Below are 144,179 nucleotides of genomic sequence, written 5' to 3'. Positions count from 1 at the left end.
TTCGGTTGCATCCATTTTGAAGCATGCACCCTTGTCTTTTGAGTGCTTTAAGGCTTCCCGTATGTTGAAAGTAACCTCTTCATCATTTACTTTAACCTTCATGATATTATCATCAAGATCAATCATCATCCGAGCCATCTGCATGAAATTCCTTCCCATTAAAAGAGGCACATCCTCATCTTCTTCGACATCCATCACCACAAAGTCAGCCAGAAAAACAAATTTGTCCACATTTACAAGAACATCTTCGGCCATTCCTAGTGGTTTTGCAAAGGATTTGTCGGCCAATTGCAACATCATCCTAGTCCGCTTTATACAAAGGTCACCAACTCTTTTGGCAACGGACAATGGCATGAGATTTATGCTTGATCCAAGATCAAGTAGTGCTTTACCTACATGGGTTGTGCCAATGGCTACCGGTAGAGTGACTCTTCCCGGATCTTGTTCTTTCTTAGGCAACCTTCTTTGAATGATTGATAAGTGTTTAAATGTGATATATTTCATATAGGAGTTTAGGCATTTTAGTGACTTGTTTTGCAAGATTCTCCATGGAAAACTCCAAATCTTATGTAAATATGTCATATATGCTTTTGAGCCTTATTCTACCCTTTTGGTGCAGGAAAATACAAGCAAGGAGCAAGAAGCGTCAAAGTTCAAGTTCCTACGCCATTAGCGTGTCCTACGCTATTAGCGTGATGAAGAAATGCCCAAGGTCAGAGAGATACGCCAATAGCGTACCTGGGGCGTGATTCTGGGCAGATGGGAAGATGCACGCTATTAGCGTGAGCTACGCTATTAGCGTATTTGTCCAGAGAGGTACGCTAATAGCGTACCTGGAGCGTAGAAGCAGAAGCCAGTTATGAAGAACTACGCTATTAGCGTAATATACGCTGTTAGCGTAAATGCTCCAGGGAGCCACGCCATTAGCGTAGCTGGAGCGAAAAAGCAGGGCAAGGCCAATGTGGCACAAGCCCATTGGCCAGATTATAGGCCGACATACCACGCTATTAGCGTAATCTGCGCTATTAGCGTAGGTACAAAAACATAGGCCCTTTAAATAGCATTTTTACCTCTCTTTTAGGTCATTCACTATTCCATTGATATTTTCATACATTCTAAGAGAGAGAGAGGTCAGAGCTATTTCCAAGAGAGAAACACAAAGCAAGTGATTAAGGAGTAGATTCAACCCTAGATTCATTGAGACATCAAGGATCTTGGCATGGAATCTTCATCTTTCCTTCATTCCTTGCATTAGTTTACATGTCTATGTGTAGCTATCACCTTCTTTGTAGTATTGAGGTAACAACCAAGCTATTATGTAATCTTTTGATCTTTTAATATATAAGGTTCTAGCTTAATGATTCAATATTGTTGTTATTCTTGCTTTTAATGCTTTCAAAGAGATTCAAGATGATTTGGACACAAACTCTTGAATCTAGAAATAGAATAACAATCTATCTTATGTTATATCACTCTTGACAAGTTTGTAAACCTTTGATAATTACTTTTAATCAAGATTTTTATGCTTTCGGATACTTAATCAGGCTGGACACGGTCGATTAAGTTATCCGATCGACTTTGTTATTGTTTAAGGGATTTGGACACGAATGTTTAAACGCTAACTTAGAAATAACGATGTCGCTTTGGACACGAAGGATGTTGTAGAAATGATTGTAATAATATTGGTTATAAAGCTAGAATTTGTTAATCGATCGAGAGATTGCTGCTGTTATGCTTACTCGTTATCTTATACCGCAAGCGAAATAGTTCGATCTCCTCTCGTTTTTACTTTATTGTCATCTATGGATATAGTGTTACAAACAAACATTTTATAAATGATACCTCAATGTGAAAGATTGTGAAAACGCTTATGATATAACGCAACTCCCTGTGGAAAACGATCCTATATATACTCACGTGTACATAGTTATATGACATGTAGAAAATCTACATCAAAATGGCGCCGTTGCCGGGGAGTAGTGTATTTTATATTATAAGTTTTGAAACAATTTTGTCATGTTAAGTCAATTTTGCACAAAATTCTTTCATGCATATACTTATATACTTATATCATTCATTATTTTTTATGCTAACCACCTGGTATAGTCTTGGTAAACTTTGTTTAGGCGAGGTACCGTTTCTAAAGAAGACCTACAATTTGATCCTGAGATTGAGAAAATTGCTAGGTTACTTAGGAAGCAAGCAAAGGAAGCTAGGAGATTAGCCAGGCTGGCTCAGCCGGAATCTTTACTTTTTATTCCTTCTCCTTCCGGTTCGGTGCATACTATTTCACTTAGTGGTTCTTCACACTTTTCTGAACTATCATCTCCGAGGAGTGAACCAGAAGTAGTCATGGCTAATGAAGGTGAAAATGATGCTCTACCAATGTGGGTTAGTCCGAGGAGGCTAGCTAATCTTGGAAATCGAAATGCCAAATCAGTTGAGCTGAAGTCAGGGTTGATAAACTTGATAACTCATGACCAGTTTACCGGTATGGATCATGAGGATCCATATAAACACTTAACGAACTTCTATGTTATCGCCGGGACACTTGGTTTGAAGGAAAATGAGGAAGAGGGTGTGTTCGTGCAATTGTTTCCTCATTCTTTGATTGGGAAGGCTAAGGAGTGGTATATTGATCAACCAACTTCTTTGATGGAAAACTGGTCTGAGCTTGAGAAAGCGTTTCAAGAAAGATTCTTTCCTGAGGATAGACATCTTGAAGCTGAAACATCAATTACAACCTTTTCTCAAGGTCAAAGTGAGTCTTTATGTGAAGCTTGGGAGCGCTATAAATCATTGCTAAGGAATTGTCCAAAGCATTGTTTTGATAGCCAAATGCAACTCTACCTTTTTCGTCAAGGGCTGCAAGACATGTCCAAGACAATGTTAGATGCTAGTGCTGGTGGATCTATTGCTTTGAAAAACCCAGCAGATGCTGTCAAGATCATAAACCAGATGGCTCTCAACATAAGGAGATCAACTCACAACCGGAATCCTCAACAACGGAAAGCCGGTATCCTTGAACTAGAAGCAAATGATGCAATTTTTGCTCAAAACAAGCTTCTCACTCAACAAATGGAAGCTATGCAAAAGGAGATGAGAGCTATGCCAAAACAAATTCTAGAATCACTCATGAAGGAAGGTGGAACTGCTCAAGTTAACACTTGTGAACTTTGCACGGGAGATCATCCCACCGGAGATTGTCTCGCTCCCGGCTCTTTTGAGGGAGAAGAGGTCAATTATGTGGGAAACCAACAAAGACCTAACCAACCACAACAAGCCGGAACCTCACAACAAGCACAAAATCCGGGTACTTCCAACTTTCAAGGAAGATATCCGGGCAACCAAAACTTTCAAAGACCATGGAGAGCACCTTACAACAATAACTACCAATATACACAATCAAATTTCTACCAACAACCGTACCCTCAATTCCAACAACCATTCAATAATCAATACCAATTTCCACCACAAAATAACCCCCAACAACCTAACAATTCCCAAAGCACCGAAGAAACTTTGAAGCAATTCATGCAAATGTCCTTGGCTAACCAGAAAAATACCGACGCGTCCATCAAAGGCCTTGAAACGCAAGTTGGTCAGTTAGCACAACAAATGGCTCAAGGTCCTCCGCAAGTGGGAACTTTCACCGCTAACACTCAACCAAATCCTAAGGAGCATCACAAATCATAGCAGTCAAAAGCTATTGCTACAAGGAGTGGTAGAGTAGTAGGTAAAGGGGTAGGTGAAGATATTGTTGTTGATGAGAAGGATGATATTGTTGTTGATGAGAAGGATGATGAAGTTGTCAATGAGGAGGATAAAGAGAAGTTCGAGGAGGATGTTGTAGAGATAGAGAAGGAAGTGTATATAAAGAATAAAGAAGAATTAGTTGAAAAAGAAAAAAATCAAAAAAGAGAACTAGTGGAACAAGAGGAGATGGAGAGGAAAAAGAAAGATGTGGGGAAAGATAAAGGGAAGAAACAAGAAGTTGAGAAGCAATTGGTGGCTCAACGCTTACCATACCCACATGCTCCATCGAAGAAAGACAAAGAGCGGCAATACGCAAGGTTTCTTGAACTCTTCAAGAAGTTGCAAATTGATATACCATTCTCAGAAGCCTTGGAGCAAATGCCGGTCTATGCGAAATTCATGAAAGATATCCTTTCCAAGAAAAGAAGAGTCAACGATGAAGAGACGATCCAAATTGATGCCAATTGTAGTGCTATTATTCAAAGAACGTTGCCTAAGAAAGAGTAAGATTCGGGAAGAGTCACTCTACCGGTAGCTATTGGCACAACACATGTAGGTAAGGCACTACTTGATCTTGGATCAAGCATAAATCTCATGCCTTTGTCCGTTGCCAAAAGAGTTGGTGACCTTTGTATAAGGTATGGCCGAAGATGTTCTTGTAAAAGTGGACAAATTTATTTTTCCGGCTGACTTTGTGGTTATGGATGTCGAAGAAGATGAGGATGTGCCTATCTTAATGGGAAGGAATTTCATGCAAACGGCTCGGATGATGATTGATCTTGATGATAATATCATGAAGGTCAAGGTAAATGATGAAGAGGTTACTTTCAACATCCGGGAAGCCTTGAAGTACTCAAAAGACAAGGGTGCATGTTTCAAAATGGATGCAACCGAAAAAGTCATCTTGACTACTCGGAAGCAATTGCACAATAGAACACCCCTTGAGAGTGCTTTGGTGGACGCACTCAATGCTATTGATAAAGACGAAGCAAGAGCTATCGAAGAGTGTTTGAAGGAGCTAGATTCCTTGAAGGAGATTCTTCCTAATCAAGCCATACTTGAAGATTTGAAAGAAGAATCCAAGGAAGAAGCAAAAGTTGATGACACCAAGGTAGAATTGAATGTTTTACCATCTAATTTGAAATATGTTTTTCTTGAGAAAGATGGTACAAAACCGGTGATCATTAGTAGCTCCTTGTCCATCAATGAAGAAACAAAGTTGGTAGAGGTCCTCAAGGCCAACAAGGAAGCGATAGGGTGGAAGTTATCCGACTTGAAAGGGATAAGTCCATCTTATTGTATGCACAAGATTATGATGGAAGAAAACTACAAGCCGGTAGCACAACCACAACGCCGCTTAAATCCAAACATGAAAGAGGTGGTGCGAAAGGAAGTAGTGAAGTTGCTTGAATCCGGCATGATCTATCCTATCTCAGATAGTGCTTGGGTAAGCCCGGTTCAATTAGTTCCCAAGAAAGGAGGAATGACGGTGATCACTAATGATAAAGATGAGTTGATCCCAACTAGAACCTTCACCGGATGGAGGATGTGTATAGATTATAAAAGACTCAATCAAGCAACAAAGAAGGATCATTTTCCCTTGCCCTTCATGGATCAAATGCTTGAAAGACTCTCCAGTCAATCCTTTTATTGCTTCCTACATGGTTACTCCGGTTACAATCAAATCGCCATGAACCCAGATGACCACGAGAAGACGGCTTTCACTTGCCCCTTTGGTATTTTCGCTTATCGAAGAATGCCATTTGGCTTGTGTAATGCACCCGCAACTTTTCAACGGTGTGTTCAAGCAATCTTCTCCAACTTTATTGGTAAATGCATGGAGGTGTTCATGGATGATTTCTTAGTTTTCGGTTCGTCATTTGATATTTGTTTGAATAGCTTGGATACCGTGCTGAAGCGGTGTATTGAAACTAGCTTGGTGCTCAATTGGGAGAAATGTCACTTCATGGTTACCGAGGGTATTGTCCTTGGTCATAAGATTTCTGCTAAGGGTATTGAGGTAGACCAAGCAAAGGTCGATGTTATTGGAAAGCTTCCACCACCGGTGAATGTCAAAGGTGTTCGGAGTTTTCTTGGTCATGCCGGATTTTACCGGAGATTCATTAAAGACTTCTCAAAGATAGCAAAGCCTATGAGCAACTTGCTCAACAAAGATAAGTCTTTTATTTTTGATAATGAATGTCTTTTAGCATTTGAAACTTTGAAAGAAAGATTGACCACTGCACCAATAATCATTGCTCCTAATTGGAATTTAAATTTTGAATTAATGTGTGATGCAAGTGATTATGCTGTTGGTGCGGTCTTGGGTCAACGTAAGGACAAAAATTTTCATGCTATTCACTATGCAAGTAAGGTTTTAAATGAGGCACAAATCAATTATGCCACAACTGAAAAAGAGTTACTTGCAATAGTTTATGCAATGGAGAAATTTCGTTCTTATCTTGTAGGTTCCAAAATTGTTATCTATACTGACCATGCAGCTATCAAGTATCTCCTTACTAAGTCCGACTCAAAGTCAAGGCTCATCCGTTGGATGTTGTTGCTTCAAGAGTTTGACTTAGAGATCAAAGATAAGAAAGGCACGGAGAATCTTGTAGCTGATCACCTTTCAAGGTTGACAAACAATGAGGTAACCAAGAATGAACCGGTATTTCGTGAAGAATTTCCCAATGAAAGGTTGCTTGCAATCAATGTGAGACCGTGGTTTGCCGACATGGTGAACTACAAAGCAACCGAGTTCATTCTGGAAGATTTTGAAAGGCAACAACGCAAGAAGTTCCTCCATGATGCTAACCATTATGTATGGGATGAGCCTTACTTGTTCAAAATTGGAGCGGACAATCTCTTGCGTAGGTGTGTGGATGATGAAGAGGCAAAGAAGATCCTATGGCAATGTCATAATTCACCCTATGGAGGTCACTTCAATGGGGAGAGAACAGCCGCAAAGGTACTTCAATCCGGGTTCTATTGGCCAACTCTATTCAAAGATGCCAATTTACATTGCAAGCATTGTGATGAATGCTAAAGAACCGGATCAATGTCAAAGAGAAATGAGATGCCTCTACAACTCATCCTTGAAGTGGAAGTGTTCGATTGTTGGGGTATAGATTTTGTTGGCCCCTTTCCTTCTTCATATTCCAATGAGTACATCTTGGTCGCTGTTGATTATGTTTCAAAGTGGGTGGAAGCAGTAGCATCGCCTAAAGCCGATAGCAAGACGGTAGTGAAGTTCCTAAAGAAGAATATTTTCACCCGGTTTGGTACACCAAGAGTTCTTATTAGTGATGGAGGGTCACACTTTTGCAATGCACAACTTGCCAAAGCCCTAGATCATTATGGAGTCAAGCACAAGGTAGCATCACCGTATCATCCGCAAACAAATGGACAAGCCGAAGTTTCCAACCGAGAGGTCAAACGAATACTTGAGAAGACGGTATCTACATCTCGGAAGGATTGGTCGGCTAAACTTGATGAAGCTTTGTGGGCATATAGGACTGCATACAAGTCTCCTATAGGCCTCACTCCTTTCCAAATGGTCTATGGCAAATCTTGTCACTTACCGATCGAGCTCGAACATAGAGCATTCTGGGCATTGAAGTTCCTAAACTTTGATCAAGAGAAGGCCGATGAAAGAAGAAAAGTTCAAATGCATGAGCTTGAAGAATTGAGAAATCAAGCTTATGAATCTTCAAAGCTCTACACAGAAAGGACCAAGAAATATCATGATAAGAAGATCATTCTGAGACAATTCATGTCGGGGCAAATGGTGTTACTTTTCAATTCAAGACTAAAACTGTTTCCGGGCAAATTGAAATCTAAGTGGTCCGGACCATTCATGGTTAAAGAGGTCAAACCATATGGAGCTGTTGAACTTGAGGATCCAGTCACAAAAGCCAACTGGACAGTTAATGGGCAAAGGCTTAAGCCCTATTTCGGTGGTGAAATTGATCGGTGTTTGTCGACGATTTCACTAATCGAACCATGTTTTCTTCAAAATGCGTCGAGCTCATGACGTAAAACAAGCTCTTGCTGGGAGGCACAGCCAGTTTTTTAAGTATTTTTATGTTTATTGCATATAGTAGTAGTACATTAGCATTGAAAGCTGAAATGAAACAACTTTGAAAAACTGATCCTGAAGCTTCACGCCATTAGCGTATTTTTCGCTATTAGCGTGGAAGCTCCAGAGAGCTACGCTAATAGCGTAGGTTTGGCGTAGGAGAAATTTTTTTTTGTGGGCCCCAGGGGAGTAACTCCCCTTAACTTCCCATAACATCTTCTTATTCCCTTTCACGGTTTCTTTTCTTCTTTTTCTCACAAACACACACAAATACTTTTCTCTCTCACACACTAACCCTAAAAAAATCAAACCCATTTCAATTCAAGTCAAGCATTCATTCTCTGCATCAATTTTATTCTTGCACTTGCTTTCTCTTCATTGATTAACAGGTTTGATTCTCCATCCTTTCCTTGTTTTAAATTTGAAAAAAATCCATGTTTTGACATGATTAGATGGTTAAGTTAGGGTTAGAGTTTTGATTTGTGAATAGAGATTGTTCTTCATTGATTATAGTTGGAAAAGGAACAAGAATCATAACCCACATGCAACAAACATTCATCTTTTGATTTTGACCCATTTGTAAAAATTTGAAAAATAAGGGTTTTGAATGTTTTGTGTGCCAATGTTGTGATTTTGATTCCTTTTCATGATTCTATTGTGATTGTTGAGACATAGGATGAAACCTAGGGTTGAAATATGCTGGTTTGTGCTTTGAAATTGCAGGAACAAAGATTTTGAAAATTTGAAAATTGCAGGAACGAAGAATTACGCTAATAGCGAAATCTACGCTAATAGCGAAAGTTTTCCAGAAAATTTCGCTATTAGCGAGGCAGGCGCTATTAGCGTAACTCTTCAGACTTGCCCAGATTTTCAAAATTTTTGATGTTTTTAAATGATCAAATTCCACTGTGTGCTAATTTTTTCTATACTATATGTTGGTATTTCCTGGTTATTTAGCAGATGGCACCTAAGAACCAAGAAAAAATCACCGGGACCAAACGTCCTAGAGGCAAAGGTGCCTCTACCTCTGCTACACCCAACATCCCTAACCGTTTTCCCACACCAGCCCACTCTGCCAGGTTCAAAAAGATGGTCCAATATAAAACCTGGCATGAGAAAACTTTTGATATCAACCCTGTTGGCCCAAACAATCATTTGTTACGCATGTTTACCAAGCGTAAATGGGATAAGCTCCTCACCCCTGAAACCGAAATTAACACTGATTTAGTGAGGGAGTTTTATTGTAATGCTGTCCCTGATGCCTCACCCGCCACAATTGATGAAACTTTTTCCTGGACGTCCTATGTGAGAGGGAAGCAAATCCCTTTTGATAGGGATTCTATTAATGCTTTCCTCGATAATTCTTGTGTCCTTGAGCCATCTTCTGATCCAACCATACCTCCCCTGTGTACTTATGCTAAGAGAAATGCTAAAGGTAGCTGGAAGTATGAGCAGATAGAGAGGGACATCATGCTGAAGGGTAGGTATTTTGTGAGGAAAGACAACAATGAGGTTAGGCATGCACTAATAAAAGAGATGACCGCAGAAGCATGTTTAGCTTTTCAGTTTCTTGTCCATAATGCCTTACCTAGAGCCCACACTTCTGATGCCCCAAAGGCTGTCATCCCACTTATTTGGTGTATCATCAAAGGAGTGCAGGTCGACATTGCTCGGATAATAGCTAATGAGTTGAAGCAGGTGGCTGTGAAGTGTGCTACAGGTGCCAAGAAGGTTGCTTTGTTCTATCCCGGACTGATCATGGGTTTGCTTAGGGCCAATGGTGTAACCATTTCTGGGCCCTTTGATGAAGACATTGAGAGCTCCATCAATGACTCTTCCATTCATACCTGGGAGAAGCGAGAGCAAAGGGCAGCCCAGTATCACTTTTCTGATGATGAGGGTGGCCCATCTGAGCGAGCTGGTTCTTTTGATTTTTCAGGTTTGCAGACCTTCATGCTGGAGCAACAGATGCACAATCAATATGTGCGGGACCAGAACAGTTTCATCATGAATCAGAATGAAGCGATTTATGGGAGCAACTTGGATATTCATCAGGACCTCTACAATGCTCACATGTATCCGGGAAATGCTGATTACCCGGTCATGACACCTGACCAGTACCAGAGCTATGTTCACTGGCCTGAGGGCAGGCCAGGTCCTTATGTGGGGGTGGCAGATGCTGTTGATGATGAGGCTACACCTGGGCCTGAAAATGCTGGAGGTGAAGATGATGATGTGGAGGAGGATCTTGAGATGGATGATGCTGATGATGATCAGTGATGTGATCATGGCTTTTTAGTGATGTTTTTCATTTAGCTTTCGAACTCTTTGTTTTTATTTTATTATTGTTGAAACTTATGTTATTTGGTTGTATTTTGTACTCTTCAAGCACTGTGGTTTTTGGTGCTTGATTTGATACTTTGTTACTTTATATTTGGTTTAATAACTTATCTTATGGATTTTAACTTATGTTTTGGATGAATTTTTTGTGCTTGTGTCTCTCAAAAGAAAATTGCTCATGAACAATAAATTTTAAAGTGCGCCAAGGAGTCAATGTTTGAGCAAAAGCAGGTGAGTGATAATGATATTAATTGTGAGAAAGCGCAAAGCCAAGGTATTAGTTTCCCGTTATTCTAGGTTTTTACTAAGAATTTGAAACTTGTACTTTGCACAAAATGTATCTCATTTAATTCTTGTCATAAACATAAATATTTATGAACCACTTAGTACTTAACCTAAATGTGAGGTAACTTCAAACTGTTGTATATATATGCTGGAGACCGATAATCACCGTCTAACTTGTTTTAGTTATGTTAAATCTGATAATTATTTTGTATTGTTTGAAAGCATGGAAAGGATCAAGGCATTTTATTGAATTGAGAGTAACCTACTTGACCACATAAAGCCTACCTGTGAGAAGAGCGAGTATCTGATACCCCAATCTGAGTCAAATGAATCAAGTCCTTAAACAGGAACTGTTAATATTCATAAGCACAATGCTTGTTGAATTTGCCTGAAATATTTCAAAAATCCAGTTCATGGTTGAATCTTATAGGACTTTGATAATTTTATTTTGTTGAACCCTTAACCTTTTCGTACTTTGTCCCTTGCCTTAGGATAGGGGAACATTCAAATAGAGTTTTGTTGTATTCAAGTTGGGGAGAAAAAGGAGGCACTATATGTCAAGTTTGTGGTGAAAGTGTTAAAATAACCTGACAACATTGAATCAAAGAAAAAGTTGTACATTTGATAAAGAAAAGAAAAAGAAGAAAAATAAAGAAAAAAAAATAGAATAAGTTGTCAAGGTATTGGTTTGATTGTTAATCACCAAAGGTTGTAATTATTGGTAGGGAAGGTATTGGATTTCAAGTTGTATTACAAAGAATGTTCCTCTTTGATAGGCTTTCTGATCAATTGCCCCACATATGACATTTCTTTTGTAGCCCGGCCAAGTTATAACCCTTGCAAGACCTTTTGATCTATGCTTTTTGAGACGATATTTGGATGGACACCTAACTTAAATAGGATGTTAGCATGATTGTTGGATGTGTGTTCATTACCTTACTTATTGTTGTCATAGTATTGCATTTACTTTTAAAGAAGTGTGTTAGGTGTGGTTCATAGATAGTTATGTTTATTTTTTGAAGTTTATGATGTATAGTTTGTGCTTAGGACATATTTCGCATTCTTAGTTTGTACCTAGAGTAGCGGAGGACTTCATGCTTGCCAGCGCGATCATATTTGAATCACCATTTGTTTAAATTTTTGTTTTGAATTGTTTGACACCATGTTAAAAACCTTGTCCAAAGCCTTGTTAGTTTCCTGTTCAATTGATTTGTTTGAGAACAAACAAAAAGCCAAGTTGGGGAGAGTTTTATAAGTGTTTAAATGTGATATATTTCATATAGGAGTTTAGGCATTTTAGTGACTTGTTTTGCAAGATTCTCCATGGAAAACTCCAAATATTATGTAAATATGTCATATATGCTTTTGAGCCTTATTCTACCCTTTTGGTGCAGGAAAATACAAGCAAGGAGCAAGAAGCATCAAAGTTCAAGTTCCTACGCCATTAGCGTGTCCTACGCTATTAGCGTGATGAAGAAATGCCCAAGGTCAGAGAGATACGCCAATAGCGTACCTGGGGCGTGATTCTGGGCAGATGGGAAGATGCACGCTATTAGCGTGAGCTACGCTATTAGCGTATTTTGTCCAGAGAGGTACGCTAATAGTGTACCTAGAGCGTAGAAGCAGAAGCCAGTTATGAAGAACTACGCTATTAGCGTAATATACGCTGTTAGCGTAAATGCTCCAGGGAGCCACGCCATTAGCGTAGCTGGAGCGAAGAAGCAGGGCAAGGCCAACGTGGCACAAGCCCATTGGCCAGATTATAGGCCGACATACCACGCTATTAGCGTAATCTGCGCTATTACAAAAACACAGGCCCTGTAAATAGCATTTTTACCTCTCTTTTAGGTCATTCACTATTCCGTTGATATTTTCATACATTCTAAGAGAGAGGTCAGAGCTATTTCCAAGAGAGAAACACAAAGCAAGTGATTAAGGAGTAGATTCAACCCTAGATTCATTGAGACATCAAGGATCTTGGCATGGAATCTTCATCTTTCCTTCATTCCTTGCATTAGTTTACATGTCTATGTGTAGCTATCACCTTCTTTGTAGTATTGAGGTAACAACCAAGCTATTATGTAATCTTTTGATCTTTTAATATATAAGGTTCTAGCTTAATGATTCAATATTGTTGTTATTCTTGCTTTTAATGCTTTCAAAGAGATTCAAGATGATTTGGACACAAACTCTTGAATCTAGAAATAGAATAACAATCTATCTTATGTTATATCACTCTTGACAAGTTTGTAAACCTTTGATAATTACTTTTAATCAAGATTTTAATGCTTTCGGATACTTAATCAGGCTGGACACGGTCGATTAAGTTATCCGATCGACTTTGTTATCGTTTAAGGGATTTGGACACGAATGTTTAAACGCTAACTTAGAAATAACGATGTCGCTTTGGACACGAAGGATGTTGTAGAAATGATTGTAATAATATTGGTTATAAAGCTAGAATCTATTAATCGATCGAGAGATTGCTGCTGTTATGCTTGCTCGTTATCTTATACCGCAAGCGAAATAGTTCGATCTCCTCTCGTTTTTGCTTTATTGTCATCTATGGATATAGTGTTACAAACAAACATTTTATAAATGATACCTTAATGTGAAAGATTGTGAAAACGCTTATGATATGACGCAACTCCCTGTGGAAAACGATCCTATATATACTCACGTGTACATAGTTATATGACATGTAGAAAATCTACATCAATGATAGCACTACAATTGGTATCAATTTGGATAGTCTCATCATCATTAACTCTTCTCTTCTTGGAAAGGATGTCTTTCATGAATTTAGCATAGACCGGCATTTGCTCCAAGGCTTCTGAGAATGGTATATCAATTTGCAATTTCTTGAAGAGTTCAAGAAACCTTGAGTATTGCCGCTCTTTATCTTTCTTTGATGGAGCATGTGGGTACGGTAAGTGTTGAGCCGCCACTTGCTTCTCAACTTCTTTTTTCTTGCCTTTTTCTTGCCCCACATCTTTCTTCTTTCTCTCCATCTCCTCTTCTTCAACTTGTTCTCTTTTTTCATTTTTTTGTTTTTCAACTAACTCTCCTTTATTTTCTATGTACACATCCTTCTCTATCTCTACTATATCCTCCTCGAACTTCACTACATCCTCCTCCTCGACAACATCTTCAACGACCTTCTTGTTCACCATAATATCATCACCTAGCCCCTCATTAATCACCTTGCCACTCCTTGTTGCTATAGCTTTTAATTGCTATGCTTTGCTATGCTCTTTGGGATTTGGTTGTGTGTTGGCGGTGAACGTTCCTACTTTGGATTACCTTGAGCCATTTGTTGTGCTAATTGAGCGACTTATGTTTCAAGGCCTTTGATTGACGCATCGGTATTCTTTTGATTAGCCATCGGCATTTGCATAAATTGATTCAAGGTCTCGTCGGTGCTTCGGGAACGGTTTGGTTGTTGTGGGTTATTTTGTGGTGGGAATTGATATTGGTTGTTGAATGGTTGTTGGAATTGAGGGTATTGTTGTTGGTAGAAGTTGGATTGTGTATATTGGTAGTTGTAAGAGATTCTCCATGGTCTTTGAAAGTTGGAATTACCCGGATATCTCCCTTGAAAGTTGGAAGTACCCGGATTTTGGCCTTGTTGTGAGCTTCCGGCTTGTTGTTGTTGGTTTGGTCTTTGTTGTTGGTTTCCCACAAAATTCACCTCTTCTTCTTCAAAAGAACCAGGTGTTAGACAAAAACTGGTGGGATGATCACCCGTACATAGCTCACATGTGCTCACATGTGAAGTTCCGCCTTCTTTTTGAAGAGATTCTAAGATTTGCTTAGGCATGGCTCTCATTTCTTTTTGCATAGCCTCCATTTGTTGAGTGAGGAGTTTGATTTACCGCATCATTAGCATCCAATTCAAGAATATCAGCTTTCCGTTGTGAAGGATTCCGGTTGTGAGATGATTTGCGAGTGTTGAGAGCCATTTGGTTTATGATCTTCACAGCTTCGGCTGGACTTTTCAATGCTATAGATCCGCCTGCACTTGCATCTAACATAGTCTTGGACTCACCTTGAAGCCCTTGATGAAAGAGATAGATTTGCATTTGGCTATCATAACCATGCTTCGGACAATTCCTTAGCAAAGATTTGTAACGCTCCCACGCCTCACATAGTGTCTCACTTTGGCCTTGAGAAAAAGTTGTAATTGATGTCTTAGCTTCAAGATGCCTATCGTCCGAAAAGAACCGTTCTTGAAAAGCTTTCTCTAATTCAGTCCAATTCTTCATCAAAGAAGTCGGTTGATCAGAGTACCACTCTGTAGCTTTCCCGATCAAAGAATGAGGAAACAATTTGGTAAACATGTTCTCTTCCTTATCTTCCTTCATACCAAGTGTACCGGCGGTAACATAGAAGTTAGTGAGATGTTTATATGGGTCTTCATGATCCATACCGGTGAACGGGTTTTGAGTTATCAAATGTATTAACCCCGACTTCAACTCAACTTGCTTAGTATTTTGATTTCCAAGGCTAGCAAGCCTTCTTGGACTAACCCAACATGGTAGTGCATTCTCATCTTCATTTTTGATTAGCCATTGCTACAAATGATTCACTCTTCGGAGATGATGGTGCATAAAAGTGTGGAGACCCACTAGGAGATACAGTATGAACCGAACCCGAAGGAGAAGGAATAAGGATTGAAGATTCCGGCTGAGCCAGCCTGACTAACCTCTTAGCTTCCTTTGCTTTGGCTTTAAGTAATCGAGCAGTTTTCTCAATCTCAGGATCAAACTGAAGTTGGTCTTTTGCAACAGTATCTCGCATAAACAAAGTTCACAAAGACTATACCAGGTGGTTAGCATAAAAAATAACGAATGATATAAGTGTATATGTATATGCATGAAAGAATTTTGTGCAAAATTGACTTAACAAGACAAAATTGTTTCAACACTTATAATTTAAAATCCGCTACTCCCCGGCAACGGTGCCATTTTTGATGTAGGATTTCTACATGTCATATAACTATATACACGTGAGTATAATATAGGATCGTTTCCACAGGGAGTTGCGTAAATCATAAGCGTTTTCACAATAGTTCACATTAAGGTATCCTTTATAAATTGTTTGTTTGTAAAACTATATTCCTAAATGACATAAAAGTAAAAACGAGAGAAGATCGAACTATTTCGCTTGCGGTATAAGATAACAAGCAAGCATAACAGCAATAATCTCTCGATCAATTAACAGACTCTAGCTTTATAACCAATATTATCACAATCATTTCTACAACATCCTTCGTGTCCAAAGTGATATAGTTATTTCTAAGTTATCGTTTAAACATTCGTGTCCAAATCCCTTAAAAGATAACAAAGTCGATGAGATAACTTAATCGACCGTGTCCAGCCTGATTAAGTATCCAAAAGCATTAAGTTCTTGATCAAAAGGGATTATCAAAGATTTACAAACTTGTCAAGAGTGATATAACTTAAGATAGATTGTTATTCTAGTTCTAGATTCAAGAGTTCGTGTCCAAATCATCTTGAATCTCTTTGAAAGCATTAAACACAAGAATAACAACAATATTGAATCATTAAGCTAGAATCTTATACATTAAAAGATCAAAAGATTACATAATAGCTTGTTTGATTACCTCAATACTACAAGAGTAGATAATAGCTACACATAGACATGTAAACTATGCAAGAGATGAAGAAAAGATGAAGATTCCATGTCAAGATCCTTCGTGTCCAAAGCGATCTTGAGTTGAATCTACTCCTAAACCACTTGCTTTGTGTTTCTTTCTTTGAAATTGCTCTAACCTCTCTCTTAGAATGTATGAAAATATCTAATAAAACAGTGAATAGTCCAAAAGAGAGGTAAGAATGTTATTTAAATGGGCTATGTTTTTGCACCTACGCAAATAGCGACATGCACGCTAATAGCGTAGTAGGTCGGCCTATTTAATGGCCAATGGAATTGTGCCACGTTGGTCCTTTTGCCCTGCTTCGCCCAAATCACGCTAATGGCGTAGTTCTCTAGAGTATTTACGCTAATAGCGAAATACACGCTAATAGCGAATTTCTTGACAACCAGCTTCTGCTTCGCTCCAGGTACGCTATTAGCGTAACTCTCTGGAGCAATTACGCTAATAGCGTATTATTCGCTAATAGCGAATTCTTCAAGTGCTTCCAGAATCTCGCCCCAGATACGCTAATAGCGTATCTCTCTGTAGGAATTTCGCTAATAGCGTGGAACACGCTAATAGCGTGGCTTCTTTGATTTTTGACATTTCTTGCTCCTTGCTTGTATTTTCCTGCACAAAAAGGGTAGAATAAGGCTCAAAAGCATAAATGACATATTTGCATAATATATGGAGTTTTCCATGGATAATCTTGCAAAACAAGTCACTAAAATGCCTAAACTACCATATGAAATATATCACTTTTGAACACTTATCAGCAAGCTATTCAACCCCTGAGCAAATTCAAGCACAAGTCTTCACATCATGAGGATCTAATCATTGGAAACAAAGATAGTCCTAGAAGAACAAGATCATATTTCAGACAAGAGGAGTCTATGATTAGACTGATATCAATGATTGAACATGCAACAGTTAATGAAGCACTTTCAGATGATGGTTGAATCTTAGCTATGCAAGAAGAGTTGAATCAATTTCAAAGAAATGATGTGTGGGATCTGGTACCCAAACCTCAGCACAAGAACATTATTGGAACAAAATGGGTATTCAGAAACAAGTTGAATGAACAAGAAGAAGTAACTAGAAACAAAGAAAGACTTGTTGCACAGGGTTACAGTCAACAAGAAGGCATTGATTATACTGAAACATTTGCTCCAGTTGCAAGATTGGAAGCAATCAGGTTACTTCTTTCCTATGCAGTTAATCATGGCATAATATTATATCAAATGGATGTCAATAGTGCATTTCTTAATGGTGTCATAGAAGAAGAATTATATGTCAAACAACCTCCTGGTTTTGAGGATCTTAAGCATCCTGATCATGTTTATAAACTGAAGAAATCAATATATGGCTTGAAACAAGCTCCAAGAGCTTGGTATGATAGACTAAGTAATTTCTTAATCAAAAATGATTTTAAAAGAGGTTAGGTTGACACAACACTCTTCAGAAGATATTCTTGTTGGGCAAATATATGTTGATGATATAATATTTGGTTCTACTAATGCATCTCTTTGCAAGGAATTTTCTAAGTTAATGCAGGATGAATTTGAAATGAGCATGATGGGAGAGCTGAAGTTCTTACTTGGTATTCAAATTAATCAATGCAAAGATGGAGTCTATGTTCATCAAACAAAGTATACAAAGGAACTTCTGAAGAAGTTCAAGCTTGAAGATTGTAAAGTGATGAACACTCCAATGCATCCTACATGCACCTTAAGCAAAGAAGATGAAGGAGCAAAGGTAGATCAGAAGCTGTACAGAGGTATGATTGGTTCCTTGTTATACCTCATTGCATCTAGACCAGATATTTTATTCAGTGTATGCTTGTGTGCAAGATTCCAATTAGATCCTAGAGAATCTCATTTGACTGCTGTCAAGAGAATCTTCAGGTATCTGAAAGGAACAACTAATCTTGGACTCCTTTATAGGAAATCCTTAGATTATAAGTTTGTTGGATTCTGTGATGCTGATTATGCTGGTGATAGGATTGAAAGAAAGTCAACCAATGGCAATTGTCAATTTCTGGGTGATAATCTGATATCCTGGGCTAGCAAAAGACAAGCAACTATTGCTATGTCTACAGCAGAAGCAGAGTACATTTCAGCTCCAAGTTTTTGTACAAAACTACTTTGGATGAAACATCAGTTGGAAGACTATCAGATTATTGCTAACAGTATTCTCATTTATTATGATAATACTGCTGTTATTTGTTTGTCTAAAAATCCAATTTTGCATTAAAGAGCTAAGCATATTGAAATCAAACACCACTTTATCAGAGACTATGTTCAAAAAGGAATTTTAGATATACAATTCATTGATACTGAGAATCAATGGGCTGATATATTTACTAAGCCTTTAACTATTGAAAGATTTGATTTTATAAAGAAAAATTTGAACATGCATTTTGTGTCTGATTAATGCTTGCTTGCTCCTGAATAGGATTTCAGGTTCTGAAGTTAATTCAGAAGCTATGGTCCATCTGAAGCTCTTAATTGAGGTTCTGAGGAAAATGTGCTTCTGATGATGACATCAGCATCTGAAGTCCAGAAGCTGGATTTTGTGCTTCTGAGTTAGTGGAAACATTGGAAGTTACTTTTTATGGTAACTCCTGGCCCACTAACTTAGCAGTTTCTCTGAGAACTTCTGACGTGGCTTATTTGTATTGGTGTATAACTTGAAAGGGCAATGATGATTATAAGCATTGAATGTACTATACACGCGCCCCCTTTGTCATTAATGTTATGTTTGTTTGTCGCTTTTCTGAATTGCAAACGTTTTACTCTAAACACTTAGTCAATTCACACACTACTCACTTCACAACAAACACTTTGTATTCTCAAACCTCTCTTTGCGAAGTAAGCGCAAATTCTCTGCATCTCAACCCTAGAACCCTAAAATCATCATCTTCATCAATGGCATCATCAAACTCGCATCAGAATCTTCCAGAATTAACATCCAACATGCCACATCAAGGTGCTCCAGAATCTGGTTTAGTAATCAAACCTAAAACCATGACCATTCTGTTTGAATCCTTAGTTGTTCAAATGGAATCACCAGTGGATTTCACCTCCCTCAAGGAAAACAAGGTGGACACGAAGGTTTTTGTAATGCCTCAAAAGATGTTTGCTTACTTTCGTATGTTGAATGGACCAACATATGAGAATCTGGTTAAGAATTTTTGGTTAAGGGCTGAAGTCTACGACCTGGAAGCTGCAAGGTTGGAAGAGAAACAAGCTGTGTCAAGAGACTCTAGTTTGAAAGGGAAGACTAGAGAAGAAATGAGTCTTGAACCATTCAAGGGAATGGAGATTAGGTCAGCGGTGATGGGTATTCCCATAACCATCATAGAAGAAGTGATTGCCAAAGCATGCATGGTGGCTCCTGAAGGCAGATTTCAATGGAATGTCAGCAAGAATGATGTTCTGTTGGAAAGCTTCACAAACTTTCTACTGAAAGGAAACTCAGCTGCTAAGTCTGTGAACATGGAGGATAATCACATGTTGCTTCTGAAGTTTTGCACAAACTGCTTCTTTCAGAGAGGAGGAGGGTCTGACCAACCAAACCAGGATCACCAACTGGTACTGTACTTCTTGGCTACCTTTCAAAAGATTAATCTTCCAAGATACCTCATGCATCATCTATGCTGGGCTATAAAAGAAGGTATCAACAAGAAGAGAAAGAAAATACCATGTGGGAGATTACTATCTGAAATCTTCCATCAAGGTAAATTGCTAGAGATCCTGAGGAGATTCAAGCCTGCATTTGACAGCTGCTTCAAGATAACCACTTATGGGAAGATTATTAATGGCAGGACTCTGTTCTTTATGAAGATTATCAAGGAAATTCCTCTCAACGAGAATAGTATGGAAGAATCCACAGCTGAATCAGAACTAATAAGGGATTTTCCTTCCATCACAAAAGAGGATAATCCTGAAGTCTTGGCTAGATTCATAGCTGCTCACGCCAGAGAATTAGGTGTCAATAATCAGGATGAAGTTGTTCCTGATGCTTCTGATGGAATCAAGGGCAAAAGGACCAGGACCAATACTGAGTCTAAAGCTGCTGGTGCTAAGGCAAAGAAACAAAAAGTTGCTAAGTCTGAAGCAACTAACTATGACAGTGCTTCTGGTGTTAAGACTAAGAAAAGAAGAGGTAAAGGAGATACCTCAATCACCAAGGAGAAGGTGGAACAAGCTCTTGAAGAAATGGAAGAAGAAGAGCAAAATCCCAGAAAGAGGAAGCAAGCTCCTGAACAGATTGTGAGTCCTATGTTTGTAATGACTCCTGCCTTTGCAAGAATGGCTAAAGAACAAGCTGATCAGATGATAGCAAACAAGAAGGAAATGGAAGCACAATACAAACTGGAAAGAGATGAAAAGCTCAAGGCTATTGGGCAAGAAAGTGTGATGAATTCTTTATGAAGAAGATTGCTGAGGTCACGGCAAATGCTAGTGAAGCTGCAGAAATTGCTGAAGAGGAAGCTCAATTTGGTCTGGAGGAGATTCAAGGAACTTCAGAAGCTGGTGCTTCAGGATCTGTTTCTCAAGCTGCTGCTCCAGATTCTACCTCAGAAGCTGATAACTCAGTCAAGGTAACTCAGATTTCAGAACCCCTTATCACCATCTCACCTGTTGAACCTTCATCATCAAGTCCTACTGAAGACACCACAGTATTAGATAATCTTGAAAGTCATTGCAAAGGTGAACTTCCTGGTGTAAGCTTACAAAAAGCCTCTAAAGTTGATTCTGAAATAGTTGTTAATGAAGAAGTTCTTTCAGAAAGCCCCCAACAACAACCACCTGAACCACAAATGACCTCAACATCACAAATACCTCAACCCTCTCAACAAATGACCATTCCAGATTCTGAACAAACTCAACCCCCACCTCCAAGTCAAAACTAAATTCTTAGTGTCTCTGACCAACCTTCATCTTCATCTTTATCAGACACTGAGATCCTTGAACAACCACCCCTAGACATACTGGAATCTCAAAAGATTAGCACAGAGATGCATCTTCTAGTGCATCTAAGAAGAGTTCCAACTCTTAGTATTGACTATGAGGACCGTTGGACATTTCTGAAGAGCAAAGCTTCTGAACTGCTAGATGTTGTGAGCAAGAAGTGTCTTAGGATCCAAGCTGTTGCAGTAAGAAGACATTTGAGGAATATGCACTTAGCCGAGCAAGCTAGAGGTCCACTGTTGTATCTAGCAAATGAGCCCTTCTATTCAGAATCAGAGTGTGTTTCAAGGGAAGCAAGGATATTCAAGATACCAAAGCAGAAACTGGTAAAACAACAGGAAGAGTCTAAGGCTAGAGAAGATTTCCTCCTTCAGAGACAGATGATACTTGAAGAAACTGTTAAGCAGCAAGCTGAGGAGATTTCTCGCATGAAGGCGTTGATCCATCAACCACAACAACCCAGCCCTTAGATGCACACCTAGTTGTCTTTGTTGTGTTTGATGTTATTTTTTTCTGCTTATGAATTTATCTAGGTTCTGAACTTATTTTTGCTTCTGGTTGATATTGAAATGCATCTCATGTTTATATGTTTGCTCTGATATACATTATTATATTCATGCTCTGAAGTTTTTTTTTTTAAATTAAGTTATTTGCTCTGATTATGTTATGATCTGATGATATGCTCTGATTATATATTTATGTTGCTCTGAACCTTTTTACTATGTTTTTCTCATCTCTTCTTTTTGTTTATTTTCTTTTTGCTAATGACAAAAGGGGGAGTATATGTGATAGTATTTAAAGGCTCTGAGCCCCATTAATGTTATTTGAAAATTAATTTTGAAAAACTTCTATCATTCTTACCTGAAAGGTATAAGCTCTGAACGTAAGAAGGAGTATCAAATTTCAAATAAAATTAATTGAACCATTCTTCTTATCTATAATCTACTTCTTTTCATTTCTTTTTGGAAATATTATTGCGCGTTAAAAGAATTTAATTAACCTGGATAGAACTTAGGGGGAGCTTACAAACCTCACCTTAAAGACTATCAGACTCAGGGGAGTTAGAGCTTACAAACCTCAGACTCTGAGCTTACAAACCTCAGAACCCCAAAGTCAACTTGTTAATTAGATTAACAACAATTGATCAAATTTTAAATACTATTGTTTGTCATCATCAAAAAGGGGGAGATTGTTGGAACAAAATGTGTTTAACAATAAACCTAAGAGAGTTTGGATGATAACAAGGTATTAAAAATTGACAATTGGACTAGCTAAGAATTGTTCAAGTGTACATGACCATAATTAAAAAGTTACATCATATAAAGGTTCTGAAGAACAAAAGAGAGCTAAGGAATCAAGAAAAGGAAGCTTTAAAGCGTCTGAAGAAAAGTGCTCCAGAAGTCAAAAGTGCTCCTGAAGTCAAAAGTGCTCCTGAAGATGACGACGTCATCAGAAGCTGAAGTTCATCAGAATCAAGTTAGTCGGAAGCAACCTCATCAGAAGCTGAAAATCACCAGAAGCTGAAGATTCAAGATTTAACACTTCAAAAGTTGTCTATTGGATTCGAAAGCAATGCAGAAGACTGAAAATACAAAGCAACGGTCATTTTGTGAAGATTTGAAGGCATTGGATGGTTATCTTCAAAAAGCGTTGACAAAGTACAAAGTGTACGAAGTGTACAACCACTATCTCCACTACTCTGCAGTGTCCACGCTACAAGACAAGAAAACAGCTCCAGAATACAACTCTGCCTGCAACAATGTTCCTTCACAATAGGAATGGATTTCAAATTGGTTCTTCATAGGACAACAACCATATCAGGCAAAAGATCATTGGTGATTGATCAAGCTTCAACAACGACTCTTTTGATGTGCTGGCAAATTGGTTACCCCACTCTCCAACACTTAGTAAAATAATAACCCTCACTAAGCACTAAAAATAACCTTCAGCAAAAATTACAAAATTACCCCTGCTCTCAAAATGACCAAAATGCCCCTAAGTCCAAAATGACTAAAATACCCTTCTAACACCGAATTCTACAATTCCTAACCAAAAATATCCACAGAGGCAAATAATTACATAGAAGCACATATAACACAATTAAGAATAATAAAAATAAATCTAATCGAAAAATCGGGTTGTTACACAGGTAGGCAAGAATTCCACACAACATAGTCAAACATAATACTTTTCCAATTCTCTTACAGCAAATGAAAAATCAACGAAGGGTTTATATCTTATTCTTGTCTTCAGTATCCCTAGTTGTACAATTGTTCTTTAAACACCTTAAAATTGTTCACCCTCGTGAAAATAGTTTATCAGAAATTGGGAAACAATTATTTTGGTATCTAAATGTGCACCTCATAGTAGTAATGGTCCATGACTTAGGAAAAAACACAAAAAACCCTTGACTCCATAATTTGTTAGCTATTTTGGTCGCCAACATTAGATTTGTCTGTTAAGTGTACTAAAAATAGTCAAGGGACCAAAATTGTTGTTTTCTCGTCAGAAGTTACAATCCTAACAAATTTTACACACAAAAATAGTTAATAAAAATTACAATCCGACCGCGATGGAGTTTGAGGTGCCTAGAGAGCCATTGTTAAAATATTGTTGCCCCAATCCAATACTTGAAATGACCCCATAACCGGATCCATGAATTGCACACAAAAATTTAGCATAAGAATATGCTAGTAAACCGCTGATAGCAAATAACTGATAAATTAGTTGATGAAGAATTAATTTATAACGAATAACGAGTAAGTTAATTAGTTGATAGCAAATAAATTAGAAGATGGAATTTATAATGTTTTATAAAATTAGTGGTTAAACTAGTTTTTTTTTCCTTCTAAAGAAGCGGTTAAACTAGGTTTTTTTTTAAAAGAAGCCGTTAAACTAGTTGATAAATACAAAATAATATAAAATATTTTTTTAGTTAATATTTAAATATTTTTTCAATTTAGTTAACACTGATGGGTAAAGGTTATAAGTTCAAACGTTATTTGAAATAACTTATAAAAAATAATATAAATTTCTTAATAAAAAGTAAATAAGCTAGTTGAAGAAAAATTATAATCAAATATATTTTAACGTATGACTTTCTAAACATAAAAAAATAACATAAAATATATTTTTAGTTAAAATTTAAATATTGCTTCAATTTAGTTAACAGTGATGGATAAAGGTTATAAGTTCAAACTTTATTTTGAAATAACTTATAAAAAATAATATAAATTTCTAAAAAAAAGTAAATAAGCTAGTTGAAGAAAAATTATAATCAAACATATTTTAACGTATGACTTTCTAAACATAATCATAGTATACAATTTTTTTTCTTCATAATTCACCAAAATTAGTTGCGTGTAAGGAAAAAACTCTTGCGCTTGTCCTTAAAAAAAAAACTTATTACGCTTGTGTTTGGCCAAAAATTTCTTGATATTCATTGCATATAGTTACGTAATCCCTTACGTCACTTTTTGGACATTCATGTTCTCATGCATTTTTTTTATTTAATAGGAAAAGGGAACTGTCTAGGCCATGACTTTCATTTAAAAAAAATTTAGATGAGGGGTCGTTTCTTTGGTTTGGAGTAAGATTATCTCTATTTCTTTTATTTGAAAAAATATAGATGTAAAGAAATTTGAAGACAAATATAAAATAATCAATGATTGTAGGACTCAACGAATGATATGATTTCTTCTCTATTTTTGTATTTTACTCTTTTTAAATGACATTATTCATTTATGTTGAGAAAAAATTGAGAGGCTCCTTACTAGTTTCTCAATAACCATAAAAAAACACTTGCAATGTATTTGCATTTATCTCCATATAGAAATACTAGCAGAGCTAGAATCCAAAATCTCTAGATATAATGTCTATATTTCAAAGTTTGATCAAGTTTTCTATAGTTGACTACTGTTTTTTGTTGAAAAATAATCCTTGCTCCTAATAGTCTCTATATATAAAAGTAAATCATAGGAATCAATCAACGATCCAAAAACAGTTGTTTGAGTACAGAATTGATCAAGCTCTACGATGGCATCAAATAAGGAAGAGGTGAAGGTTTTTGGATTGGTGGAAAGTCCATTTGTAACAAGGGTGGAGATTGCTCTAAAATTGAAGGGAGTTGAATACAAATATGAGCAAGAAAAGGTTGGGAACTTGAGTGATACACTCAAAAAATACAACCCTGTTTACAAGAAAGTTCCTGTATTTGTTCATAATGATAAGCCTATATCAGAGTCACTTGTGATTCTTGAGTATATTGATGAGACTTGGAAACAAAATCCAATCTTGCCTTCTGATCCTTACAAAAGAGCCTTGGTTCGTTTCTGGACCAAGCTCATAGATGACAAGGTAATTACTCCCCTCTTCTATTTTCTTTGTGTAACTCTAGTCCAAGTTCAAATGTCCAACTTTAGTTAGCATTAAATATTTGTGTAAATAAATTTGAGATCTTAGGTGTGTCTTTGGGCCATTTTTTTTTAAGTAGCTTAGCGGCTAAAGCTCATACAATTAAATGTGGAGAAGTGGGGTGTTCGAGTTCGAACCCCGACCCCTGCATGTTTTTCTAAAATGCATAATTTTGATCTTAAATATCTTTAATAATATATTAAAAAAATTATAAAAATTTGATATTTTGAAAATATTCGTCGAGAAAGTCCAACATCTTATATACTAATTTTTGTCTTTGTACATTAATAAAAAAAAATATGGTCAAAATATGTTACGTGGATAATACACATTTTCAAAGTATGTCATTTAAAATGAAACAAAAGAAGTATATTTTATTCTCTCTTAAATTAATGAGTAATATTTAGACACTAAACACCAATTTTACATCTAGGACGAGTCTCACACCACATATTCTCTCTAGGCATAAAACAATGAGAGAGGAGGGATGTGAGTTGGGTGGATGGGGTTTCCCCTGAACTTTTCTCATTAAAAATAGATCTTACCACTCTCTTCTCGAAGAAGAGTTCTTTAATAAATCTCAAATTGTTTTTTAATATAATTAACGTAAGAATAACAAATATGTTTTTTTCTAAATTATATTTTGAAGAACTGTGATTAATTTTTTCAACAACCAATAAAAATGAGCCACATAAACTAATTTACAAGTATAGTAAAAATTAGTTTATGAAACCATTTGCAAAATCTACTCATATGATTAGTTTTCATGATTGTTAGATAAGTTATCCACAACTCTTCAAGGGTGACATAGGCCATACCCTAACAAGTAACATAAGTTAATTAGCAAAAGTTAACTTTAGATACACTTTGACCTGACTTAAAAAATTATTAGATATCCTTCTTCTAAACTTCTTTTTATGAAAAAAGAAAGTTACCATAGAAGACTTCCTAAATAAAAACAAATTATTTAATTTATACTACTATGCTATGTTTATTTTGTGCGTACCATTTCTTTTTGCAGTGTTTGAGTGGTGTACGGAAAGCTTGTTTCACTCTTGATGAGAAAGAACGTGAGAAGAGTATTGAGGAAACAAAAGAGGCTCTTCAATTTCTTGAGAATGAGCTCAAGGACAAATTCTTTGGTGGGGAGGAGATTGGTTTTGTTGACATTGCTGCCGTACTCATAGCTTTTTGGATTCCTATTATACAAGAAGCATTTGGACTGAAATTGTTCACCAGTGAAGAATTTCCAAAGCTTTACAATTGGAGCCAAGAATTCAACAATCACCCAATTGTCAAAGAAAATCTACCTCCTAGAGAGACCCTTTTGGCCTTCTACAAAGCTCGTTATGAAAGTCATTTTGGTTCAAAATAGATCAACTTAAGGTGATATGTACTTGTGAGATTTAAGGAAAAATGTGAAAACTACTTGTTTGTCATTTTCAGTTTGAATTTTTATGTTATAGTAGATAATGTGCAACCTAGGATTTCTCCTTGGTTAATAAATTATTGGATTTGGTTGTTTTCGTTTATATTTCATCGGTCCCATTTTAAATTACCTACTTTGAAAATGTGTACTATTCAGATAACATATGTTTTGACCACATTTTTTTTATTAATATACAAAGATAAATAATAGCATATAAGATGTTGTTGGATTCGTCTCGATGAATGTTTTCAAAATATATAATTTTTATAATTTTTTATAATAGATTATTAAAGATATTTAAGATCAAAATTGTGCATTAATATATGTGACAGAATCAACTATGACTAATAATATGAAACTGAGAGAGTACTATTTTAGTTACACTTTATAACAAAATCAATTTAATGTATATATGTTATTTGTATAAAAGAATTTGAGACTTATATATAAGTTATCATATTCATAAAAAAATTACCAACCATAACTCTACAAACAACCTCTGAAACAATAGCTGATACAATTTTTTCAAAAATCCAACATCAACACTCACCTCCACACAAAGCCTCTGATACAACATCTGAACAAGTTGTATCAGAAACCCAAACAACAACCACAACAACTACATTACTATAGACTCTAAACCACCATCAAACACCTCAACACACACTGTCTCTGATACATCATCTGTATCAGAAGACAAATCAATTCTAGTTATACCCTTTCAGTTTGCTAAGCCTGACATCAACCCTACAAATTTTGATGTTCTCATGCTTGAGGCATCAAAAAATGTAATCCAACCTGAAACTCAACTTGTCAACTCTACTCAAATAACCTTAGCTGCTGATGATAGAACTATGACTATGGAAATATCACAGGCTGATATTCCAGAACCTGCTATCACAGAAATCCAAACCACCTCATCTACTATTCAACAAACTATTAGCCCACCCCCAACCTTAACCTCTAACCTGGTACTTCAAGGAGTGTGCAAGGTTATCTTTGATAGTCTTCAGGAGCTGGTGGAAGTAAGACATCAGACCATTCACTTAGTGAATTATGCTGATAAATGGGACAATCTGAGGAACCTTGTGAACAGAACCCGAGATGATCTGCAAAATATCTCTATTGCTGCCCAAAAGGAAGCTCTCAGAAGTTGTCAAGAACATGGAAGAAGTTAAGCTAAAGACTGATATCTCAAGGCAACTTGTTGATTCTGAATTTGTTGATGCAACTCCTCCAGAAGTGCCTGAGATACTGAAGTATGGACTTCAAGGTTCTTGGCTCTCAAAATTTCTTGAGACGCCTGATCAGATTATAATCAACAGTCAAGACCCTGAAGTGATTCAATTTCAAGACAAATGGAAGCTGATACGCAAGAACATAAGGTGACAATAGAAGCCAAGAAGGCTCAGCTTATGGAAGTAATGCTTGAACAGAAACACCAAAGTGAGATTCAAGCTGAGTTAATCATGAAGCAAGAAGAGCTGGACAGAAAAATGCAGAAGCATTATGAAGAATCTTTGAGAAAGCAAGTTGAACTAGTTAAGGAGCAAGCAGAAATGGCCAAGACTCAATCATAAATGACAAAGAAACAAGATCAAGCCAATGCTGGGATTACTGCTCTTCTGGAGATGATGCAGAAGCAACAAAAACCTTATAAACCTTAGAATGCACACCTTTTATTGTTTCTGTTACTTTATGCTTACTACTTCTGATACTTTTCTGCCTCTGATATAATTTTTGCTTCTGACAGTTTAATTGCCTCTGATATAATTTATTGCTTCTAAATATTATTTTCATGTTTTATCCAATCTTTTCAATTATTTTTGTTGATGACAAAAGGGGAGTAAGACATAATAGTGTTTAGGCTCTGAGTCCACTAGGTTAATTTTTAAAATTGACTTAGGAACCATCTTCTTTTCTCTTAGCCTCTGGATTTAATGTGAATCATTTTTGAGTGATGCATTATTATATATTTTAGGAATTAAAATGAAATTAATTAACTTGGATAGAACTTTGGGGGGGGGGGGGGGGGGGCTTACAAAACTCACATTCTGGACTATTAAACATAGGGGGATGTTTTATCTTGGTTTTTGGGTGTCAAACATTGATTACGTTTGAACCTTTCTAACCGGTGATATCTTATTTTTTCTTGGGAAGGGAAAAAGTAAGCAAAACCCTTGAGAAACGAGGTCCGGGAGTTGTTTTCGCTACGGGAAGGTGTTAGGCACCCATAACGACTATAGTATCCTATAGGAACCGTCTTTAATTTCTACGCGCGCGCTTTATTTTTAAATGCTATTTTGAAAAGTGATATTAGGCCTAAAGGTATTCCAAGTGAAGAATTGGAGGGAGAAGAATGTTTTTGAATTTTTATTTTAGTTGAATTGAAGGAATTTTGTTCCTTGCCTACGTACCCGTTTAAGGGATCAAATCCACCGCAGTTCTCTTCCAAAAATGTTTTTGTTTTTGTTGGTTGATTTTAAGTTTGAAAATTGGAGTTTAAAGAATGGAGATTGAGAGGCCTTAAAGGCATGAGAATTTAAGAAAAGGTGAGGTTTGATTAGTCATTTTGCAAAAGAAGTCAAGTATGATTATTTTTCATTGAAGTTTGATTAAGAAAATAAAAGGGAAAATTACAATGGGATTTTGATCCCAAGGTTTATTTAGAAAATGGTTTGAGTGATGTTGTTCATATTTTTTGGGAAATTGATTTTTCTAAGTATAAATCCTAGTCATTCATCTAAACATACAATCCTAAACCTACATCTAAACATGCATATTCTAGCTATATATCTAAAGTGAGGTGTGTGCATGTGTCAGTGCTTGTGTCGGTGTACATCATTAGAGTCCATTGTCCTTATTACATCATGCCCTAGATACATTCTACGGTCTTGCAAGAAATTAAAATTGCATGAAAGTAACATATTACAAGAACTCCTAAGTCTTTACATTCTAATTTTTGGTACAAATTAAATTGCAAGAAAAGTAGAGATGAATATGGGATGAAATGGAGATGCTCATGAAGTATATGAAACATGAAATGAAATTGTTAGTAACACATGATAATATCAAAAGAAATGAAGCAAGAGAAGTACTATAACACAAAGCATAGAAAATGACCCAAAATAAAGGCAAGAATGAGTGTAAAACATGTCTAAGATTTGCTCATAAAGTGCAAGACTCATATGACTTATAATCCTCACATTCCAACACATTTTTAAAGGTTTAGAATCAGATTTTGGAATGGGAATTAAGGCAACATGACTAACTTGACATTTTAGAAGCAATCTTAAGCACATTTACATTATTTATTTACACAAGTAACTTGTAAACTAAGTAACCTACCAAGATTCACAATTATGCAACAATATCAAACACAAACAGTGGCTAAAACTCTATAAAAGTAATTGGCATAGGTCACAAATGTTCATCAAGAAAGTGGAATTGGAATCAAGCAAATTTTCATTCATTTTTAGCACAAAATATCACAAAATAGCAAGAAAATCAACACCTTATCTTTTAACCAAATTTTAATATGTAAAAAAGATCACAAAACACCACAAAATTATCAAGAACTACTCATGAATTTTTTGGGAAATTTTTAAAAGGGTTTTTTGGACACGAGAACACACGAAACTTCACAATTTTCAACAAAGAGCAAACAATTAATCAAGAAAATACCACACATTTTTTTTATCAAAATTCGATACATATAAACATCAAATGAAAGTCCAAGAATGCATAGAAAATTTTTTAGGATTTTTCATGAAAAGATTAAATGGACAGGGGTGCAAATAGCGAAAATCAACAAAAGCAGCAGATACAAGGGGGGGTGCAAACAATAAGACTGCAAAGAAACCACACAAAAGGCAAATATATGGGCCTAAGGAATGGGGGCGGGTCGGTTAGACCCATGGGTTTATGGGTCAAGAATGGATCAAGACCCTTTCTTCCTCCTTTTGTAAAACACGTAAACACACACACACACACCATTAACCTCTCCTCTCTTCATTCTTCTCACGCAGACTCCCTCCTTCACAACTCCAAGCTTCGTCTTCCCCAACACATTTCCGGCGGCGGTTGGCCGGCCAGGGGTGGCGGCGCCGCCGCCTGAACTTCTTTTTTCTCTTTTCACGTTATTGCTTTTTTCTACTTTTTCTCCACCTTAGTTCCTAACACATAATCCTCTTCTTATCTCCTGCTTATCCTATGTTCGTATTTGAATTCAGAGTCCAAAAGAAATGTTCACAGACACACAAATCCACAGAATTTTCACGAACAATCGCAAGAACATGATAACAGAATTCAGAGTCCAACCTTTAGATCTATACTAGCAAGAACATGATAACAATCGCAGCCATCGAAATAGCAATTTAAAGGTGGGAGTATCAATTCATGATCCGTGGAACACTTACCTCTATCTGGATCGGAGAAGATACTGGAGGCACGACGGAAGCTTCGAACCGCTTCTTCTTCGTTTCGTCGCGGTCGGAGTTCGAATCGAACGCTGCTAGGTTGTTGCTATTCCCGCGTTCGAGCTCGTACAGTCTGAATCCGTCACCGTTGCGTTTTTGCTGCTGTTCCAAATTGCTTCAGCTTCGTTCTTCTGTGCGTGTTTCAATTCCAATTCCTTCTTGTTCCATGAACTTAGCTTGCTGATTTTTGGTGATTGTTGTTTGAGATCGAAAAGCAGTATTGTGTTAAGGTGATTGATGAAGGTCTTTGATGGTGATTGAGTGGTTGGAATGGTGGTTTACGGTGGTGGAGTGGTGGTGGAATGTGTTGGTTACGGTGGTGGAGTGGTGGTGGAATGGGTTGGTATGGTGGAGAGGGAAGAAAAAGAGAGAGAAAGTTGGTTAGAGGTGATGTTAGGAGGTTGTTAGGGTGGTTGTTATGGTGGAGGAGAAAGTTGGTTATGGTGGAGGAGAAAGTTGGTTATGGAGGAGAAGAAAAGAGTCACGTGAGGAAGAAAAGAGGGAGAGGAGAAATTGAATTTTTATGATTTTTTGTAAAAATGATTGAATGTTGAAAATTGACCACAAGTTTGACTTATATAGGTGATGAAAGGGATGCTTGGACCAATGAGGAAATGCCACATGGACTAAGTAGTAACAAACTCTTAAGGACCAATAGCATTTGGACACATGGCACTTGGACTCTAACAAACTTAAAAAAAGGGATTAAAATGTAAATAACAAAAGTACAAGGACCGAAATGAAAATTAAAACTAAAATTGAATTGAAAAAGTAAAATGAAAATTAACGTAAAGCGAGACGATTAAAACAACAAAGCAGATTAAAATGAAACAGAAATATTATGTGAAATGACCAAAATGCCCCTAGGGGCTTAAAACGACTAAAAATGACTCAGATGAAATTTAAAAATGATTTTTTAACAGGGAATTGAAGCAAGAGCTTATTCAAACAAATTAAAAGACTCAGAGACAATTTTTAGAATTTAAACAGGGTTTTGACACATGAAAAGACTAAAATGCCCCTAGGGGCAAAACTGACTCAAAATGACTTCAAATGCGATTTTTGAAATGGATTTTGACATAGAATTGAAATGAAGACTTATTCAAACTATTTGAAAGGACTCAACCAAATTTTTAAAGATTGAAAGAGATTTTAACATAGGAAATGACTAAAATGCCCCTAGGGGCTAAACTGACTAAAAAATGACTCAACTGATATTTTTGAAATGGATTTTGACATGAGGTTGAGACAAGGACTTATACAAACCAATTTAAAAGACTCAAACACTTTTCAAGGATTAAAATGAGTTGAATGCAGGAAATGACTAAAATACCCTTTTACATGAATTTTGCAAATAATATTGAAATAAAATGCAGGGAAAGATGCAATTGATCAGAGACATATCAAATGACTTAAAATGCAAGAAAGGAAGGATTGAACAAGTATTTTTAGGTCCAAAATTAGGGTATAACAGCTGCCCCTATTTAAGTTTCTTTGTCCGGAGAGTCAAGAGACGAGGTCTTTGACTTGACGGGACGAAGATACTTAAATATTAACATTTGCACTGTTTTTGGACATAAAAATACGCTCTTAAATTTTCAAAACATGAATGCCATGCAACATTTTGATTATGAATGCAAGACAAGCAACTGGAGTCTAACAGAGCATGACATATCACTGGGGATTTAGGTAGACATTGACAGGGTAGACAAACCAGGGGACAAAAGATAGGTACAAGCTGTTCTTTGGATCGAACCTGCCACTTGACCGAGAGATACAAACGAGAGATGGGTACAAGCTGTTCTTTGGATCGAACCTGCCACTTGACCAAGGAAATGCAAGCAAAAGATAGGTACAAGCTGTTCTTTGGATCGAACTTGCCACTTGACCAAGAAATACAAACAAGAAATGGATACAAGTTGTTCTTTGGATCGAACCTGCCACTTGATTGAAAACATAGCCATATAGGCAGATACAAGCTGTTCTTTGGATCGAACTTGCCACTTGATTGGAAATATAGACAAAGGGTAGATACAAGCTGTTCTTTGGATCGAACCTGCCACTTGATCCATACCACAATATGTAAGTAGGTGCAAACTGTTCTTTGGATCGAACTTGCCGTTTGACCGATAACAAAACATAAGCGAGGGTACAAACTGTTCTTTGGATCGAACTTGCCGTTTGACCGGAAACATAGACATATAAGCAGGTACAAGCTGTTCTTTGGATCGAACTTGCCACTTGACCAATAACAAGACAAAAATTGAAAGTAAGTTGACATTGATTTGATTTGAATTGAAAGTTGACATTGAAAGAGGGATTGAGAGTTGAGATTGATTAGAGACATAGACATTGAATTGGAGAGTTGAAATTGAATTGAATTGGAATTTGACATTTGAAATTGAGATTGGATTGAAAATTAGAGATTGAGATTGAAATTGAAATTGAGATTGCTTCGAATTTGAGATTGAATTGAATTGAAATTGAAATTGAGATTGCTTCGAATTGAAATTGAGTTTGACAGTTGAAGTTTGGATTGAATTTGACAGTTGAAATTGAAATTGTGATTGAAATTGAGTTCGACAGTTGAAATTTAGATTGAACTTGACAGTTGAGAGTTGGATATGCAACATGTATGTATGGTACAGCAAGATTATTGGATGTATGAGCACATAAAATGCATGATTATGCATGTATGAATGCTTGAAATGCATGATTGGTTTGTAGTTTGACAGAGAAAGTTTCACAGAGATAGACAAAACATTGGAATATTGGGCACGTAGTGGCTCGTGCTGCAACATATTCACAGGGGGAAAACCTCTTTGGAGAGACCGTCGTTGGGAGACGTATCAAAACCATGGCTGAGGGCAATAAAACTTGTAGAGGATAGACCCTTGGAGGGTTCTTGGATACAGGTCGCCGTTGCTAGGCGTGTCAATGCCGGGTAAACATTGGATGTTCGCATCTGTGGTCAATGCTTTTATATTCTTTTCATTTTTCATTTTTCAAGCCCCATTTTTGCCTGAACCGCCCTTTCAGGTTTTCGATTCACCGGGGAGTAAATTCTTTTCATTGCCCCATTTTTGCCTGAATTGCCTTCACAGGTTGTCAATCAGCGGGGTGCTCATTTTTGCCTAAGCCGCCCTTTCGGGTTTTCAACTTAGCGAGCTTTTCATTTTCATTTTTCATTTTTCATTTTTCATTCTGTTTTTTCATTCTTGCCATTGACCACAGATCATCCTGGGGGTAACCTGCTTGTAACATGTATTGAAATAGACATTGATATTCATTCATTCATGCATGTTTCATTGAAATGCACCCTATTGCTCAGGTTTGTTTTCAAAATAGACAGAAAAAGAGTTTTCAATTTTCAAAAATGTTTGTTTCAGATATTGACATCATCAAATAGAAAGAAAACATTTTGTATATATCATTGAAAGTAGAAAGAAAAGTAGAGTTTCAAACAATAGCACAGGCTCAAATTGATGTAGAAGAGTGAGAGTCAGCCAAAGGCATGACTTCACGGATTTACAAAGCTTGGAAAATGGTAATTTTATTGGTTGGTGATACATTGAACACGATGACCGCTACATTTCATAGAAATCTTGAATTCACAAGTACAGAAGCCTCTGATGAAGATGATTATTGACAGTTGCAGATGCCCCAAGGGGTGATGGTGATTTGCCAGATGTAGTTACTTGTCTTTTATTGTCAACCTCATTTTTGCATGAACCGCCCTTTCGGGTTTTCGGCTCATCGAGGCGCTCATTCTTGCCTGAGTTGCGTACAATCTCAGCGAGCTTTTTCCATATTCATTTTTTTTGTCCCTAACTTTTGCCTGGATCGCCCTTTCGGGTTTTCGATCCACCGGGAAGCGCATTTTTGCCTAGGCCGCCCTTTTGGGTTTTCGACCTACCACGCTGTTCTTTTCTTTCTAGACAAAGTATTTCTTGACTATATCGGCATTAACAGGATTTGGGAGTTCAACACCATCCATGTGTGTAAGAATCAAAGCACCACCAGAGAAAGCCTTCTTGACAACATAAGGACCTTCGTAGTTAGGCGTCCACTTGCCCCTTGGGTCGGGTTGCTGGCTTATCCTTCTTTTCAATACAAGTTCGCCTTCCTTGAATTCTCGAGGTCGGACTTTCTTGTCAAAAGCATTCTTCATTCGCACTTGATACAACTGTCCACGAGCCATAGCATCCATACGTTTTTCTTCAATCAGATTCAATTAATCATACCGACTTTGACACCATTCAGCCTCAGTTAATTTTGCTTCCATGATCACTCGAAGAGATGGAATCTCCACTTCCAGAGGGAGAACTGCTTCCATGCCATATACAAGAGAGAAAGGAGTTGCCCCGGTTGAACTGCGCACTGTAGTACGGTAACCATGCAAGGCAAACGGTAGCATCTCATGCCAGTCTTTGTAAGTAGTGACCATTTTTTGAACAATCTTCTTGATGTTCTTGTTAGCGGCCTCAACTGCACCATTCATCTGAGGTCTATAAGGAGAAGAGTTGTGATGTTCGATTTTGAATTCTTCACATAAAGCTTGCATCATGCTATTGTTCAGATTGGAACCATTGTCAGTGATGATCTTGTTGGGAACACCATATCGACAGATGATGTTATTCTTGATAAACTTGACAACCACTTGCTTGGTCACATTTGCATAGGAGGCAGCCTCAACCCACTTGGTGAAATAGTCAATTGCCACTAGAATGAAACGATGTCCATTGGAAGCTTTTGGTTCAATTCTTCCGATCATGTCGATGCCCCACATAGAGAAAGGCCATGGGGAAGATATAATATTGAGAGCATGTGGAGGCACATGAATCTTGTCAGCATAGATTTGACATTTGTGGCATCTTTTAGCATGTTTGTGGCAATCACGTTCCATAGTTATCCAGTAATAGCCGGCTCTTAACAGTTTCCTTGACATGGTGTGGCCCGAAGCATGGGTCCCAAAAGTACCATCATGTACATCATGCATCAACTTCTCAGCTTCTTGTTTGTCAACACATCTCAGCAAGACCATGTCATAGTTCCTCTTGTATAGGATTTCTCCGTCCAGAAGGAATCTGCTAGCCCATCTTCTCAAAGTCTTTTTATCCCTGTTGGAAGCACCAGTTGGATATTCATGATTCCGCAAGAATTGTTTGATGTTGTAATACCAAGGCTTTTTATCATTCACATCTTCATCAACTTGACCTGGCATATTTTCAATGGTAAACACATGAGCGGGTCTATCAAGACGCTGCACTTTGATTACAGGCACATCATTCCAGTGATTTACACGAAACATGGAAGACAAGGTAGCAAGAGCATCAGCCATCTGGTTTTCATCCCGAGGGATGTGGTGCAGCTCAACCTTGGTAAAGTATGTCAACAGACGTCTTGCATAGTCACGGTACGGGATCAACTTCTCATGATGAGTCTCCCATTCACCCTTTATCTGATTAATAACAAGCGCAGAATCTCCATAGATGTCAAGGTGCTTAATTCTCAGGTCAAGGGCCTCTTCAATGCCCAGGATGCATGCTTCATATTCAGCTATATTGTTCGTGCATTCAAAAGTTATTCGAGCGGTGAAAGGAATGTGGTGCCCCTGCGGAGTTACAATAATGGCCCCAATTCCTTTACCATAAGCATTAACAGCACCATCAAACACCAATCCCCATTTGCTATTGGGGTCCGGCCCTTCATTGATCAGTGATTCTTCACAGTCTTTCGCTTTCAGATACATGATCTCTTCATCAGGGAAATCAAACTTAATCGGCTGGTAATCATCAAGAGGTTGACAAGCAAGATGTTCAGCAAGGACACTTCCTTTGATTGCTTTCTGAGTTTTGTACACAATATCATATTCAGACAACAACATTTGCCAACGTGCAATCTTTCCAGTAACAGCAGGCTTCTCAAAGATGTACTTGATTGGATCCATTCGGGATATCAACTAAGTTGTATGATTCACCATATAATGACGCAGGCGTTTGGCAGCCCAAGCTAAAGCACAACAAGTCTTTTCAAGCATTGTGTACCGAGTCTCACAGTCGGTGAACTTCTTGCTCAGATAGTAGATAGCATGCTCTTTCTTACCAGTCTCATCTTGTTGACCGAGGACACAACCCACTGAGTCATCCAATACTGTCAGATACATAATCAAAGGCCTTCCTTCCACTGGCGGGACAAGGATAGGTGGTTCCAACAGGTATTCTTTAATGCTATCAAAAGCTTCCTGGCATTCATCATTCCATACAACGGGCTGATTCTTTCTGAGTAATTTGAAAATTGGTCCACAGGTAGTGGTCATGTGAGATATGAATCTTGAAATATAATTCAGACGTCCGAGGAAACCTCTGACTTGCTTCTCAGTTTGAGGGGCCGGCATCTCCCTGATGGCTCGGACTTTGTCAGGGTCAACTTCAATGCCTCTTTGGCTGACAATGAAGCCTAGCAATTTTCCAGATCTTACACCAAACGTGCACTTGTTAGGATTCAACCGCAGCTTGTACTTTCTCAGTCTTTCAAACATCTTTTTCAAATACACAACATGCTGCTCTTCATCACTTGACTTCACAATCATATCATCAACATATACTTCAATCTCTTTGTGAATCATATCATGAAACAGAGTGGTCATTCCTCTTTGATAGGTAGCACCAGCATTTATCAAGCCAAACGGCATCACTTTATAACAGAACGTTCCCCACGGAGTGATAAAGGACGTCTTTTCTCTATCTTCAGGCGACATCCGTATTTGGTTATAGCCAGAGAAACCATCCATAAAGGAGAACACTTTGGATTGAGCAGTACTGTCAACAAGCACATCAATATGAGGCAATGGGAAGTTATCTTTTGGACTGGCTTTGTTCAAATCTCTGTAATCAACACACATTCGAACTTTCCCATCTTTCTTTGGTACTGGTACAATGTTGGCAATCCACTCGGGATATTCAGCTGTCATGAGGAAACCCGCATCAATTTGCTTTTGCACCTCAGCTTTGATCTTAAGAGCCATGTCTGGACGAGACCTTCTCAATTTCTGTTTGACAGGAGGACATCCAGGTCTTGTCGGTATCCGATGTTCCACAATCTTGGGATCTAGACCCGGCATATCTTCATAGGACCATGCAAAGACATCTGGATAATCATGGAGAAGCTGAATAATCTTCTTTTTCACTTCTGGCTCAAGTGCAGCACCGATCTTAATCTCTCGCTTGTTCTCTTCGGTACCCAGGTTGATAAGCTCAATCTCTTCCTGGTGAGGCTGAATGGCTCTTCTTTCTTGCTCAAGCAGTCGAGTGATCTCATACGGTATCTCTTCATCATCCTCATCTTCAGCTTCATATACAGGGAATTCAAAATTTGGAGGAACCATAGGGTCACTGTGTTCAACGGGTTTATTATGGTTCAATCTGCATAATATGATTGTGATGATTTTTAGAAAAAGGTTTTCTCATGCAGATTTTTAAAATTAATAAAAAAATACAGATGTTTTGGTTTTTTCTGGCATTACCATTATTTCCAAGAAAAAGGCACTAAAAAGTAAAAAATAAAGAGTCGCGAGAAAAACGACAACTTTTATTGATAACGGCAATGCCGAAACAAACATGCCCTTACAATGATATCACTTTCGCCTTGGGCAGAGCGAAAGGATTGTTATTTTGAAAACGAAGAAAACATGAGCAACAAGACACATTACATGGAAGCATGCATGACTAAAGGAACATCAATGGCCTCCCAATTTCTCACAGTGCCTCCTGGTATAACAAATGTAGGCACGTAACTACTCTCAGCAGCATCTTCAGTAATAGCATTGATGAACCCAGCACTGTAGAAAGTTCCTTTTGAAACACCAGAGGTTGAGGAGAATCCAAGGCCCTCTTTACGCTTGTTTTCCAGAATCTGAATCACTTTGCCCCAGCCGGCAGCCTGTCCTTCTTGAACAGCCTTCTGGGCGTCTTTCAGTGAAGCCATAGCAGTACCAGCCCTCCGGGGTTCTGCACCTTCAACAGTTAAGCCTTGAAATGACGTCCCTTCAGCGGACCCTGCTTCAACACAAGAGAAAGATGACAATTGGCTAACCAGATATGCTTCTTCACCATGCACAGTGACAATCTTACCGTTCCTCATGAACTTGAGCTTTTGATGCAAAGTAGAAGTAACTGCCCCAGCGTCATGAATCCACGACCTTCCGAGGAGACAGCTGTAAGAAGCGTTGATGTCCATGACTTGGAACGTGATTTGAAATGTCTCAGGACCAATGGTAATCGGCAGGTCTACTTCCCCGAGAACATCTTTGCGAGATCCATCAAAAGCTTTAACCAAGTAGCTGCTTCCCCTCAGGGAGATTCCATGATGGCTCAATTGCCTTAGCGTGGATTCAGACATTACATTCAAAGATGATCCAGTGTCCACCAGCACATTGGATATCATGTCAGAGTTGCAGTGTACCGAGATATGCAGAGCCAAGTTGTGGTGTTTCCCAGCTTCGGGGAGTTCATCATCACCAAATCCCAAGTTGTTGCAGGCAGTAATGTTACCCACTATCCCATCAAACTGATCCACAGAGACTTCGTGGTCAACATAAGCTTGCTCAAGTATCTTCATCAACACTTTCCTGTGAGCTTCTGAGCTCATGAGCAGAGACAAGATGGATATCTTTGACGGAGTCTGCAGCAACTGGTCAACAATTTTATAGTCACTCTTTTTGATAAGCCTCAGAATTTCGTCCAGATTGGACTCGTCAATAGATTGGCCTGTTGGGCCGGGGCTTTTGTCAATAGGAGGAGCAACTGGTGGAGTTACCGTGGCAATAGGTGTAACCACCTTCTTTTGAAACAAGGGTGGACGGACTTTTCCGCTTCTCAGAGCTGTAATTTCTCCCGCAACATTATCGACTGTAGCTGGGGATACCAGAGGCACTTCCACTCCATTCTCAATCATGGTTGCATTGTACTTGTAAGGAATTGCTCTTGTAGAGGTATAAGATACAGGACCAGGTAACCTGATCACCAAAGGCTCAACATTCCTTGTCTTAGATACACTTTCAGCGGGAGAATCATGAAACACTGGCACAATCACACATACATCACTGGTAATCAAGTGCTTGTCATCCATCAGACTCTGTATATCATTTTGCACCATACAACAGCCCATAGGATTTTGGAGACATTCTGAACAAGAAGCATGATCATGATTGAACAAGGAAGCCTGACAAAGTTTGGTATGTAGTGATACCAAGGGAGTAACAACATTGCGGACATCCAACATAGAGTCATCTTGAGGAACGGGGATTCCTTCGAAAGCCTCGATCATGTTGACAGCAGCGTGGTTTGGAAGTGGATTGTCGAGAACATGAGGAACACTATTCTCAAAGGTCAACCTTCCTTTTTCTATCAGATCTTTCACGATATATTTCAAAGAATAGCAACCTTCAGTATCATGGCCTTGAGCACCCTGATGGAATTCACATGTAAGATCATGCCGGAACCTGGGAGGCAATGGATTAGGCGGAGGTTTGCCTGGTCTAGTGACACAGTGTCCCTTAGCAAGTAAAGTTGGGAGCAGCTCAGCATACCGCATAGGTATTGGTGGGAAAGAAGGTCTGGGTCGGCGACCCTGTTGTTGCTGCTGTTGCTGTTGAGCAGGAGGCTGTTGTTGTACTTGTTGAGCAACGGCATTAACGGGTGCTGGTGGTTGACCCGGTGGCAGAGGATATTGCTGGTAGAATGGTGCAAAGAAGGGATGTTGAGAGTACTGCATGTATTGATAGGGTAAAGGTAACTGAGCAGCATTAATAGGAGCGATAGTAGCTGAAGATTGGTTACCGGACACCATCCCTACTTCGGATTCTTTCTTCTTATGGTGGCCATTACCATACTTCTTAGGTGCGCTAGTTGAGGATTCACCCTTCTCAAGAACAATAATACCCTCTCTGACAGCCTCCTCTAGACGAGTTCCCATAGTAACCATGTCGGAGAAATTATTTGGAGCGGAGACTATCATCCTTTCAACATATTCCTTCTTCAGAGTCTTCAGGAATGTCTGTGTTAATTCTTCCTCATCAAGCCGAGGAGAAACACGGGCAGCTGCCCCTCTCCACCTCTGAGCATATTCACGGAAGGTTTCATCTGATTTCTGAGACAGAGACTTAAGAGAGTCCCTATTTGGCTTTAAGCGGGTATTGAACTCATAATGGCTCTCAAAAGCAGCAGCAAGTTCCTCAAAAGTATGAATATTATCTTTGCTCAATCCAGTGTACCAGTCTGCCGCATCTTCTGCTAGGCTATCTTGGAAGCAGTGTATCATCAGTGCATCATTATCTGCATAATTGGCCATCTTCCGGACGTACCGAATGATGTGGCTATGTGGACAAGAAGTTCCATTGTATTTGTCAAATTCTGGCTCTTTGAACTTCTTAGGAACCTCAAATCGGGATACCAAGCATAGATCACGAGCTTTAGCAGGAACACCATTGTTTCCCCGGCTAGCCTTGACTTCGCGGAGTTCTCCAGCCAACTCCCTTAACTGTCTCTTCATAGCTTCCATTGCAGGATCTTGTCCGCGCGGAGTATCAACATCAATCACCTGTTGCACAGTGTGTACAATAGGGTCGGTAACAACAGTAGTCACCTGAGGTATAGTAGTGGATACGGGAATCTGTCCTTGACCAGCAACACCAGAGACACCAGCAGCAGTATTAGGAGAGTAGTAAGCTGAGAGCCCATAAGGACGCCCATTGGGCATAACAAACCGAGCATCAGCAGCCACAGTAGACAGTGGGATAGATGGAATTGCTTCAGTAGAAACTGGGACAGATGTGGCTGGTTGTTCCTGTGCAGCCATCATAGTGGACATAGCGTCATGAGCCTTAGCCAAGTCTTCTCTCATAGCAGCCAATTCGGCACGGAGCTGAGCATTTTCTTCTTCAACGTTAGCCATGATCCTTCTCTTGTGAAATCTTGTTTGATGAATTCTATCTGGTTGGTAGACTTTGCGAGTACGAGCCACTTTTCAGACTGCGGCGGACAAAACCAGGAGGTAATAAGCACGAGAGAAGTCTTTTGTGACCAATGAATGCATATGATGCATGAAATGTGTGAATGCATATGCAAAAAGATTCTTTTTATGTGTTATCGAAGGGTTTTAGACAAACTAGAAATTTGTAAACACTACTAAACAACAATTGACATAAACGGGAACAAACATCCAACATATAGTTTTACAAGACGATTCCCTTTGAAATGCTAAGCCAAGGGATAGACTTTGAAATGTAAAACAACATAAACAACTGGAAATAACAACAGGAAAAGAAATCCTCAAGCATAGGAAGCGGAAGTATCATCCTCAGACTCAGACTCATAGCTGCAGTATCGTGCGTAGAAGTCACGAGCACCCCTAGCCCTCTTAGAGTCTATCATAAGCAACCTATCTTTCTCTTCAATCTCTCTCTTAGCCTTAGCTAACTCTTTCTTCAGTGTCAAGACCTCATGAGTCTTCTGCTCATCCTTTCCATCCAAAGTCATGATCAAGTTCTCAGCCTCATAGTATCTAGCTCTCCACTGATGCTTCTCCCGACTCTCCATAGCTAGATGCTCCTGATACATCTCCTGGGTAGGTGGGAGTAGAGGCAAAGGCATAGTAGGAACAGATGCAGACACATATCTCATAGAGGGGTAAGGCATACCAATCTCCACAGCTTGGTTTATCACCCACCGTGTATAGGCCTCATGAGCAACACCGGACCTTACACCCATATGCTTCACCTCTTTCTTCCGAAGCTTAGACCAAGCATCCATGAAATCCTCTTTTATTCCCGTGGGAGCATTGGAGTAGTGAAAGAAGTAAGGAGCTGTAGCAAGATTGATGGGTTTATCTTTCATCGGGAAACCAAATTGTCGCAAAGCAAGCTCCGGGTTATAGTTGATTCCACCCCGGGTACCAAGAAGAGGTACATTAAGAAACTTTCCACCGCCAAAGATAATTTCCTTAACCCTAGAAGCGGGAGTGAGCCAAACCACTTCATTAGGAGTGAGAGCCATAATCCTTTGTGAAATAGACCAATTCCCCGGATTGTCGTGGAAAGACTGCGGAAGGTGCGAAATAAACCACCTATAGAGGAAAGGCACACAACAAAGAATGTATCCACGACCTTTGTCGGAACGATCGTGAATAGCATGGTATGTGTCAGCTAGCAAAGTAGGAACCGGATTCTTGGAGTGGAAGATCATAATAGCATTCATGTCCACGAAGCCATCAAGATTCGGAAAGAGAATAAGCCCATAGATGAGAAGTGCAAGAATAGCCTCGAGAGTGTCCTGACAAGTGGTATTGAGGTTGGCTTTCCCAAGAAGATACTCTGAAGTGAACCCTCGGATGCGTGCCTTAGTGACAAGATTCTTGGAGACATCGGTGGTCTTGAGATAGAGATCTTTAGCAATAACCAATGGAGTAGGAGGATTCTCAAGTCTTGAGAAAGGTACCCCCTTAGCAATAGATAGATCCATCAAGGAAGAATAAGCCTCTAGAGTAGGCACCAACTGAAAGTTTGGAAAAGTAAAGCACCGACACTCCGGATCATAGAATTGCACTAGAGTGTGCACAAGCTTCTCATCCACATTAGTCTGGAGAATAGAAAGTAAAGCCCCGTAACGACGTCGGAAACCAGTCGGATCCTCGATCTTGAGTGCCAAATCTCTCAAACTAGCCAAATCCACTTCCTTGAACTTGTAGGACTTAGTCTTCTTCATCCCTACAATGTTTACAAATTCAACTTGTCTAAGCCCTTCGATAACAATGCATGGAAAAAGCTTATGCATGTATGCATGAATGCATGATTATGTTCAAGTTCGGAGAAAACATGGTGGGTTTGAAGTTCAAAGTCGAGGAGTCATGGGTGGACGCGGTGTCCGGTGAATCTAGGGCTTTAGGATAATAGTAACCGGGTTCTAAAAAGGTTCCCAATTTGTAACCTCTCTGACGTATATCACGGTGTCACGAGACAACACTCGCTCCATGATTATCCGCGGAAGGTCTAACTTGAGTGTAGTATCGCGAGACAACTAAAACTCGAGACAACACTCGGTTTAGCCTCCACACTACGTCCTAGAAAATGGCCATGGATGGGTTCGGTTATCTACGCTTCATAGCGTCATAGAACAATTAGAAGTAAAGTGCCTAAACGCGACAACACGCGCCGACAACATCACCCCCAAAATGCCTCAGCTATGTGGGATTGATCGCATAATCCAAAACACGAGGCAACCCCCGGAATGAATTGTCGATTATATCCCTCCTAAATCCTAAGTTCACTCAGCCCGGGTGTAGGACTTTTGATATTCTCACCCCACACGTTTGCAAGAAATTAAACATTTATTCACATAGGAAAGCAAGTAAAAGAAACAAGTAAAAAGAGCACAACCGTGGAAATAAAGACTAGGCGTAACTCTCGAATCTCCCCAGTGAAGTCGCCAACTGTTTTATCTTGGTTTTTGGGTGTCAAACATTGATTACGTTTGAACCTTTCTAACCGGTGATATCTTATTTTTTCTTGGGAAGGGAAAAAGTAAGCAAAACCCTTGAGAAACGAGGTCCGGGAGTTGTTTTCGCTACGGGAAGGTGTTAGGCACCCATAACGACTATAGTATCCTATAGGAACCGTCTTTAATTTCTACGCGCGCGCTTTATTTTTAAATGCTATTTTGAAAAGTGATATTAGGCCTAAAGGTATTCCAAGTGAAGAATTGGAGGGAGAAGAATGTTTTTGAATTTTTATTTTAGTTGAATTGAAGGAATTTTGTTCCTTGCCTACGTACCCGTTTAAGGGATCAAATCCACCGTAGTTCTCTTCCAAAAATGTTTTTGTTTTTGTTGGTTGATTTTAAGTTTGAAAATTGGAGTTTAAAGAATGGAGATTGAGAGGCCTTAAAGGCATGAGAATTTAAGAAAAGGTGAGGTTTGATTAGTCATTTTGCAAAAGAAGTCAAGTATGATTATTTTTCATTGAAGTTTGATTAAGAAAATAAAAGGGAAAATTACAATGGGATTTTGATCCCAAGGTTTATTTAGAAAATGGTTTGAGTGATGTTGTTCATATTTTTTGGGAAATTGATTTTTCTAAGTATAAATCCTAGTCATTCATCTAAACATACAATCCTAAACCTACATCTAAACATGCATATTCTAGCTATATATCTAAAGTGAGGTGTGTGCATGTGTCGGTGCTTGTGTCGGTGTACATCATTAGAGTCCATTGTCCTTATTACATCATGCCCTAGATACATTCTACGGTCTTGCAAGAAATTAAAATTGCATGAAAGTAACATATTACAAGAACTCCTAAGTCTTTACATTCTAATTTTTGGTACAAATTAAATTGCAAGAAAAATAGAGATGAATATGGGATGAAATGGAGATGCTCATGAAGTATATGAAACATGAAATGAAATGGTTAGTAACACATGATAATATCAAAAGAAATGAAGCAAGAGAAGTACTATAACACAAAGCATAGAAAATGACCCAAAATAAAGGCAAGAATGAGTGTAAAACATGTCTAAGATTTGCTCATAAAGTGCAAGACTCATATGACTTATAATCCTCACATTCCAACACATTTTTAAAGGTTTAGAATCAGATTTTGGAATGGGAATTAAGGCAACATGACTAACTTGACATTTTAGAAGCAATCTTAAGCACATTTACATTATTTATTTACACAAGTAACTTGTAAACTAAGTAACCTACCAAGATTCACAATTATGCAACAATATCAAACACAAACAGTGGCTAAAACTCTATAAAAGTAATTGGCATAGGTCACAAATGTTCATCAAGAAAGTGGAATTGGAATCAAGCAAATTTTCATTCATTTTTAGCACAAAATAGCAAGAAAATCAACACCTTATCTTTTAACCAAATTTTAATATGTAAAAAAGATCACAAAACACCACAAAATTATCAAGAACTACTCATGAATTTTTTGGGAAATTTTTAAAAGGGTTTTTTGGACACGAGAACACACGAAACTTCACAATTTTCAACAAAGAGCAAACAATTAATCAAGAAAATACCACACATTTTTTTATCAAAATTTGATACATATAAACATCAAATGAAAGTCCAAGAATGCATAGAAAATTTTTTAGGATTTTTCATGAAAAGATTAAATGGACAGGGGTGCAAATGGCGAAAATCAACAAAAGCAGCAGATACAAGGGGGTGCAAACAATAAGACTGCAAAGAAACCACACAAAAGGCAAATATATGGGCCTAAGGAATGGGGGCGGGTCGGTTAGACCCATGGGTTTATGGGTCAAGAATGGATCAAGACCCTTTCTTCCTCCTTTTGTAAAACACGTAAACACACACACACACACCATTAACCTCTCCTCTCTTCATTCTTCTCACGCAGACTCCCTCCTTCACAACTCCAAGCTTCGTCTTCCCCAACACATTTCCGGCGGCGGTTGGCCGGCCAGGGGTGGCGGCGCCGCCGCCTGAACTTCTTTTTTCTCTTTTCACGTTATTGCTTTTTTCTACTTTTTCTCCACCTTAGTTCCTAACACATAATCCTCTTCTTATCTCCTGCTTATCCTATGTTCGTATTTGAATTCAGAGTCCAAAAGAAATGTTCACAGACACACAAATGCACAGAATTTTCACGAACAATCGCAAGAACATGATAACAGAATTCAGAGTCCAACCTTTAGATCTATACTAGCAAGAACATGATAACAATCGCAGCCATCGAAATAGCAATTTAAAGGTGGGATTATCAATTCATGATCCGTGGAACACTTACCTCTATCTGGATCGGAGAAGATACTGGAGGCACGACGGAAGCTTCGAACCGCTTCTTCTTCGTTTCGTCGCGGTCGGAGTTCGAATCGAACGCTGCTAGGTTGTTGCTATTCCCGCGTTCAAGCTCGTACAGTCTGAATCCGTCGCCGTTGCGTTTTTGCTGCTGTTCCAAATTGCTTCAGCTTCGTTCTTCTGTGCGTGTTTCAATTCCAATTCCTTCTTGTTCCATGAACTTAGCTTGCTGATTTTTGGTGATTGTTGTTTGAGATCGAAAAGCAGTATTGTGTTAAGGTGATTGATGAAGGTCTTTGATGGTGATTGAGTGGTTGGAATGGTGGTTTACGGTGGTGGAGTGGTGGTGGAATGTGTTGGTTACGGTGGTGGAGTGGTGGTGGAATGGGTTGGTATGGTGGAGAGGGAAGAAAAAGAGAGAGAAAGTTGGTTAGAGGTGATGTTAGGAGGTTGTTAGGGTGGTTGTTATGGTGGTGGAAGTTGGTTATGGTGGAGGAGAAAGTTGGTTATGGAGGAGAAGAAAAGAGTCACGTGAGGAAGAAAAGAGGGAGAGGAGAAATTGAATTTTTATGATTTTTTGTAAAAATGATTGAATGTTGAAAATTGACCACAAGTTTGACTTATATAGGTGATGAAAGGGATGCTTGGACCAATGAGGAAATGCCACATGGACTAAATAGTAACAAACTCTTAAGGACCAATAGCATTTGGACACATGGCACTTGGACTCTAACAAACTTAAAAAAAGGGATTAAAATGTAAATAACAAAAGTACAAGGACCGAAATGAAAATTAAAACTAAAATTGAATTGAAAAAGTAAAATGAAAATTAACGTAAAGCGAGACGATTAAAACAACAAAGCAGATTAAAATGAAACAGAAATATTATGTGAAATGACCAAAATGCCCCTAGGGGCTTAAAACGACTAAAAATGACTCAGATGAAATTTAAAAATGATTTTTTAACAGGGAATTGAAGCAAGAGCTTATTCAAACAAATTAAAAGACTCAGAGACAATTTTTAGAATTTAAACAGGGTTTTGACACATGAAAAGACTAAAATGCCCCTAGGGGCAAAACTGACTCAAAATGACTTCAAATGCGATTTTTGAAATGGATTTTGACATAGAATTGAAATGAAGACTTATTCAAACTATTTGAAAGGACTCAACCAAATTTTTAAAGATTGAAAGAGATTTTGACATAGGAAATGACTAAAATGCCCCTAGGGGCTAAACTGACTCAAAAATGACTCAACTGATATTTTTGAAATGAATTTTGACATGAGGTTGAGACAAGGACTTATACAAACCAATTTAAAAGACTCAAACACTTTTCAAGGATTAAAATGAGTTGAATGCAGGAAATGACTAAAATACCCTTTTACATGAATTTTGCAAATAATATTGAAATAAAATGCAGGGAAAGATGCAATTGATCAGAGACATATCAAATGACTTAAAATGCAAGAAAGGAAGGATTGAACAAGTATTTTTAGGTCCAAAATTAGGGTATAACAGGGGAGCATACAAACCTCAGACCCTAAAGTCAACTTGTTAATTAAATTATCAACAATTGACTATTAATACTTATGTTTGTCATCATCAAAAAGGGGGAGATTGTTAGAATAAAATAAATTTTAAGCAATGTCTATTGAGTTTTGATGATAACAAGATATTAAAAGTTCAATTGGATATGCTAATATTTGTTCAAGTGTGCATGTCCATAAACTAAAATTTATTATGTCTTAATTAAAGTATTGGTTCTGAAAGAAGAAATTGAAGAGCAAGGATTTTTATGAGAAACTATGTTTCAAGTCGGAATTTGAAGGAGTCAGACTCTGAAGGTCATCCATACTCTGGAAGTAGTCAGACTCTAAAGATCTCTCAGACTCTGAAGGTCATGATCTGGACAAGCTAAAGGACAAAGGAGTTGAAGTCTTGAAGATCAAGTTTGAATTATCCTGAAGATCAAGCACAATGGTTCTAAAGATATCATAAGGTCAATGGATGTCATTTTCAGTGAAGGTACAAAGAAGGAGAACAGTGTATCTGTGTATGACCACTACTCTACTACCTTCAACATTCCCATGTGCATTGTACGAAGCTACAAATGTGTTTCTATTGGAAAAGAACGGTTAATTCCTTAACAAGGAAATGATTCAAATTCATTCCTTCATAGGATATCAACTAAATCAAGCAACAAATCAATGATGAATGATCAAGCTTCTCAAATGACTCTTTGATGCGCTGTCACTCTTCAACGTCTCTTTTCAACCTCTATATAAAAGATTGAAGACTTGAAGAGATAACAAGACTCTGCAATATTTTTACAAGTGCCAAAAATCTGTCAAATTCATTATGCATCAAACACTTAGAATTTCTTATAAACTTTCATATCTTAGAAATTCTTAAGTCTAGAGTCTGGATTGTTTTGTATTTGTGAACACCTCTGATTGTATATCAAGTGTTCAAGTAAAAACTTATTTCTTTGTAATCTTTGTGTGTTAGAAGTCTCTTGCTTGTGTTCTTGAGCTATTGTAATCTTGTGTGATTATAATGAAAAATCTCTTGTAAGTGACAAGGGGACTGGACTACATTCAGAATGTGGAAGTAACCCGAATAAATTGTTTGTGTCTCTCTCTCTCTCTCTCTCACTCACTCATATCCGCTGCACTTAACTCTGAACATTGTTTCAGGTTCTGAAATCCATAAGAAGCTGAACTTTGGACTTAGTTAAAAAGAAGAAAAAGCTAACACAATTCAACCTATGCTTCTTGTATTTTTCTCACCTTCACCCCATTCTTGTGTTTTTCTCATCTTCAAAAATTTCTTAGATTGGTTGAAAAAATGTTTGTTTACGAAAGGAGTTTGGAGGATTAGGGGTTAGGAAAATGAGGGAGTTTAACACTGCTTTGTTAGGTAAATGGTGATGGATGTTATCAGTAGACAGGGGAGGTTTGTGGTATAGGGTGTTGGTAGCTCATTATGGTGAGGAGGGAGGGAGGTTGGTGGTTGTGGGTTAGAGCAGTTCTTTGTGGTGGCAGGAGGTAGCAAAAATCTGTGATGGTGTAGGTGTTGAGGTCGGGGGATGGTGGTTTGAGGAGAGTATTGTAAGAAGGGTTGGTAATGGTGTAGATACTTTTTTCTGGATGGACCCGTGGTTAGAAGCAGTTCCTTTCTGTGTGAAGTTTAGCCGCTTATTCGACTTGTCAGAGAATAGGTTGAGTATAGTAGCGGATATGTGTGGTTTAGGGTGGGAGGAAATAGGGGCATCTTGACAATGGCGTCGTCGATTGCGGGCATCAGAGGTGGAATTGCTAGGGGAGTCTAGGAGTTTATTTCATGATATTTCTTTGCAGTCTAATTTTATAGATTAATGGTAGTGGAGGTACAATCATTGCGGCGGTTACTCGGTTAAGGGTGCGTATAAATTGCTCACTAGCCAAGAATCTTATAGTGTTATAGCTACCTCAGATCTCATTTGGCACAAACAGATTCCCCGAATGTTTATATTTTGGCTTGAAGACTTCTTCGGAACAGGTTACCGACTAAAGATAATTTAGTAACGCTGGAATTATTTTTCATGACTCTCAATTATGTGTGACTGGTTGCGGAGGCTTAGAGACGGCTCACCATTTGTTTCTTTCATGTCCTTGTTTCGCCCTCCTTTGGAGCTAGGTTAGGTCTTGGATGGGCATCTCATCAACCGATCCAGACGCTCTTCAGGATCATATTGTTCAATTTGTTGACTCCTTTAGTGGCTCGCGAACACGTCGTTCTTTCATGCAAATTATTTGGTTATGTTGTGTTTGGGTCTTGTGGAATGAGCGAAATAATAAAGTTTTCAAGAATAAGGAAAATACAATTCATCAACTGCTAGAAAAAGACAAGTTACATTCTTTTTGGTGGCTGAAAACTTATAATGTCAACCTTGGTTCAAACTTTCATATCTGGTGGTCGAGCCCTTTTGTTTGTATGGGCATTGACTAACTTGTTTTTGTTTCCTTTAGTTTGTTTGACTGTAAACTTTTGAAGTTCTTTTTATCACACCTTGTGCTATTAAAGACTCTCTATTGTTGTTAATATAATCCATTTTTACTTGTTAAAAACAACATAATCACATTATATATAAGTATTGTTTTTCCTAATTCACCAAAATTAGTTACGTGTAAGGATTAAAACTCTTACGTTTGTGTTTGGCTAAAAATTTCTCGATATTAATTGCTTATAGTTACGTAACCCCTTACATCACTTTGTGTACATTCACATTGCCATACATTTTTTAATAGGAATTTTTTTTTGGGGGTTACAATTTTTAATAGGAAAATTGAAAGTGATATGAAATCAATAAATGTTTATAAAAGGTGGTAATTTTCATCTCACAAACCAATTTTATAGGTTCTATTGGATATATTCACAAATTCCCCTAAAATGATATCATAATTTTTCCAAGATTCGTTGGATCATTTGCTATCATGTTTCCGTTGTCGTATCACTCAAATCGCGATCTAGATGTTCAATCTTAGATACAGTGGCAGAGCCCCTTTACGGCATGGGTGGGCCATGACCCACCCCACCAATATTTTTTTTTAGGAAAAGTTACTATAATATTCTTAATTTTTAAATAAAATTATCTCGCAGTTCACCCTCTTTTCCATCTCAAAACGTTCTACTATCACACTTTCAATTTATTTGTAAACGTATATAATTATTTTAAATTTTCAAGTTATGTTATTTAATTTTTTTTGGTCACATTTTGCTTAATGCTTATTAAAACATAAATTTTGTGTGTGTGTGTGTGTGTGTATATATATATATTATAGTTTACTTTGACGGCCCACCCGAACATCTTTTCCTGGCTTCGCCACGCTTGGTTGTTAAGAGCCACAATTTTTTTTTTGAAGAAGCTAAATTAGCCCACCCAATTGGTAAGAGCCACAAATTAAAAGTGATATAACCTGAATACGTGTTTATTAGTAAGGCAGTTTTCACTTCATAAACCGGTTTTGTGGCGTTAGATTATACAACTACAAATTCTAAGACTTAATTGATTATAGTTTTCTAGCCTTTTTTTACTAGTTTTCAGTATTTGACTACTGTTTTTTGTTGTAAAATAATCCTTGCTCCTAATAGTCAAACAGAATAATCCTTGCTCTATATATAAAAGTAAATCCTAGGAGTTAATCAACAATCCAAAAACAGTTGTTTGAGTACATAATTGAACAAGCTCTACGATGGCATCAAATAAGGATGAGGTGAAGGTTTTTGGAATTGTGGGAAGTCCATTTTCAACCAGGGTGGAAATAGCTCTAAAATTGAAGGGAGTTGAATACAAATATGAGAACGAAGAGTCTGGGAACTTGAGTGATACACTAAAAAAATACAACCCTGTTTATAAGAAAGTTCCTGTTTTTGTTCATAATGATAAGCCCATCTTAGAGTCATTTGTGATTCTTGAATACATCGATGAGACTTGGAAACAAAATCCAATCTTGCCTTCTGACCCTTACAAAAAAGCCTTGGCTCGTTTCTGGTCCAATTTCATCGATGATAAGGTAAATTACTCCCCTCTTCAATTTTTCTTTGTGTACCTCTATTCCAAGTTCATATATCCAACTTTAGTTAGCATTAAATATGGTTTTTTAGGGTAGCATTAAATATTTTTTAGGGGTAAATTACACCTAAAATATAACATAGTTTAATTTTTTTTTAAAAACTAAATTAGTCCACCTAAATTGATATTTTTTTTAAAAAACTAAATTAGTCCACCTAAATTGATATCGGAGAGAATCGAACATGGGACCTTGAGGAGGAGCACACTCCCAAAGTCCCAAGTCTATGCCACCTGGCCAACCCAAATGGACAAATAACATAATTTAATTAGTATTAAGAACACTTAGATGAGATGATTCAGATCTCTCTTATTATAATCAAGATTTTGGGTTCAAATTCAGTTGGGTATGCGGCATCATTAAAAATCTTAAAAAGAGTTTACGCCAAAAGAAAACATAATTTAATTAGTGAAAGTTAACTTTGTACACTTTGACTATAATTGAAAATTGAATAGTTATACTTCTTCTAAACTTCTTTTTACGAACAAAGATTTTTTTTTAGCAAATGAACAAGATAGTTACCATAGAAGACTTCCTATACAAAAACAAATTAATTAACTTATGGAAAATGCTATGTTTCTAAAAAAATAACTTAAAAGAATTTTTTCAGACACAGTTGACAAGTTTTAATTGCATGATTTATTTGTTCACTTCCTATTTTTCAGTCACACCTCCTTGAATTGTGGCAAATAGTGTATTGTGATTGGCTGCTCTTTATTTTTGAAGAATTCTTGATGTTATTTTTCTAGGGATATAACACTCCTCTTAACTTATACTACTATGTGCGTAACATTTTTTTTTACTGTTAACATGGATAATTTAATAACTACCTTAATTTGTGGGACCAGTGTATGAATGATGTACGTAAAGCTTGTTTCACTTTTGACGAGAAAGAACGTGAGAAGAGTATTGAGGAAACAAAAGAGGCTCTTCGATTTCTTGAGAATGAGCTCAAAGACAAATTCTTTGGTGGGGAGGAGATTGGTTTTGTTGACATTGCTGCTGTGATCATATCTTTTTGGATCTCTCCAATAGAAGAAGCATTTGGACTGAAATTGTTCACTAGTGAGGAATTTCCGAAGCTTTATAATTGGAGCCAAGAATTCAACAATCACCCAATTGTTAAGGAAAAATTGCCTCCTAGAGAGATCCTTTTGGCATTCTACAAAGCTCGTTATGAAGATCATTTTGGTTCAAAATAGATCAATTTAAGGTGATATGTACTTGTGATATTTTAGGAAAAAAGTCAAAACTACTTGTTTGTCATCGGTTGAAAAACAACCGTGTTTTTACTGGTCTTTGCAGAAGTTGTCAGAAAAACATGGCACTTGGCTTTGAAAAGTGACTTTAATTGTTGCCACCGTTCCTATACAGTACCACCGTGGTATATGTTGTGTTGGAATAAAAAAACATATAAATCACAAATAACACATACATGTTGGATTGTGATTGATTGTTGTGAATTTAGTGGGACCTATTGTAAGATTAGTGGGACCCATTTTAGAGTTTAGAAGAGTGGTATGGATATTTAGAAAATGTAGTTGAGTGGTTTAAATAATTGAGAAGTGTGAAGTAATATAAAGTATTATGTGGGACCCATTTATACCACTCATATGGGTGGCATGGATGTGGGTGCTTTTAGTTTTAGTTTGATTTTTTATGTTATAGTTGATATGTGCAACCTAGGATTTCTCCTTGGTTAATAAATTATAGGATTCGGTTGTTTTCGTTTATACTCCATCCATCCTATTTTAAATAGCCTATTTTAAAAATGTGTACTATTCACATAACATGTTTTGATCATATTTATCTATTAATATACAATGATAAATAGTAACATATAAGATGTTGTTAGATTCATCTCGATGAATATTTCTAAAATATCAAATTTTTGTAATAGATTATTAAATATATTTAAGATCAAAATTGTGCATTGATATATGTGACAGAATCAACTACATCAAATAATATGAAACAGAGAGAGTATTATTTTAGTTACAAATCCTTATTCCCATAAAAATAACATATCACTTTATAACAAAATCAATTTAATTTATATATGTTAATGTTACTAGTGTGTTTACCCGTGCAATACACCAGTGATAGCCTACTATTTTTTTCCTCTAAAAATATACTCTCTCCGTCCCATTATAAGTGAGCATTTTCCTCATTTCACACGTATTACGAAAATGTGTATAAGTGAAAGAGAGAGAGAGAGAGAGAGAAATAGTTTTGAGTGTCCGGTCAAATATTGGTGCATTTCTCATTAGCATAAATGCAGAATAGAATATATTGAATTGGGAGTGATGAAAGTAATATTAATTAGAGTTATAATTGAAAAAAAGTAATTAATATTGTATTGAACTTTTTGGGACAATTTTTTTTGGTAAACGGCTCACTTATTATAGGACGGAGTGAGTATATTTTTTAGGGAAAGAAAAACATATACTTATTTTTTGTTTTTCAAACGATGGTCTTCCAATATTTTATGTTTGTTAGTTTGGTCATCGATTTTAAAATAAGCTAAATGTGGTATTAGACTGGACCGTCAATATATTTCTAAGGACCTAAAAGACTTCTAAAAGGGCTTTTAGACCCTCTTAAAGGACCTAGCACCCTCCAGAATGGCCCTAGGACCAAAGGCGCGCCCTCCCTAGGGCACCGCCTCAATCTGCTTCTAGTCCGTGAAAGTGACTTGGTAAGAAATTTAGGAGGTTGATTGCTAGAAGGGAAGTAGAGACTTGAAGTTCCTTCTTAGCAACAAGGTCTAGAACAATATGATAGTCAATTGTTAGGTGATTCATTCTAGTGTGAAATATGGGATTGGCACATAAGTAATTAACTACTTTGTTTTGGTGGTGGCTAGGGTTTGAACCCCGAACCTTGCATATATTATACATTGTCCCTAACAACTGAGCTAAGTTCACGAGGATAATCGTAGATTGTTTATTGCAAGACCATGAGTTTCCATTTGAACCAAGATATGCAAAATTTAGCACCTGCGGATTTCCTGTTGGCTATGTCACCACCCCTATTAACATTACAAAAGGCAGTGAGATGAAGTGTGGTTTCCTTAACTAGATGCAAACCATGTGAGATAGTATGTTTCAAATAGCGTAGAACACCCTTTAATGCTTGCATATTATTGGCGATGTGAACTTGCATGTGTTGGGAGAGTTTGTAGAATGCAAAAGGTACGTATGGACGAGTGATGGCTAAGTAGCGAAGAAAGGCAATGATGTTGCGGTATAGGAATGCATCGCAACTTAGTGCTGTAGACTCTGGTATAAGAGTGTTTGAGGTGGCCATAGTTGGCCACGAATGAGTGTAATGCATTGAACATGCACATGGAGATTGCTTGAAGTTGTTGAGAGAATTGTGAGGTTTGCAAATATAATTTGGGTATGTTTAATGTACAAACCCAACTGGTTGATACATATAGACTTCTTAATTGAGAATGTCAATGAGAAATGCATTATTGATATCCATTTGCATGAGAGATGATGACATGTCATCTTATTTTCAGCATTTTTTTTGTTATTTTTGCAGTTAATTGAGTCAAAAAAGAGGATTTTTAGAGAAGTTGCTCATAATTTAAGGGACATTTTGTAATGTTTTCAAATCAAGTCGTGTAATTTTGTTTTCTCCCTAAACCAGACAATTTCATAAGTGTTTTGAATCTTTTAGTGAAAATTCATGTAATTCGACAAACAAGACATCTCGTGGAAGTTTTGAAAGATATGGAATGAAGTTCTAGAAGCCTATGAAGACATTATAAGTTGGAGAAATTATGTCTCAAACCTCAAGATCAAAATGGAGAAGGAAAACACTCGAAAAGACGAAGAAAAATACAAAAACGGAATCGTGGCCATTGAGGCCACACACCCCAGGCACATGGTGTTGGAACAAAATGTGTTTAACAATAAACCTTTGAGAGTTTTGATGATAACAAAGTATTAAAAATTGTCAATTGGATAAGCTAATATTTGTTCAAGTGTACAGGACCATAGACAAAAATTTGACATCTTAAATAGGTTATGGATGAACAAAAGAGAGCTAAGGAATCAACAAAAAGGAAGCTTAAAGCATCTGAAGAGAAATGCTCCTGAAGACAAAGTGCTCCTGAAGTGATAACGTCATCAGAAGCAACTATATCAGAAGCATCTCATCAGAAGCAAGTTCATCACCAGAAGCTGAAGTTCATCAGGAGATGCAAGACTTAAAGCTTCAAGGGTTGTTCAATGGATTTAAACTCGTCTAAGCATTGCAGAAGACTGGAAGTGTAAAGCAACGATCATTTTGAAAGGATTTGAAGGCATTGAATGCTTATTCTTCAAAGAGCGTTGACAAAGTACAATTGTACGAAGTGTACAACCACTACCTCCACTACTCTGTTTTTGTCTCTGCTACAAGACAAGAAAAACAGCTCTGCTTGCAACGATGTTCCTTCACAATGGGAATGAATTTGAAATTGATCCTTCATAGGACAATAACCATATCAGGCAAAAGATCAATGGTGATTGATCAAAGCTTCAAACGACTCTTTTTGATGTGCTGGCAATTCAGAACGTCTCTTTCACACCTCTATATAAAGGAGTGAAGACTTAGAGATTGGCAAAGGACTCAACAACAATTCACAAGTGCCAAAACTCTGCTGAAATTGTTCTGCATTCAAAAGTTCACTTAGAATTTCTTATCAACTTTCATATCTTAGAAATTCTAGAGTCTTAAGAGTCTATATCTGATTTGTATTGTGAACACCACTGATTGTATATCAAGTGTTCAACCTCAAACAATTTGCTTTGTAATTCTGTTTGATTAGAAGTCTCTTGCAGTTGTGCTTGAGCAATAGAAGTCTCTTGATTGTGTTCAGGAGCATAGGAAGTCTCTTGCAGTTGTGCTTGAGCAGTTTGAAGTCTCTTGCTAGTTTTAGCAGTGAGCAGTTGTAATCAGATATTACATTATAGTGAACTCTCCTTGGAAGTGCAAGGGGGACATGACTACTTCCGGTTTGTGGAAGGAACCTGTATAATTTTTGTGTGTCTTTCTTCTTTCTCTCTCTCTCTGGGTTTTTACCCGCTGCAATTTAGTCTTGAACATCACTTCAGAAGCAGAACTCTATTTGCTTCTGATCAGTGTTTTCAGCTTAGGAGAAAACGAAGAAAAAGCAAACACAATTCAACCCCCTCCCTGTGTTTTTCTCACCTTCACATGGAAGAAAGAGCAAAAAGCTCTCTATCAGCTGACACGCGCTAGACGTGTGACCCGACGCGTGGCGCACACCTTGTTCCGTAACAAAAACAACTGTTTGCTTTTTTTTCTCAACGTGTTTGGGGAAAAAACCGAGTTTTTTAACGCAAACCCATCTGAAAATATGCATATAAAAACAAGAGCTCTCATTCACAAATTCTCAATCAGAACTTTGGTTATTCAAGAGAAAGGCAAATCACTAAAATCATCAAGAGTAGCCTCTCTCATTAACCTATGTTCTTAGAGTATGTTTTATTTATGTTATATCATGTCTTTTGTCACCATGAATAACTAAACATCAATTAATTAAGGTTTTAAGATGAATCTCTATTTGTTTGTTGAATTTTATGAATATAAGTCTTTTATTCAATTATGTTTGAGATTATTTAATTTTTGTATGTAAAAGGATTAGTGCTTTCATCAAAATTAGTTCTGTGTAAGCAAATTAAAAAACTCTTTAGCTTGTGTTTGCCTAAAGTTTCTCGAAACTCTTATAGGAACGTAATCCCTTACATCACTTTTTGGGCATTCACGTAGACATAATTTTTAATGTTTTTGTTAAAAAGTATTTGATTTCCAGAAAACTAATATTTGTTTATAAAAAAGTTATACTAACAAGTGTCTTAAAAGTATTCTCCCTTGTCACATTTATAAGCAATTTTTGCTTTTTCATATTTATTAAATAAATGACGTATCTAGACTATATTATATTTCAGATATTTCAATTATTTAAATAATCTAAAAATGCAAAAATTGGTTATAAATATGACCGAAAGAAGTATTGTTTAAGGAATCTATTATAAGAAATTTTATCTTGAAACATAAATCAAAGACATTTAAATGTAATAATTATACAAGTTTCTATACAAAAATTACTATTTTTAGTTGCTTAAACAATGTCTCAATGACAGTTATTAGCATTTCTCTATAATAAAAAAATTCTGACATAAAGGGTCGATACACATGTTTATACATTTGTTTTATGGTAGCACTTGTGTGACATTGGGGTGCCAATGTCATAGACATTTGTCAATAACAATAAGATAGGTGACTTTCTTCTCTCTCTTTCATAAGGATTATTTTTTTGTTTTTTATTATATTTTACATAAACAGTGACACGTGTCACATTGTGGTTGATCAATGTTAGATGACATTGGTGCCCCATTGTCACACAAGTGTCATCCTTTTTTTAAGGGGTTATACATGTGTATCCAATAATTATTTCTGAATTCATTACTCCATCCGTCCCATATTAGATGACATGTTTGACAATGTGTACTGTTGACATGACAAACTTTGACAATATTTTTCTGTTAATGTACATGGATAAATAATATCATACTAGTATAGTGACCCGTGCCAAGCACGGGGAAATAAAAAACTTTTTTGATCAAATGTATAGATTTTGTATTATGTTATCTTAAAGTTATAAGTGTGGTTATAATTTAAATTTGATACGGAAAAAAATATCATCTTAATTTTTTAATTTTGTATATATTTTGAAATATCTAAACATTGTTTGTAGTTTAAGATGTACTCATTGTTAAATTTAGCATATGTAATATTTTAGCAAAAATACGCCGACGTACTGTATATTATTATTTGTTGACATAATGTATTTTACTAATCATAAAAACTAAAAAAATTTGTATTTTTTTATATAATAGTCAGTGTCAGATGTATAAACCTGGTCTATGAATGCAAACGTTAAATTTTTTACGGGTGTGTATAAATATAGTTTAGGCTATAGAAACGCTGATTGTTATTTGTTTTTATTTTTTACAAAACCAATGGTCTAATGTAAATATTGTATTTTAGGTAACAACGATGTAAAAAAAAGTTTTGCATATTGTTATACCTGAAAAGTGCATCAATTAAAAGTCAATGGCAGGAGGATCTGCTTATATAGAAATTGCATGTCCTGTAATGACCAGTATGCCTTACAAAGAAATTAAAAAAAAACAACTTCGAAACAATACACAACTTTAGTTTTCTAAATTATAGCAACAACAATTCTAAAACATAACCAGATCATACTTTTTGAAAAACTTCACGATACACAACATTTGTGGTCTCCTTGCAAACATTATTATCTTCATCCAAGATGAGCACCTTCAAACCTTTTCTAGAAGTAACTTGAGAGACAGCGACATAGAGTTGTCCATGCGTGAACACGTGCTTAGGAAGATAAACTCCCACTCGAGATAAAGATTGACCCTAACTTTTATTTATTGCCATTGCAAAACAAAGCGTCAATAGAAATTGCATCCGCTTGAATTTGAAGGGTAGTCCTGGATCACTCGGAATAAGATTCATCTTGGGAATGAATACCCTGGTACCTGCCCTTTTTCCTGTAATTACGGTAGCATCTATCGTGCTCTTCCCTAGACGTGTAACTGTCAGCCTCGTACCATTACACAGTCCATTGGCCTGATCGATGTTTCTCATCAGCATATCTGGACATCCCACCCTTAGTTTCAATCGGTGATTTGGAATTCCAGAGCTCTTAATACCATTAACAAATTCCGTTGTGAACCACTCGCTTTGAACATCAGAAATTTCACCCGATTGACCAACAGAATCAGAGCTTAAATACTCTTTCTCTTCACCTGGAATCAGTGACATCATATATTCGTTAACATGCTCAACTGAATCAAGCGTCGGTGCGAGTATTCCCCTTTCTTGGAAAAATAGCGAGTCACCAAGGTTATTATTCAAATCGGGATACACAAAGTTTATAAGTGACATCAACGGATTTGTTGTGTCCGATATGAGCAAATCTTCAGGAATTTCTGCCTTCATTTCACCATTCTCATCTGAAGCGTCGTTGCCATCTCCAATTGAGAGTATCCACTTGCCAAAATTAGCAATTTCTTCCTGCGCTGCAGGTATCGAAGGTGCACCCAATCTCATATTAACAGTAAGCCTTAACGCATTATAATAAGCCCATATCCTTGATGAATTGATTGAGGCATCAACAATATCATGCCTCGTTCCTTTTCGGACAAAAGACAATATCTGCCTGAAATCACCACCTAAAACTACTGTCATTCCACCAAAAGGTCTAAACTCGTTTAGGGGATCATTCTTGGACTTGATATCACACATTGATCGGTCAACTGCCTCAAAACACCATCGGCGCATCATTGGAGCCTCATCCCAAATTATCAACTTTGTAGCACGCACTAGGTCTGCCCTAAGACTATCCTTTTCCATTGTAAGCGATGATGCCTCATTAATCTCAATAGGGACTGTCAGCGTCGAGTACGCGGTTCTTCCACCTGGTAATAGAAGAGCCGGTATACCGCTGGATGCAGCATTCAATACAATTAACCTCTTCGATCTAACAGCAGCCGACAATGTTTTCCATATAAAGGTTTTTCTTGTACCACCGTAACCATATAAGAAAAAGAAACCACCATCGTCAGAACCAACGGAGTCCATGATCTTGTCATGCACACATCTTTGTTCATCAGTCAGCATCAGTAACATATCAACGTGTGTCTTTTCCAGTTCATCTTTGTTGTAATTTAGCTCATCAACGATAAGCTTGTTTGTGAAAGTTGGCATGTCTGATGCGTTTGGCCTGGGCATAGATTTGAAGTTAGTAAGCGACCGTCCGTTTTCCTGAAGCAGCATTTCAATTTCAATCCAACACAGGTTCTTCAAGTCATCGTCACCGATATGCAGATCTGCATATTAAATGTAAAGTCACGAAATTAATATTAACACCTTTGCATGCATATGTGTGCACGTTGAAGAGAAAAAAAAATATTAGCTTTATATGAGGATCCTTTATATTTAAACATATCAGTCTATAAAATGTGGAAAATTCTGAATGGTATCGTAGAGTTAGTAACTCTTAGTTTGTTCTTTACTATATCCTTAAAAAAGTACCTCTTAACTATTTAAACTAATCTAATCAGTCTTTACTATATCCTAAAAAACACACCCCTCGAAAACAACCTTGTCATCAAGGTTGAAATGTGCTAAATTTCTTAATAGGTAATAGTCTTCAAATGTATCACCCTTATCCCTAGTTTTTATTAGTGAAGTACTGTTTTCATTCTCACTTTAATTTGAACTCTTTGGTTCCACCAAGATTATTTACTCCTAGCTAGGTCCAAAACCTATTAATCCTTCTAGTGTCCAAAACCTATCATTTTTGCTTCTATGTAGCTTCACACACACAACCTTCCTTCAAAATCTTTTGTAGGAAAACACTTTGGTTTTGATCCTTTAAATGTCACCACTTGATCCTTGTATCCCAATCATGGCCTCTCATCTCCGCTCTTATCTTAACCCTTACATCCATAACCAATACTATATGTTGGATAGTCAAACTCTCTCCATGTAAAGCTGTAAATTCAAACAAATATTTCTGTCATAATTCCGAATAAGAAATACATCTATTTGAGAACATGAAATCCCACTCTTATATGTAATAAATTTCCTTTTTATTTTCCTAAAGTATGATAAAAGACAACAAAAAATCTAGGATGGATTTACCCTATGCATTTATGTCCCCAAGGCTATAGCCTCTTTCACGCCTTTAAAACTTATCAAACATTCCTTACATATCCATTTAGATCCCCCTTAGAAAAACATTTTCTCCTTGTGATATATCTTGAATTAAACCTTTCAAATCCTTCCAAAATTTAACTTTAAAATATTCTTCCAAACCTACCTAAGGTGAGTAAACACTCATAACATCAAAGATGTCTTATTTCCTTTAAAAAAAATATAAAATAAAGATGTCTTATTAAACTAAAAATTTGTGGGATACAATCAAATCTCACATCATCTTTACATCCACAATATCCTTTTTCAATTCCTTATCCACAATAATGCCTACGCCATTTCTCGATCTAACTTTTCCAGTTTATCAATGCTTAAATCTTGAACTATCTAATTCTTTTGCCTTTTCATCTGCCCACATAGTTTTTTGTTGGCACATAAAATTAATCTTCATTTTAGTCATAGCGTCAACTATTTCCATATTGTTTTATCTTGGTTTTCGGGTGTCAAACATTGATTACGTTTGAACCTTTTAAACCGGTGATATCTTATTTTTTCTTGGGAAGGGAAAAAGTAAGCAAAACCCTTGAGAATCGAGGTCCGGGAGTTGTTTTCGCTACGGGAAGGTGTTAGGCACCCATAACGACTATAGTAACCTATAGGAACCGTCTTTAATTCCTACGCGCGCGCTTTATTTTTAAATGCTATTTTGAAAGATGTTATTAAACCTAAGAGTTACTAAATGAAGAATTGGAGGGAGAAGAATGTTTTTGGAGTTTTATTTTAGTTGAATTGAAGGAATTTTGTTCCTTGCCTACGTACCCGTTTAAGGGATCAAATCCACCGTAGTTCTCTCTCAAAAATGTTTTTGTTTTTGTTGGTTGATTTTAAGTTTGAAAATGGATTTTGAAGAATAGAAAGAGGCCTCAAGGGCATGAGATTAGGAAATAGTGAGGTTGAATTAGTGAATTGCAAAATATGGTCAAAGTTTGATTATTTTCATTGAAATTTGATTAAGAAAATGAAAAAGAAAATACAATGGGATTTTGGATCCCAAGGTTTATTTGGAAAATGGTTTGAGTGAAGTTGTTCACATTTGTTTGGAAAATTGGTTTTTTCTAAGTTTAAAGCCCTAGGCATTCATCTAAACATACAATCCTAACCATACATCTAAACATGCATATTCTAGCTATATTATAGTGATGTGTGTGCATGTGTCGGTGCTTGTGTCGGTGTACATCATTAGAGTCCATTGTCCTTTACATCATACCCTAGATACATTCTATGGCCTCTTTGCCAAGAAATTAAAAGCATGAAAGAATATTACAAAATTTCCTAAGTGTTTACATTCTAACTTTTGGTACAAATTAAGTTGCAAGAAAGAAAATAGAGATGAAAATGGGATGCAATGATGATGCTTATGGTGAATATGAAATATGAAAGGAAAATGGTTAGTAGCATAAGGCAAATATCGAAGAAGTGAAGTAAGAGAAATATTAGAATGTAAAAAGTAGAAAATAAGTGCAAACATGGCTAAAATTTGTTCATAAAATGCAAGAACCAAATGACCTATAATTCTCACATTCCAATTACATTTTAAAGGTTTAGAAACAAGTATTGGAATGGGAATTAAGGCTACATGGTTTACTTGACATTTTAAAACAAGTTTGAAGCATATTTACATTATTTATTTACTTAATGACTTGCAAGCTAAGTAACTAATCAATATTCACATGCATACAGTAAAATCTAACACAAACAGTAGCAATAAACCCACAAAACATCTAGCATGTATCACAAACAATTATCAAGAATTTGAAATAGAATTTGGACAAAATTTTCATGGATTTTCAAACAATTTAAGGAAATAAAGCAAGAAAAATGAAATAATATTTTCCATCAAGATTTTCAGTAAACAAAATGCATAAAAACACCACAAAAATTAACAAGAACATGTACAAAAATTTATGGAATTTTTCAAGTAATTTTGATCATGAACAGAGGTGTAAAAAGCAAAACAGTGTTAGGAAATAGCAAAAATAAAAAGGAAAACGAATTCTGCACAGATACCAAGCCCAAGCCCAAACCCATGGATATGTCTGGATCATCCAAGAGCCTCAGAGGCGTTGGATTGATCCAGGGTTTCCAAAACCTAGATCTAACGGGTAAAATGGAAAGAAACTGAACCAGGAGCAAACCGGACCGGTTCAACACCTTTATATAAGGCATGAGACCGGTCCAATCCTCATTCTCAACATGTCTCTCTCTCTCTTCTATCGTTCTCTTCTCTCTTCTCTCTAGACTCATCTTCTCCGGCGGGTTTCACCGCCGCCGGTGAAGATTCCGATGCCGGAAACCTAACTAACACTCAAACATACCAAAACTCTCCGATCTAAAGCTTTTCACCGTTTATTTTTCAATCTAAACATGTATCAAGCATCAGACATCACAAACAAGGCTTAAATCTATGCAGATCGGGGCTCAAACTTTACGGTTTTAAGTTTTTCGAAAACTCTTCGTACTTTTGAAACGAGGCTTTAATCCATGTTATTTCTTCTGCTGATGATAGATTTGATCTTGATTTTGTAAAACGAACGGTTAAATTGTACAGATCTGTCTTTTAGGGTTTCGTTTTCGAAGCTTTTGAAACTTTTTCTGAATATATCGAAACGAAACCCTAAACTGAAGTACTTTTCTTACTTATGATGATTATAGGCCTCGTTTCAAGAAACAAACGGTGAATCTTTGAAGATTCACATCGTTAGGGTTTCGTTTCGAAGTTCTTCGAATCTCTTTCGAAGCTCTTCTTCAACTTCACCGTTTATTTCTGTCTGTTGAGCTTCGTTGAGCTTTTGCGATGAGAACGAAGAGGTTTTTCGAGGATTACCTGGTTTACTTTTGGAGATTCGAACAAAAGATCCTTGTTGAAGCTTCTGGTAAGTTCTGGAACCGAAAATAAATCGGTGATCCTCTTCTTCTTCTTCACTGATTCACAATTGCTTCTGTTACTCTTCTTCTCGCCTCAAACCCTTCGTGATCGCACTTTGGTGCTTGAATTGCGAAGGTACGAACTCGATGATGAAGGTTCTTGATGAATCTCTGAGAGTTCGTGACAGATTCGATCGATTTGCACAATGAATTGTTGAATTAAGCTTTGTATTGATGTGAATTTGAGGAACTTTGAAGATTTTGGAAACGGTTAGGGTTTCTGTTATGAATGTTCTTGAAACTTTTCTGAGAATTTTGGTGTTTGATCTTTGATGATCAGAGAGAAAATCTGAAATGTGTTTGTTGAGTTGGCGTGTATTCAATGGGTTTAGCAATGATTGGGGCTCCTTATATAGCTGACATGTGGATATATGCCCCAATAGAAAATTGACACATGGACAAAACCCTAACTGATTCGGCCTTGGCATGATTTTGGACCTTGGGACCCTTTCTGCAATTTTTGAAACTTTGGAGGACTATTCTGCAAAATAAAAGTCAAAAAGGACCAAACTGCAAAAAATAAAAACTTAAAAGAAATCAAAAAAAACAACAAAAAAACTAATATGCAAAAATATGAAACTGAAGGGCCTGACAAGAAAATTGAAAAGGTCTTGGATGCAATTTTTGGAAGTTTTGGACTTAGAAAAAAAACTAAGAATAAAATTGAAAATAAAAAATGATAACCTGACTAAACGTAAAGTGAAACGTCTAAAATTTGACAAAACGGACTAAAATGAACCAATGGCCTAAATGAGGTACTTTAAAGTACCTCTCTGCCGAAATTTCGTGTGAAATGACCAAAATGCCCCTGGGACTGAAAACGACTAAAAATGACTCAGATGCAGTTAAAAAAATGGATTTTTGACAGAAATTGAATCAAAGACTCACACAGGCAAAATTAAAAGACTCAGGGATAATTTTTAGGATTTAAACAGTGACTTGACACTTGAAAAGACTAAAATGCCCCTAGGGGCAGAATTGACTTAAAAATGACTTCAAATGCAATTTTAAAATGGATTTTGACATAGAATTGAAATGAAGACTTATTCAAACTATTTGAAAGGACTCAAACAAAATTTTGAAAGACTGAGAGAAATTTGACATAGGAGATGACTAAAATACCCTTGTATGTGAATTTTGCAAATAACATTGAAATAAAATGCAGGGAAAGATGCAATTGATCAGAGACATATCAAATGACTTGAAATGCAAGAAAAGGAGAAATTGATTAGTATTTTTAGGTCCAAAATTAGGGTATAACAGCTGCCCCTATTTAAGTTTCTTTGTCCGGAGAGTCAAGAGACGAAGTCTTAGAGTTGACGGGACGAAGATACTTAAATATTGACATTTGCACTGTTTTTGGACATAAAAATACGCTTTCAGAGTTTCAAAATTATGAATGTCATGCAGTATTTTAGTTATGAATGCAAGACAAACAACTGGGGTCTATGGAACCTGTGATGTCACTGGGGATTCAGGTGGACATTGACAGGGTAGACAAACCAGGGATAGAAAATAAGGTACAAGCTGCTCTTTGGGTCGAACTAGTCACTTGACCAAGGAATACAAAACAAAAGATAGGTGCAAGCTGTTCGTGGGATTTGAACTTGGCACTTGACCGGAAACATAGACATATAGGCAGATACAAGCGGTTCTTTTGGATCGAACTTGACACTTGGTTAAACAGATAGACGGACACAAACTGTTCTTTTGGATTGAACTGGCTGTTTGGCCGGAGACATAGACAAAAGGGTTGATACAAGCTGCTTCTTTGGATCGAACTTGCTTGTTGGATTATCACCACATCATGTGGGAGAGTGCAGACTGTTCTCTTAGATCGAACTCGTCGTTTGACCGATAACAAAGCATAAGCTGGGTACAAACTGTTCTTCAGATTGAACTTGCCGTCTGACTGATAACAGAGCATGAGCTGGATACAAACTGTTCTTCAAATCGAACTTGCCGTTTGACTAATAACACAGCATAAGCTGGGTACAAACTGTTCTATCGAACCTGCCGTTTGTCCGGAAGCATAGGTATATAAGCAGGTACAAGTGGTTCTTTTTGGATCGAACCTGGCACTTGACCAGTAACAAGATACAAATTGAGAGCCTGGCTTAACAAGATACCAATTGAGGGTAAATTGTTATTGACTTGATTTGGAAATAGACATGACCCTTTTTGTTGGCCCAAGAGTAAATTGACATTGACTTGAATTGAATTGGCAGTTGCAATTAACATTGACATTGACATCGACATTGGCTTGGAAATTGAAATTGACATTGACATTGACATCGACATTGGCTTGGAAATTGAAATTGACATTGACATTGACATTGGAATTGAGATTGGAATTGAAATTGGAGACTGACATTGGAGATTGTCATTGAAATTGGAATTGACATTGACATTGGATATTGGAAAGTTGCAATTGACCTTGAAATTGGATTGAAATTGGATTGAAAATTGGTATTGGAATTGGATTGAAAATTGGCATTGGAATTGGATTGAAATTGGAAATTGACATTGAAACTGACATTGGAATTGGAATTTGGCATTGGAATTGGAATTAGAGATTAGCATTGACATTGTCATTGGATGTCAACATTGACATTGTCATTGAAGTTGAGATTGCTTCGAATTTGACATTTGAATTTGAGTTGAAATTTGACAGTTTGACATTGAAATTGAGATTGGAGTTGACATTGGAGATTGGAAATTGCTTCGAATTTGCCAGTTTGACATGATTGGAATTGAAGTTGGAGAGTTGAAACTTGCATTGAATTTGGCAGTTGAAAGTTGGATATGCAACATGTATGTATGGTATAGCAAGATTATTGGATGTATGAGCACATAAAATGCATGATTATGCATGTATGAATGCTTGGAATGCATGATTGGTTGGTAATTTGGCAGAGAAATTTCACAAAGGCAGATGAGACATTGGAAAATTGGGCACGTAGTGGCTCGTGCTGCGACATATTCACAGGGGAAAAACCTCTTTGGAGAGACCGTCGTTGAGAGACGTAACGAAACCATGGCTGAGGGCAATAAAACTTGTAAAGGAGGACCCTTGGAAGGTTCTTGGACACAGGTCGCCGTTGCTAGGCGTGTCAGTGCTGAGTAAACATTGGATGTTCGCATCTGTGGTCAATGCTTTTCAATATTTCATTCTTTCATTTTTTCATTTTCAAATCCCATTTTTTGCCTGAACCGCCCTTTCGGGTTTTCGATTCACCGGGGAATAAATTCTTTTCATTGCCCCATTTTTGCCTGAATTGCCTTCATAGGTTGTCAATCAGCGGGGTGCTCATTTTTTGCCTAAGCCGCCCTTTCGGGTTTTCAACTTAGCGAGCTTTTCATTTTCATTTTTTCAATTTTTCATTTTCATTCTGTTTTTCATTCCTGCCATTGACCACAGATCATCTTGGGGAGTAACCTGCTTGTAACATGTATTGAAAGAGACATTGACATTCATTTATTCATGCATGTTTCATTGAAATGTACCCTATTGCTCAGGTTTGCTTTCAAAATATACAGGAAAAGGTTTTTCAATTTTCAAAAGATGTTTGTTTCAGACATTAACATTATCAAATGGAAAGAAAATGTTTTGTATATAGCATTGAAAGTAGAAAGGAAAATAGAATTTCAAACAGTAGAAAGGCTCAAATTGATGTAAAAGAGTGAGAGTCAGCCAAAGGCATGACTTCACGGATTTACGAAGCTTGGAAAATGGTAATTTTATTGGTTGGTGATACATTGAACACGATGACCGCTACATTTCATAGAAATTTTGAATCCATAAGTACAGAAGCCTCTGATGAAGAAGATCATTGGCAGTTGCAGATGCCCCAAGGGGTGATGGTGATTTGCCAGATATAGTTACTTGTCTTTTATTGTCAACCTCATTTTTGCATGAACCGCCCTTTCGGGTTTTCGGCTCATCGAGGCGCTCATTCTTGCCTGAGTTGCGTACATTCTCAGCGAGCTTTTCATATTCATTTTTTTTTGTCCCTAACTTTTGCCTGGATCGCCCTTTCGGGTTTTCGATCCACCGGGAAGCGCATTTTTGCCTAGGCCGCCCTTTCGGGTTTTCGACCTACCACGCTGTTCTTTTCTTTTTAGACAAAGTATTTCTTGACTATATCGGCATTAACAGGATTTGGAAGCTCAACACCATCCATGTGTGTAAGAATCAAAGCACCACCAGAGAAAGCCTTCTTGACGACATAAGGACCTTCATAGTTAGGTGTCCACTTGCCCCTTGGGTCGGGTTGCTGACTTATTCTTCTTTTCAATACAAGTTCGCCTTCCTTGAATTCTCGAGGTCGGACTTTCTTGTCAAAAGCATTCTTCATTCGCACTTGATACAACTGTCCATGAGTCATAGCATCCATACGTTTCTCTTCAATCAGATTCAATTGATCGTAACGACTTTGACACCATTCAGCCTCAGTTAATTTCGCTTCCATGATCACTCGAAGAGATGGAATCTCCACTTCCAGAGGGAGAACTGCTTCCATGCCATACACAAGAGAGAAAGGAGTTGCCCCGGTTGAACTACGCACTGTAGTACGGTAACCATGCAGGGCAAAAGGTAGCATTTCATGCCAGTCTTTGTAAGTAGTGACCATCTTCTGAACAATCTTCTTGATGTTCTTGTTAGCGGCCTCCACTGCACCATTCATCGGAGGTCTATAAGGAGAAGAGTTGTGATGTTCAATTTTGAATTCTTCACATAAAGCTTGCATCATGCTATTGTTCAGATTGGAACCATTGTCAGTGATGATCTTGTTGGGAACACCATATCGACAGATGATGTTATTCTTGATAAACTTGACAACCACTTGCTTGGTCACATTTGCATAGGAGGCAGCTTCAACCCACTTGGTGAAGTAGTCAATTGCCACTAGAATGAAACGATGTCCATTGGAAGCTTTCGGTTCAATCCTTCTGATCATGTCAATGCCCCACATAGAGAAAGGCCATGGGGAAGAGATAACATTGAGAGCATGTGGAGGCACATGAATCTTGTCAGCATAAATTTGGCATTTGTGGCATCTTTTAGCATGTTTGTGGCAGTCACGCTCCATAGTTATCCAGTAATAGCCGGCTCTTAACAGTTTTCTTGACATGGTGTGGCCCGAAGCGTGGGTCCCAAAGGTACCGTCATGTACATCATGCATCAGTTTCTCAGCTTCTTGCTTGTCAACACATCTCAGCAAGACCATGTCATAATTCCTCTTGTATAGGATTTCTCCGTCCAGAAGGAATTTGCTAGCCCATCGTCTTAAAGTCTTTTTATCCCGGTTGGAAGCACCAGGTGGATATTCACGATTCTGCAAGAATTGTTTGATGTTGTAGTACCAAGGCTTTTTACCATTCACATCTCTATCAGCTTGATCTGGCATATTTTCAATATTAAACACATGAGCGGGTCTATCAAGACGCTGCACTTTGATTACAGGCACGTCATTCCAGTGGTTGACACGAAACATGGAAGACAAAGTAGCGAGAGCATCAGCCATCTGGTTTTCATCCCGAGGGATGTGGTGCAGCTCGACCTTGGTAAAGTATGTCAACAAACGTCTTGCGTAGTCACGGTAAGGGATCAGCTTCTCATGATGAGTCTCCCATTCACCCTTTATCTGATTAATAACAAGTGCAGAATCTCCATAGATGTCAAGGTGTTTGATTCTCAGGTCAAGGGCTTCTTCAATGCCCAAGATGCATGCTTCATACTCAGCTATGTTGTTTGTGCAGTCAAAGGTTATTCGAGCGGTGAAAGGAATGTGGTGCCCCTGCGGAGTCACAATGATAGCTCCAATTCCTTTACCGTAAGCATTAACAGCACCATCAAACACCAATCCCCATTTGCTATTGGGATCTGGCCCTTCATTGATCAGTGGCTCTTCACAGTCTTTTGCTTTCAGATACATAATCTCTTCATCAGGGAAATCAAACTTAATTGGCTGGTAATCATCAAGAGGTTGGCAAGCAAGATGCTCAGCAAGGACACTTCCTTTGATTGCTTTCTGAGCTTTGTATACAATGTCATATTCAGACAACAACATCTGCCAACGTGCGATCTTTCCAGTAACAGCAGGCTTTTCAAAGATGTACTTGATTGGATCCATTCGGGATATCAACCAAGTTGTATGATTCACCATATAATGACGCAGGCGTTTGGCAGCCCAAGCTAAAGCACAACAAGTCTTTTCAAGCATTGTATACCGAGTCTCACAGTCGGTGAACTTCTTGCTCAGATAGTAAATAGCATGCTCTTTCTTACCAGTCTCATCTTGTTGACCGAGAACACAACCCACTGAATCATCTAATACTGACAGATACATAATCAAAGGCCTCCCTTCCACTGGCGGGACAAGGATAGGTGGTTCCAACAGGTATTCTTTGATGCTATCGAAAGCTTCCTGACATTCATCATTCCATACAACAGGCTGATTCTTTCTGAGCAATTTGAAAATTGGACCGCAAGTAGTAGTCATGTGAGATATGAATCTTGAAATGTAGTTCAGGCGTCCGAGGAAACCTCTGACTTGCTTCTCAGTTTGAGGGGCCGGCATCTCTCTGATGGCTCGGACTTTATCAGGATCAACTTCAATGCCTCTTTGACTGACAATGAAGCCAAGCAACTTTCCAGATCGTACACCGAATGTGCATTTATTAGGGTTCAACCGCAGCTTGTACTTTCTTAATCTTTCAAACATCTTTTTCAAATACACAACATGTTGCTCTTCATCACTTGACTTTACAATCATATCATCAACATATACTTCAATTTCTTTGTGAATCATATCATGAAACAGAGTTGTCATACCTCTTTGATAGGTAGCACCAGCATTTATCAAGCCGAACGGCATCACTTTATAACAGAACGTTCCCCACGGAGTGATGAAGGACGTCTTTTCTCTATCTTCCGGAGACATTCGTATCTGATTATAACCAGAGAAACCGTCCATGAAGGAGAACACTTTGGATTGAGCAGTACTGTCAACAAGCACATCAATATGAGGTAATGGGAAGTTATCTTTTGGACTGGCTTTATTCAGATCTCTGTAGTCAACACACATTCGAACTTTCCCATCTTTCTTTGGTACCGGTACGATATTGGCAATCCACTCAGGGTATTCAGCTGTCATGAGGAAACCCGCATCAATTTGCTTTTGTACTTCAGCCTTGATCTTAAGAGCCATGTCTGGACGAGACCTTCTCAATTTCTGTTTGACAGGAGGACATTCAGGTCTTGTCGGTATCCGATGTTCCACAATCTGGGGATCTAGACCCGGCATATCTTCATAGGACCATGCAAAGACATCTGGATAATCATGGAGAAGCTGAATGATCTTCTTTTTCACCTCTGGCTCAAGTGCAGCACCAATCTTGATCTCTCGCTTGTTCTCTTCAGTACCCAGGTTAATGAGTTCAATCTCTTCCTGGTGAGGCTGAATGGCTCTTCTTTCTTGCTCAAGCAGTCGAGTGATCTCATACGGTATCTCTTCGTCATTATCATCCTCATCTTCAGCTTCATATACAGGGAATTCAAAATTTGGAGGAACCATAGGGTCACTGTGTTCAACGGGTTTATTATGGTTCAATCTGCATAATATGATTGGGATGATTTTAGAAAAATGTTTTTCATGCAGATTTTTGAAATTAATAAGAAAAATACAGATGTTTTGGTTTTTTCTGGCATTACCATTATTTCCAAGAAAAAGGCACTAAAAAGTAAAAAACAAAGAGTCGTGGGAAAGACGACAACTTTTATTGACAACGGCAATGCCGAAACAAACACGCCCTTACAATGATATCACTTTCGCCTTGGGCAGAGCGAAAGGATTGTTATTTTGAAAACAAGGAAAAACATGAGCAACAAGACACATTACATGGAAGCATGCATGACTAAAGGAACATCAATGGCTTCCCAATTTCTCACAGTGCCTCCTGGTACAACAAATGTAGGCACGTGACTACCTCCAGCAGCATCTTCAGCAATGGCATTGATGAACCCAGCACTGTGGAAGATTCCCTTTGAAACAGCAGATGTCGGGGAGAATCCAAGGCCCTCTTTACGCTTGTTTTCCAAGATCTGAATCACTTTGCCCCAGCCGGCAGCTTGCCCTGCTTGAACAGCCTTCTGGGCGTCCTTTAGTGAAGCCATGCTAGCACCAGCCCTCCGGGGCTCTGCACCCTCAACAGTCAAACCTTGAAACGACGTCCCTTCCGCGGACCCTGCTTCAACACAAGAGAACGATGATACCTGGCTAACTAGATATGCTTCCTCACCATGCACAGTGACAATCTTACCATTCCTCATGAACTTGAGCTTCTGATGCAAAGTGGAAGTTACCGCTCCAGCGTCGTGGATCCACGGTCTTCCGAGGAGACAGCTGTAAGAGGCATTGATATCCATGACTTGGAAGGTTATTTGGAATGTCTCGGGTCCAACGGTAATTGGCAAGTCCACTTCCCCGAGAACATCCTTGCGGGATCCATCAAAAGCTTTAACCAGATAGCTGCTACCCCTCAGAGAAATTCCGTGATGGCTCAATTGCCTTAGGGTGGATTCAGGCATTACATTCAGAGATGATCCAGTGTCTACCAACACATTAGATATCATGTCAGATCCACAATGCACCGAGATATGTAGAGCCAAGTTGTGGCGTTTCCCTGCTTCGGGGAGCTCATCATCACCAAACCCCAAGTTGTTGCAGGCGGTAATATTACTCACTATCCCATCAAATTGATCCACAGAGACTTCGTGGTCAACATAAGCTTGCTCCAGTATCTTCATTAACACCTTCCTGTGAGCTTCTGAGCTCATGAGCAGAGACAAAATGGATATCTTTGATGGGGTTTGTAGCAGCTGGTCAACAATCTTATAGTCACTTTTCTTGATAAGCCTCAGGATTTCGTCCAGATTGGACTCTTCAATAGATTGGCCTGCTGGGCCGGTGTTCTTGTCAACAGGAGGAACAACTGGTGGAGCTATCGTGGCAATAGGTGTCACCACCTTCTTCTGAAACAAGGGTGGACGGACTTTTCCGCTTCTCAGAGTTGTAACTTCACCGGCAACATTATCGACTGTAGCTGGGAATACCAGAGGTACTTCCACCCCATTTTCAACCATGGTTGCGTTGTATTTGTAGGGAATTGCTTTGGTAGAGGTATAAGATACCGGACCAGGTAGCCTGATCACCAAAGGCTCAACATCCTTTGCACTTTCAACAGGAGAATCATGGAACACTGGCACGATCACACATACATCACTGGTAATCAAGTACTTGTCATCCATCAGACTCTGGATATCATCTTGCACAACACAGCAGCCCATAGGATTCTGCAGGCATTCTGAACAAGCAGCATGATCATGACTGAACAGAGAAGCCTGGCAAAGTTTGACATGTAATGGCACTAAGGGAGTAACGACATTGCGGACATCCAACACGGGATCCTCCTGAGGAACGGGAACCCTTTCAAAGGCCTCAATCATATTAACAGCAGCATGGTTTGGAAGCGGGTTGTCGAGGACATGAGGAACACTGTTCTCAAAAGTCAACCGTCCCTTTTCTATCAGATCTTTCACAATATATTTCAGAGCAAAGCAACCTTCAATATCATGGCCTTGAGCACCCTGATGGAATTCACATGTTAGGTCCTGACGGAACCTGGGAGGCAATGGATTAGGCGGAGGCTTGCCTGGTCTGGTGACACAGTGTCCCTTGGCCAGTAGAGTTGGGAGCAGCTCACCATACCGCATTGGTATTGTTGGAAAAGAAGGTTTGGGTCGGGGACCCTGTTGTTGCTGCCGTTGCTGTTGAGCAGGAGGCTGTTGTTGCACTTGCTGAGGGATGGCATTGACGGGCATTGGTGGTTGACCCGGTGGTAGAGGATATTGCTGATAAAATGGTGGGAAGAAAGGGTGTTGAGAGTATTGCATGTAGTGATAAGGCAGGGGTAATTGTGTAGCAGCTGCAGATGGGTTACCAGACACCATCCCTACGTCAGATTCTTTTCTCTTGTGGTGACCATTGCCATACTTCTTTGGTGCACTGTTGGAAGATTCGCCCTTCTCAAGGACAATAATACCATCTCGGACAGCCTCTTCTAGACGGGTTCCCATTGTAACCATATCAGAGAAATTGTTTGGGGCAGAGACTATCATTCTCTCCTTATATTCCTTCTTCAGAGTCTTCAGGAATGTTTGTGTTAACTCTTCCTCATCAAGTCGAGGAGAAACACGGGCAGCTGCCCCTCTCCACCTCTGAGCATATTCACGGAAGGTTTCATCTGATTTCTGAGATAGAGCTTTGAGAGAGTCCCTGTTTGGCCTCAGACGGGTGTTGAACTCATATTGACCTTCGAAAGCAGCAGCGAGTTCTTCAAAGGTATGGATGTTATCTTTGCTCAAGCTAGTGTACCAATCTGCGGCATCATCTGTCAAGCTACTCTGGAAGCAGTGGATCATCAGTGCATCATTGTCGGCATAGTTAGCCATCTTTCGGACATACCGGATAACATGGTTGTGTGGGCAAGAAGTCCCATTGTACTTGTCAAATTCTGGCTCTTTGAATTTCTTAGGAACCTCAAATCGGGATACCAAGCACAGATCACGAGCTTTAGCAGGAGGACCATTGTTTCCTCGGCTAGCCTTGACCTCACGGAGTTCTCCAGCCAACTCCCTTAACTGTCTCTTCATAGCTTCCATTGCGGGATCTTGTCCACGCGGAGTATCAACATCAATCACCTGTTGCACAGTGTGCACAATGGGGTCGGTAACAACAGTGGTCACCTGAGGCATAGCAGTAGACACAGGAATCTGTCCCTGACCAGCAAAACCAGAGACACCAGTGGCAGTATTAGGAGAATAGTAAGCTGAGAGTCCATAAGGACGGCCGTTGGGCATGACAAAACGAGCATCAGTAGCCACAGTAGATAGTGGGATAGAGGGAATCACCTCAGCAGTGACCGGAATAGAAGTGGCTGGCTGTTCTTGTGCAGCCATCATAGCGGACATAGCGTCATGAGCCTTAGCCAAGTCTTCTTTCATAGCAGCCAGTTCGGCACGGAGCTGAGCATTTTCTTCCTCAAAGTTAGCCATAATCCTTCTCTTGTGAAATCTTGTCTGATGAATTCTATCTGGTTGGTAGACTTTGCGAACACGAGCCACTTTTCAGACTGCGGCGGACAAAACCAGGAGGCAATGAGCACGAGAGAAGTTTTTTTGTGACCGATGAGTGCATATGATGCATGAAATGTGTTAATGCATATGCAAAAAAGACTCTTTTTAGGTTATCGAAGGGTTTTAGACAAATTATAAACTTGTAAACATTACTAAACAACAATTAACACAAAGGGAAACAAACAACCAACATATAGTTTTACAAGACAATTTCAACAAAAACACATGGAAATAACAACAGGAAATGGAAATCCTCAAGCATAGGAAGTGGAAGCGTCGTCCTCAGAGTCGGACCCATAGTCGCAGTATCGTGCATAGAAGTCACGGGCACCCCTAGCTCTCTTGGAGTCCCTCATAAGTAGTCTATCTTTCTCCTCAATCTCTCTCTTAGCCTTAGCTAGCTCTTTCTTCAGTGTCAAGACCTCATGAGTCTGCTGTTCACCTTTTCCATCCAAAGTCATAATCAAGTTCTCAGCCTCATAGTATCTAGCTCTCCACTGATGCTTCTCCCGACTCTCCATAGCTAGATGCTCCTGATACATCTCCTGGGTAGGTGGGAGTAGAGGCAAAGGCATGGTAGGAACCGTTGCAGACACATATCTCATAGAGGGGTAAGGCGTACCAGCCTCCTCAGCTCGGTTTATCACCCATTGTGTATAGGCCTCATGAGCGATACCGGACCTCACACCCATATGCTTTACCTCTTTCTTCCGAAGCTTGGTCCAAGCTTGCATGAAATCTTCTCTAATTCCGGTGGGAGCATTGGAGTAATGAAAGAAGTAAGGAGCTGTAGCAAGATTGATGGGTTTATCTTTCATCGGGAAACCAAATTGTCGCAAAGCAAGCTCCGGGTTATAGTTGATTCCACCCCGGGTACCAAGAAGAGGTACATTAAGAAACTTTCCACCACCAAAGATGATTTCCTTGACCCTAGAAGCGGGAGTGAGCCAAACCACTTCATTAGGAGTGAGAGCCATAATCCTCTGTGAAATAGACCAATTCCTCGGATTGTCGTGGAAAGACTGCGGAAGGTGCGAAATAAACCACCTATAGAGGAGAGGCACACAACAAAGAATGTATCCACGACTTTTGCTGGAACGATCGTGAATAGCATGGTATGTGTCAGCTAGCAAAGTAGGAACCGGATTCCTGGAGTGGAAGATCATAATAGCATTCATGTCCACGAAGCCATCAAGATTCGGAAAGAGAATAAGCCCATAGATGAGAAGTGCAAGAATAGCCTCAAGAGTGTTCTGACAAGTGGTATTGAGGTTGGCTTTTCCAAGAAGATACTCTGAAGTGAACCCTCGGATATGTGCCTTAGTGACAAGATTCTTGGAGACATCGGTGGTCTTGAGATAGAGATCCTTAGCAATAACCAATGGAGGAAGAGGATTTTCAGGTCCTGAGAAAGGTATCCCCTTAGCAATAGATAAACCCATCAAGGAAGAATAAGCCTCTAGAGTAGGCACCAACTGAAAGTCTGGAAAAGTGAAGCACCGATACCCTGGATCATAGAATTGCACTAGAGTGTGCACAAGCTTCTCATCCACATTAGTATGGAGAATAGGAAGTAAAGCCCCGTAACGGTGTCGGAAACCAGTCGGATCCTCAATCTTGAGTGCCAAATCCCTCAAACTAGCCAAATCCACTTCCTTGAACTTGTAGGATTTAGTCATCTTCATCCCTACAATGTTTACAAATTCAACTTGTCTGAGCCCTTCGATAACAATGCATGACAAAAGGTTTATGCATGTATGCATGTATGCATGAATGCATGATTATGTTCAAGTTCGGAGAAAACATGGTGGGTTTGAAGTTCAAAGTCGAGGAGTCATGGGTGGACACGGTGTCCGGTGAATCTAGGGCTTTAGGAAATAGTAACCGGGTTCTAAAAAGGTTCCCAAGTTGCAACCTCTCCGACGTATCTCATGGTGTCACGAGACAACTCTCGCTCCATGATTATACGTGGAAGGTCTAACTTGAGTGTAGTATCGCGTGACGACTAAAACTCGAGACGACACTCGGTTTAGCCTCCGCACTACGTCCTAGAAAATGGCCATGGATGGGTTTGGTTATCTACGGTCCATAGCGTCATAGAACAATTAGAAGCAAAGTGCCTAAACGCGACAACCCGCGCCGACAACATCACCTCCAAAATGCCTCAGCTATGTGGGATTGATCGCATAATCCAAAACACGAGGCAACCCCCGGAATGAATTGTCGATTATATCCCTCCTAAATCCTAAGTTCACTCAGCCCGGGTGCAGGACTTTTGATATTCTCACCCCACACGTTTGCAAGAAATTAAACATTTATTCACATAGGAAAGCAAGTAAAAGAAGCAAGTAAAAATACAAGCGCAAACGTGGAAATAAAGACTAGGCGTAACTCTCGAATCTCCCCAGTGAAGTCGCCAGCTGTTTTATCTTGGTTTTCGGGTGTCAAACATTGATTACGTTTGAACCTTTTAAACCGGTGATATCTTATTTTTTCTTGGGAAGGGAAAAAGTAAGCAAAACCCTTGAGAATCGAGGTCCGGGAGTTGTTTTCGCTACGGGAAGGTGTTAGGCACCCATAACGACTATAGTAACCTATAGGAACCGTCTTTAATTCCTACGCGCGCGCTTTATTTTTAAATGCTATTTTGAAAGATGTTATTAAACCTAAGAGTTACTAAATGAAGAATTGGAGGGAGAAGAATGTTTTTGGAGTTTTATTTTAGTTGAATTGAAGGAATTTTGTTCCTTGCCTACGTACCCGTTTAAGGGATCAAATCCACCGTAGTTCTCTCTCAAAAATGTTTTTGTTTTTGTTGGTTGATTTTAAGTTTGAAAATGGATTTTGAAGAATAGAAAGAGGCCTCAAGGGCATGAGATTAGGAAATAGTGAGGTTGAATTAGTGAATTGCAAAATATGGTCAAAGTTTGATTATTTTCATTGAAATTTGATTAAGAAAATGAAAAAGAAAATACAATGGGATTTTGGATCCCAAGGTTTATTTGGAAAATGGTTTGAGTGAAGTTGTTCACATTTGTTTGGAAAATTGGTTTTTTCTAAGTTTAAAGCCCTAGGCATTCATCTAAACATACAATCCTAACCATACATCTAAACATGCATATTCTAGCTATATTATAGTGATGTGTGTGCATGTGTCGGTGCTTGTGTCGGTGTACATCATTAGAGTCCATTGTCCTTTACATCATACCCTAGATACATTCTATGGCCTCTTTGCCAAGAAATTAAAAGCATGAAAGAATATTACAAAATTTCCTAAGTGTTTACATTCTAACTTTTGGTACAAATTAAGTTGCAAGAAAGAAAATAGAGATGAAAATGGGATGCAATGATGATGCTTATGGTGAATATGAAATATGAAAGGAAAATGGTTAGTAGCATAAGGCAAATATCGAAGAAGTGAAGTAAGAGAAATATTAGAATGTAAAAAGTAGAAAATAAGTGCAAACATGGCTAAAATTTGTTCATAAAATGCAAGAACCAAATGACCTATAATTCTCACATTCCAATTACATTTTAAAGGTTTAGAAACAAGTATTGGAATGGGAATTAAGGCTACATGGTTTACTTGACATTTTAAAACAAGTTTGAAGCATATTTACATTATTTATTTACTTAATGACTTGCAAGCTAAGTAACTAATCAATATTCACATGCATACAGTAAAATCTAACACAAACAGTAGCAATAAACCCACAAAACATCTAGCATGTATCACAAACAATTATCAAGAATTTGAAATAGAATTTGGACAAAATTTTCATGGATTTTCAAACAATTTAAGGAAATAAAGCAAGAAAAATGAAATAATATTTTCCATCAAGATTTTCAGTAAACAAAATGCATAAAAACACCACAAAAATTAACAAGAACATGTACAAAAATTTATGGAATTTTTCAAGTAATTTTGATCATGAACAGAGGTGTAAAAAGCAAAACAGTGTTAGGAAATAGCAAAAATAAAAAGGAAAACGAATTCTGCACAGATACCAAGCCCAAGCCCAAACCCATGGATATGTCTGGATCATCCAAGAGCCTCAGAGGCGTTGGATTGATCCAGGGTTTCCAAAACCTAGATCTAACGGGTAAAATGGAAAGAAACTGAACCAGGAGCAAACCGGACCGGTTCAACACCTTTATATAAGGCATGAGACCGGTCCAATCCTCATTCTCAACATGTCTCTCTCTCTCTTCTATCGTTCTCTTCTCTCTTCTCTCTAGACTCATCTTCTCCGGCGGGTTTCACCGCCGCCGGTGAAGATTCCGATGCCGGAAACCTAACTAACACTCAAACATACCAAAACTCTCCGATCTAAAGCTTTTCACCGTTTATTTTTCAATCTAAACATGTATCAAGCATCAGACATCACAAACAAGGCTTAAATCTATGCAGATCGGGGCTCAAACTTTACGGTTTTAAGTTTTTCGAAAACTCTTCGTACTTTTGAAACGAGGCTTTAATCCATGTTATTTCTTCTGCTGATGATAGATTTGATCTTGATTTTGTAAAACGAACGGTTAAATTGTACAGATCTGTCTTTTAGGGTTTCGTTTTCGAAGCTTTTGAAACTTTTTCTGAATATATCGAAACGAAACCCTAAACTGAAGTACTTTTCTTACTTATGATGATTATAGGCCTCGTTTCAAGAAACAAACGGTGAATCTTTGAAGATTCACATCGTTAGGGTTTCGTTTCGAAGTTCTTCGAATCTCTTTCGAAGCTCTTCTTCAACTTCACCGTTTATTTCTGTCTGTTGAGCTTCGTTGAGCTTTTGCGATGAGAACGAAGAGGTTTTTCGAGGATTACCTGGTTTACTTTTGGAGATTCGAACAAAAGATCCTTGTTGAAGCTTCTGGTAAGTTCTGGAACCGAAAATAAATCGGTGATCCTCTTCTTCTTCTTCACTGATTCACAATTGCTTCTGTTACTCTTCTTCTCGCCTCAAACCCTTCGTGATCGCACTTTGGTGCTTGAATTGCGAAGGTACGAACTCGATGATGAAGGTTCTTGATGAATCTCTGAGAGTTCGTGACAGATTCGATCGATTTGCACAATGAATTGTTGAATTAAGCTTTGTATTGATGTGAATTTGAGGAACTTTGAAGATTTTGGAAACGGTTAGGGTTTCTGTTATGAATGTTCTTGAAACTTTTCTGAGAATTTTGGTGTTTGATCTTTGATGATCAGAGAGAAAATCTGAAATGTGTTTGTTGAGTTGGCGTGTATTCAATGGGTTTAGCAATGATTGGGGCTCCTTATATAGCTGACATGTGGATATATGCCCCAATAGAAAATTGACACATGGACAAAACCCTAACTGATTCGGCCTTGGCATGATTTTGGACCTTGGGACCCTTTCTGCAATTTTTGAAACTTTGGAGGACTATTCTGCAAAATAAAAGTCAAAAAGGACCAAACTGCAAAAAATAAAAACTTAAAAGAAATAAAAAAAAACAACAAAAAAACTAATATGCAAAAATATGAAACTGAAGGGCCTGACAAGAAAATTGAAAAGGTCTTGGATGCAATTTTTGGAAGTTTTGGACTTAGAAAAAAAACTAAGAATAAAATTGAAAATAAAAAATGATAACCTGACTAAACGTAAAGTGAAACGTCTAAAATTTGACAAAACGGACTAAAATGAACCAATGGCCTAAATGAGGTACTTTAAAGTACCTCTCTGCCGAAATTTCGTGTGAAATGACCAAAATGCCCCTGGGACTGAAAACGACTAAAAATGACTCAGATGCAGTTAAAAAAATGGATTTTTGACAGAAATTGAATCAAAGACTCACACAGGCAAAATTAAAAGACTCAGGGATAATTTTTAGGATTTAAACAGTGACTTGACACTTGAAAAGACTAAAATGCCCCTAGGGGCAGAATTGACTTAAAAATGACTTCAAATGCAATTTTAAAATGGATTTTGACATAGAATTGAAATGAAGACTTATTCAAACTATTTGAAAGGACTCAAACAAAATTTTGAAAGACTGAGAGAAATTTGACATAGGAGATGACTAAAATACCCTTGTATGTGAATTTTGCAAATAACATTGAAATAAAATGCAGGGAAAGATGCAATTGATCAGAGACATATCAAATGACTTGAAATGCAAGAAAAGGAGAAATTGATTAGTATTTTTAGGTCCAAAATTAGGGTATAACACATATATGTTCAAGTATGTGTCTTTATTCCATGTTCTAAAACGGATCATACTCTCATTAACTAACTTCTTTACCCACACTCGTTCACAAAGATGTGGAGACCCTTGCTTATTTTTTATTGCATACAGGCAGCGATGTATCCATCCTTGCTCATTTAACATTGTATTTGAGCTATACAACGTGTTTCTTCTACGCATTGACCAAATGTTCACACTATTATATACTTGGTCCATGTCATAGAGATTCAAAGTGTTTCAATTAAATTCAAGTGTTCAAATTTTAATTAGTAGAATCTAGTCCAAGTCTTGAAATTTTTATAATATAGAATGTCATTTAATTTTATATATATATATATATATATATATATATTAAGATTTTTTTAAAAAAGTTACGTGTAATTATTTATTGATCCAACCTAATGAAACTTGATTGCATCGGATAATAGATTACAATGAAAACCGACCCATCCCGTGAACACCTGTAGGTGTGGATGCTGAAGCATGTTTGCTTAATTTTGTTTTAAATAGGTATCATCATCCATAATTAATTTTTTTTTTATACCCATGACGATTATAAACTCATGTTTGCTTAAATATAATTTATTTTATTGAATGATTTTTCTTACAAACGACGAAGGAATTAGTATTTCCTGTGTTAGTGGTCATTTACTATTGATTGATTTTATTTCCCTCATCAATGGAACTCTCTTTGGTTCATTAAAAAACAATGACATGTTGAAAGTGCTCATCCCACTTTTACTTAAAAAAATGTTATTTTTTAGGACAAAAAACAGGTATTTTTTATTTTATTTTTCAGGAGAAGGAGATGGTTTGCATAGTATAATATGAGTTAGACTACCTGTTGTACTCTCCTTTTATTATGTATTATTTTCCTTAGGGTCATGCTAACCGGTGCCCCCGGGGCACTGGTTAAGCATACAAAAAAAGGAAATTCTTACCATAAAAGGAAACTTTGTTGACTTATTTATGGATTAATTAAACAATTTTCACTGCAATAATTATTATATAATTTCCTTTTTTAAGTATCTTTAACCAGTGCCCCGGGGGCACCGGTTAACATTTCCCTTTTCCTTATTAAACTCAAACATTTAAATATCCAATTGTCATTCTTTATCTTTTGATAAAATATCTTTTTTAATTCTGATTTAATGCACATTAGGATTATAGAAATCAATACTTTTTAAATAATTTCTATAATAAAAAAATCTATAATAAAAACAATAAAAATTGAAATTCCTGTAAATAAAAAACTATAATAATTTTTTCCGTTAAATTTTAAATTAGCAACCACATAATATCAAATAACTTATTTTTCTTAAATTTTTTATTTTATACTTTGATTCATTCTCTTGATTCCGAGAACTTTCTTGGTTTGATTTTTTTTAATGATGGTTCAATGATCTATTGTTTATCAAGAATAGTAGAAACGTGAATCGAAGAACGGGATGAGGGTCAAGATTAAATAGAAATAAGAAAATGAGACATACATATTCACTATTGAGTGATTTAAAATATTTCTTGAATTTGCTTTTTGTGATTGCCTTGATTGAAGCATTTCATATTTTCTACAATTTGTTTACCTTTAATGCAATTAATTCTTAATTCACGAGTTTTATTTTTTTAAATAAAAGAGGATTTTTTTTATGATGGTTTAAAAGTTATTCAATGGTGATTGACTATGGAAAATGGAAAACTTGCTATATATTCTTAAATGATTTAAAGAATAGCGTGAATTTTTAAGATATCCTTGATTGCAGCATGTCAAAGTTTCAACGATTCATTTATACTTCATCCGTTTCAAAATACATTTCACAATTTTACAATATGCATTATTCACATAACTTACTTTGACCACATTTTTTTAACTAATATATAAATACAAATGTTAGCATGTAAGATGTTGTTTGATTTGTCTCAATGAATATTTACAAATAGGATTATCAAAGTATGTGTTTTTTTTTAAAAAAAGAAAATAGGATTTTTTTTATGCTTATTTAAAGATTATTGACCATAAAAAAGAATAAATATTAGAATTAATGCATATATATCTTGCACATTAATACATATACAATTCTACAAATGTAAAATTTCTTTGTTAGAGTGAAAAAGATATAGTACAAATATCATTCTTTTAACATTCACCTCGAAGCAAACCTCAAAGCAAACCCTTTTTTTTTTTTGGTACAACCTCAAAGCAAACCCTTACCTTCAAAGGACATTAATGTTAATAGAATTGGTCCATGAACCCATCCATGAACCATGCATACTTGATTCACCTCGAAGCAAACCTTGAACCCATACTTTTTTTGTTGAACTTATAGATATATTACATTTGATGTACAATAATTTAAAACTATAAAGATGAACAACAAAAAACATATGAATTTGATTTATCTAATTTTTATATAGAGATTTTAAATTGTCTTATTTTTGGATGATGCTTATATTTTTAGGTACTAAGTCAAATTTTATTTACCTTCATTCTTAAAAAAAATTGATTTACCTCTCAAACAAATGCCAGATTCCCAACTCCGTCCTTGGAGTAGCGAGGATTAAAGAAAATTGTTTGCATCAAATCCAATGAAATTATAATGTCATGCACACATAATATAGTTCTACGGTATGAGTGGATAAAGTTGAGGGCGAAAATTGATACAATAGTTTTTTCATAGGAAGTTGATAAAATAACTTGAAAGATTACACTAATTGATTAAGCATTTTCTCAACAAAAAAAAAAACTAATTGTTTATGCATATGCCTTGCACTATTTCTTCTTCATTTTTTCAATATTTTACCTTCTTTCTATGATTTGTTGCTTACTTTTCATCAAAAAATAAATAATTGCTCATTCTCCTACATTTTTTTATTTATTATTTTTTTCAAAAAAGAAGGCATCTAGAAAAGCGCTAGACTACATTTTTTTAGTTTAAATATCAATTTTTTAGTAAAAAAAAGACAATTAATGTCTGTTAGGAAACAACATCATAAAAAAAATGTAGCCTACATTTTTTTTATGATGTTGTTTCCTAACATACATTAATTTTCTTTTTTTACTAAAAAATTGATATTTATTTATTCATTAACATTGATAGATTATATCAAATATAAACATAATTTTAACATCGCTAAAAAAAGTTGGAGTTTGGACCTAATTGAAAGATCTATATTTATTTCCTATATAAATAAACTGATGGTAGATTAAATGAGTCATTTTTTTTTCTACTACATTATAAAAATATTTTATATTTTGTCGTAATTCTCAATAAGTATTAATTTTTTTGACAAATAAACAATAATAATTTATTAATTGTTGGTCGTTAATAAGGACTGATTGTCAAAAATTATCTACAACAATTATCTTCTTCTTTTTTTTTACAATAAAGCAATTATCTTTTTTTTTTGAGGAAATAAAGCAATTATTTGTCAATGTATTAACTTTTTTTTTTCTTTCCAAATACGTAATCATAATGTATCGAATCATTAATAAGAATGAAGTGTAATAATTTTTTTTGTTAAAAATTGATTTGTAAATATTTTATAATGAATCCTTATTAAGGACTCAATCAATTCATTATCTTTATTTATTTTACAATTATGACAAAATATCAACAGTCATTAATATAGTAGTATTTTTTTTTTTATGTATAGTAGTATTTTTTATTACTATTTATTAAAAAATTAATATTATGAACAATTATCAGTACATCTTTTTTTTTTTAGAGAAACATTTATCTGTACATCTGTTTGTTAGTTATTTTTTAATATATAGTATTTTTTAGAACATTTACAATGATGCTCTTATCAAGAGGTAGCTTAAGTGGTCATCACGCGTACACATCATTTGTTCGCTCCATTTTTAATGTGAGAGAGAGGGAGGGAGGGAGGGAGGGAGGGAGGGAGAGAGAGAGAGAGAGAGAGAGAGAGAGAGAGAGAGAGAGAGAGAGAGAGAGAGAGAGAGAGAGAGAGAGAGAGAGAGAGTTGTAGAAGCCTTGCATCTCAATAAAAATCCCTCTTATTTTTTCTCAATAAAAATCCCTCTTATTTTTTCTCAAATGAAAGTAGTTAATAAGATTTACATTCTAGTATTAAGCAAAATATCTCCCATCGGAGATGCTCTTAAAGACTTAAAAAATTGGAATTCTTTTAATATAAAGGATTTTTTACGCATTAAAATATAGTGATTTTATAATCAAGTATTATTCTATAATATTTTAGTATTTAATTTAGTCATGAAAAAACAGACTAAGATTATATAAAAAAAATCATAATATCAGGAAGACCATGTGGTAAAGACAATAAATATTTCATTTGCAAGATAAAATTGATTTGTAAAGTAAGATTGATAAAAACACATTTCTTATTAATTTTTTGAATAAACACATCTCTTATTATTTTGAATCACAAATAATTAACATCCGACATAAAGATCAAAAACTCGATTGAAAAAGTATGTGGAAACGTTTTTGTTTTCAATATTTGACTGCATGTGCAAACTTTCTCAAGCTAAAATTTTGACACATTTCTTATTACCTTTTTGAATAAACACATTTCTTATTATTTTGAATCACAAAATAATTAACATCCGGCATATTTTGAAACATTCTAAAGATAAAGATCAAAGAACTCGGTTGAAAAAGCATGTGGAAACGTCTTTGTTTTCAATATTTGACTGCATGTGCAAACTCTCTAAAGCTACATATAGTTTGATGAATTATTTTCAATATTTGGATGATTTCATTTGAAACTCTTTCATGTTTACCCCTACCAGGCTATCACCACTAAGAAAAACCACAAAATATAACTAATATTCATATAGTATTAGCCAAGTCGGATATAAACATGCCAACAAAGCTCTTGTCATTAACTTCTCAATAAATAGAACACAACGATGGATAAAAAAACATTGCATAGATCCAATTTTTATCTTCTTCCCGTGTTCTTTCCGGTAGAAAGAATAGAGAAAAAACATGAGAATTCAATTGTATCTCTTTGATTTCAAACACCATTGAAAAAAAATCAAAACAATTGAGAAAATAAATGAAAAGAAAATTTGAAATAATAAAGAATTGTATTACAAATCAAAATAGTTATAATTTGTACAAATCAATACATAAAAAATAAGAATTGAATTTTTTAGAATCATGAACGGTTGAAAACCCCAACCATAATATCATGTTTCTTTAGAAAGAAAAGTTTTGCGGTATAGTAAATAAAATAAAAAATAAACATAAACAATAAAGAAGAAATAACAAAGAACATAAATAATGAACACTGCAGATCACAATGCTTCAAAATGTCACTGCAGATCACAATGCTTCTAACGTTAATTTTGCTTTACATTTATTTTTTTTTTTCTGTCAAAAAAAAATAAATGTAAAGCAAAATTAACGTTTGAAGCATTGTGATCTGCAGTGTTCATCCGAATCATTTATTTATATAGACATTTTTGCAAGGATACGTTAGTATTTTTCCATATCATGTACATTCAAAATTACGTCATCAATAGCACTATCACGGCAAATCTTTATTTAATTATTATAAAATTAAACACATTTATCAGTGTTAATGTATTTAAATGTATGTGAATGAGACCAAATAAATTTGAAACAATTTTCACGATAAATGCGTTTGGGCCATTTTAATAAAGACCATTAGTATTTTTTTTTTCTTGTGGTGGCCGGGGTTAAATCTCGGACCTTGCATATATTTATGCATTGTCCCTAGCTGAGCTAATATCACATGGACAAAGACCATTATTAATTTTTTTTTGAATAATAAAAGACCATTATTAATTTATTTGATATTCATCCTCCTAAACTAAAATTTAAATTCCATATACAAATTTAAATGATGATAAATATGATTAAATTTAAAGGCATGTGTTAAACTACACTACATTTTCCAATAATTTATTTTAAAATACATGATTGTCCATATTATAATGACTTAAATGATATGGGTTGATTTAACTAATTTTTAAAAAAAAAATGTGCGGCTGTCAATACTTAAATATAAACATATCTAAACTATTTATTTTACTCCTTTAAAAAAAAAAACTATTTCTTTTACCGATACTTAAATATGAATTTGAAAAGAAAAAAATAGTTGTTTTTGGAAAAAAAAATATTTAGTTGAAAAAAATAGTTGTTTTTGGAAAAAAAATATTTAGTTATTTAATAATTTTAGTTTTATTTTGAATTTTGAGTTTTCAACTGGGATATTTCGAAAATCGTTTGTACTTTTTATTATTACTTTTAACTCGGTTCCAACAAAATAGAGGTATATGTTTCTTTATTTTTTTATTATATTTTCTAACTCGGTTTTTAAAAAATAAATAAACATAGGTCATGTAAAAAAAACCATATCATGTAAAAATTGTTTCAATGCATGATTCTTTGACCAAATCATATCAATAATATTTTTAATCAATATGGAATATCTATTGCCATTTTTGGTTCCTGCCGTATTAATAATATTATTATTTTTGGAAAAACAATGCATCAATTTAGAATAATTTCATAAAAAAATAAACATAAAATAATAGCAATAAATACCAAATGCATAAGAATGCTTGGTTTAGTTTATAGTGCCACGTGTCATAACCATACTTTGAGAGGTTCATTAGTATTTTAGTTTATGGTGCCACATGTCATAACCAAAAGAAGAGAAAATAACTTCCATATTAGGGACTTGAAATAGGTCCTAAATTTATATAATATAGATAAGAAGTTGTTGGATTCTTCTTTATGAATATTTTTAAAATATTAAATTTTTATCAATTTTCCAATAGGTAATTAAAGATATTAAAGATAAAAAACATGCATTGGTATGTGTGACTTAATATGGGACAGAGGGAGGATAGTTTTCTAGTTTATGTTTTACTAGTTTTCTATAATTGACTACCGTATCCTTGCTCTATATATAAAAGTAAATCTTAGGAATCAATCAATGACCAAAACCAGTTGTTTGAGTGAAGAATTGAAGCTCAACGATGGCATCAAATAAGGAAGAGGTGAAGGTTTTTGGATTGGTGGAAAGTCCATTTGTAACAAGGGTGGAGATTGCTCTTAAATTGAAGGGAGTTGAATACAAATATGAGAAAGAAAAGTGGGGGAACTTTAGTGATACACTCAAAAAATACAACCCTGTTTACAAGAAAGTTCCTGTTTTTATTCATAATGATAAGCCCATATCAGAGTCGCTTGTGATTCTTGAGTATATTGATGAGACTTGGAAACAAAATCCCATATTGCCTTCTGATCCTTCCAAAAGAGCCTTGGCTCGTTTCTGGTCCAGTTTCATTGATGATAAGGTAATTACTCCCCTTTTCTATTTTTCTGTGTAACTCAAGTCCAAATTCATATATCCAACTTTAGTGAGCACGTTTGTCAAAAAAGAAAGCTTTAGTGTCCGTTTGGTTCAGCTTTGAATATAATTGATTCTGAGAGAATTGATTTATGTTTAGATACAATTATGTAGAATTGATTAAACAAAATGATTTATGTTTGGATGCAATTATGTAGAATTGCTTTTGAATGTATAATTACTAAAATAGACATAGCTAAAGGAGAATTGATAAAGAATGAGAATTGATAAAGGGCAATAAAGTAAAATAACATGTTGTAATAATAAAATATAGAAACATATACACGTTGTTCAAGGAGAATTGATTCTAGAAAAGCTAGAAGCTAGGATTTGTAGCTTCATGGAGAATTGCTTTTGGAGGATAAAAGCAATTCTGAAAAGCTGAACCAAACACGTTGTTTTTGGCTAGAATTGCTTTTGGCACTGTAGAGAATTGATTTTGGGCTAGAATTGCTTCTCAGAAGCCAAACCAAACAGGCCCAGTTAGCACTAAATAGTTGACTGAGTAAATTTGAGATCTTAGGTGTTTCCTGGGCCCATGTTGTTCAACAAAAAAAGATTGAGATCTTAGGTTCATTTGATTATCTTTGATTAACAAAATAGTCTTTTTTTAGTGTTAACCATTCGATTATCAGGAAAAATGATTCTGATAATTCGAAGTGATTTTGGGCTAGAATTGCTTCTCAGAAGCCAAACCAAACAGGCCCAGTTAGCACTAAATAGTTGACTGAGTAAATTTGAGATCTTAGGTGTTTCCTGGGCCCATGTTGTTCAACAAAAAAAGATTGAGATCTTAGGTTCATTTGATTATCTTTGATTAACAAAATAGTCTTTTTTTAGTGTTAACCATTCGATTATCAGGAAAAATGATTCTGATAATTCGAAGTTTGGCCGAAATGCAAGTAAAACATTGTCTGATCAAAAATTGTTTCAATCAGAAGTCAAACTTAGATTTTTCTGAACGATTTGCCATTTGGTGGAACCCATTACCAACCTGAGTTCAATTATTTGTTTTTTAACAAAATAATTTTGATTGCGTAAAAGAATATTTTATTTTATTTATTTAAGTAAAATGTGAAATTTAAAAATTTGAGAAAGTAGTTACAATTATAGTTTTCTCGAAGTTATTTAAAGTAAAGTCGTTAGATAGTAGTAATGAAAAGTGTGATTTTTTGTTTAATTTGACAAATATATCAAGTTAGTCTTTTAAGTTTTTAAAGTTTTAAATTTGGCTTAAATGTGTAAATAGTCCTTGCACTTTCATCACTTTTTGGGATTAGTCCCTGCATTTTTTTTTGTTTGGTTTAAGTCCCTGCACTTTGTAAAAACATTGGATTTAGTCCCTGCCGTTAATCAACCGTTAAAAAAAAGAGAAGGATAACGGAATGCCACATGGCATGCGATTATTGGGCCACGTGGCACTATACAAGTGTTTTTCCAGAATTCATTAAAAATCAAATAAACAAAAAGCTTTAATTTTTTTTAATATTTTAATAATTAATAATAATTACCAACCAACTTCATCCCGTGAATCCACGGGAAATACTTGGGTGACATTAATGTCACCGTGACATTAAATCTGGGCCACACAAAGGCCAAGATAGATGTGTTGTGTGGCCCAGATACAATGACAATGTGTGTTGTGTGGCTCAGATTTAATGTCACGGTGACATTAATGTCACCAAAGTGCTACTCTGAATCCACCATCACCACACAACCTCACCTCCTTCTTACTGTTTTGCTTCATCACCACCCAACCCATCTTTATCTTAGCTTCTTTAAAATTCAACAACCCAAAAATACAAACAACAACAATATTAAACCCAGAAATTCAACAATGAACCAATCACCATTCAAAATCCTTCAACAAACCAATAGCACTACAACAGCAAAAAAATCCCAAAATTTTCATAAGGCTTCGAAATCACAGAAAGGATCCGAAAATTCAGAAATAATAAAAATTAAAAACGAATCAAAATCCAATAACATGTTTGGGTTGTGGGAATAGGGGAATCTGAAAGAGAATATCGAAGAGTTGACTAAGATGATGAATGCGGCATCAATTTTGAAGATTGGGAGTGACGATGGATTTGGAAGATGGAGATATAGGTTCTTGTATCATTAATTTTTGTGTGAGTGAGAACTTGTTGTGGAAGAAGAATGTGAGTGAATTGGAAGGGAGCTGGTACGATTTCGAAGCTCCCGTAGAAGTTTTGTTTTCTTTTTTTCTTCAGAATTAATTGTTTTTTATGCAGATTAATTAATTAATTAATACTATTACTAATTACTTATTAATTTATGCAGATTAATTAATTAATTAATACTATTACTAATTACTTATTAATTTATAACTAAAACCACTTGTATAGTGCCACATGGCCCAATAATCGCATGCCACATGGCATTCCGTTATCGTTCTCTTTTTTTTTTAACAGATGTTTAACGGTAAGGACTAAATCCAATGTTTTTATAAAGTGCAGGGACTTAAACCAAACAAAAAAAAGTGTAGGGACTAATCCCAAAAAGTGATGAATGTGTCGGGACTATTTACACATTTAAGCCTTTAAATTTTAAATAAGTCTTTAAGTTGTTAATTTAATGCATGTATTTAAAGTTTTTTAAGCTTTTAAGTTTCAAATAGATCCTAAAAAGGGTAACGTGCATTAAATTAACAACTTAAATGACATATTTAAAACTTAAAAAAATTAAAAGGACTAACACAATAATTTTGTCAAACTTAAAAGACCAAAAAAGGTATTTGGCTTAAAATTTATCAATTATTTCTATTTTGAATCCTTTGCAAGTGTTATTCGAGCACTTGTCAGCATAACTCTTATCTTTTATGTAATGTTCTTACCGCTCTCCATGAAGAAGGGGTCTTTAATTGAAATGGAAATGTTAACTTGTGTCCTTAAGACTAAGAGCACATGTTAAGAAAACCAAATATAAAAATATAGTATTGGAAAAATTGTGCATATAACATCTAAAAAGTTTAAAAGTTTATATTCTTAATTCGAAATTTATTTTTCATTTCCTTTTTTAGTTCTTAACTTGTGCCATAAGGACTCAAGTTAACATCACCCTAATTAAAATCAAATTGAGTTTTACTATAATTAACTTAACAATAACAAATACCTATATTTTTAATTATCTTTGAAGAATTATGAGTAATTTATCTACCAATAAATGAAAATGAGTCACTTAAGTAAGTTTACAAGTAGAGTAAAATTTAGTTTGTAGATGTCACTTACAAAATTTATTCATGTGTCTAATTCTAATTGGTTGTTAAGTAAATTACCCACAATTATTCTTCAAGGGTAGCAAGGTCTTACCCTAACAATTAACGAATAACATAAGTTAATTAGTGAAAGTTAACTTTACTTACACATTGACCATAATACATAAAAATTGAATAGCTATCCTTCTTCTAAACTTCTTTTTATCAAAAATTAAAGAAAGTTACCATAGAAAACTTCCAATATAAAAACGAGGTCAAATACCTCACGCTGTCCTATATAAAAAACTTTTTTATATAGGACTAATTAGTCCTATATATAGAAAATTTCATATATAAAAATCAGGTTAAATATTATAAATCAAATAATCGATTAATTTTGTTTCAAATCAAAACTGAATAATACATCCATAAAACTTAGTTGTGAGAGTGGTGAATTTATACATACCAAGTAAATATTAAACGTTCACATAAACACATTTTAACCGAGTTTGATGAAAATAAAATCATACTCGTGCTGATATTTTCTGATTTAAAGGACTAACCTGTTATAAACATCTAACTTAAAAGACCTCATGTGATATTTGACCTAAAATCAAATTAACTAACTTATACTACTAACTAAATGTGCATAACATTTTTTTTACTTCTAATAATTACCTTAATTTGTGAGACCAGTGCTCCAATGGTGTACGGAAAGCTTGTTACACTCTTGATGAGAAAGAACGTGAGAAGAGTATTGAGGAAACAAAAGAGGCTCTTCAATTTCTTGAGAATGAGCTCAAGGACAAATTCTTTGGTGGGGAGGATATTGGCTTTGTTGACATTGCTGCCGTACTCATAGCTTTTTGGATTCCTGTTATACAAGAAGCACTTGGACTGAAATTGTTCACCAGTGAAGAATTTCCAAAGCTTTACAATTGGAGCCAAGAATTCAACAATCATCCAATTGTTAAGGAAAATTTGCCTCCTAGAGAGATCCTTTTGGCCTTCTACAAAGCTATCAAAGTCTTGTTGCTTCAAAATAGATCAATTTAAGGCCATATTACTTGTCAAATTTAAGGAAAATGTCTAAACTACTTGTTTGTCATTTTACTTTCTGTTTGAATTTTAATGTCATGCTAGATATATGCAACCTATGATTTCTCCTTGGTTAAGAAATTCTAGGATTTTGTTGTTCTTGTTAATACTATTTTAGTTATAAATCCTTATTTCAGAGAAAATGGCATACGACTTTATAACAAAATCAATTTAATTTGTACATGTTATTAGTATAAAAAAATGTACAATGATGTATGAAAATATCATTTAATGAAATTAAAACTTATATATAATTTATCATATTCATAAAATGACGTGACAACAAATCATTGAATATATATGTAAATACTTTTCATTCAAGGTGTATAAAAATTAATTTGTAACCGAATTTCATAACATTTGAAGTTATAAAATAATAATAATAATAATAATAATAATAATAATAATAATAATAATAATAATAATAATAATAATAATAATAATTTCACAATAAACTAAAACCATGCAACTAGCTTCCTTTTTAAGTCTTCACCCGAGTCAACCCACACCTCTCTTATACTATTTAATAATTATTACATGTTCGACGTCCCGTAAACTTAGTTCACTTGATAGGAGATAATGCATAATATATGCACGAATCGGAGTTCGAACTCCAGACACCCTACTTATTCACTTTTAAGGTGAATTTTTCTAACTGTCAAACTACTTGACCAAAAAAAAATTACATGTTCAACACACATATTCTATACCAGCTCATATTCAAAATAGAAATATCAAATACACATCATGTTTTTTTTTTCTTCCTCTTTTCTTTTAGGTCTTAGAAAGTCTATTAGTGAAATTTACATACTATAAATGTTGAGAACAGAAAAATTTGCGGATAAAACCCACGTTACTGTCTATCAAATGCCTATGTTGAACCAAAATGAGTTTTGTACAATACATATGAAGTTTTGATGGTAACAAAGTATAAAAGAACAATTGATAAGTTAACATGTGTTCAAGTATGCAAGTTCATAGAATTAAATTTAAATTGTTAAATAAAGTTTTGATTTTGAAAGAACAATGTTATGAGCACATTTAAGAGCATCTTAAACTTGTGAGAAGCTGAAGAGTTGGAACAGACTCTGAAGAAGTCAAGCATCTAAATGTCAGAAGACTCTGATAAAATCCAAGCATCCGAAGAAATTTAGACTCTGAAGACACGTCAACATTAGAGGACTCTGACTGATTTTGTCATCTTCTGAAGGAAAGTCACTATCAGACTCGGAATAGTACAATTTGTCTTCTTCTGACCACGTGCAAAAACAAACAAAGGCATTCAAGGACTAAGGGAATGAAACGAATAATTCCAATTGATGCAAAAGAATTTCGAATGACTACTCAACGACATTATCCAAATCAAGTAATATTCAAACGTCTTGGACCAAAATTCTCAAGGACTCAAATTTATGTGTTAGCACTCTCCAACGTCTCTCAGATCTTCCTATATATAAGGAGCTGAAAACTTGAAAAAATTATATAACTCTTTGAATTTTTACAAGTGTCTTTACCCAGTCGAAATAAATAGCGCGCAAACACTTAGAGAATTTTTTTATAAACTTTCATATCTTAAAAATTTTTAAGTCTCAGAGTTCATCTGAACTTTATTGTATTACACTCTGATTGTATATCAAGTGTAAAATCATACAATCTTTAATTTGATTAATTTAGAAAAAAGTTTTGAAAAAGAAAACATAACACTTAGAGAATTTCTTATAAACTTTCATATCTTAGAAATTCTCATGTCTTAGAGTTTATCTGAACTTTATTATATTACACCTCTTATTAGATGAGAGACTCCCAATTAAATATGCTCTTAGTCTTTGCCCAAAACTTTCTGAACACTCATTGCTTGTGGTTACGTAATCCCTTACATCACTATTTTGGGCATTCACTTAGTCAGAAATTTCTTAATAGAAAATGTAGATCGATTTCTACACCACTTGACTTGGGCAATATTACCACTGATTTCAGATATAAGTATTTTTTATTAAAAAAATCATTTTTAAATATAACAACCTTAAATTTCTATCCATCCTTAATTATAAACTATTTTTATATAAAACATCTCAAATCAAGTATTAACACGTTAATAGTAACCCAAAATTACGTGAATGGTAAGTAATCTTCAATTCATCAATGAGTAATGCTAACATCACACAAAATTTTTCGACGAAACTTCTAAGTAGATATAAATAGTATCTCCATAGTATGATTTTCTAAAAAAAACTAATTTTTGTTTGTAAATCGAAAATCATTCACACGCAGCTGCAGAGACGAATTATCAAATCTTATGGAATTTAAATAGACACCAAACTCTCTATAAAAGTTTTAACGCAATCGCATGCCCAATACTTAATTTGAACGCAAAAATCTAAAAGAGGCTGTGTCCATTTATGATGTCTCGACTCTCAACGCGTGTATCATGATCAATTTGCTTAGTAGAATACGGTTCTATATATATATATTTTATTTACTGGAATATAGTTTTCCTAGTTGACGTCCGTTTTTTGTTATATAAAAATTCCATATCTTAGAATATTAATTAATTGAACATTAATACCCCAGGCTCTATATAAAAAAGTAGATCTTAGAATCAATCAAAGAGTATTCCTAAACAGTTGTTTGAGTAAATAACTGAAGCACTAAGATGGCATCAAATAAGGAAGAGGTGAAGCTTTTTGGAATGAAGGCAAGTCCATTTGTGTGCAGGGTGGAGATTGCTCTAAAACTGAAAGGAGTTGAATACAAATATGAGGTAGAAAAGTTTAAGAACTTGAGTGATACACTCATCAATTACAACCCTGTTTATAAAAAAGTTCCTGTATTAGTTCATAATGATATGCCCCTATCAGAATCCCTTGTGATTCTTGAGTATATTGATGAGACTTGGAAACAAAATCCTATATTGCCTTCAGATTCTTATAAACGAGCCTTGGCACGTTTCTGGTCTAAGTTCATAGATGATAAAGTAATTACCCCTCTCTCTCTCTAATTTTGTTTTGTGTAACTCTAATCCAACTTCAGACACACACATAATAAGTAAATAGTCTCCTAAATATACCAATATTTGATTTTAATCCTTTTAAAATATTTCTTAGACTTTTGGTCCATCTAAAATTTTTCATCCATGAAATTAATCCCTGCTCTACATTGAGTATTATACTATTTTTCTAACGGCAAAGACTAATTTCATGGATGAAAATTTTTTGAGGGATCAAAAGACTAAATAAGGTTTTAGGGGGACTAAAATCAAATATTGGTATATTTAGGAGGATCATTTACTTATTTAACCCTATATTTTGCATACATATACATATATAATAATATAATTATAATATTTATGATTTTAATAATTATATTACCTTAATTTGTGAGACTAGTGGTTGGATGCTATAATAAAAGTTTCTTCCACTCTTGATGAGAAAGAGATTGAGAAGGGTATTGAGGAAACAGAAGTGGCTCTTCAATTTCTTGAGGATGAGCTCAAAGACAAATTCTTTGGTGGAGATGAGATTGGCCTTGTTGACATTACTGGAGTCTTCATATCGTTTTGGCTCCCCATTGTACAAGAAGTAATAGGATTGAAGTTATTCACTAGTGAGAAATTTCCCAAGTTATACAATTGGAGCCAAGACTTCAATAACCACCCAATTGTCAAGGAAAATTTGCCTCCTAGACAAGAATCCCTTTTGGCCTTCGAAAGATCTCGTTCTGAAAGTCTTGCTGCTTCAAAATAAATTAGTTTAAGGTGATATTTATTCGGGTGATTTAAGATACATGTTTAATCTACTTGTTTCTCAGTTTGGTTTTTGTTTGAATTTTCATGTCAAAATAGATATATGCAATCTATTTCTCCTTGTGTTTATCCTCTTTTGTACTTGTTAATAATAAAGAAAATAAACATGTCGCTTTTGTAACAAAAATGATTTAATTTTTTTCTTTTTTGTCTAGTAGCTCAATTACTAAAAATTGACCTTAAAGGTAATAAGTGGTGAATCCTGTTAAAAAGTTCCACATAGAACAAAAGATGGCTTGACAGTGTGGTTATAAATGGGAGCAATCCCCACCTCACAAGCCGATTTTGTAGGGTTGTGTTAGGCTCAACCATGATTTTTAATATGGTATCAGAGCCTCCGTTATGATCAATTGGGACACCTACTAATAAGTTTCGGCTATCACGGTATCAGAGCCTCCATTAAGATCTGTTAGGTCACATGCTATCAGGTTTCCGCTATCGGGTCACCCATCATTTATGTCCACGAACCAAACTTGTGGTCGTGAGGGGTGTGTTAAAGAGTCTCACATCAAACAAAAGATGTCATGAACATGTGTTTATAAGTAGGAGCAATCCTCACCTCACAATCCGATTTTGTGGGGTTTAGTTAGGCTCACCCACAATTTTTAAGAAATCTGAGGTTTAAACTTTGGTCCCTACATATTGAAATGTACATATTAACTGAATTATATTTACATGGACAAATTTTTTTTTTTTGTATAATAATGTCACAATATATCTTGCGGAACAAAAAGATGATGATCTTGGGAAAGGGTCGATGCCTTTTGGGAGAGATTTATGGTTTGGGAAAATTGGGAAACGCATGAGCGGTTGAGTCTTTGTGAGAAACTTTGGTGAATTTTAAGAGACCAAAAGAGGAGATCTTTAGAAAATCAAAGGCTAATGGTTGGTTCATTTTGGGGTTAGATTCTGGAGTTGAAAAACAATTTGTAAACACATTGGATAAGGGAATCATTGTGTCTCTTGGTCACAGAAGAGATTCAAGAAAATGGTCGAAATTAAGACTTCTCTCGAAGACTTGCTGAAGCTAACTTATATTAATTATTTTGTATCTCTTTGTAAAGAAACTTTTTATTGGTGAAGTGGAGATCTCTCTCCTCTTGACGTAGAACATTGTTGGGTTGAGCTAGCTGGACAAATTCTTGATGTGTTGTTCTTTATTCTCTACTCCTTTTATCATGATGTTCTTTGGTTCAATTTTGATTTACATCTGGTTGCTAGATTAGATCTAGATATGTTGTTGTTACATGTAACTGTTTGGTTGTTGGTTGCTATTGATACTTGCTTCAGATGTCTAAATTTATTAGTTTGATTGAGTTCCATATTCACAATAATACTTATAGGTAAACGTCTACACATCTTGAGGCAATCTCCGGATCATTTATATGATAATGACAATTAAAGAAAAACCTTAAAAAAAGACCAATATTTAAGAGTATGTTTGATATGCCAAACAAGTACTATACAGAACATGACAACACAAGATATACTGAATAATTTTTGGTTTTTTAATGGACGTGAAAATTTTGGTGTTTAGACAACTTCTACGTGAGGACAAAAATTTGTGTTGTAGTTTAATGAGGGACAAGAAATTCAGTTGTAGTCATGTCCCTTGCCTCCAATCTACCTTGCCCTTGAAACAGTTTTACAAATTAAACATTATATAGTTGAACTTGTCATGTCTTGTCATTCATTTTTAGTAGATCGAATACACTCTAAATCTAAATTAAAATAAAGATAAATTGTATAAATAAAATAGAATTTCCTCTAAAAAAAATTAGCGAAAAGATGGGCACTCACGTGTCCGTCTTTCCGCTCTTTTTATTCCGCTAATGTTTGAAAATTATAAACGGTGTTTTGAAAAAAGGAGTGTTTGGATATGGAGAGTGGATCTGCGGTGGTTGTTGTTGGCTTAGAGAGAAGTCAGAGAAAAGTTTGCTAGAGAGAGGCAAATAACTTCATCTAAAAGATCGGCTTTCAATAAAGTCATATTTGTTGGCATAGGTACTCTGTCGTTTTATACTATTAACATGGATGATGTGAGTTTGTTTGCAAATTCATCGTTTTTGGTTTTAGCGACTTTAAATTTTTATTGTATTGATCGACTCTATCGAATTAAAAGAATGGATATTGTTAACTTTCTGTAAAAAAAATAAAATTATTGCAGACAAAGTTACACGTGCGATAGACGTGTTCTATACTAGTTCAAATTCAAATAGAAATATCAAATACACATCATGTTTTTCTTTATTTTTTTTCTTTACTTTTAGGTTTTAGAAAGTCTATTAGCAAAATTCACACACTATAATGCTGAGAACATGAAAATTGCAAGTAAAACCCACGTTACTACATATCAGAGGTCTCGATGCAATTTTTTACTATCTAAGTTGAACTTACATGATTGTTTTTCTTAATATATTTAGAAAAAAATAAAAGACTTATAAAAAGCAATAAAGATAGTATATGACAACCTTTTTTTTTGAAGGAGTATATGACAACCTTTTGTTGCATTAAAGCTTAATCAAATTATTTATCAAAGAGGACCTTATGAGTAGGGGTGGACAAAAACCCGGGACCTGTCCGGACCCGCACAGTCCGAACCGAAATTGGAAGAAATTGACGGGTCTAGTCGGATTACGGGTCAGATAACCCGAAGAATCGGGTTCATATGGTTCTACACGGTTAGGAACGGAGGTTAAGAATTGGCCCATCCGAACCCGCACCCGACCGAAACTGGAATATACTATAGGAAACTGGCTAAATTACACAATCATTTAAGTTATTTAATTGTAAAACATTGGTCATTTAAGTTTTTTCGTACCGCTTAGGTCATTTAACTGTAACAATCTAAGGAATTTCAGATTTTAAAAATGTAAGTTAAGTTACAATTAAATAATTTAAAGGACCTAAATGGTACGAAAAACTTATTGGACTAACTTGTAACAATTAAATAACTTAAAAGATGCATGTAGTACGATTTTTTTTTTTAAAGATCAACTTATTATATTAAATAACTTAAAATATCTATGGTGTAATTAATCTAAACTAAAAAAAGCTCTTAAATAAATCTCACTGGTATGTACTTTAATGCGTGCATTTTGAAAATAAATAGTAAAAAGAATTTGAAGATAACAAGAGTCACATAAATTTTCCTTAAAAAAGAAAAATCACATAAATTTAAGATAGTGAGACCAACTTTATCTATTCTCTTTCCTATTTCAGTCATTGAATCTTTTTTTTTTCTTTTTTAAAGGTCAAAAAGAGCACAGATATATTAACAAACCAACACATACTACTTCAGCACAAGGTGTACTGAAGAACGCCTGTCAAAGATTTAAAGTACAAGGAATTACAGTAGCAAAATGAAAAAACAGAACAAACAAGCTAGGTAACTGCAATCAAACAGTTAATAGGATCAAGCTTCTATAATTGGTAATCAACTTCAAACAAAACGTATTTCACTTTAAACCATCAGTATGACTAAAACTTACACTTTTTACAAATAACGTGTATGTTATTCTCCTTGCGGTGAAAAACACGCAAGTTGCGTTCTTTCCAAATAATCTAACCCACGTAAATGATCCTTATATGGATGAATGGTAACTAATAGGGATCTATTTATTTTTCTCTAATAAAATTCTTAATAGAATGGAGTCTCTATTGAAAAAAGATTCTCAGTTGAAGATGCTGAGTCTTTATAGAGAGTAGTTGCGTCTAAGGATAAAACCGATACGGTTTTGTTTGCCCTAAACTTTCTCAACACTCATTGTACGTAATCCCTTGCATCACTGTTTATCCATTAATTCTTTAAGTCTCACTCCCTCCGATCCGTTGCAAAATATAAGCTAAGGTGAATCGGGCAAAATTGATGTATATTTAATTCAAAATTTAATCCAAACTTTGACCCACTGTTACATATATATTTTATAATGGATAGACTCCCTTCTTTTAATATTTTTTTTTCATTTGTGTATGTGTTCATATAAAAATTATTTGGGGTATGATCAAGCCATTTATGGTGTCTCTACGCGTGTATCGAAAGATTAGTTTGCTTAAGTACAATTTTATAATCTTTTTAATTGAATATAGTTTTCCTATTTGACTTCCATTTTTTGTTGAATAAAAATCCATGTTCTATATATAAATAAAAGTAGATCTTAGGAATCAATCAAAGAGTAAAAATCTTAAGCACTACGATGGCATCAAATAAGGAAGAGTTGAAGCTTTTTGGAATGAAGGGAAGTCCATTTGTGTGCAGGGTGGAGATTGCTCTAACATTGAAGGGAGTTGAATACAAATATGAGGTAGAAAAGTTTGGGAATTTAAGTGATACACTCATCAAATACAACCCTGTTTATAAAAAAGTTCCTGTATTAGTTCATAATGATATGCCCCTATCAGAGTCCCTTGTGATTATTGAATATATTGATGAGACTTGGAAACAAAACCCTATACTGCCTTCTGATCCTTACAAAAGAGCCTCGGATCGTTTCTGGTCAAACTTCATAGATGGCAAGGTAAATGACCTCCCTCTCTTTATTTTTGTTTGTGTAACTCTAATCCAACTTCACAAACACATACATTTTTTCTTTGAGAGGACATACACACACATATATACAGTTAAATATGTTTTGGTTCCTATAAATACACCAACTTTTCGTTTTGGTCCCTCTAAAATTTTCCTTCGACTTTTAGTCTTTATAAAATTTTCAATCACCACTTTTGCTTCTTATTATTTTTAAGACAAATCATGAGTGGCCTTTGTATTTTTCAATGAAAATGTGTAGAACATTGTAAAAATCTCTTCAAAAAAAAAGAATTTTTTAACAAAACATGAATTAAATATGAATTTTTAATCGCAAAAAATATAAAAATTTATATTTAATTCATGTGTTTACTTAAAAGGAATGACCAAAAGTGAAGATGAAAAACTTTTAAGGGACAAAAAGTCGAAGAAATGTTTTTAGAGACGGTAAAACAAAGAGTTGGTAAATTTATACCAATATATATATATATATATATATATATATATATATATATATATATATATGGGATTTGCTAGGATACACCCACTAGTTTTTATTAAGGTGTGTTTTAGCAAAGATATAACTAAAAAGTTGTTAAATACACCTTAAGGTGAAAGTTGCTAAAACACACCTTCTAAAAAAATAAGTGGGTGTATGTTAGCAACTCCTATAGGCATTTGCTAGGATACACCCACTTATTTTTTAGAAGGTGTGTTTTAGCAAGTTATAACTAAAAAGTAGTTAAATACTCCTTCCGGTCACTATTATAAGCAAATTTTAACTTTTTAGGTTCATTTAATAGATGATGTATGTGGCCTACAATGTAGACCATATACATCATTTATTGAATGAATCTAAAAAGTAGAAATTTGCTTATAATAATGACCGGAGGGAGTACACCTTAAGGTGTAGCTTGCTAAAACACTCCCACATAAAAACTAGTGGGTGTGTTCTAGCAAATCCCTATATATATATATATATATATATATATATATATATATATATATATATATATATATATATATATATAATATTTTAATTCTTATGATTTTAATAATTACCTTAATTTGTGAGACTAGTGGTTTGATGCTATACAAAAAGTTTCATTCACTCTTGATGAGAAAGAGCTTGAGATGGGTATTGAGGAAACAGAAGTGGCTCTTCAATTTCTTGAGGATGAGCTCAAGGACAAGTTCTTTGGCGGAGAAGAGATTGGCCTTGTTGACATTACTGGAGTCTTCATATCTTTTTGGCTCCCCATTGTACAAGAAGTAATAGGACTGAAGTTGTTCACTAGTGAGAAATTTCCAAAGTTATACAATTGGAGCCAAGACTTGAACAATCATCCAATTGTCAAGGAAAAATTGCCTCCTAGACAAGAAACCCTCTTGTCCTTCGAAAGATCTCGTTCTGAAATTCTTGCTGCTTCAAAATAAATTAGTTTAAGGTTATATTTATTTGGGTGATTTAGGATAAATGTTTAATCTACTTGTTTCTCAGTTTGGTTTTTGTTTGAATTTTCATGTCAAAATAGATATATGCAATCTACTATTTCTCCCTTTATTTTTACAATATCTACTATTTCTCCTTGTTTTATCCTCTTATGTACTATTCTTGTTAATAATAAAGAAAATAAACATGTCGCTTTTATAACAAAAATGATTTAATTTTTTTTTTTTTGTCAATGGTTGGTTCATTTTGGGGTTAGATTCTAGAGTTAGAAAACAATTTGTAAACATATTGGGTAGGGAAATCATTGAGTCTCTTGATCACGTAACAAATTCAAGAAAAGGGTAGAAATTAAGACTTCTCTCAAAGACTTGATGAAGCTAACTTATAGTAACTATTTTGTATCTCTTTGTAAAGAAATTCTTTATTGGTGAAGTGTGAGATCTCTCTCCTCTTGACGTAGGACATTGTTGGGTCGAGCTAGACGGACAAATTCTTGATGTGTTGTTCTTTATTCTCTACTCCTTTTATCATGATGTTCTTTGGTTCAATTTTGATTTTGATTTACATTTGGTTGCTAGATTAAATCTAGATATGTTGTTGTTGCGTGTAACTGTTTGGTTTTTGGTTGCTATTGATACATGCTCCATATGTCTAAATTTATTAGTTTGATTGAGTTCCATATTCACAATAATGCTTATAGGTAAACGTCTACACATCTTGCAGTAATCCCCCGATTATTTCTATGATAATGACAATTAAAGAAAAACCTTAAAAAAAAAAGACCAATGTTTAAGAGTGTGTTTGATCTGCTAAACAATAAGTACCATACAAAATAGCACAACTCAAGACATAACAACACATGACAATCTTTTATGATAATGAATAATTTTTTATTTTTTTATGGACAAGAAAATTTTGGTGTTTTAGACAACTTCTACGTGAGAAAAAAAGTTGTGTTGTAGTTTAGCGAGGGACAAAAAATTTAGTTTTTGTTATGTCCTTTACCTCCAATCTATCTTACCCCCTGAAATAGTCTTACGAATCAAACATTATACAATTGAACTTGTCATGTCTTGTCTTTTATTTTTTAGGAGATCAAATACACCCTAAATCTAAATTAAAATAAAGATCAATTGTATAAATAAAACAAAGAATTGGAGAAATATATATAGTAATGTAATTTCTCCTAGGTCTAAATGTTATGTTTACAAAGAATGATTTTATCATTCAAAAAGACTTAGCGGCACAGCTTGTTGTTCGTTTGCTTTCCATTTGTAATTTTCGCATATATATATATATATATATTTATATATATTTGATTACTGTTCACGTATGTAAACACAAGATAATAACAACTGGTGAGTTGCTCAGTGAAATGTCCCAAGTGGAATTTCAAGAGCACTCTGAAATGTCCCAAGTGGAATTTCAAGCCCATTAAGTTGTGATACAGAGCTTCTCAATGGTTGTCTGGCTCGAGTACGGTCACGCGTGAAGTAGGCTGCAACTCGTCCATAACGGGGCACATAAAATTGAGACGCGCTTTTCAGAGACGTTGGTCGTCCGTACAAGACACGTGGAATCAGGGCATGCGTAATTTGAATGGGATCACAACAAGTTTATCTGAATAGTCCAGTTTCGGACGAGCTCGACATGGTTTATGTCACTTGAACAATTAAACCAATGTTGACTAAGAACGATATGAGCTTGCATTACTTGAACAATCAAACCAGTGTTGAGTGAGGACAGACTGAGTTGACATGATTTGAACTGTCAAAACAATGTTGAGTGCGGACGAGCTGAGCTAACGTGACTTGAATAGTTAAACCAATGTTGAGTGAGGACAAGTTGAACTGACGTACATAGCCAAATCAGTGTTGAGTGAGATCTTGTTAGTCGATCAAATAAAATATTACAAGTCGCTAGTCCAATTACCTTTATTTCCTCTTCTGATTCAACCATCTAGTCAAATGAAGTTAACACAACACACGCGTCTACTTTACATTTCCTTCGAATAAATCGTTGCGTATCAAAAACGATTTACATTTCCTTCCACATTTGTAATTAAAAATTAATTAATACGGTGTAGTTTGACTTATCATTTGTGTTGAATAAAAATTTTGTCTATAATTGTCAAAAATATATTCCTGGCTCTATATAAAAGTAGATCTTAGATGATCCAAAAACAGTTGTTTTAAGTAAAGGATTGAAGAGCAACGATGACATCAAACAAGGAAGAGGTAACCCTTTTTGGATTGGTGGAAAGTCCATTTGTAACAAGGGTGGAGATTGCTCTAAAATTGAAGGGAGTCGAATACAAGTATGTGGAAGAAAAGTGGGGGAACTTGAGTGATACCCTCAAAAATTACAACCCTGTTTATAAGAAGGTTCCTGTATTAGTTCATAATGATAAGCCTATATCAGAATCCCTTGTTATTCTCGAGTATATTGATGAAACTTGGAAACAAAATCCAATATTGCCTTCAGATCCTTACAAAAGAGCCTTGGCTCGTTTCTGGACCAAGTTCATAGATGATAAGGTAATTTCTCTCCTCTTCTAATATTTTCTGCTTAGTTCTTTGATCCGTATATGTGGGTATGTGTGGATGATAAGCTAATATTTACTCTGCCATATTCCCTTTAGCATAACTTAGATGGTAAAAACATTGAATTATGCTAGTCGGGGTTCGAATATCAGATTTCTCATTTATTCACTTTAATAGATCAATATCTAATCACTAAACTACTTTATTAAAAAAAATTACTCCACTCTTCTATTTTTCTTTGTGTAACTCTAGTACAAGGAGAAATATTTGAATGCTCACAGCCTCGAATAAAAACCATTTAGACATCGACATAAAATATGTTATGTAATTATGGATTGAATATGTTTTTGATTTATATAAATATTTTAATTTTTCGTTTTAGTCACCTAAAAGTTTCCTTCGACTTTTAGTTCTCCAAAAGTTTTTTTCCTACAATTTTAGTCTTTGCTTTTAAGTCATGTCATGAGTCTTTGCATGAAAGTTTAAAAAATTAAAAAAATCTCTTAAAAAACAAAAGAATTTTTTAACCAAACATAAATTAATGTGAATTTTTAACCTATTCATATATTATTATTATTATTATTATTATTATTATTATTATTTTCTTTTACAATTTTTAAATCATTTTTGTGCGAGCCTAAATAATTTGTGATTCAACAAGTGTTTTCCTAGTCCAAGTTCGTATATTTGAGATCATAGGTGTGTCTTTAGACCTTGTTTTTTTTTTTGAAGAGACTAAAATGAATTATATTACCACATCAAATAGGCCTTTCTAGCACAAGGTGTGCAAAGGTAGAAACACCTGAAAACAAGTCTGAATAATATTTACAAGGCAAACGCCAAAGCACCAAAAGGCAACCAGAAAAAGGAGAGAAGCAACTAGCATATGCCTAGAATAGAGAACGGACTAAGCCACCAACCATGGTAATTGAGGGGAAGACTGACATGTTTCCCCTTCAACCACATGAAGGTACTATTTTATCTTAGGGATTAAGATACTATTTATTGTTGATTGATGAAAAAGATGTAAAATAAACATGAGTATGATAAAAAGAAATTAATGTAATTGAAAATACAAAAAAGGTCTTATAAAAAGGGACAAAAAATTCCCAAAAAGATCTTATATTTAGGGGCGAAGATATCCCCTCATTGTGACCTTTAATTTTTTATTAATTTTTAATTCTCTCTTATATTTATAAAAAAAAAAAAAGCACTCTTTCCTTGAAAAGGGTTCCTTAAATTGAGCTCAAACTTAGTTATATTGACATAGGAAAATATTTTGTGTACCTTTGGGGTGCATACATCGTAAGAGATAAAGAGACATGATGAAGTGGTGTGATAGATATGATAAGTTGATAATGTGATATGAAGAGAAAGATAAAAACAAAATAAGTTGTTGAGGGAGTGTAGAAAATTAATTATGAGTATACACATATCTTTGGTTATTCTTCTAATTTTTTTTATAAAAACTTCCAAAATATAAATTAATTTATCTACTTATACTGCAACTAACTAAATGTATAACATTCCTTAAAAAATAAAAATAAAAACTCTGTGCATAGCATATATATTTTTTTCTTTTAACATGTATAATTTTAATAATTAGTTTAATTTGTGAGGACAGTGTTTGAATGTTATGCGAAAGTTGCTTTCACTCTTGCCGAGAAAGAACGTGAGAATGCTATTGAGGAAATGGAAGTGGCTCTTCAATTTCTCGAGAATGAGCTCAAGGACAAATTCTTTGGTGGGGACGAGATTGGCATTGTTGACATTACTGCAGCCTTCATAGCATTACAAGAAGCAATGGGATTGAAGTTGTTCACTAGTGAGAAATTTCCCAAGCTATTCAATTGGAGCCAAAACTTCAATAACCACCCAATTGTCAAGGAAAAACTCCCTCCCAAAGAAACTTATTTGGCTTTCTACAAAGCTCGTTTAGAAAGTCTTGCTGCTTCAAAATAGATTAAATGGGGATTTAAGAAGAAATATATAAACTATTTGTTTGTCATTTTAGTTTATGTTTAAATTTTCGTGTCATATTAGATATATGCAATCTATATGATTTCTCCTTGTTTAAAAAGTTCTAGGATTTAACCAAGGTTCTGATTTCAAATTCAGTTTGCGCATGCAACAACGGAAGATTAGTATGGCAAGTTGTACGTGGAGGATACTCTATTTATGGCAAAAAAATATCTAGGATTCTGACCTTGTTTATACTATTTGTTAATATAGAAAATCTTTATTCCCATTAAATTAAATAGCACCGTAGTACCAGGACTGTCTTGAATAATTTAAAGGCCCCGTTTTGATTTTAAAAGTTGACCCCTAATATAAAACACCATAGAAACAATTTTTTTATGTAAATTATAAATAACATTCAAAATTTGTTAAAAGACATCAATTGTATGTTACTTAAAGATGCAAGCCTTTTTTTTTGTTAATTAAGAACATGGACCCAAAAAACAGTAAGGCAATGTAGAGAAAAATAATTGACTAAAATAATTAATAATTATTATTAAAAAAGTAGTAACTCGGTAGGTGTTGAACGAACCAAAGAGCTTGCAACAAAATGCTTTAACCTTTACCACTGAACCATAGAACCACAATCTTAACTCCTTAACCTTCTTAATATATAACTTATTTATTTAGGTCTTATATATTTTAAAAAAATATTTTGGGCCCCAAATTTTTTGAGACCCAGTGGTGTAGCCCAGCCTCGACGGGCTATGGACCGGCCCTGCGTAGCGCGTCATTTTATAACGAAATCAACCTAGTATGTATATATATATATATATATATATATATATATATATATATATATAGAGAGAGAGAGAGAGAGAGAGAGAGTATATCAATTTAGTGTATATATGATGTTAGTATATAAAAATTTGTACAATGGTATGTTACAAAATTATTTAATGAATTTAAGGAAAATTATATTGATCTCCCTTTGAGAATGTTGAAATGTAACACACACCTCTTCTATTTATTAAAACGGCACTAACCTCCCATCAACACCAATTCTATTACCGTTAATGATGAAATAAGAAATAGAAAGGGAAATCAAAAGTCTTTCCAACACTTGCATATTTTGATTTGCTTGTATAGAAACATTGCCTCCTTTCTTCCCTAAAAGATTAGATCCCACAATACAAAACATGAAGGAAATTGTAAGAATTTTTCATCACAAGAAGCATAACGGCGAAATACCAATAGGATGTAGTCCACACCACTACTTGGTTCATCATGAATCTAAAACTATTATTTAAATCTATGTAATTGAATACCAAACAGAGTAAGATACTTTGAGTTTGAGATATATCACACCTCTTTGTGCATTTGAGGAAAATGGCTAAAGAGGTTTAAGTTCCTGCTCAGTGCTCACAAAGGCGTTATGTGATTTGCAACACATCGGCTCTCATATACTAATATTCTCATACCGTGGCCACAGGGTGTTTTTTCAAAATGTTTAGGATGGATTATAGGTTCCAATGGCTCCTATGGTTTTGCTCTTGATTTAAGTTTTTGTATTTTCAGTTGTTTAATTTCATGTTAACGGTGTCACAACAAAATTGGTGTTGAGGGGAGGTTACTGCCTTTTTGACAAATAGAGGGGGTGTTTGTTACATTTCAACAAACTTTAAGGGAGTTTAATACAATTTTTCCATGAATTTAAGACTAATATCATTTTTTTTCATACTCATTAAATGATATGACAACACATCATCTATCATATGTAATTTTTTGTACACTTAAGATGAATAAAAATCAAATTGTAACCAAATTATATAATATTTTAAAATTATATAACATGATAATGATTTTTAAAAAAAGAATGCAATAAGGAATGGTGAACGAATACAATGTTTGAGAGAATAAGGACAAGATTTTGCAACTCGAGAGTTTACCTCAACTCGTTTAGGTTAGGTAAACTCGACTCGAGAACTCGTACGAATTTACCTAAAATTAAAATTATATAAAATTTATTATATGCATGACATATATAAGCTAATATAATATTGTAAATATGTCAATAGTGCAAAATATGACTTAATTACAAAGGCAAATCATACCAAACTACCATAATAAAACGTTATGCTCAACTTAGCATCAAAATACAAAAATTAATGCACAAAATAATAAGTTTCATAAGTCTCTAAGTTTAAGTCATCCATTAAACCATCCAAAAAAGCAAAATTTCACAAGTTCCTAAACGTTTAAGTCTTTGTGCTTGTAGAAAAGGAATTAAGTTTTTAAAAAAATGGGCCTTTTTTATTTTTTTTTAAGATGTAAACTCGTAAAATTCGGTAAACTCGGTCGAGTTTACAGAAGTTTACCGATTGTTAACTCAGTCAAACTCGTCAAAACTTCCGATTTTACTAGAAATAGAGTTTACCTCGAAGTTAACACGATTTTGGTATTTAAAAACGTAAACTCGATAAACTCGGAGAGTTAACACTCGATTTGCGGAATAGTGAATAAGGGGTTATCAATGTGATACTTTGAGTGTGTTTGTTTCAAGTTATAGATGTCTATGCTTGCTACAAGTTTACTATTTTATTCCCGGTATAAAATGTTCTTGGGAATAGAAAAATTTTCCCAAGGAAAAGGGTGGGAATAAAGTTCTCATGGAGATGGGAATAAATTCATATTTAGTTACCTATTATAATTCCTATTTTTATGGTTCCTAGGAATATTATAAAGTTAACCAACCATATTTTTTCTAAATACGTTAGAATAAAATTCTCATCTTTATATTCCAAGGAATGTTATTCAATGAATAAATTTAGTAAACTTGAAACAAACACACCCAAGACATTACAGGGAAAAACCTAATTTGAGAAACAAATTTATGGACATAACTTTACATGATGTTATGTACGGATAATAATTTTACATGATGTTATGTATGGATTTTGAGTGTTTCTAAATCCTTCCTTTAACACTCAAAATCCTTATCCATAAATGATATTAAATAAAGAGCAATGATATTTGAACAACTATTTTGATATAACTTTTGAGACAACCTTGGTGTTTCTTTTCTCATTGGTCAAAAACAATGGAGAGAGGAAAATGAAGAGAGATAATAAGAAGATAATGTGAGTATTAGAGAGAAAGTTGTACAAATATCCTTTCTCTTAAATAAAACCAAGGTAGACAAACTCACGATCCAACTCGTAGGATCGTACGAGTTTGCGTTCTTGCAGCCCATGACCGTGCCGGAAAGTGGCCAGAATCGTTTTTTGGTGGTCGCAGTTTGGATCGCCGTGGAAGATCATGGGTACGGTGGAATCTGCGATCCATTCTGTTCGTTTTCCTTCCTTGAAGTTTCGGACCCTCGGGTCGGGTGCGCGACCCGGGTTTTTGTTCATTTTTTGACTTTTCTGTGACTGAAACGGTTCTTTTGTCACCTCATTAAACCAATTAACTATTCTTTCTTTTTTGGAGATAAAACCAATTAATATTCTTTTGTCACTTAGTAAACCAATTAATTATTCAACCTTTCCGATACACCTAACTAAGCAATAATTTGTGGAAACTTTCAATTAGCCTTAAATTGTGAAACCTTACCAATGCCCTTCACCCAATTCATAGCACTCTACTATCTCTCCCTCTAGTTTAAAATTTAATTTTGAATACCTTCTAGTAATGCTCTATTTTTTCAACGATTAAATTATTAATAATGTGATTTAAAAAAGCCATAAACATAATAATAATGGTAAAAGAATATTTTTTTATTCATTTATAATTAATATACAATTTATTGTTTATTGGTCAAGTGATTTCACTGTCTCCCAAAAAAAAAGTGTTTTTCCACCTAAATATGTTACATTTATTTTTGTTGATCAGGCTGGAATTTTATATATTTCAATTTGTGTAAATTTGGTAGGATCTTACGATCCGTGTTATGATCTCCCGATTCACGATCTTGTGACTCCTCCCCGATCTTGCCTAGGATCTCGAGTTTGTCTACCTTGAATAAAACCACTATAATGTGTTCCTTCTTGTGGTAGGTGTCTCTCCTTTGACTTAGACACGTCAACGAGACTAGATGAATGTTTCAACACATGGTCAAATGTTTTGCTTCATTAAACAAGTTATATAATCCCATTGTGGCTTTCTAGCATTCAATTAGATGGTTATCATTGGTGGGACAATGTTCTTCCGGTGTTTTGAATGATTTCATTAGAAATAGATTGAGTTTACCTCGATATAAGTTTTGTTGATTTGTTGTTTGTTTATCATTGAAATCATTTTTCTTTCATCTGGTTTTATCCTAATGAATTTTTCACTTAAGGTTTTTAATAAGGCAACTATCTTTATACTTTGTACCCCCCTTGAGTTTTGGTGGAGTCCCTCGTTTTTTTTTATCTTTTTAATAATATATGTAGAGTGTTGATAGGTGAAAGGGATGAGGGGTTAACATAGTTGATATGTCATTTATTTTGTATGATATTTTTGCACTCTATTTTGGCTAAAAAATAAAATAATATAATCCATTTGATTTCATTTTTAAAAATGCATGTAATCCATTGGATTTTAGAAAAATGTTGGATGATTTAGATCCATATCCATATTATCAAATTAATAGATTAGATCCAACCATTAAAAATATTTTGTGTAATGAATGAATTGTGGATTAATGGATCAAATTGTTATCCCTCCTCAAAAAATATACTTTCCATGTGGTTAAAAAAACAGCAACAACCTTTACTTGAAAATACCATAGCTCCCTTCACTTGTCCATATTTAGTTTTCTAGGAAATTCACAAGTGTAACAAGAGAAACATTTGTGTGGACCGGGACCAAGAATTTTGGTTTGGTCACACACAAAGAAAGAAGAGAGAAGAGAGAAGAGAGAGAAAATGGAGAAGAGAGAAGAGAAGAGAGAGAAGACAAATTCTTGTGTGTGTGACCAAACCAAAATTCTTGGTCCTGGTCCACACAAGATTTTCTCGTGTAACAAACTGATACTAGAGATAGTACAATATAAGGAATTAGTCCATACTTTTAGAGCTCCATATACGTCACTTTTACTATCAAATTCAAATTTCAAAATACAAAGGGTAGCCAATATCTCTTTAATTTCTCATACGTTTCACGTCATTGTGCTACTGCAGTGGTCATCACATTTAAGAGAACCGAAAGCAATCTTTTAAATTTGAACTCTTTTGCATTCAAAACTTGAATTTGAGCTTAGTAAAAAACAATGAATTAAAACGGGTTCAAATTAAAAGAAAACATTTGCTAAACATATATGACTTTTATTTTTCAAAACTAGTTAACTAAAGATGAAAAATCAACAAAAGGAAAAAGCAAGAAAGGAATAAGGCTAACTTTGCTTTTAATGCGAACTCAAAAATCTTGATGCCTAAGTTTTCTTTGTTCCCTCTCATTGGTTTTCAAAATTTGGCCCACATTAACATATGGTTGTTATAGCCGTTACTAAGATATTTATTTATTTTTCTCTTTGCAAATTCCATTGTAACAACCGGTATCATGAGTAAAAGAGGAAACTTATGTTAGTTTTGAATATTCTAAAAAAAGTCTTGCAAGTTAAGTTTGAAATTATGTCATTGAATACTATTATTATGGTTTGTATTGGTTTGATTTGGTCATATCTCAACTTTTTAAGTTTTTTTTACCGGAAGTAATTCTATTCAAAGGATACTAAATACTAAATGTAGATAACTCTATGAAATGAGATTCAAATTTTGGTTTGCCGCATTCTAGAATTTGAAGATGGATTGAGTGCAATCACCTTGCGTGTAGTCAAGTTGCTCATAGCTGTCCGATCAAAATCAAACGACTCAAATGTGAAAGTAATCATATTCGAAACATATACTAAATACTAAATGTGGACAAATCTTTTAAATGAGATTAAAATTTTGGTTTGCTGTATTGTAGGATTTGGAAATGAGTTGAGTGCAGTTAGGTTGTGTGTAGTGAAATTGCAACCAACTACTCACAACCTGTTTTATCTTGGTTTTCGAGTGTCAAACATTGATTACGTTTGAACCTTTTTAACCGGTGATATCTTATTTTTTCTTGGGAAGGGAAAAAGTAAGCAAAACCCTTGAGAATCGAGGTCCGGGAGTTGTTTTCGCTACGGGAAGGTGTTAGGCACCCATAACGACTATAGTATCCTATAGGAACCGTCTTTAATTTCTACGCGCGCGCTTTATTTTTTAAATGCTATTTGAAAATATTAAGTCCTAAAAGTATTCTAAGTGAAGAATTGGAGGGAGAAGAATGTGTTTGAATTTTTATTTTATTTGAATTGAAGGAATTTTTGTTCCTTGCCTACGTACCCGTTTAAGGGATCAAATCCACCGTAGTTCTCTTCCAAAAATGTTTTTGTTTTTGTTGGTTGATTTTAAGTTTGAAAATTGGAATTTTGAAGAATGAGAGAGAGAGAGGCCTCAAGGGCATGAGATTATGAAAAGAGTGAGGTGGAATTAGTTATTTGCAAAATATAGTCTTAAGTATGATTAAAGTTCATTAAAATTTGATTAAGAAAAAGAAAGGGAAAATACAATGAGATTTTGATCCCAAGGTTTATTATGAAAAAGGGTTTGAGTGAAGTTGTTCATATTTTTTTTGGAAAAAATTGATTTTTCTAAGTATAAAGCCTAAACATTCATCTAAACATACAATCCTAAACATACATCTAAACATACATATTCTAGCTATATACTATAGTGATGTGTGTGCATGTGTCGGTGCTTGTGTCGGTGTACATTATTAGAGTCCATTGTCCTTATTACATCATGCCCTAGTTTACATTCTATGGTCTTGCAAGAAATTAAAATTGCATGAAAGTAAAGTACAAAAAGTCCTAATTGTTACATTCTAATCTTTGGTGAAACTTAAAGTGCAAGAAATAAGATGGAGATGGAATGAAATGGGAATGCTTATGAAGAATATGAGACATGAAATGAAATGGTTAGTAACACATGATAATATCAAAAGAAATAAAGCAAGAAAGACACTATAGCACAAAGCATAGAAAACAACTCAAAATAAAGGCAAAATGAGTGCAAACATGACTAAAATTTGCTCATAGAATGCAAGAGCCATATGACCTATAATTCTCACACTCCAACACATTTTTAAAGGTTTGGAATCAAATTTTGGAATGGGAATTAAGGCAACATGGTTAACTTGACATTTTGGAAACGAACTTAAGCATATTTGCATTATTTATTTACACAAGTAACTTGTAAACTAAGTAACCAATCAAGATTCACACCTATGCAGCAATACCAAACACAAACAGTAGCTAAAACTCCATGAAATCAAGTGGTATAGGTCACAAATATTCATCAAGCAATTGGGATTGAAATCAAGCAAATTTTCATTCATTTTTAGCACAAAATATCACAAAATAGTAAGAAAATTAGCCACATTATTTTTACCAATCTTTAATATGCAAAATTATCACAAGAACACCACAAAATTATCAAGAAATGTGTATGAAAATTTTTAGAATTTTTAAAGAATTTTTAGACACAAAAACATATAAAATTTCACAATTTTTTAACAAAAATAGTAAACAATTGACAAGAAAATACCACACACTTTTTAACCAAGATTCAACACATGACAATATCACAAAAATATCAAGAAAACGATCAAGAACACATAGGAATTTTTTTAGGAAATTTTAAAGGATTTTTAGGCTAAAAATAGGCAAGAAAATCACTAATTTTAACAAGAATAGAAAAAAAATGCTTCAAATATTTTTTCTCAGGCTTTAGCACACAAAAAAAATGTCACAAAAATGTTAAGAAAAATATCAAGAACACATATAAAAAATTCTAGGATTTTTGTGAACAAATTTGGACAGGCAGGGGTGTATATAGCAAGAAAATTGCAAAGACATGCAGGAATGGGGGGGGGGGGGGGGCGCATAGCAAATCAAACAAACAGACATGGGATTGGGCCTTGGAGGCGGGTCAGGGCTGAACCATGGGTTGAACCGGTTCGTTGGCCTATATAAGGCCTTGAACCGGTTCAGGTTCATTTCCCCTCTCCACTTCTCTCTCTAAAACAAAGACTAGAGAGAGAGAGTCTGCAAATGACTCTCTCTTCTCCGACGAGACATCCTTTCTCTGACGTGGTGGCCCATGGTGGCGCCGCCGCGTCGGAGCCTCAACCAACTCCGATCTAAAAACTGAACACATCTTCTTAAAGCTCTTTCTCTCTTCTTTATGATTCTGAAAACGTTTTCTTGAAAACGAGCTTAGATCGGAGTAGATCTAGGATTGAGTCATTCGGTTCTATGTTTTCAACTTTCATGAAACGAAACCCTAACATACTCTATTTTCTTCTCTGATTATGAAATTGAACTCGTATTTGAAAAACAAACGGTGAATCTTCATGACTTTTCAATTTAGGGTTTCGTTTCGAATTTTCTTTGAATTTCTTCGAAGTTTTCACTTCGATTCACCGTTTATTTTCAATCTTGAGTCTTCGATGATGATTTAAAGTGCAGACGAGAAGATTCTTTTGAATATACCTGGATTTAGTGGAGATTCGAATGAAAATCCTTGAGAAAATTTCTGATCCTTCTTCTTCCACTCTCTTGGACTGTGATCGTGTGAATCCACTGGATTTGCACTTGTATTGCAGTCCTCACAGTTCGATGATGATGATTCTTCGAAGAATCTCTGAGAACTAGTACGAAATCCACTTCGATGTTGCTCAATTGGTGATTCTGGAAATTTCTTAGGGTTTGCACGTGATTTTGCTAATTTCCTTGTGTTCTATGAAATTGAACTGATTTTGATGAATGTAATGGTTTCGTGATGTTGAATTTGGCAAAAACTGAAGGATTTTGTGATGAATCTGTTGTTTGGAAGTGTAACTGAATCGGTTAAGGTTTGAAGATTTGTTGAATCTTCAAGTTGTTCTTGAATTTTCTGGGTTTGATCTGTTTTGGTGAAGTGAGAGAAACTGAAATGTGTTTGTGGTGATTTTTTGATGAGTTGGCGTGAAGTGTGTGGTTCTGCAATGATTGAGGCCTTTTATAGGCTGACACCTGTGCCTGAGACCCAGTAATGAGCTGACACGTGTTATGGAATGATGACCTGGACAAAATTTGGACAAAAGGACCAATCTGCAAATTCTTAAAACTAAAGGGCTAATCTGCAAATAAAAAAATATTCTGTAAATTTTTAAAAGACTTAAAAAACAAGAAATTTCGAAATGAAAGACTAAAAAATATTTGAGACTAGAAAAGGGACTAAAATGCAATTTTTGGAAATTAGGACTAAAAAATGAAAAAAAATAATAAAATTGAATTAAAAAACGTAATCTGAAATAAACGTAAAGTGGAACGACTAAAATTGACAAAACGGACTAAAACGAACCAATGACCTAAATGAGGTACTTTAAAGTAACCTCTCTCTGCCGAAATTTCGTGTGAAATGACCAAAATGCCCCTGGGGCTGAAACGACTAAAAATGACTCAGATGCAATTTTAAAATGGATTTTTAACAGGAAATTAAAGCAAGAACTTATACAAACAAGATTAAAAGACTCAGAGACAATTTCAAGAGTTTAAACAGAGTTTTGACACATGAAAAGACCAAAATGCCCCTAGGGGCAAAACTGACTCAAAATGACTTCAAATGCAATTTTTGAACTGGATTTTGACATAGAATTGAAATAAGGACTTATTCTAACCAAATGAAAAGACTCAAACAAATTTTTAAAAGACTGAAAGAAATTTTGACATAGGAAATGACTAAAATGCCCTTTTTCATGAATTTTGCAAATAACATTGAAATAAAATGCAGAGGAAGATGCAATTGATCAGAGACAGTTCAAATGACTTATAATGCAAGAAAAGAAGAATTGAATTGGTATTTTTAGGTCCAAAATTAGGGTATAACACAACCGTCCGATCAAAACCATACGATTAAAAATATAATATAGTTTTGATTAATATATTTTTTATAAAAGCAATTTTGACCTTTCCTAATATATAAATTTTGACCTTGAAATGTGAATCATCTAATCTTGTTTAAATGGTTCAATCTCCCTAACATTATGTAGTCATGGACTCATGGACGCATCCTGATCGGTAGAATTTAGCCCTTTTCATTAGATTCAACATTTTGGCACTCAAATGACAACTTTAGCTCACTTAAACTATAATTTTGTTGTTTTCACCGGATTTATACAAGTGATTTTTCTCAATTATATGTCCGTGACCTTAAATGTGTGCATCAAACATCAAACAATTCAGCACTCCATTGACATCAATTTTGTCCATGACACGTTTTAACATTGGTCATTTGTACCCCAACGTTAACGGCATAGAAAGATAAAAAAGAAAATACAATGACTCTCCACCAAGAATAAACAAAACTATACTGTGCCAATATCCTGAAATTACCAAACTAGCTCCTCCACATATTAAAGGCCTAAGCTTAGATCCCAATGCACACTATCTTGAACAAAAGCAGTGTATGGTTTTATATTCATTTTACATGCATTTTTTTATTGGACGGATGAAATCAATATAAATTCCATCATTTTACGTGAATTTCATAAAGTGTAGCACTCATATTGATTTAAACCTATAAAATAATGAATATTAGAGAGAGTAATTGAGTAATATTCTATATTTGGAATCCTAGATTATCACTATTTCTTTACCATTAATAACCCAAAACCCTTCTGCTAAATGACTTCTACTCCTTGTGATTTCTCATCAAATCCTTTTTCTTCAAGGGCATTTACTAGTGGTCTAAAAATATAAGTTCAAAGTTTAATTTATATTTTCTAAATAGTCATTTTTTTTCTCTCGAAATCTCAAAATTACATATTTGGGATTTGTGAATGAGTATAGTAGCTTCTCAAAATAGTTTGGTATTTCCGCAAAATTGTGTTGTTAAGGGTTATGACGTGGCACATTAACAGGTGTTCTCTCCTTCATGTCCTTAAAAATAACTATTTAATGTCAAAATGGTCTGTAAACATAGCCATAAATTTCAAACAAAATAATTTCTTCTAATGTGTTATTGACATGTTATCTACGTGAAGTGTCACATATGCAGTTAACGTGCCGCATCATACCCCTCAATAATACAATTTAACGATTGAGCCAAATAATTTCACGCACTCAATTTTAAAGACTATTTTACCTATTCACAAATTTGTGTGGGCAAAATGTCCTAATGCTACAAAATATTCCTAATTAAAGAATTTTTTACTCAGCATTTTGGTCCCATTCATACGTTATTCTTGACTTGGTGAAATTCAAATTTCCAAAGCATATTTTTAAATCTTCGAAAAACATTTTTTATGAATACCGAAACATGAAAAGCAAAAATTTGAAGACAAATTATATTGATTGAATTTGAACTGAACATATTGGAGCAGAGGCATAACAAAGTGAAGACATTATCCTATTCTACAACAGTAATTACTAATTTTACTTACTAGAGTTACTATGAACAAAATGAACTAATGAAGCATATAATCCTATTTGGTAGAGATTTTGTGACAATTTTTAGAACAATTTTTTCTATTTTTATTTGTCAAATATTAGACTTCGGTTTAAGTTGAAAAACTGGGTATTCGATCTCTAAATTGCTATTTGATATCTGACATTTACTTATTGTATTCTTAAAGAATAGTAACATTATTAATTATAAACCTTTTGATTTTGAATCCATACTTTACTACGAAAAAGCGTAGAAACGTTGAAGAGTAGTAACCTTCTGTCCAAAAAATAAAGTAATTTAACCTTATAACCTATTCAATATTTGAATTTGAAATCGACTTTAATCCTGATATTATATTATCTTACGATTTAGTCATTGAATTTCTTAGACTTTTTTAATTTGATTCCCTTTGTTATCTGAATTAATCCAAATCCTGAATCACCACATGCCTTAAATTAAATCAGCAACAAAATTGGATGAGAGACACATTAGCACCAAACTATGCACATATACAGCAGCTGTAATATAATACAATTATTAACATTAGAATTTGTCAGCTGCACATCAAAGATGTATTAAGTATTTCCAATGGTAGATATATATAAAAAAAGTGAGTTAGGTTCAAATATAATTTCTTTTTCTATTGTTGATATGGATAAATTTTATTTGTAAACTCTTGCTGAAGTGATAGTATTCTCTCTCTCTCTCTCTCTCTCTCTCTCTCTCTCTCTCTCTCTCTCTCTCTCTCTCTCTCTCTCTCTCTCTCTCTCTCTCTCTCTCTCTCTCTCTCTCTCTCTCTCCCTCCTTACATTGAGATGCACATCTCTAACCTAATTATCATTAAAATAAATTATTGTTTAAATCTTCTTAAAATTTTCTTTTAGTTTATGAACACTCTTTTTTTTTTCTCCTTTTTAATATTCCAAACAAAATGTATGAAATGAACATACTGATAATCCATGCCCCACATATCTTGACTGTTAAATTAAGTAAGATTTTTTTTTTTATTGTGTTATTAGATTGGTTATAATTTTTTTTGAAAGGATAAAATAATTTAAAAAAATATATAAACTATGCAAGTTTGATTTTGTTTATGGAGGAAGAAATTTATTATAGAGGTTTATAATTAATTTTGATATGAATGTTCTCTAGTATTAATGATGCTACCTTCATAAAAGATTAAGATTTATAACTTTTCCTTCCATAATTGTTTTTTAAACTTCAAATATAAATATAAATTATTCTTCATTTCGCTCCATTTTAATCAAACCCTTTTTTTTTTTATCAAATTAATTTCCACAGCCATAATACCAACAAATACCCCATGAATCCGAATTTACAACGAGTTTGACATAACCTCAACCTACCTTCAGGGTCGGTTCTAAGATTTTTGATACCTTAGACAAAACAATAAAATTGTGTCCTTTTAATTATTTCAATAGTTTTTTTTTTCTTACATTTTTTGTTGAAAAATATTCATTTATAATCAAAGTTTTCTAAAATAATATTTTCAATATAATTAATCAAACCGAATTAAAAAGATATATATCTATATAGTACTAACTACAAAGTAAAAATAATAATTTTAATACCCTTAAAATAATGGTGCCCTGGATTGCCGCCCCTCTCACCCACCCCCTGCCTACCACAATATATTTACATTCAAAGTTATCGTTCATTTTACTTTTATATAAATATAGTTAAACATAAATCACTTTACTTTTACCTCAATCTTTATCCGAATAAATTCTTTCAAAATCAAATTTTCTCACCTCAAACTCAAACATGTACTTATATTGTGATTCCAAACATATGAGAAAATCCAAAATCCAAAATCAATGACATCACAACATGATGTGGTTGGAGAAGAACAAAATGAGTAATGATGAGTAGCTTAAACTTAACCCTTGAAATATAAGTAACCAACCAAACTAACTTAACTTAGTGTAGCCCACAATTTATGCACACACTTTCACTACCAAACAATGTTTTACAACCTATGGATACTACTTCCACCAAACATAAACTAAAACAAAAACAACAACAACATCTGAAACATCTCAAACACTATACTCCATTGTTAAGCCTAACAAGCTCCACAAACTCAAACCCTTTTTCCATTTTGGTCATTTGGGTCACCAAATCTCTTAAAACTTTGTGTTTTAGACTTCATTTCTCACATGGGTTTTGCTTGAAAAAGATTCAGTATCATGGTATAGTGTATGGTTCTACTTCTACAATGGAGGGTTTGAGTTTAGCTGAGAAGAATGAAGAAAATGGTGGTGTTGGTAAAAGAGAAACTTTTTGTGATTTGATTGAAGAAAAGTGTTGTGAGAGTAGTTCAAGTTCAGATTTTTTGTCATCTGAGAATGTTGGTAATGAAGAACATAGTATGAGTAGTAGTACTGAAGTGGATTCATCTTCTTCACCTTCATTGGGATGGAATGTTAAGGAAATTTCTGAATCAGATTGTATCAGTCTTCATGATAGTGAAGATGGTAAGAAGGTGGAAAAGGAATTTGTGAAACAAGTTTCAGCATTATCAGGTATTAATTTTAATCTGTGTTTATGCACAAAATCACATTTTTAACTTTTTTGAATTTTTAATGTAAGTTGTTTTTGATTTTGACATTAGTGTGATTTTGTTGTTTTTTGTGTTTTGATTTTGTTTTGTAGAGATTGAGATGATGAAGGAGAGGTTTGCAAAGTTGTTACTTGGAGAAGATATGTCAGGTTGTGGAAATGGGGTACCTACAGCATTGGCTATCTCAAATGCCATAACTAATCTATGTGGTATGAAAAATGTGTTTTTATTTGGTTTTTGTGCTTTTACTAAGTGTGTTTGGTTCTGTTGTGACAAATTTGATTTTGGTTGAAAATGTGTTAAATGTAAAGTGATTTATGTTTGAATAAGTTTATGTAAAAAGTGAGCTGAACAATAAATTTGAGGTTAAAGATCAGTTGTAGAGGAAAAAGTTCAAAATTTTAGCTCAAGTTAGAAGCAGTTATACTCGTAAACATTGAAACCTGTCGAAATCAATTCTACGCCTCTAGAATCAATTTTTCCTTAATTGATGCTTTATATTTGCTGCGGTGAGTTTGATTGGCTGCAATGCTTGTCTCTGATTGTTCCTTTACTGAATATGCAGCTACTCTATTTGGACAACTTTGGAGATTAGAGCCTTTGCGTTCGGAGAAAAAAGCAATGTGGCGAAGAGAGATGGAGTGGTTTCTTTCTGTTAGTGATCATATTGTTGAATTAACGCCTAATTGGCAGACTTTTCCTGATGGAAGCAAGCTTGAAGTAAGTGTATAAATAGTTATAATATGGACTTATGTTGGTTTTTTTCGTATATTTTTGGTTTTGAAGATGCTTATTTAGCCCTATAAACCTAAACATGACTCTTATTTGGCATTGGAAAGCCAAGACCTGATGAAAAGTATTTTGATATTATGATGATTACTTAGTTTGTTGATAGTTAACGATGTTTTTGAAATGTGACTCAGGTGATGACTTGTCGACCACGCTCAGATCTGTACGTCAATCTTCCAGCTCTGCGCAAGTTAGATAACATGCTTCTTGTAAGATTTACATCAACGAGTTTACTTTTACTTCATTAGTCCATTTTCAAGTAGGAAGTTAGTCTAAACTATGGTATTTTATTTTCACAGGAAATTCAAGATAGTTTTGTCGATACCGAGTTCTGGTATGTAGATCAAGGTGTTATAGCTCCAGACGCGGGTACTAGCCCATCGTCTTTTAGGCAAGCACTTCAGCGACAAGAAGAGAAATGGTGGCTTCCGGTTCCCCGAGTCCCTCCTTGTGGTCTCCACGAAAATTCAAGAAAGCAATTGCAGCACAAGCGCGATTGCACGAGCCAAATCTTAAAAGCTGCAATGGCTATTAACAGTATTACTTTAGCCGAAATGGACATTCCCGAGTCTTATCTAGAATCTCTTCCAAAGGTATATACACAAATGATCCCTATTTATTTAAAATTTTAAAACACCGTGATTCGCAAGAACAAATATGATAATGGTAAAGTTGCTGATCTAACTTTCTTTCAGAATGCTAGAATTAGCTTGGGTGATGTTATTCATCGATATATTACGTCAGATCATTTTTCTCCGGAGTGTTTGCTAGCTTGCCTAGATTTATCTTCTGAACATCAAGCTATAGAGATCGCAAACCGAGCAGAAGCTTCCATGTATATTTGGCGTAAGAAGACAAATTCAAAGCCTGCTAGTGTCAGTGGCAGATCAAGTTCAAGAACATCATGGGAAATGGTCAAGGATCTAATGGTTGATGCTGACAAGAGGGAACTATTTGCAGAGAGAGCAGAAACCCTTCTTCTTACCTTAAAGCAGCGTTTTCCCGGTCTCCCTCAAACAGCTTTGGATATGAGCAAAATCCAATATAACAAGGTTTGTATTCACTATGTTCAATACTTAAATGTCTTTTTATTTTTATACGTTGTCGGTGTACAATGATAATAAATCACAACCAATTATATGTGAGACTTTTGAAGTAGTTATGATAAAAGTCAAACACTTTAATAATTCGACGATTATGATTGATTGACAGTTTAAATTTCTTTATACTGGCAGTGTATATATGAATGAAATCCTTTTAATTTTAGTTTAATGACCATTAATTAGTTTGATCTTAATAGTCCTTGAAATATTCTGTTGTGTAGGATGTTGGAAAAGCCATTCTAGAGAGCTACTCTCGAGTACTCGAGAGCTTAGCATTTAACATGGTGTCACGAATCGATGACGTGCTCTACGTAGATGACTTGACAAAAAATTCTGATCAATTCTCATCTCATTCAAAAGTTGGTGTAATTACTCGCAAGAGTATTTCGGTTCCGTACTCAGTACCTGTTCCAACCACTCCATACAAATCAGCTTTTGGAACACCAACGCGCTCTCCTGCACAGGCGGTCAGCCCTTCAAAGGGAGGAAAATCTCCACTCCTCAATAATGGCAGCAAAACTCCTCAGAGAGGTGTAGGTGTGAAGAAATCATTGACTGATTTTCTTAGCATTGATGCAAAAGGGAGTAGTTCTAATGAGAAACCAGTTTCAGAATCAAAAACAGTTGATGAAGTGCATGCATGACAAGTTTGAAAGGGCATTGATCTTTAGTAGCTTAGGCTTTTATCAAATGTTTTTTTTCTTCTTCTTTTTCTTATGTATATGAATGCAAAGAATGGAATATGTAGAAGGATGCACTTTTATTTAGAATGGCTAGTATTTTATTTTATTTTATTTAATACTCATGAATGAGGGGTAACCTTGGCGCAACTGGTAAAGTTGTTGTCATGTGACTGAAAGGTCACGGGTTCAAGTCCTGGAAACAGCCTCTTGTGTAAAACAGGGTAAGGCTGCGTACAATACACCAAATGGTGGGACCCCTTCCCGGACCCTGCATATGCGGGAGCTCTAGTGCACCGGGTTGCCCTTTTTTATTTAATACTCATGAATGATGGTGATGAGATGTCTTCTATGGAGCCGGATACGTAGTACGGATATGAGTGTGATACGACACTGATTCATGGATACGAGAAAATTTTGAACTTCAAGTTACAAACAGAACAAAAATATGTTAACAAAATTTAATATAAAGTTATATGGATGTAGAACATTTGTAAAGAAACCCGTTTAGGTTAGCCTGATATTGACTTGGGATCTGGGAGTGTGCTTCTTCGTTTTAGGTTTGATTCTCGCCAGTGCTAATTTATATGGGCTAATTTTTGTAAAGAAATAGATGTCAATAATTCATCATACAACTATAATGATCTTAATTTAAAAAAGATACTACAAAAACCCTCTAAAAAGAAATACTAAAACAAAAACTTCATTAAATTACGTGAAGGATTTTCAAAAATTATAAGTTGAAATTGAATAAATTACCTGATCAAGTAAAAAATTTAGTTAGGAAGAAATATATTCCCGAAATACGTGTAAATTGGATTTACACAGGAAAGTATATCACGTGGTAATAAAAAACCAAATGAAAACAAAATAAAAACAACGAAATTTGGGGCATTCCGAGAACAAAATAAAAACAACGATTTGGGGCATTCCGAGAACAAAATAAAAACAACGAAAACAAAATAAAAAGAACAAAATAAAAACAACGAAAACAACAAAACAACGAAAACAACAAAATTTGGGGCATTCCGAGAATTGAACTCGGGACCTCTCGCACCCTAAGCGAGAATCATACCACTAGACCAAATGCCCATTTGTTGTTAAGTTTCGGTTGGCTAATAAATAAAATGATCCGAACATTAAGATATTGTAATTTTTATAAAAGTGATATTAATTGACATTTTTAATTCAAATCTTGGTTTTAATGTTTACAGTCATAAGTCAGGCTAAACAAAGTATTTATTCAAATTTTTTCCTTTCAACATCAAACTTTAAGTACATGGTTAGCTTTACAAAAAAAAAATTCATTAAACTTCACGGGTAAACTTTCTAAAAATTATCTTATTCCACAACCTTCCATTTAACATAACCATTTATTGAACAAACATTTAACTATAAACTATAACAAAGCACTCGTAGTTTAGCCAAGTGTGTGTGAGCTAGTGTTCTGTGGTAGTTGGTTTAAAAGTTGTTCCTAAGCTTTCAAAATGGGCATTGGATTAATTGATTGAGAATGATGTGTCACCATTACATAGCTCCCTAAAATTACATACACCAAATAATGGCTACTCTAGAAGTATGAAAAACCAAAAAAAATTGTCACCTACCTTGATATTGGACAACATAATTATCACATTTGTGTCTACACAAGCTTTTATTTACTAGGTGGTACAATAAGATATGCTAAGAAACTCACATATTTGTACAAGTGCAAGCTCCATTAATCTAAGGTGGATGACTCGACCAAGCACATTTTTAGTACTATAAAATCCCATCAAATGCATTGCATTGTTGCATAGAACTAATTAATTTCACTAAGAGATATTAGAGATATATTGAGAAGAAAAAAAAATGGAGGGTCTTATGAAGATGCTGTGCCTAGTTGGTTTTGTAGTCCTTGTTGCAGGGATTCATGGAGTTGAAAGTGCTGGTGAATGTGGAAGGGGTACTACACCAGATAATGAAGCATTTAAGCTAGCTCCTTGTGCAAGTGCAGCACAAGATGAAAATGCTAGTGTCTCACAAACTTGTTGTGCTCAGACCAAGAAACTTGGTCAGAATCCAAGTTGTCTTTGTGCAGTTTTGCTCTCAAACGTTGCTAAAATGTCTGGTGTTAACCCTCAAATTGCTATTACTATCCCTAAACGCTGCAACTTTGCTAATCGTCCCATTGGTTATAAGTGCGGACGTAAGTAACTAACAAGTCCCTCAGTTTCTTTTAAGTTGTCGTTTTCGTATAAAAGTTATTTCTTTAATATTTATTTCTTGTTTTCAAAGTTTAATTTAACATTAATTATTGTTTAGTATACAAAAACAAAAAAAAATTAATTATTGTTTAGTCAATAATACCTTTAACTATCTATTGCAGATAGAGAAATAGATCAAATGAGATTATAGATAGTTAAGAGTATTATAGGAAAAAAATAAATAACTTTATAAAAAACAACCAAAAAAATGTGAAACGGTACGATACTAGTAATTATTATGTATATACTTTTTTATTTTTCTATTTGTCAATTTTCTTGATGGATCAATATACTAACTACTCTTATAAAATTCTGATTGTGCAGCTTACACTCTTCCTTGAAAGAGTTGAGGTTGTTGCTGAAAACAAAGATAATTAAGTGGGATATGCATTGTTGATGTTAGCTACTAGTATGATCACCACAACTTAGTTGTGTTGTATTGTAACTTTGTTGTTGTTTATAGTGTGGATAAGAGCTAGCAGCTCATTTGTGTACACCCTCATGAATAAAACATTCTCTTTCAGTGGATTATTTTGTGTCTACTAAAATTTTTTAATGGATGCTCTTACATTATATTTTAATTACCGTTACTACACTTTTTTTGAAAAGGTCAAAAATGATATATAAAAAACCACAACAAGACGCTTCAGAGGTGCCAAAACGCCTTGGAAAGAACAAAGTAATTACAATCCGTCAAAAGCCACAAGCGCCAAAACAACACAAAGTTTGGAAGAAAAATTACAAAACTGCATCCAAACAAAATAAAGATTTAGCCTCCAAAATTGGTTGTCAAAATCGAAAGTGACGTATGTCGATTTCAACCACCAGAAAAACTGAAGCTTCACCCTTTCACTTAACGCCTGCAACCTTTCCTCTATCGTTTGGAAAATTCGCTTATTACGCTCTTTCCAAATTACCCAGACAGTATAAAGTCAAATAATATTGAAAGATAGATGAGTCATCTTCGAAAATCCTCGTAAACCGCCAAACTGATGAAGATGGTTGACAAGTGAGTCATGAAAAGTTGTTGATAAACCGAGCCAACCAGTAATAAGCGGCCACAGACCACCAAAAAAAGCACATTTAATAAACAAGTGCTCTATGTTCTCATTGGCACCATAATTCGCAATGCAGCCTTGGTCATTATCAGATAAAACACGCCTTTGAATTAACTTGTCCTTTGTAGGAACTCGGTTAAAAAACAGACGCTAAGCAAAAATCAAGACTTTAAGAGGAACCACTTTTAACCAAATGAATTGAGTATCATTCCGTTGGTTATTGTCATTCACATCTGTCAAGTAAGAATAAGCAGAACTAACAGTATAACAATTAGAAACATGTAAAGTCCAAACCCATCTATCATCTCTAGCATTCTGCAAAATAGTTAAGGTTAAAAGTGCAAGACACTCCCCCAACAACTCTTCCTCCCAAGCGAACAACCTCCTATACAACTTTTAGGCCTCACCATTCACCTCCCAACCCAAAGCAAACATCTCTGCCACCGTCACCAGTTTGTTCTCCGCTAACTCATACAATCTAGAAAAAGAGCTTTTCAGAGGCTTCCCTTCAATCCAAAGATCTAGCCAAAACAGGAAAGTCGTATCATTAGCAAGCATAATACCATTAGCAATAATAACTCTTTTTTCAGCTTGTGAGCGCCATCCACCAACTCATTAGCAATTAGAATACCATCAAGAATTTGACGACCTTGCACAAAAGCTTGTTGGGGCTCGAAAATAACAGTATATATAACACTACGCAACTGATTAACTAACCCCTTTTTATAGAATCTTATACAAGCAATTGACTAAGGATATATGTAACAGCCCGATTTTTCGCTAGATTTATTTTATTATTTATCTAATTGCTTTTATGTACATTTGTATGTGCTCGTATGTGATTTTTGCCTCTGTGTGTATTTTTAGTTGGGAGTTGTAGAATTCAGTGTTAGAAGGGTATTTTAGTCATTTTGGACTTAGGGGCATTTTGGTCATTTTGAGAGTAGAGGTAATTTTGTAACTTTGCTAAGGATTATTTTTAGTGCTTAGTGAGAGTGGTTATTTTACTAAGTGCCAGAGAGAGTGTAGTAATTATTTTATTACCGGTAGGTGACCGTTAGTATTACATTTTACCGTTAAGTGAGTAGTAACATTTTGGAGTTAGATTAGTAATGGGTTAGACCCATTAAGGCATTGTGAGTTGAGCTCAATTAAATAGAACCTATATAAACTCTAGTTTGTAGAGAAAATAGGGTTTTACCAAAAATTTTCACAATGGAGAAGAGATAGAGATAGAGAGAAGATAAGGGTTTGAAGTGGAAGATCTAGAGAGAGCTAGAGGAGGCTAGAGATTCAAGCTTTGGCAGCTAAAGTGAAGTCTTAGTTGGTGATTGTGAAGAATTGAGGTAAGGGGGTTACACTTTAATCATAATCTAGTAGTTTAATTCCTACCTAATTCTTTGCATAATTGTGGTTAAGTGGTTAATTTGATTTTAGATGTAGAAATTCGTGCTTAATTTGATGATATGATTATATGCATGAATTGAATGATAATTGTGTTGTTGTTGTTGAATTTGTATGTCAAAATGGGTATATATGAACATGATGAGTTTTTGTATGAAATTGATGATGAATAATGTGGTGGTTGTTAGATTGATGATGAATTCATGTTCAAGTGTTGTTGTTATTGTTTTAACATGTGTTGTTGATGAATTGATGCATTCGGTATCATGAATTGGTGAATTGGTGATGAGAATTGTTGTTGTTGTTGAAAGTTGTAGAAGTTTGGTGATTTGATGAATTTTGTTGTGTTGATGTTTTAATCTCAAAACTTATGCATGTTTAAATGTTTTGAAGTGTATATGACCTATAAACATCTTTGGGATCAAGTTTTGGGGTTTGGAATGATCAAAATTGGGATTTTGGGGTGGAAAGGGGTTGAAACCCGAAACTTTTTGAACTGTTCTGGTGTAGGACGCTTAAGCGTGCAGAGGACGCTTAAGCGTGCTCACCAGCGAGCCACAAGCGTGCTCCAAGCGAGCAACTCCCAGAAGCTACTGGAAGTTGGACGCTTAAGCGTGCAGAGGACGCTTAAGCGTGCAGCTCCCAGTTCAGCCATTTTTATTTCTTCGCTTCGTGCACTTGGGGACCAATCCGGGCTTTCTAAAATGTTTCTTTTGACTTGTTTAACCTCTGTTTATACAATTAATCCTACTGGAACTTCATTTGAATCAAATTGGACTTGAATTTGTGAAACTCACTTAACTTTTGAAAAGTGGTCCAAAACGTTGATTTTTTCGAAAACTTGTTTTTCTCCGGAAATTGAAGTAGGGTTAAGGTTGTATAATGTTTATATGATTTCTAAAAATGGTTGTGATTGGTTTCATCAAGTTTTAACTTGTTTTGCTTTGAAAATTTCATTCTTTTGGAAAAGTGATAAGTAGAGACGAACTTTGTGAATTTCATGATTTCGTCGTGTTTAGCCGGTGAAACGCCAAAGTACACTCTACTGCAATTATATGTAGCCTAGAGGAATACTTAGTTGAGGCATTGGATCTTTTTTACTTGGTTTCGGTTCAATTGCCCAATTATTTCTAATGTTGTGATTTTGAGAGACGAACTTGGTTGAAAATGGTTTTAAGAGCCGATTGTCTTATGAGAATCCTTTGTAGATAGTTGATATAATGATGTGGAGATGATTGATGATGTATATACATGTGTGACAACTATATGTTGATTGAATTGTGGATATTGTTGGTGATTGTATATATGTCAAGTGGTGGTGAATTGTTGTCGATTGTATATATACTAAATGTTGGTGATGGTGTGGTGATTTGTTTGTGTGAACATATGCATTTGTAATCGAGTCATATGTTCATGCATTCATGACTGATGGAGGCGGATTTTATATCCAATTGAGGTGATTATGATGTTTTTGTTGCATCATGGGTGACGACCTGGAGGTGACTTGGTACCACATACATATATGTGTCGAGTATAGGCGCATATCATATTTACATGAGTCGAATGTTAAATTGAATGATGAATGTCGGTGATAAGTGTATATGATGAATAAATATATATTCTTGTGATGATTGGAATTGTTATGTGAATACGTGAGTGGAAATTAATGTTCATGATGATTTAGTAAAGGAATGGAATTGTTCATTTATGTCAACTGCGTATGTATTGATTATGATTAATGTAATGCTAACCCACAGTGGTTTTTGCCGCCTACCTGTCTGTATGGATGGGTAGACGCTGTGCAGGAGTAGTTGCTTTTGGTGAGTGCTTGGATAACGGGAGCTACCTCCGCTATTGGTTGGAGTCGTAGGTTTAGGCTCTGATTAGGTTACCGTGTCTTGTTTTGTTGGATTCTGTTTTATTTATTGAGATTTGTCCACATGTTGGAATTGGAGAATCTTGTATGATGATGTATTGTTGACCATGGCATATTATGTCGGAGATTTTGTGTATGAATTTTATCCGCTGTGACTGTTGAGATATGCTATATATATCTAGATATGCATGTTGAGTTTTTGGATTATGTGAGACGTAGCGTCTAATTCTTATATATTTGCTATATTCGCATGTTTTATTGCTTTAATAGAATTAGGTCGTTACAATATAGGCCGGAAATCTAACAAGCTCCGAGGGCACTCCACTTTAGGGATGAAAGCAATAAATGTGCTATTAATCCCTTTGGTTAATTTACCATAACGGTGAAAATCATCAAAAAATCGTTGCAGATCATCTTTTACCAAATCCCAAAAATCTTTGATAAAACCAATATTAATACCATATGGCCTAGGGCTCTTATACTTATCACAACTCCACACATCTCCTCAATGGAAATCCTCCCCATCCTCTGAAGAAATCGATTTAAAGGACAAATCTTCAATACATGGTCGGTTACCATCAAGAGATTTGAAATGATTCTGGAAGTGATTAAAGATTGCACCTCTCACACCATCAACCCATTCCACCTGCACTCCATTCACCAAAATAGAAATGATTGCATTCGACCTCCGTCTAGCCGACATGATTTCGTGGAAGAACTTAGAGTTAGCATCACCTTCCCAAAGCCAAGTCAGCCTAGATATTTGCAACTGATTACTAGAATGTAACTTTGATAAGGAGTGGATTTCTGAAGATAAAAAATGAATCTCCCTCAACTCTTCCTCCTCTAAATCGTGCTCTTCTGCCTTAACATCCAAACAAGAAATGCGGTCTTTTTGCAATTTAATTTTACGTACTAAATTTTGAGTATGGGATTGATGCCAATATTTCAAACCACCTTTAATCATTTTCAACTTCTCATTCAACACATATCCACCCCAACCAACTATCCGCAATGTCAGCCATTTCTCTTTGACAAACTCCTTATAACCACCAGTAGCTCTGACCAAAATTTTAACAACCGAGTCAGCCTGGGTCCCCAATTCGCTTCATCAATAGTTAATAAAATAGGACAATGGTCAGATATTGATTTAGGCAAAGCAACTTGGATAAAGATTAATCTCAAATTCTAAAAAGATTTGATTTTGAATTCCGTTAAAGATTTGATTTTGATTTAGTCAAACTAGCCGTTATTCAAACTAGTTGTTGATCAAACTTAGTCGTTAGTAAAATTAGCCGTAAGTAAGATGACAATATATTTTTAACCGTTTTTAATTATGTGTGTCATGAAAGCCGCCTCTAGTTTTTTAGTGTGTTAAACTCCAACTTCTCTCTAAGTTTTCTTTCTCTTTTACCATTGAGGAGAGTGGTTTTAGGTCATTTTTTTGACCAAGAATCACCCCTCTGCATCTTTTCCCCCTTTCTTTTGATCTAAATAAGTGATTTTTCACATATATCAAACTTTTTTCTTTTTTCGTGATTTCGTTGTCTGAGTGCGGCGTAGTGTTGTTCGTCGTCTTGTGCAACGTTGTTTGATTTTGCATCTTGTTGTGATGTTCGTTTGATTTATATTGAAAGATCAGCTTCAGTTAATCACAAATTCAATCAATGATTTGCACGTCAACGTTGCAGATCCGGAAACATGGGTATTCTGATGATTTAGATATTACATTTTATTTATCGGCATTTTGCCGTTGTATGATATTAACTTGGATGTTGTGGGTTTGTTTGCAGATTCACCCTTTGCGGTTTTAACGATGTTGATTATGTTATTATATCTGATGTATTTTATCAACTTGATTGAACGAATATCGTTTTGTTTTTGTCAAAAAAATTATGCACGTCATGAATTTAAGGGTTAATTAATTAAATGATCCTTATAAATATCCAGAATTTTGTTTTTAGTCTTTACAAAATAAATTCACACTTTTTAGTCCCTATAAAAGTTTCCGTCAACATTTTTAGTTCCTATAAAATTTTTCCATCATCATTTTTAGTCTCTATCAAAAATTTCTGTCAACATTTTTGGTCCCAAAAATACTTATCACAGAGACTAAAAAGTGTGATTTCATTAAACTTCACGGGTAAACTTTCTAAAAACGATTTTATTCCACAACCTTTCATTTAAATATAACCATTTTTTGAACAAACACTTGACTATAAACTATAACAAAGCACTTGTAGTTTAGCCAAGTGTGTGTGAGCTGGTGATCTGTCGTAGTTGGTTTAAAAGTTGTTCCTAGGGTTTCAAAATGGGCATTGGATTAATTGATTGAGAATGATGTGTCACCATTACATAGCTCCCTAAATTTACTACATAGACCACCAAGTAATGGCTAGAAGTATGAAAAAACAAAAACAATTGTCACCTACATTGATATTGGACAACATAATTATCACATTTGTGTCGACAGAAGCTTTTATTTACTAAGTGCAAGCTCCATTAATCTAAGGTGGATGACTCGACCAAGCACATTTTTAGTACTATAAAATCCCATCAAATGCATTGCATTCTTGCATAGAACTAAATATTTCACAAAGAGATATTAAGAAGAAAAAAAATGGAGGGTCTTATGAAGATGCTGTGCCTAGTTGGTTTTGTAGTTCTTGTTTCAGGGATTCATGGAGTTGAAAGTGCAGGTGAATGTGGAAGGGGTACTACACCAGATATGGAAGCATTTAAGCTAGCTCCTTGTGCAAGTGCAGCACAAGATGAAAATGCTAGTGTCTCACAAAGTTGTTGTGCTCAGACTAAGAAACTTGGTCAGAATCCAAGTTGTCTTTGTGCAGTTTTGCTCTCAAACGTTGCTAAAATGTCTGGTGTTAACCCTCAAATTGCTGTTACTATCCCTAAACGCTGTAACTTTGCTAATCGCCCCATTGGTTATAAGTGCGGACGTAAGTAACTAACAATTCCCTCAGTTTCTTTTAAGTTGTCGTTTTCGTTTAAAAGCCATTTCGTTTATATTTATTCTTGTTTTCAAAGTTTAATGTAACATTAATTATTCTTTAGTATCTTTCAAAAGCAGAAAAAAAAAGTAATTATTGTTTGTTCAATAATACTTTTAACTATCTATTGCAAATAGAGAAATATATTAATATAGGAAAAAAAGGCTTAATAGCAGTTTTCGCCCCCTAACCTTCATGAAGTTGTGATTTTAGCCCCCTAAGAAAAAAACTACAAAATTTCCCCCTAAGTTTTGCAACTGTAGCAGTTTTGGCCCCCAAGGCCAATTTTTTTGCACCTGCATGAATTTAAAAATAAAAAAAATAACACGTGGCACCTCATATAGGGTGCCACATCAGCGTAGACCGAGTCAAAATTTGTCTTTAGGGCCAAAACTGTCACCGGTGCAAAACTTAGAGGGCGGTTTTGTAGTTTTTTTTCTTAGGAGGCCAAAATCGCAACTTTGGAAAGTTAGGGAGTTAAAACTGCTTTTAAGCCAAAAAAAAATAATGTAATGAAAAACAACAAAAAAATGTGAAACGGTACGATACTAGTAATTTTTATGTATTTTTTTTTTCTTTTCTATTTGTTAATTTTCTTGATGGATCAATATACTAACTACTCTTATAAAATTCTGATTTTGCAGCTTACACTCTTCCTTGAAAGAGTTGAGGTTGTTGCTGAAAACAAACATAAATGGGATATGCATTGATGCTGTTAGCTACTATTATGGTCACCACAACTTAGTTGTGTTGTATTGTAACTTTCTTGTTTGTTTATAGTGTGGATAAGACCTAGCAGCTCACTTGTGTACACCCTCATGAATAAAACATTCTCTTTCTGTGGTTTATTTTATGTCCCTACTAAAACATTTTAATTGATGCTCTTGGATCATATTTTAATTACAGTTACTAGATAAAGATTCATCTCAAATTCTGAATAGACTTGATTTCAAATTCCGTTAAAGATGTGAGGATCTTGTAACCGATTACGAAGTAAGTAGTTTTGTAAACTGTCTTCGAACCTTAAGGCTTTCTCTAGCCCGGATGAGCCTTCAGGACCTGACCAACAGTATAATAATAACAGGTCTTTCGTCAAATAATAATAATTTACATATAGGGTTTTTCTATCATGTGCAAATTTGCACATGATAAGAAGTTTAAAGCAGTAACTTTGATTTGGAACTTGTGTTTTTTATATTAAATATGTAGCTTTTAATAAATAATTGTTGGTTTTCAATGAAAAGTTACTAATTTTAGTTGTCTTAACATGTGTAATATTGCACATGTTAGACAAACCCTTACATATATTACAAATTGACATTTGAGTATACAAACATTATATTGGTTGGAGTGGAATAGATTCAAATTTCTTAAGCAAGATCGAACTAAAGATAAGTATTCATCTTTCTTATTTTTTGCTATCTGCGTGTGGTGACCTTCGATCCGGATCCATTTCTGTCGTCACTAGCTCTTTCCATTGTTATGTTGTTTTTGATTGGGTCGTGGTTAAGTTTGGGTTGTTTTTTATTTTGGGTTGTCTTCGAGCTAGGCCCTTTTTCGAGCAGGTTTTGTTTGTACTACCTCCCCACATGTCGACTGCTGAGCAATTTGTCTTCTGGATTCTCTTGGGCTGATCACTATTGCTTTTAGATCAGGAATTCGTGTATAGTTTCATGTTTTTCGGCTGATTATGGTGTATTCTCTGGTAGGTTGAGAGTTTTTGAGGGATGCCTTAGTTATTTGTCTACGAAGTTTGGTGGGTAGATCGCTTTTGCTTCGAGATCGGAAGTCAAGTTTTAGACTCTAGTTTTTGGCTTTGTTTGGTGTCTGGCAGATTGGGGTTGATTGGTGGTGGAAGCCGCAGAATAAATGTTTGAATAAGCGATTTTTTGGTGTTTATTTAGGCTAAATTGTCGAAGAGAATGTGAGGTGTTGTTGTAGGGGTTTTGGTCGTTTTTTTTGGTTTTTAGAGGGTTTTGGTGCGAGTAGCAAGATATAGATATTTGGATCTTGTTTCGATGAAACATCTACGTACATAACATGATGGGAATTGGGTGAGTATCATAATGAGAATTAAAAGTGAATAATCACAATCACATCATGTTGGTTATCAACATGATTATCTATAGGAAGAGGAATGTTAAGGACACTCTCTTTTCAACACTTTCTCTAACACTCGCTTTCTCATTGGATGAAATCTATGCATGTCCCACCACTTTAAGTGAGACCCATTTCCAAAGTGTGGGACACACCTTGATTTAAACCAATAAGAAAGTGATTGTTAGAAAGAGTGTTGAAAAGAGAGTGTTGCTAGCATTTCTCTCTTTAGGAAATATATTAGATTGAGTTGGTACAGTAGTAGGAAAATTGCTCTTCTTCCATCAAGATTTGCTCACTCCCATACAAACTGACAAGAACCCCCAGCGTGATTTCAGCCACGCAGGTGTTAAATACAACGTGACTTAAGTCACGTTGAACTTAATGTGAGTTAAGTCACGTTGACTCGTAACTCAAGCAGGTTATAACCTAGTGTGACTTAACTCACGTTGGGTCTGTGCCCACTACCAAAACAACTACTTTGGCATTCTTACCTAATTTCCTTCATTCATTCATACTTCCATGCATCTATTCCATTATTTTCATCCCTATACTAATTCATTCATGCACTAATTCTTCCATTCATACATACATACATACATACATTCATTCAAAATTTAAATACGCAAAACAAACTGTAAATTAACCAAAATGTCTTAAAATAACACAAATGCACAAATAACGCAAATGCGCAAATGTAAATATATTGCATCCATATCCGCCAAAGTGTTATAAAAACATCTAAATATATACAAATGTGACAAAAACACTAAAAACCCATACTTCTATGGACTATGACTCCTAGTCCTCCTCCGTGGAAGTGTCACCTTCTGCAGCATGCTATACTTCTACCGAATCCCCTCCATAATGCCGATAAAGAGAGGATGTCTAAAAACATCAGGATGCAACATAGCACTATCCACTTTCAGCCTGATGTTCTCAATGATCTGAAGTGGTTCTGGAACCTGTCTGGCCCATTGCTACTCAACAATAACCTCCTCGTAAGGAGGGACATGCTCGCTCATAAGTGGATGTGATACATGGTAGAACCATTTGATGTACCCCATTCCATACTTCCACACCTCGTCCTCCGGGACCAGATGACCCCTCTCCTGCTGGCTAAGAACATGGATAGCAAAATCCTGGAAGGCGATAACCACATCCTCTGGCACAAGATCCCCAATCGTTGTAGGAGCTCTGGTAATGGTCTAGATATAGCCGTACTTCCTCAGAACCCGCCCCGACAAGTGACATCACATCCTTTCTTTGTCGGCCATGATCAATCTAGAGTACCAGCATATGTCCCAAAAAGGCGCGAGGTCTTGTAAACCTCACGCCTTTGTAGCGTGAGGTTTACATCTCCATCAACCTCCAAATGACATTAGCACTCTCCATCAAATCAATGAGGCCTTTGTAGCGTCCAACATCAGAATAACCCATGGGAAGTTTACATCTACCCAAAAGCGGGTCAACACGTTTGTACTCTGGCTCATGCTTCCTCGGAACGATCTTCTGGAAGTGCCCCAAAACCCATCCCTACAAACACAAAGAGACAAATTTATATCAGCACAAATATCATACAAACAAATATACATTTATGATCCATTAAAAAAATAAGAAAAATATATATTACCTCAAGTAAGGTCATGTAACCACCAATGGCTTTAACATTTGAGTCGGAGGTAAGAGAAAGCTGAGAGTACAGGTATGTAAGTACCCGCCCCATGACCAGTCGCCCAACCTGTCCAAGTCCTGAAGCACAAGCAGCCACAACAGACTAACGTTTTTGCCGTTCTTGTTGCCAAAAATGGTGTAGCCAACCAAGAGCAACAAAAATGCCTTAATTCAGGCGGTCCTAACAACATTTTGCTCCTCCTCATCAGCAGGCCTCTCCAACTGACTACACCTACTTAACAATCTTTCATAACACCTCTTTAGGTGAGTGTGACTAACATATGGACCCCACTGAGTTTTCACCTCTTTCACCGCATCATCCTCCGTAAAACCTAAAACATCCTCTAGCAGTTGTATGCCTCGCTCATAAGATAACTGCTCTAGAAGACACAGCACATCATCTAGTATGATGGTCATCTCCCCAACGGGCAGATGGAAGCTGCTGGTCTCCTTATGCCATCTCTATGACAAGGAACAAATGAGCCTGTGACTGTTGTTGTCATACCCAGTCTTAAGGAGGGGGCAAGACCAGTTGCATTCACAAGTGTCCAGAACCATTCCTTTCCTTCTCCCGGCACTGTCAAGGTATTAGGTCTAAGTTTCTTCCTGTGCGAGACACCGATCACCTTATGCGACTTTTGAAATAAAAATTAAATATTCTAATATAAATTTAAATTCTTAAATGAGCACGCATTATTTAAATTCTCACGTGTTATTTAAATGAACACGTGTAATTTAAATAAGTGATCGTCAATTTAAATGACGCACGTAATTTAAATTCTCGCGCGTAATTTAAATTCTCGTGTGTAATTTCAATTCGTACGTGTCAATTTAAATGATGCACGTAAGTGTTTTGAGGTAGGTGTAAGTTAGCAGCTCCCTAATTTAAATTGATGAGTAATTTAAGTCAATTTAAATTGCTTTAACATAAAAATTCAAATCATAAAAACTAACATATCATTAAAATAAAATTTAACAATTATACTTACTTCAGTATTGACTTATAGCCTGCATGCCACATGTTTACCGAAGTTTGGTAGAAGTGACAAATCACTAGGCCCCCTATGAAAGCCCTTCGGTTCTGGCTGGAACTCCATACTCTACCCCTCCTTAGCCTCACCCTGGACCTCACCCTCCTGCTGGTGAGCCTGCTCATATTGAGGCTGCTTATACTGAGGCTGATACGCCTGATGCTGATGCTGATACTACATCGGGTCCACTATATGGGACGCACCATCTTGTGACGATGATCCCTCCGCATCACTACCCCTACCAATCCTTGTGCCCCCTGTCTTTGTCTACTAGGCTGAGTATGAGGAGGACGTTGTGCGACCTTTTCTCTTCGTGCACTACCGGTAGCAGACTCCCTCCCTGCTCTAATTCTATCAGACCTCTGAGACATATCTACACAACATTTCAAAAAGCTAAAAATCAATGAACATTTGCATAGGGACATTGTGTCATTTCTAACTAGTCAATAACAATAGTTAAATTTCGGCAGTGTCATTTTAATCTGTAAACTACCACACCGCAGTCATACTAACTATAAAATATAGGCTTAATAGCGGTTTCAACCCCCAAAGTATCATGATCTTGCGATTTTGGTCTTCTGACAAAAAAAATTATAACACAGCCCCCTAAGTATTGCCCCTTTTGCAGTTTTGGTCCACATGCCAATTTTGACTTGGTCAATGCATACGTGATGTAACGCCCTATTTCTATTAAAGCGACAAAACACGCGAATATTACAAATATTCAAGAAATAGACGCTACGTCTAACACAAAATCCAATATCCAAACATACATGCATATATATATATATATATATATATATATATAAGATATCTCAACAGTCACAGTGGAATATAATTCATACATCTCCCAAATATATATGCCATGGTCAAAATACAACATCATACAAAAATTTTCCAAGTCCGACACGTGGACAAATCTCAACAAAATAAAATAAAAACCAACAAGACATAGCAAGACTCTACGACCTAATCAGAGCCCTAAGCTACGACCAGACGATAACGGATAAAGCTCCCGCTATCCAAGCACTCACCTCAAGGCAACTACTCCTGCACAACGTCTACCCATCCATACAGACAGGTAGGCGGCAAAAACCACTGGGGGTAAGCATTACATTAATCATAATCAACAGATAATTATTGACATCAATAATCCAATTCATTTCTCAAATAGTTTGTATGAACAGTTAACATCAATAATCACATTCATACAACAATCCAAACATCACAACTAGCACTCATCAAACATGTTCATCACCAACAACAAACATCGTTCACATACCACAATCAAGACACCATTTCAATATGCAATGCGCCTATACTCGACACATACATGCATGTGGTACCATACAACAACAATAGATGCCAACCGAACATCTAAGTAAGAGAACACCTCCTCTCTTACCAATCACTTATGTAAGAGTACACCTCCTCTCTTACATTTCACATATGACTCAATATGATCATGATGCATGGACATACAACAAGGACCCGACAATGCACAATTTCAACATAACAAATGTAAGAGTACACCTCCCCTCTTACAAATCACCAATGTAAAAGTACACCTCCAATTCATTGACTATCTCAACAACAATTGCATTATCAAGTATACATGTCCACACATTCAACATTCACAATTCACATGAGAGTCATCATCACACACATCAACATCAACTTGCCAAATATCATAACAATTCCATTTACTTTTCATAAACCAAGTGAAACGGCATAACACATCATTTCATGATAAACATCATATCCAATCATCAACAATCTTCCACATATCAACAATTAATCATATAAAATCATTCAAGAAGGATTTATAAAGTAATTGGTTTAATGGAACCATTTTCAACCAAGTTCGTCCATCGATATCTCATTTCCAAAATACTTGAAGTATTGAACCAAAACCAAACAAACACGATCCAATGCCTCAACTAAGTATTCCCCTAGGTTACATATAAGTACAGTAGGGTATACCTTGGCGTTTCACCGGCTAAAAACGACGAAATCATGAAAATCACAAAGTTCGTCTCACTTTATCATTTTCCAAAAGAATACCATTTTGAAAGCAAAGCAAGTTAAACTCATTAGACCCCTTTTACACCAAGTTATTTCTTTCATAAAACACCCCTAGATAGTTAGGATAAAGCCCCTACACTTTGGAACAAGTTTGGAGGCAATTGGATTGAAGAAAAATGCATTTTTAAGGTTTCTTGTCAGACAGGATCGTGGCACGTGGGTCTCCCATCGCGGCACGATTTTTCCAGAGTTAAAAACACTAAAATTTCTGGACAGAATCGTGGCACGTTGGTCCCGCATCGTGGCACGTTCATAGTTTGACAGACAGCACCAGATTTTCAACCTTCACGTTTTCGCGCATAAAAATCAAACCGTTAATCCGTTTTAAATGCCGTTTTCGCCTACATTCTCCTAACACTTAGCTCTATCATAATGTACAGAAAAATTCAAGTTTCAACCATTCAAAAATCATTTTCCAAAATCTCACATCACACTCATTTTTCAAAACGGTTAACACTCGAATTTTCATACGAAAATCTCGTTTTCTCCCAAACGACTCGACTAACAAAATTACAACATGAAAACAGAAATTCTACCAAGTTCAACTCACCCAACAACACCAAAAACTCAGTCAACAACTTCATATATCAAAAGTTTATTTTGGTCCTTCATATGAACAACTCAACAAAAACTCACCAATTCACCAAAACTCTCACAATTTCCAACAACAACAACAAATATCATCATAATTCACAAATTCATGATACCCAATGCATTAATTCAACAACAACATATGTCAAGGTAACATCAACAACATTTGAACATGATTTCATCAACAATTAAACAACCACAACTTCATTCATCATCAAATTTACCCAAAACCCATCATGTTCATATATACTCATTTTAACATACAAATTCAACAACAACAACACAATTATCATTCAATTCATGTACATAATCATGTCAACAACATTAAGCACGAAATTCTACAACTAAGATCAAATTAAGCACTTAACCACAATTATGTAAAGAATTAGGGTAGAAATTAAACTAAAGGATTATGATTAAAGCCTAACCCCCTTACCTTAATTCTTCAAAATCAACACTAAGACTTCACTTTAGCTCCCAAAGCTTGAATCTCTAGCTCCCTCTAGCCTCCTCTAGATCTCCTCTTCAAACCCTTATCTTCTCTCTATCTCTATCTCTTCTCAATTGTGAAAATGTTGGTAAAACCCTATTTCTCTACCAACACTAGTATTTAAATAGGTTCTATCCAATTGGGCTCAACTCACAATACCTTAATGGGCCTAACCCATTTCTATTTTAACCCAAAATGTTACTACTCACTTAACGGTAAAATGTAATACTAACGGTCACCTACTGGTAATAAAATAAATTACTACAACTCCCTAGCACTTAGTAAAATAACAACTCTCACTAAGCACTAAAATTAACTCTCGACAAATTTACTAAATTACGCTTGCTCAAAAAATGACCAAAATACCTCTAAGTCCAAAATGACTAAAATACCCTTCTAACACCGAATTCTACAATTCCCAACCAAAAATACACACAGAGACAAATAATCACATATGAGCACATGTAACACACATAAAAGCAATTAAATAAATAATAAAATAATTCTAACGAAAAATCAGGCTGTTACACGTGACACTTTAAAGGCGCCACATGTGTAATGTTTTAATTAAAAAATAAATAAAAAAAGCCACATATACATTAAAGGAATTAAATAAATGGAAAAAAAAAAGAAGAAAAAAAACAATAATATATAAAAGAAGAAAAAAATAATAACTCATTTTAAATAATATATAAATCATATTAATAAAACTAAAAATATTTTTTTTCAAAATTACAAAAAGATTTAACAATCTTGTTATCCAGAAATTCATCTGTTCATCATCTTGGATCCCTTAAATTCAACAGTTCACCATCTTGCAGTCCAAAAATTCATCTTCCTCTTGACCACTCACTCATACTCCTTATTGGGGATGAGAATAGGCTAGGCCGGCCTACAGGGGTCTACGGCCTAGCCTACGACAGGCCAGACCAGGCTAGGCTTTTTTCATAAATAGAGAAGGTCTAAGCTTTTTTTTTTAAGTCT

The 144,179-nt window shown here is 35.4% G+C and overlaps 8 protein-coding genes, 1 long non-coding RNA gene, 1 other non-coding gene and 2 pseudogenes across 12 annotated transcripts; 10 read left to right on the top strand and 2 right to left on the bottom strand.

The window, feature by feature from the left end:
* The first annotated feature begins 19,045 nt into the window (after nt 1–19,045).
* LOC146907744 (uncharacterized) lies at nt 19,046–20,554 on the top strand. The gene has a single exon (XM_085729158.1). It carries the CDS (start codon nt 19,046–19,048, stop codon nt 20,552–20,554), a length of 1,509 nt encoding a protein of 502 aa, XP_085585284.1.
* Nucleotides 20,555–24,631: 4,077 nt separating this feature from the next.
* LOC146907743 (putative glutathione S-transferase) lies at nt 24,632–27,039 on the top strand. The gene is made up of 2 exons (XM_085729628.1): nt 24,632–25,450; nt 26,529–27,039. Exons 1-2 carry the CDS (start codon nt 25,130–25,132, stop codon nt 26,880–26,882), a joined length of 675 nt encoding a protein of 224 aa, XP_085585754.1. The 5' UTR covers nt 24,632–25,129; the 3' UTR covers nt 26,883–27,039.
* A 24,590-nt stretch (nt 27,040–51,629) lies between these two features.
* On the top strand, nt 51,630–54,625 carry LOC146907742 (putative glutathione S-transferase). The gene is made up of 2 exons (XM_085729629.1): nt 51,630–52,796; nt 53,702–54,625. The coding sequence occupies exons 1-2, from the start codon at nt 52,476–52,478 to the stop codon at nt 54,053–54,055; spliced, it is 675 nt and encodes a 224-aa protein (XP_085585755.1). The 5' UTR covers nt 51,630–52,475; the 3' UTR covers nt 54,056–54,625.
* Nucleotides 54,626–89,950: 35,325 nt separating this feature from the next.
* Nucleotides 89,951–94,839, top strand: LOC146907741 (putative glutathione S-transferase; annotated as a pseudogene). Its single transcript, XR_015020300.1, has 2 exons — nt 89,951–90,328; nt 94,295–94,839. The product of XR_015020300.1 is annotated as a putative glutathione S-transferase (transcript).
* A 2,458-nt stretch (nt 94,840–97,297) lies between these two features.
* On the top strand, nt 97,298–98,625 carry LOC146907740 (putative glutathione S-transferase). Its single transcript, XM_085729626.1, has 2 exons — nt 97,298–97,670; nt 98,083–98,625. Exons 1-2 carry the CDS (start codon nt 97,350–97,352, stop codon nt 98,437–98,439), a joined length of 678 nt encoding a protein of 225 aa, XP_085585752.1. The 5' UTR covers nt 97,298–97,349; the 3' UTR covers nt 98,440–98,625.
* Nucleotides 98,626–102,655: 4,030 nt separating this feature from the next.
* Nucleotides 102,656–104,683, top strand: LOC146907739 (putative glutathione S-transferase). The gene is made up of 2 exons (XM_085729627.1): nt 102,656–103,015; nt 104,104–104,683. Exons 1-2 carry the CDS (start codon nt 102,695–102,697, stop codon nt 104,458–104,460), a joined length of 678 nt encoding a protein of 225 aa, XP_085585753.1. The 5' UTR covers nt 102,656–102,694; the 3' UTR covers nt 104,461–104,683.
* A 1,940-nt stretch (nt 104,684–106,623) lies between these two features.
* LOC146907738 (putative glutathione S-transferase) lies at nt 106,624–109,233 on the top strand (annotated as a pseudogene). Its single transcript, XR_015020301.1, has 2 exons — nt 106,624–107,013; nt 108,644–109,233. The product of XR_015020301.1 is annotated as a putative glutathione S-transferase (transcript).
* Nucleotides 109,234–122,422: 13,189 nt separating this feature from the next.
* Nucleotides 122,423–125,747, top strand: LOC146907737 (rop guanine nucleotide exchange factor 7-like). The gene is made up of 7 exons (XM_085729623.1): nt 122,423–123,025; nt 123,156–123,272; nt 123,629–123,783; nt 123,987–124,061; nt 124,152–124,445; nt 124,548–124,904; nt 125,177–125,747. Exons 1-7 carry the CDS (start codon nt 122,440–122,442, stop codon nt 125,597–125,599), a joined length of 2,007 nt encoding a protein of 668 aa, XP_085585749.1. The 5' UTR covers nt 122,423–122,439; the 3' UTR covers nt 125,600–125,747.
* A 908-nt stretch (nt 125,748–126,655) lies between these two features.
* Nucleotides 126,656–126,727, bottom strand: TRNAP-AGG (transfer RNA proline (anticodon AGG)). The gene has a single exon. It is a non-coding gene; the product is annotated as a tRNA-Pro (tRNA).
* A 701-nt stretch (nt 126,728–127,428) lies between these two features.
* On the top strand, nt 127,429–128,412 carry LOC146907735 (uncharacterized). Its single transcript, XM_085729625.1, has 2 exons — nt 127,429–127,823; nt 128,206–128,412. The coding sequence occupies exons 1-2, from the start codon at nt 127,487–127,489 to the stop codon at nt 128,220–128,222; spliced, it is 354 nt and encodes a 117-aa protein (XP_085585751.1). The 5' UTR covers nt 127,429–127,486; the 3' UTR covers nt 128,223–128,412.
* A 6,382-nt stretch (nt 128,413–134,794) lies between these two features.
* Nucleotides 134,795–136,075, top strand: LOC146907734 (uncharacterized). Its single transcript, XM_085729624.1, has 2 exons — nt 134,795–135,176; nt 135,872–136,075. The coding sequence occupies exons 1-2, from the start codon at nt 134,840–134,842 to the stop codon at nt 135,886–135,888; spliced, it is 354 nt and encodes a 117-aa protein (XP_085585750.1). The 5' UTR covers nt 134,795–134,839; the 3' UTR covers nt 135,889–136,075.
* Nucleotides 136,076–138,041: 1,966 nt separating this feature from the next.
* Nucleotides 138,042–139,637, bottom strand: LOC146907733 (uncharacterized). The gene is made up of 2 exons (XR_015020299.1): nt 138,958–139,637; nt 138,042–138,860 (listed from the first exon to the last, which is right to left on the bottom strand). It is a non-coding gene; the product is annotated as an uncharacterized LOC146907733 (long non-coding RNA).
* Nucleotides 139,638–144,179: the final 4,542 nt, after the last annotated feature.

The sequence above is a fragment of the Medicago sativa genome, chromosome 7 (genome assembly GCF_051527215.1).
Source record: "Medicago sativa cultivar Bolivia chromosome 7, Bolivia_mono, whole genome shotgun sequence".
Classification (NCBI taxonomy): domain Eukaryota; kingdom Viridiplantae; phylum Streptophyta; class Magnoliopsida; order Fabales; family Fabaceae; genus Medicago; species Medicago sativa.
The sequence above is the reverse complement of the archived record's forward strand: the minus strand, read 5'-3'. Positions and strand labels throughout refer to the sequence as shown.

Excerpts from the sequence above, each read along its gene's own strand:
- LOC146907737 (XM_085729623.1), top strand. The coding sequence starts at position 122,440 with ATGCACACACTTTCACTACCAAACAATGTTTTACAACCTATGGATACT. Across the intron at positions 123,784-123,986 it reads CTGATGGAAGCAAGCTTGAA|GTGATGACTTGTCGACCACG; the intron begins GTAAGTGTATAA and ends AATGTGACTCAG. Across the intron at positions 124,905-125,176 it reads GCAAAATCCAATATAACAAG|GATGTTGGAAAAGCCATTCT; the intron begins GTTTGTATTCAC and ends TCTGTTGTGTAG.
- LOC146907744 (XM_085729158.1), top strand. The coding sequence starts at position 19,046 with ATGGCATCATCAAACTCGCATCAGAATCTTCCAGAATTAACATCCAAC.
- LOC146907739 (XM_085729627.1), top strand. The coding sequence starts at position 102,695 with ATGGCATCAAATAAGGAAGAGTTGAAGCTTTTTGGAATGAAGGGAAGT. Across the intron at positions 103,016-104,103 it reads CAAACTTCATAGATGGCAAG|TGGTTTGATGCTATACAAAA; the intron begins GTAAATGACCTC and ends TTGTGAGACTAG.
- LOC146907735 (XM_085729625.1), top strand. The coding sequence starts at position 127,487 with ATGGAGGGTCTTATGAAGATGCTGTGCCTAGTTGGTTTTGTAGTCCTT.
- LOC146907734 (XM_085729624.1), top strand. The coding sequence starts at position 134,840 with ATGGAGGGTCTTATGAAGATGCTGTGCCTAGTTGGTTTTGTAGTTCTT.
- LOC146907743 (XM_085729628.1), top strand. The coding sequence starts at position 25,130 with ATGGCATCAAATAAGGAAGAGGTGAAGGTTTTTGGATTGGTGGAAAGT. Across the intron at positions 25,451-26,528 it reads CCAAGCTCATAGATGACAAG|TGTTTGAGTGGTGTACGGAA; the intron begins GTAATTACTCCC and ends TTCTTTTTGCAG.
- LOC146907742 (XM_085729629.1), top strand. The coding sequence starts at position 52,476 with ATGGCATCAAATAAGGATGAGGTGAAGGTTTTTGGAATTGTGGGAAGT. Across the intron at positions 52,797-53,701 it reads CCAATTTCATCGATGATAAG|TGTATGAATGATGTACGTAA; the intron begins GTAAATTACTCC and ends TTGTGGGACCAG.
- LOC146907740 (XM_085729626.1), top strand. The coding sequence starts at position 97,350 with ATGGCATCAAATAAGGAAGAGGTGAAGCTTTTTGGAATGAAGGCAAGT. Across the intron at positions 97,671-98,082 it reads CTAAGTTCATAGATGATAAA|TGGTTGGATGCTATAATAAA; the intron begins GTAATTACCCCT and ends TTGTGAGACTAG.